Source organism: Pleurodeles waltl, chromosome 5 (assembly GCF_031143425.1).
Source record: "Pleurodeles waltl isolate 20211129_DDA chromosome 5, aPleWal1.hap1.20221129, whole genome shotgun sequence".
NCBI lineage: Eukaryota > Metazoa > Chordata > Amphibia > Caudata > Salamandridae > Pleurodeles > Pleurodeles waltl.
This window is the reverse complement of record NC_090444.1, coordinates 27,290,357-27,434,535: the sequence shown is the minus strand read 5'-3', so window position 1 is coordinate 27,434,535 and position 144,179 is coordinate 27,290,357. Positions and strand designations below refer to the sequence as shown.

Here is a 144,179-nt window from a genome sequence, read left to right as displayed (position 1 = left end):
GCTCCCCTTACAGATCCCCTTACCTGTATTAAGAGAGATAGACCGCTGTATCCGCTCCTTTGCTTGGGGATCCATGCGCCCACGACTACCCAAAACCACCTTGATAGCCCGTCGGGAATGCGGTGGACTAAGCCTCCCCTCGATCGAACACTATTCGTACGCGTTACATCTTTCACAAATCACCCTCCTACTCCCGACTGTAACAACCCCGCCGCTATGGGTGGACGTAGAACGAGCCCTTACAGGGGCACCCTACGGCCTCCAGCTAATATACGATACGAGCCAAAAATGCCCCCGACCCACCACCTATGATAGGAGCCATGAAGAAAACCTGGCAGCGGGTACATCGGCTCCTTAAGATAGACCCCCACTTATATGACAGGGCTCCGTTATGGGGCAACAAAGGGTTCCAAATCGGAGGGAAAACTATTACCTGGAAAGATTGGGGTCAACGAGGCGTCAGACTAGTGGACCAACTTATATCAGGGGAAACCTGGAAAACTTTTAGGGACCTACAGGTGGAATTCAACCTCCCGGAATGCCACTCATGGCGATACCTCCAACTCAGACATTGTCTTAAACAGAGACTAGGTGCCTTCCCCGACAGCTCCCGCGCTCTCCTATACTACACTATCTAGAGACATGGGGGAAGATGAAAGGTGCGATATCGGGACTCCAGGCATTGCTGAATCGCCACCTCTTCTCACTCCCACTCCTGACTTCCCTCAAAAACAAATGGCAGATGCACCTACAAACTGAATATGACCTGGAGGACTGGACTGACCTGATCGAAGCCAGGGACCGCGGAGCACGCGAGGCTCGTCTGAAATTCTCCCTCTTTAAGACACTACATGATTGGTATTGGACCCCACAAAAATTACACATGGCAAGACTTCTCCCCCATGCAAACTGCTGGAGATACTCCATATCCTACACGATTGCACAGCCGTACAACCTTTTTGGAGAACAGTGGGAAACACCCTCCGAGAATCCCTACCCCTCCCACCACTTCTCACCCCATCTCTCTTATTGCTACACGACATGGGAGAACTCCATAAGATCACACGAACTCAAAGTAGACTCCTACACACCGTGCTAGCTATGGCCAAATTATGCATCCTTAGACACTGGCGTGCACCGACCGTCCCCTCCCATGATGAATGGTTGACAGCAATGTACCAAGCAGCCACACACAAACGACTTATCTACAGTTTACAGGACAGAACGGAGGTGTTTCTCCAGACCTGGTCATCCTTCATCTCCGGACACTAGGATCAGATTACCCCTAGAGAACTCCACAAAATATCACGTAGTGGGAATATACCATTCCTGCTACCATACCCATGCAAGTACATCCACTCATACCTAACACACCATCCGTCCCCTCCTGGACTCAGATGACTTCCCCACCCCCCCCTGGTAGAAAGGTAGAAAGCTACTATATAACCTATGATAAAAACCGCTGCTCATCATCCACTATTCATTGACCTTTTGGAATAACCTATTCCATTATTCATATCCCAATCCTTATACATATTATTGATGTTCATATCACTGTGTCATCCCCCGATCCATTCCCCCCCCACCACACCCCCCTGCCCCAAAACATCTTATAACACTTTATAGTCTGGCACTATTTTTCTCTTCATATGGAAGCAGCCACTATAATGATTTGCCTCTTGAATTCACACGGCCCCCTCCCCTTGGTCATTATCGATATCACTACTAATATCTCTACTAATATTAACATCATTATTATTACAGTGATATTTATTGCTATTATCATTGCCACTTTCTTATTTTTCTTCTGCCTATTAGACACCATGGACACTAATACAATCCATATATACGCCCTCTTTCCCCTTATCCCTTCCATACCCTCCCTCCCTACTCTACATTTTCTATACACTTAGATTCCTACCCAGACACCTCTCCCCCTCACCCACCACCCCCCTTTCCTTCTCCCATTTCCACGACCCACACTAATCATTATTTTTCTTTATATCCCTCAGTACACTCCTAAGGGTCCCCCACTTCCCTTGACCGTATCCCACCCTTACCGCAAAACACTATGACTCACACTCTTTAAATGACTAGCAACATATCCCTGGGAGACTCAAGGAGATGGCAAATGGGACACCTGGTTAGTATTGACCCCGACTGTTATTACAGTAGAATTGTATAACAAGGACATCATGGAGCAAATGGATCCTTGTTTTTCTGTTCTCTCCCTCCTCTTTTGTAAGTTGGTTTCATTGAATCGTTTAACATATCTCTGATTGTATATGCATTATTATAAGAAAAAAGCTGCAACTATGACAAATGGCATAGCAATAGACAAGAGAGATATAAAATAACAATTGTACATGTATAATGGCTAGACAAAACAGACATGTGCATTGATAATGACTCACAGAATGTAAAACTGTACTTGTTGTCTTCCCTATGAGAAAACCTGATTGGAAACAGAAATGGCTTAGGTTAACAGACTGTTCACTATACTATGTAATATGATGCAATTAACAATAAAAAAAAAAAATACAACACAGAATGGAATTGGGGTGACAATTCCATGATCTTAGACATGTTACATGTTCGGAGTTACCATTGAGACGCTATACATAGGTAGTGACCTATGTATAGTGCACGCTTGTCATGGTGTCCCCGCACTCACAAAGTTCAGGGAATTTGCCCTTAACGATGTGGGGGCACCTTGGCTAGTGCTGGGGTCCCACACACTAAGTAACTTGGCACGAAACCTTCACCAAGTGAGGGTTAGACATATAGTTGACTTATAAGTTACTTATGTGCAGTGAAAAATGGCTGTGAAATAACGTGGGCGTTATTTCACTCAAGCTGCAGTGGCAGGCCTGTGTAAGAATTGTCTGAGCTCCCTATTGGTGGCAAAAGAAATGCTGCAGCCCATAGGGATCTCCTGGAACCCCAATACCCTGGGTACCTAAGTACCATATACAAGGGCATTTTAAGGGTGTACCAGTTGTAGGAAAGTACCATCTTGCCTGGCATGTTACCCCCATTTTTCACTGTATATATGTTGTTTTAGTTGTATGTGTCACTGGGACCCTGTCATCCAGGGCCCCAGTGCTCATAAGTGTGCCTGAATGTGTTACCTGTGTAGTGACTAACTGTCTCACTGAGGCTCTGCTAATCGGAACCTCAGTGGTTATGCTCTCTCATTTCTTTCAAATTGTCACTAACAGGCTAGTGACCAATTTTACGAATTTACATTGGCCTACTGGAACACCCTTATAATTCCCTAGTATATGGTACTGAGGTACCCAGGGTATTGGGGTTCCAGGAGATCCCTATGGGCTGCAGCATTTCTTTTGCCACCCATAGGGAGCTCTGACAATTCTTACACAGGCCTGCCACTGCAGCCTGAGTGAAATAACGTCCACGTTATTTCACAGCCATTTTACACTGCACTTAAGTAACTTATAAGTCACCTATATGTCTAACCTTTACCTGGTAAAGGTTAGGTGCAAAGTTACTTAGTGTGAGGGTACCCTGGCACTAGCCAAGGTGTCCCCACATTGTTCAGGGCCAATTCCCCGGACTTTGTGAGTGCGGGGACACCATTACACACGTGCACTACATATAGGTCACTACCTATATGTAGCTTCACAATGGTAACTCCGAATATGGCCATGTAACATGTCTATGATCATGGAATTGCCCCCTCTATGCCATCCTGGCATAGTTGGCACAATCCCATGATCCCAGTGGTCTGTAGCACAGACCCTGGTACTGCCAAACTGCCTTTCCTGGGGTTTCACTGCAGCTGCTGCTGCTGCCAACCCCTCAGACAGGTTTCTGCCCTCCTGTGGTCAAGCCAGGCTTGTCCCAGGATGGCAGAACAAAGGACTTCCTCTGAGAGAGGGTGTTACACCCTCTCCCTTGGGAAAATGGTGTGAAGGCAGGGGAGGAGTAGCCTCCCCCAGCCTCTGGAAATGCTTTCATGGGCACATTTGGTGCCCATTTCTGCATAAGCCAGTCTACACCGGTTCAGGGACCCCTTAGCCCTGCTCTGGCGCGAAACTGGACAAAGGAAAGGGGAGTGACCACTCCCCTGACCTGCACCTCCCCTGGGAGGTGTCCAGAGCTCCTCCAGTGTGCTCCAGACCTCTGCCATCTTGGAAACAGAGGTGCTGCTGGCACACTGGACTGCTCTGAGTGGCCAGTGCCACCAGGTGACGTCAGAGACTCCTTTCTGATAGGCTCCTTCAGGTGTTGCTAGCCTATCCTCTCTCCTAGGTAGCCAAACCCTCTTTTCTGGCTATTTAGGGTCTCTGTCTCTGGGGAAACTTTAGATAACGAATGCAAGAGCTCATCCGAGTTCCTCTGCATCTCTCTCTTCACCTTCTGCCAAGGAATCGACTGCTGACCGCGCTGGAAGCCTGCAAAACTGCAACAAAGTAGCTAAGACGACTACTGCAACTCTGTAACGCTGATCCTGCCGCCTTCTCGACTGTTTTCCTGGTGGTGCATGCTGTGGGGGTAGTCTGCCTCCTGTCTGCACTAGAAGCTCCGAAGAAATCTCCCGTGGGTCGACGGAATCTTCCCCCTGCAACCGCAGGCACCAAAGAACTGCATTACCGGTCCCTTGGGTCTCCTCTCAGCACAACGAGCGAGGTCCCTTGAATCCAGCAACTCTGTCCAAGTGACTCCCACAGTCCAGTGACTCTTCAGTCCAAGTTTGGTGGAGGTAAGTCCTTGCCTCCCCACGCCAGACTGCATTGCTGGGAACCGCGACTTTTGCAGCTACTCCGGCCCCTGTGCACTTCCGGCAGAAATCCTTTGTGCACAGCCAAGCCTGGGTCCACGGCACTCTAACCTGCATTGCACGACTTTCTAAGTTGGTCTCCGGCGACGTGGGACTCCTTTGTGCAACTTCGGGTGAGCACTGTTTCATGCATCCTTGTAGTGCCTGTTTCTGGCACTTCTCCGGGTGCTACCTGCTGCTAAGAGGGCTCCTTGTCTTGCTCGATGTCCCCTCTGTCTCCTGACGCAATTTGCGACATCCTGGTCCCTCCAGGGCCACAGCAGCATCCAAAAACAGTAACTGCACGATTTGCAGCTAGCAAGGCTTGTTGGCATTCTTTTGGCAGGAAAACACTTCTGCACAACTTTCCACTGCGTGAGGGATCCGTCCACCAAAAGGGGAAGTCTCTAGCCCTTGTCGTTCCTGAAGAATCCTCAGCTTCTTCCGTCCAGTAGAAGCTTCTTTGCACCCACAGCTGGCATTTCCTGGGCATCTGCCCATCTCCGACTTGCTTGTGACTTTTGGACTTGGTCCCCTTGTTCCACAGGTACCCTCGACGGGAAATCCATCGTTGTTGCATTGCTGGTTTGTGTCTTTCCTGCAGAATTCCCCTATCACGACTTCTTTGTCCTTTGGGGAACTTTAGTGCACTTTGCACTCACTTTTCAGGGTCTTGGGGTGGGCTATTTTTCTAACCCTCACTATTTTCTAATAGTCCCAGCGACCCTCTACAAGGTCACATAGGTTTGGGGTCCATTCGTGGTACGCATTCCACTTTTGGAGTATATGGTTTGTGTTGCCCCTATCCCTATGTGTCTCCTTTGCATCCTATTGTAACTATACATTGTTTGCACTGTTTTCTAAGACTATACTGCATATTTTTGGTATTGTGTACATATAACTTGTGTATATTTGCTATCCTCATACTGAGGGTACTCACTGAGATACTTTGGCATATTGTCATAAAAATAAAGTACCTTTATTTTTAGTATAACTGTGTATTGTGTTTTCTTCTGATATTGTGCAAGTGACATTAGAGGTACTGTAGGAGCTTCACTCGTCTCCTAGTTCAGCCTAAGCTGCTCTGCTAAGCTACCATTATCTATCAGCCTATGCTGCTAGACACCCTATACACTAATAAGGGATAACTGGGCCTGGTGCAAGGTGCAAGTACCCCTTGGTACTCACTACAAGCCAGTCCAGCCTCCTACATTGGTTGTGCAGTGGTGGGATAAGTGCTTTGAGACTACTTACCACTCTTGTCATTGTACTTTTCATAAGAGAAAAATATACAAAACAAGTTCAGTGTATGTACACATAACTAAAAAGTTTTGCATTTCCTCTTTTCACTCTTTTCTAAGTGCTGAAAAGTACTTCTAAACTTTCTAAAAGTTCTCAAAAAGTTTTAAAAGCTTTTTTCTGTCTTTCCAAAAGTTCTGAAAAACTTGTTCTTCACTTTTTCTATTACTTAAACACTTTCTAAAATGTCTGGCACAGGCCAAAATGTTCATCTGTCCAAACTTGCATATGACCACCTTAGCTGGAAAGGAGCAAGGAGTCTCTGTATAGAAAGAGGTTTGAGTGTAGGGAAGAATCCTTCTTTGGAATTATTGCTTAACATGCTTAGAGAACAAGATAAGGCTAAAAGTGCCCCATCTGTTGAAAAAGTAGCTAATGGTTCCCAATCTGATCCTGGGACTCCCCAAGGAAAAGATTCAGGAAAGAAACTTCATGGCCTGCCCATTAATAGACAGTCTAGCATAGTTGGTACTGAGGTTGAGTCACACCATACAGATAGTGTTGTCTCACATCATAGCAAGAGCATTCATTCGCATCACAGTAGAAATGATGTTTCTGTTAGCCAAGCTGCTAGGGTGCCTTCTGTAAGGGACAAATCTCCTTCTGTCCATTCTCACCATACTTCTGTTTCAAAGCATGTCCCTCCCACCCACCCTGAAGACAGATTGTTAGAAAGGGAACTCAATAGACTGAGAGTGGAACAAACCAGACTGAAGCTCAAGAAGCAACAACTGGATTTGGAGAGACAGACTTTAGAGGTAGAGAAGGAAAGACAGAAACTGGGTTTAGAAACCCATGGTGGCAGCAGCAGTATTCCCAATAGTCATCCTGCAAAAGAGCATGATTCTAGGAATCTGCACAAGATAGTTCCCCCTTATAAGGAGGGGGATGACATTAACAAGTGGTTTGCTGCACTTGAGAGGGCCTGTGCTGTACAGGATGTCCCTCAAAGGCAGTGGGCTGCTATCCTATGGCTATCATTTAGTGGAAAAGGTAGGGATAGGCTCCTTACTGTGAAAGAAAGTGAAGCCAATGATTACAAAGTTCTTAAGAATGCAGTCCTGGATGGTTATGGCTTAACCACTGAACAATACAGGATAAAGTTCAGAGAGACCAAAAAGGAGTCTTCACAAGATTGGGTTGATTTCATTGACCATTCAGTGAAGGCCTTGGAGGGGTGGTTACATGGCAGTAAAGTTACTGATTATGACAGCCTGTATAACTTGATCCTGAGAGAGCATATTCTTAATAATTGTGTGTCTGATTTGTTGCACCAGTACTTGGTGGACTCTGATCTGACCTCTCCCCAAGAATTGGGAAAGAAGGCAGACAAATGGGTCAGAACAAGGGTGAACAGAAAAGTTCATACAGGGGGTGACAAAGATGGCAACAAGAAGAAGGATGGTAAGTCTTCTGACAAGGGTGGGGACAAATCTAAAATTGAGTCTTCATCAGGCCCACAAAAACACTCTGGTGGGGGTGGTGGGCCCAAATCCTCTTCTAATCAAAACAAAGAAAAGAAACCATGGTGCTATTTATGTAAAATAAAAGGCCATTGGACAACAGATCCCGGTTGTCCAAAGAAAAGCACCAAGCCTCCTACCACCACAACCCCTACTCCAACACCTAGTGTCCCTACTAATAGCAGTGGTGGTGGGAGCAAACCTACTGATAGCCAATCCAAGAGAGTAGCTGGGCTCACTATTGGTAACTTAGTTGGGGTTGGTCTGATTAGGGAGACCACAGAGGCTGTGTTAGTCTCTGAGGGGGCTACTGATTTAGCCACCTTGGTTGCTTGTCCCCTTAACATGGATAAGTACAAGCAACTACCCCTAATAAATGGTGTTGAGGTTCAGGCCTACAGGGACACAGGTGCCAGTGTCACAATGGTGATAGAGAAACTGGTCCACCCTGAACAACACCTACTTGGTCACCAGTACCAAGTAACCGATGCTCACAACAACACACTTAGCCACCCCATGGCTGTTGTAAATCTCAACTGGGGGGGAGGTTACTGGTCCAAATAAAGTTGTGGTAGCCTCAGATTTACCTGTAGACTGTCTACTAGGAAATGATTTGGAGACATCAGCTTGGTCGGATGTGGAGTTGGAGGCCCATGCAGCAATGCTGGGCATCCCAGGGCATATTTTTGCTTTAACCAGGGCTCAGGCCAAAAAGCAAAAAGGACAGGGAAGCTTGGATCCTGGAACAATGGACCAAGTGCTCCCTAAAGCTAGGGCTAGTAGAAGTAAAGCACTTCCTACTATCCCTCCCTCTACAGTGGATTCTTGTTCTGAGGAAGAAGAATTTCCACCCTGTGCAGAACCTACACCAGAGGAGCTGGAAGCAGACACTGCTGAGCTTTTGGGTGAAGGGGGGCCTGCCAGGGAGGAGCTGAGTGTGGCACAGCAAACCTGTCCCACACTAGAGGGTCTAAGACAGCAAGCTGTCAAACAAGCTAATGGGGATGTCAGTGACTCTCACAGAGTTTACTGGGAGGACAACCTCTTGTACACTGAAGGAAGGGATCCTAAACCTTCAGCTGCCAGGAGATTAGTGATTCCTCAGGAGTACAGAAGGTTCCTCCTAACTCTAGCCCACGACATTCCCCTAGCTGGACATCTGGGACAAATGAAAACTTGGGACAGGCTTGTTCCCTTGTTTCATTGTCCTAGGATGTCTGAGGACGCAAAAGAGTTTTGTAAGTCCTGTGAAACCTGTCAAGCCAGTGGCAAGACAGGTGGCACACCAAAGGCACCCCTTATTTCACTGCCTGTGGTTGGGGTTCCCTTTGAAAGGGTAGGGGTTGACATAGTTGGCCCCCTTGACCCTCCTACTGCTTCAGGCAATAGGTTTATCTTGGTGGTAGTGGACCATGCCACAAGATATCCACAAGATATCCTGAAGCAATTCCTTTAAGGACCACTACAGCACCTGCAGTGGCAAAGGCCCTCCTGGGAATATTTTCCAGGGTGGGCTTCCCAAAGGAAGTAGTATCAGACAGAGGAAGCAATTTCATGTCTGCATACTTAAAGGCCATGTGGAAGGAGTGTGGTGTGACTTATAAGTTCACTACACCCTATCATCCACAAACAAATGGACTGGTGGAGAGATTTAACAAAACTCTCAAAGGCATGATTATGGGTCTCCCTGAAAAACTCCGCAGGAGATGGAATATCCTGTTACCATGCCTCCTTTTTGCCTACAGGGAGGTACCCCAGAAAGGAGTGGGCTTCAGCCCCTTTGAACTCCTCTTTGGTCACCCTGTTAGGGGTCCACTAACACTTGTCAATGAGGGTTGGGAACAACCTTTAAAAGCTCCAAAACAAGATATTGTGGATTATGTACTAGGCCTCAGATCAAGGATGGCTGAGTATATGAAAAAGGCCAGTAAAAACCTTCAGGCCAGCCAAGAGCTCCAAAAGCAATGGCATGACCAGAAGGCTGGTTTGGTTCAGTACAAACCAGGGCAGAAAGTGTGGGTCTTGGAGCCTGTGGCCCCAAGAGCACTCCAAGATAAATGGAGTGGACCCACACAATAGTTGAGAAAAAGGGTGAAGTCACCTATTTAGTTGACTTAGGCACTGCCAGGAGTCCCCTTAGGGTGCTCCATGTCAATCGCCTGAAACCCTACTATGACAGGGCTGATCTCACCCTGCTCATGGCAACTGATGAGGGACAGGAAGAAGACAGTGATCCTCTTCCTGATCTCTTGTCTTCCACAGAACAAGATGCTCTAGTGGAAGGTGTAGTTTTGGCTGATTGTCTTACTGCTGAGCAGAAAGACCATTGCACAAATCTCCTGGGTCAGTTTTCTGAACTCTTCTCTACTGTGCCAGGTACCACTTCTTGGTGTGAGCACACTATAGATACTGGAGGCAGCTTGCCTGTCAAAAGTAAGATCTATAGGCAGCCTGACCATGTCAGAGACTGCATAAAGCAAGAGGTGCAGAAAATGTTAGAACTGGGAGTGGTTGAGCACTCTGAAAGTCAATGGGCTTCTCCTGTGGTACTTGTACCAAAACCCCATTCCAAAGATGGAAAGAAGGAAATGCGGTTTTGTGTAGACTACAGAGGTCTCAACCAGGTGACCAAAACTGATGCTCACCCTATACCCAGGGCACATGAGCTCATAGATACACTGGCATCTGCCAAGTATCTAAGCACTTTTGATTTGACTGCAGGGTATTGGCAGATCAAATTATGAGAAGATGCTAAACCTAAAACTGCATTTTCAACCATTGGAGGACAATACCAATTCACAGTAATGCCTTTTGGATTGAAAAATGCACCTGCCACTTTTCAGAGGTTGGTGAACACAGTCCTGCAAGGGCTGGAAGCTTTCAGTGCAGCATATCTGGACGATATAGCTGTCTTTAGCTCCAGCTGGGATGATCACCTGGTCCACCTATAGAAAGTTTTAGAGGCCCTGCAAAAGGCAGGCCTCACTATCAAGGCTTCAAAGTGCCAGATAGGGCAGGGTAAGGTGGTTTATCTGGGACACCTTGTTGGTGGGGAACAGATTGCAACACTACAGGGGAAAATCCAAACAATTATTGATTGGGTTCCCCCTACTACACAGACTCAGGTGAGAGCCTTCCTAGGCCTCACTGGGTGTTACAGGAGGTTCATTAAGAACTATGGCTCCATTGCAGCCCCTCTTAATGACCTCACATCCAAGAAAATGCCTAAAAAGGTATTATGGACAGCAAACTGTCAGAAAGCTTTTGAGGAGCTGAAGCAGGCCATGTGCTCTGCACTTGTCCTGAAAAGCCCTCGTTACTCTAAAAAATTCTATGTCCAAACTGATGCATCTGAATTAGGAGTAGGGGCAGTCCTATCACAACTTAATTCTGAGGGCCAGGATCAACCTGTTGCTTTTATTAGTAGGAGGTTGACCCCTAGAGAAAAGCGTTGGTCTGCCATAGAGAGGGAGGCCTTTGCTCTGGTCTGGGCACTGAAGAAGTTGAGGCCATACCTGTTTGGCACTCACTTCATTGTTCAGACAGACCACAAACCTCTACTTTGGCTAAAACAAATGAAAGGTGAAAATCCTAAATTGTTGAGGTGGTCCATATCCCTACAGGGAATGGACTATACAGTGGAACATAGACCTGGGAGTAGCCACTCCAATGCAGATGGACTCTCCAGATATTTCCACTTAGACAATGAAGACTCATCAGGTCATGGCTAGTCTTATTGTCCTTTGTTTGGGGGGGGGGTTGTGTAGGTGTGAGAAGGTAGCCTCTTTCTAGCCTTGTTACCCCCACTTTTGGCCTGTTTGTGAGTGTATGTCAGGGTGTTTGTCACTGTTTTCACTGTCTCACTGGGATCCTGATAGCCAGGCCTCAGTGCTCATAGTGAAAACACTATGTTTTCAGTATGTTTGTTATGTGTCCCTGGGATCCTGCTGGTCAGGACCCCAGTGCTCATAGGTTTGTGGCCTATATGTATGTGTCACTGGGACCCTGTCACACAGGGCCCCAGTGCTCATAGGCGTGCATGTATATGTTCCCTGTGTGGTGCCTAACTGTCTCACTGAGGCTCTGCTAACCAGAACCTGAGTGGTTATGCTCTCTCATTACTTTCAAATTGTCACTGACAGGCTAGTGACCATTTTAACCAATTTACATTGGCTTACTGGAACACCCTTATAATTCCCTAGTATATGGTACTGAGGTACCCAGGGTATTGGGGTTCCAGGAGATCCCTATGGGCTGCAGCATTTCTTTTGCCACCCATAGGGAGCTCTGACAATTCTTACACAGGCCTGCCACTGCCGCCTGAGTGAAATAACGTCCACGTTATTTCACAGCCATTTTACACTGCACTTAAGTAACTTATAAGTCACCTATATGTCTAACCTTTACCTGGTAAAGGTTAGGTGCAAAGTTACTTAGTGTGAGGGCACCCTGGCACTAGCCAAGGTGCCCCCACATTGTTCAGAGCCAATTCACTGAACTTTGTGAGTGCGGGGACACCAATACACGCGTGCACTACATATAGGTCACTACCTATATGTAGCTTCACCATGGTAACTCCGAATATGGCCATGTAACATGTCTATGATCATGGAATTGCCCCCTCTATGCCATCCTGGCATTGTTGGTACAATTCCATGATCCCAGTGGTCTGTAGCACAGACCCTGGTACTGCCAGACTGCCCTTCCTGGGGTTTCACTGCAGCTGCTGCTGCTGCCAACCCCTCAGACAGGCAGCTGCCCTCCTGGGGTCCAGCCAGGCCTGGCCCAGGATGGCAGAACAAAGAACTTCCTCTGAGAGAGGGTGTGACACCCTCTCCCTTTGGAAAATGGTGTGAAGGCAGGGGAGGAGTAGCCTCCCCCAGCCTCTGGAAATGCTTTGTTGGGCACAGATGTGCCCAATTCTGCATAAGCCAGTCTACACCGGTTCAGGGACCCCTTAGCCCCTGCTCTGGCGCGAAACTGGACAAAGGAAAGGGGAGTGACCACTCCCCTGACCTGCACCTCCCCTGGGAGGTGTCCAGAGCTCCTCCAGTGTGCTCCAGACCTCTGCCATCTTGGAAACAGAGGTGCTGCTGGCACACTGGACTGCTCTGAGTGGCCAGTGCCACCAGGTGACGTCAGAGACTCCTGCTGATAGGCTCCTTCAGGTGTTAGTAGCCTTTCCTCTCTCCTAGGTAGCCAAACCCTCTTTTCTGGCTATTTAGGGTCTCTGTCTCTGGGGAAACTTTAGATAACAAATGCATGAGCTCAGCCGAGTTCCTCTGCATCTCTCTCTTCACCTTCTGATAAGGAAACGACCGCTGACCGCGCTGGAAGCCTGCAAACCTGCAACATAGTAGCAAAGACGACTACTGCAACTCTGTAACGCTGATCCTGCCGCCTTCTCGACTGTTTTCCTGCTTGTGCATGCTGTGGGGGTAGTCTGCCTCCTCTCTGCACCAGAAGCTCCGAAGAAATCTCCCGTGGGTCGACGGAATCTTCCCCCTGCAACCGCAGGCACCAAAAAGCTGCATTACTGGTCCCTTGGGTCTCCTCTCAGCACGACGAGCGAGGTCCCTCGAATCCAGCGATGCTGTCCAAGTGACTCCCACAGTCCAGTGACTCTTCAGCCCAAGTTTGGTGGAGGTAAGTCCTTGCCTCACCTCGCTGGGCTGCATTGCTGGGAACCGCGACTTTGCAGCTACTCCGGCCCCTGTGCACTTCCAGCAGAAATCCTTCATGCACAGCCAAGCCTGGTTCCACGGCACTCTAACCTGCATTGCACGACTTTCTAAGTTGGTCTCCGGCGACGTGGGACTCCTTTGTGCAACTTCGGCGAGCACCGTTTCACGCATCCTCGTAGTGCCTGTTTCTGGCACTTCTCCGGGTGCTACCTGCTTCACTGAGGGCTCTTTGTCTTGCTCGACGTCCCCTCTCTCTGCAGATCCAATTTGCGACCTCCTGGTCCCTCTTGGGCCCCAGCAGCGTCCAAAAACGCTAAATGCATGATTTGCGTGTAGCAAGGCTTGTTGGCGTTCGTCCGGCGGGAAAATACTTCTGCACGACTCTCCAAGGCGAGCGGAATCCGTCCACCAAAGGGGAAGTCTCTAGCCCTTTTCGTTCCTGCAGAAACCTCAGCTTCTTCTGTCCAGTCGAAGCTTCTTTGCACCCGCAGCTGGCATTTCCTGGGCATCTGCCCATCTCCGACTTGCTTGTGACTTTTGGACTTGGTCCCCTTGTTCCACAGGTACCCTAGATTGGAAATCCACAGTTGTTGCATTGCTGGTTTGTGTCTTTCCTGCATTATTCCTCTAACACGACTCTTTTGTCCTTAGGGGAACTTTAGTGCACTTTGCACTCACTTTTCAGGGTCTTGGGGAGGGTTATTTTTCTAACTCTCACTATTTTCTAATAGTCCCAGCGACCCTCTACAAGGTCACATAGGTTTGGGGTCCATTCGTGGTTCACATTCCACTTTTGGAGTATATGGTTTGTGTTGCCCCTATCCCTATGTTTCCCCATTGCATCCTATTGTAACTATACATTGTTTGCACTGTTTTCTAAGACTATACTGCATATTTTTGCTATTGTGTATGTATATCTTGTGTATATTTCCTATCCTCTCACTGAGGGTACACTCTAAGATACTTTGGCATATTGTCATAAAAATAAAGTACCTTTATTTTTAGTATAACTGTGTATTGTGTTTTCTTATGATATTGTGCATATGACACTAAGTGGTACTGTAGTAGCTTCACACGTCTCCTAGTTCAGCCTAAGCTGCTCTGCTAAGCTACCATTATCTATCAGCCTAAGCTGCTAGACACCCTATACACTAATAAGGGATAACTGGGCCTGGTGCAAGGTGCAAGTACCCCTTGGTACTCACTACAAGCCAGTCCAGCCTCCTACAGTAGGAAAGTACCATCTTGCCTGGCATGTTACCCCCATTTTTCACTGTATATATGTTGTTTTAGTTGTATGTGTCACTGGGACCCTGTTCTCCAGGGCCCCAGTGCTCATAAGTGTGCCTGAATGTGTTACCTGTGTAGTGACTAACATGGCTTTCTGGAACACCCTTATAATTCCCTAGTATCGCAAATTGGGATGCAGAACGATGTCTCAGACACCGTCTGCGACTCGCTATGGGGTCGCAAAGACCCACCTCATCAATATTAATGAGGTGGGTTGCATTTTGCAACCCCATAGCGAGTCCCTGCACTCACAGGGATATTGGCCTGCTGAAGTCAGCAGACCTCCATGTCTGTGACTGCTTTTTCAATAAAGCAGTTCTTTTTTTCATTTTGAAACCCGTTTTCCTTTATGGAAAATGAAAAAAATGACAAAAACATTTGGTTTCGTTTTTTCAGTGTAGGCAGTGGTCCATTGGACCACTGCCTGCTCTGAAAAAACCTTTATGCCCACATTCACAAAGGGAATGAGTTACCACCATTGTGACACTGGTGGTAACTGCGAGTTGCTTTGCGACCGCATTCGCAGTCGCAAAGCAATTCTGAATTGCAATGCAATGAGAGTCGCAAATAGGAAGGGAACACCCCTTCCTATTTTCGAGTCGCATTCACAAATTGCGAGTTGGTACCGACTCGCAATTTGTGAATGAGCTTCGCGTTAGGCTGTTTGCATGGCGCAAACTGCGATTTTCGCAGTTTGCACCATGCAAACGGCTACCTACATCTGTCCCATACTCACAAAAAGGCCAAAAGTGGGGGTAACAAGGCTAGAAAGAGGCTACCTTCCTACACAACCCCCCCAAACGAAGGACAATAAGGCTAACCTTGTCCAGTTGAGTCTTTATTGTCTAAGTGGTGATAAGTAGAGAGTAGTTCTGCAGTAGCTTGGTTACTCTCTTTATCATCCACTATATGGTTACTTCCATGTGGGGATGTAAACCACCCTGTTTGAAGTTATTTAGCTAGCCAACAATGTGAAGTCATATTTTCAGAGTTCCTATTAGTATGTTTGAGTTTAGAGCAGTGGAAATTGTCCACTGGACCTATATCAAATGATGAGAATGCCAGACAGGGATGCAGTCTCAGTAAAGCCATAGCTGGGCAAAAACTTTGTCCATATGGCTGTAAGAGAGAACAGGGTTGCTGTTTCTCTTGAGATGGAGCAGGGCAGGGATGCTGTCCTATGAGCTCCACACTAGGGCAGGGCTGCTGTCCTAAGTGTTGTGAGGAAGTGCAGGGATGCTCCATGTTAACTAAAATGGTGCACCTTTTCTCACAAATATTAGTTATCCCACAGAGAGGTACTTCCACCTCAGGGAACTCAGCTGTGCCAGCTGATGGTTCCCCTGGTACAGGTGCCACCCCAGGAGAGGTTTCTCCCACCACATGAATGGTATCCTGAATGGCAGGGTGGGTAGGGGATACTGTGATGCCCTTTTTACCTGTTGTTGTAGAAGGATCCTGAGTTTGCAGGCCTTTTTCTCTCCTTTGCTTTTTCATTTCAGCTGAAATGAGAGACAGCAATTCATCAGAGATACCCAGCATGGCTGCAGGGGTATTAAGCTCTACCTCAGCCCAATCTGAGGCCTCTAGGTCATTACCTAAGAGACAGTCTACAGGTAAGCTAGGTGACACTACCACCTGCTTAGGGCCAGTAACTCCACCCCAACTAATCTGAATGATAGCTAAGGGAAGAAACTTAGTGGAGTTATGGACATCAATAATCTTGTACTGTTGTCCAATGATGTGTTGTTCAGGAGACACTAGGTTTTCAGTCACCAAAGTGATACTGGCACCTGTGTCCCTATAGGCCTGGGCCTCAACACCATTTATTGAAACTGTCTGCCTGTACTTATCCATTGTAAGGGAACAAGCAGCCAGTGTGGCAAGGCCAATGCCACCAGGTGTGACAGAAACTGTCTTGGGACTGACTACCCCAGTTTCTATGATGGAACCATAAGTGAACCCAATTACACCCTTATTTTGACTGTTGCCAGCAGTCCCACCACTACTACCACTACTGCTAGGGGCACTAGAGTTTGATGTATTAGTGGTGGTAGGCTCAGGGGGTTTACCTGGACAGGACTTATCCCCTGGCCTATGGCCTTTATTTTTACAAACAAAGCACCAAAGCTTTTTAATGTGTGTGGGTTGTGAAGAAGAGGAAGAATTTGATTTATCCCCACCCCCTGAAGAGTGTTTAGGATTTGAAGGAGGATCTTTGGTTTTACCCTTATCCCCATACTTATCCTGAGATTTCTCACCATCTTTCTTCTTGCCATCCTTGTCACCTCCTGTATGAACTTTTCTGTTTATTCTTGTTCTGACCCATTTGTCTGCCTTTTTTCCCAATTCTTGGGGAGAGTTCAGATCCGAGTCTACCAAGTACTGGTGCAACAATCAGACACACAATTGTTAAGAATATGCTCTCTCAGAATAAGATTGTACAGGCTTCCATAGTCAGAAACTTTACTGCCATGCAACCACCCTTCCAAGGCTTTCACTGAACAGTCCACAAAATCTGTCCAGTCTTGAGAAGACTCTTTTCTGGGGTCCCTACCCTTTCCAGTGAAAGATAGCCACAAAATAGGAGCCCACTGCCTTTGAGGGACGAACTGTACCATACATGCCCTCTCAAGTGCAGCAAACCACTTATTAATGTCATCCCCCTCCATGTAAGGGGGACTATCTTGTGCAGATTCCTGGAATCTTGCTCTTTAACAGGATTGCTATCAGACATACTGCTGCTGCCACCATGGGGAACTAACCCCAACCTCTGTCTTTCCCTCTCTATGTCTAGGGATTCCCTATCTAAGGCCAGCTGCTGCTGTTTCAGCTTCAGTCTGGTCTCTTCAACCCTCTACTTTTTGAGTTCCCTTTCTTTCAAGTTATCCTCAGGGTGGGTGGGTTGGCAATGCTTTGACACAGAGGAAATGTAGGAAGGGTCTGAGGGGGACCTGTCCCTAACTGTCTGGACCATAGTAACCTGGCCTCTAGGGATGAAGGATGCCCCACTGTTGTGGGAGCCTATATCACTACCAGTATCACTAGTTGTCCTGCTAGGGGGCAGGACCTGATAATAACCTTCCCCAGCTTTCTCAAGGAACTCCCCTGAGTCAGACTGGAAGCTTCCCCATTTTCTAACCTCTCTTGAGATGAGCCAGACTGGTTCTGGTCATCTACACTAGCCTGCAGTGACAAACTTAGAAAGCAGAGAGAGCATAAACACTGAGGTTCTGATTAGCAGAGCCTTAGTGATACAGTGAGGCACTACACAGGGAACACATATAGGTCACAAACATATGAGCACTGGAGTCCTGGCTAGCAGGATCCCAGTGACACATATCAAACACACAGATAACATAGGGTTTTCACTATGAGCACTGGGGCCTGGCTAGCAGGATCCCAGTGAGACAGTGAAAACCCCCTGACATACACTCACAAACAGGCCAAAAGTGGGGGTAACAAGGCTAGAAAGAGGCTACCTTCCTACAATATTGGACAGGAGTGGTCATCGAAGTGGTGACTGGAACTAGCAAGAGTTCATTTTCCGCCCTCCCCATGGTCGAGGAGGTATCTGGAAAAGCATTGGACATTGTTGCATAGTCCGTAGTAGTGTTGTTCATCCTACTATGTAGATGTATGTCCTGTTGGGTAGTGAGAGGGGATCGGGAACCACCCAAGGGACCTCTTGGTCTACTGTGAAGGATCGGCCACATGGTGAAGTTTGATATCATGAATGGAAATAAATCTGTTCGTTCGAGAAACAGAGAGTGGTGGTAAGATGACAGTCCTGGTACCTTGAATTCCCAAGACCGGTACAGGTGCTCTGTATGATGGACCGAAGTCCTTCCTCACAGCAATCTTCTCATTAACCAGATCCCCAACTTTAGGAATCCAGCCAGTCGAAGTTTTCGCTAAATCCCTTATTCCTAAGGTGGCAGCACTGGTAGATGATTGATCATCACAAAATTGCTGAAGCTCCTGTAAGACAGTGAGACGTTAATTTATGTCAAATGGTGTTTCTGCTGCCACCATACCAGAGGAATCATGATCTGGGACATTCATAGGTATCCTAAAGAGAACCTCATAAGGACTGCGTCCCCCCAAGGACCGTCTTGACAGATTATTAAGTGCTCTCTGGACCCCATATAGGTGATGTAACCAACTGTGGCCTGAACCTAATACTCGAGCTCTTAAGGACTGCTTTAGATCACGATTCCTTCTCTCCATGACTGAATTTCCCTCGGGATGCTATGGTGAGGAGTAATAGAGTTCAACACCCATCATCCCCATGGTTTCCCTGAATGCCTTAGAGGCAAATGCAGGGCCCTGGTCCGAATGGAATGCTGCAACTGCATACGTACCGATAAAGATCAGCAAGTCTTTTATAACAGTCCGAGCGTCAGCCGACCGCTGTGGCCATACCCACAGGAATCTAGAACAAGAATAAACAGAGACTAGAATATATTTGTATGCACCATATGGCTGTAAGGGACTACAATGGTCCTGGTACACACACTGTAGTGGCTTGTTGGACACTAAGAGGGATGTCTGCAGTGGGCGTTTGTTATTGGAGCCCTTTATCTGATATAATATGCCCTAATACCCTAATGTGATAGGCCTAACCTCCTACCTAAAGGAGAGCTGGGTTTGTTAAACCTACTCTGCCAATGCCATGTCCGTGTGAGGAGCCCCCAACCCTCGTTACCTTGGAATGAGGTCTCTATCTCAGACTCCGCAGGGACACAAAGACTGGGTCAGCGTCAAGATGACTGCAGCATCGGTATCAGCGATGGTGGCGGTGCCCTCTGGTCGGAATCCCTCCGATTATCTGTCTAAAGTGTGATATATTTATACAGATCTACCAGGACCCTTGATGTAGGTGTGTTCCCAAACAATAGATAACAGACATGCTTCGCACAGCATATTTATTATAAACAGTCCCTCGAAAGTATAGAGAGGGAAAATCCCTAAGTGTGAACACCTACTGTTTGTTTGTCTTTGTTGCTTGATCTTGACGCCTTAGCGTGGTGGCACTGATAATGCAAAGCATAACAAGTGGCCTAACTATAAACAAGGCAGCCATCTTAGATTAATTAAATAATTAAATGAGCTAAGACAGAGCAAGCTAATTAGGTTAAAAGTCACTTGGTGATGGGGATAGGGGTCTACAAGCTAGAGGCTAATCTAACTCCTGTTATCCCATTAAAACAAACTAGGATTCACTACAGAGGTGGAGAGTTTGAAGGCAAAACACTGGGAACAGATTCCTCACCTACATTTCTTAACTACACATATTGTCTTTCTTGTTTTCTTAATTGGGAAAGAGTTGTTATTTGCTCATGACTCTATTTACTCTTGTCAGGTGAGTATTGAGCTTAAACTTATTCGGGTATAATGAGCGCTAACCCGCCTTCCTCCCCATGAAATGAGAATTAACCATTTAAGATGAGAGAACAGGGAAAAAAGGAATGAGAAGAGAGAAGACAACACTACTGCTTCAGGGAGATACAGCTGCTTGGAGATCTCATGAAATACATGACTTTATGAAATAAAGTGGAGATCCTCATAAGCAGGAACAAAATAGTGTATAATACACTACTGATTATATCTGTTTTAAGCAAAGGAACCATTCCAAGGAAACTTCAGGAGCCATCTTTGGCAGAATACACCCAGGAAAGGGAACTCTCTTCTAACCTTCCTACCCAACTCAGGAACTGAGCGGGAGAAAAATGCTGTGGGACTCTAGGTCAAATGGGGAGTAACTACCTGGCAAGCAGGAGTGAAAAAACTAATATGTGAGGTTGCCAAGCAGCGTTTCATTGGCTATAATATCCATCCCAGCTTTATCTGGATCAGGATGATCTGGAAGGACTCCACCAACTAGAGGCACCAATGCTCCAGCTGCCACTGGGCCAGAAGCCAACACCTTCAGGGCTCAATAGCCGATCAGTGAACTCCAGTGTCCTGCTATTCAGGAATTGGCAAACCTCAGCGCGTGACACAAAGTCAATCCAAGAATAGTAAAGCATAGCAAGCACTCATAGATTATTGACAAGTAGTATAGCCCAGCATGTGCTCATAAACATAGATCACAGGTAATGAAGAAACATGAGCAGTTAAACATTGCATCCATTGAATTTTTTAAGTTGCTCAATGAGGCATAAGATCAGCACATGCATGTTCACTTTTAAAATCCAGGGGTGCGCTGTATTCAGAGAAATATAGCACTCCACTGCATTTCCCCCTGCACTTACGCTGAATGAAGCTGCCGAGCACCAATCGCAGGCATCACCATAGTGCAAGGGTGTCTGCATTGAGGGGGGTGATTGTTTATGTGCAGGAAGGCATCCCTTCCTGCACATAAACAATCTGTAATGGTGATTTGGCACTTCTAAGCGTCATTTTGAATGATTGTTTATGTGCAGGAAGGAATTCCTTCCTGCATGTAAACAATTGTCCATGGCACTTTACTTCTTCAATGTGTGCTGCAAAATGCAGCACACATAGAAAAAGCACAAAACTAGAGGAATAAAAGCATTCCTCCTAGTTTTGCCATGTGTTCTTTTCTGGCGCTACCTCAGGTTCACAACTCGAAAATCTGAGGCAGCGTCAAAAGCAATAGGTGTTGTGGTGAAACGCCCACAGCAACATGCATTGCACGCTCCTCTGACGCAAAAAACTGCATCAGAGGGGCCCACATTTACAAGGAGGCATAATGGCACAACAAAGTGGCTTTACACCTGTAAATATGGAGCAGTGCTTAGCGCCACCGGAGCGTCACGAAAAAGTGATGCTCCAGAGGCGCTTGTGGCTCATAAATATGGCCCGATGTATGATTGATGACAGAAATTGTGTAGTAAAAAGAAAAGTTAAGAACAACTTTTTTGGACATGAGTCACAATCTGCATTTGCAGTATGTACAGTAGTACTACGGTATGCAATTGACCTCTACTATCTTATTTTACGTGGAGATTCATAAATGTACTATGTACTAGCAAATGAGAGAAGGAACAAGAGGAGTGGTTGGAAAAAAGAGACTACTTACTAGTAAATTGGGTGGATCTGGAAGGACTAAAGAGGGGTTTTAGATTCAAGAATGGAGGGTACCTATGGGTGGCAAAAGAAATGCTGCAGCCCATAGGGATCTCCTGGAACCCCAATACCCTGGGTACCTCAGTACCATATACTAGGGAATTATAAGGGTGTTCCAGAAAGCCAATGTAAATTGGTAAAATTGGTCACTAGCCTGTTAGTGACAATTTGAAAGAAATGAGAGAGCATAACCACTGAGGTTCTGATTAGCAGAGCCTCAGTGAGACAGTTAGTCACTACACAGGTAACACATTCAGGCACACTTATGAGCACTGGGGCCCTGAGAACAGGGTCCCAGTGACACATACAACTAAAACAACATATATACAGTGAAAAATGGGGGTAACATGCCAGGCAAGATGGTACTTTCCTACACCCACCCACTGTAGAGACGTGAGAGACTGTGGCTTTGCACTCCCCAGGATTGAACAGAGGGCATGTGGCCCTCTTGTGGATTTGGCATCGTGCACTCAACCGGCTGCGGTGCCTCCTCTTTCCCTCCCCCTGAGGTGCCTGTTTTCTTGCTCTCTGATGCCCCTTCAGTGTTCTCTCCGTCATAGTCGGGGATCTTGTGTGTGCCTCGCCCATACCGTGTGGGCCCAGTGTTCCACGGATTTCATTGGAGCACTACCTGGACTACTAAGCTTGGTGTATATTTTGTTTATGGTGTATATATATATTTTTGCCTACTTGATTTTAATATATTACAATGGTTACACTCATTTCCTTTTGTCTTTGCATTCTTCAAGGGGGGCTGGAGGTGTAACTATAATGTATAAATATGTATTAGTGTGTGTGTTGTACTGGGTGAGGGTGGGGGTGTTCCATGTGTGTGTCCCTGTTTTTTCCCTCCCCCATCCCCTGTGTCTTAGGTGCAGTACTCACAGTGGTCTTGGCCACCGGCGTTCGTGCTCCTGGTAGTGGAGCAAGAAGATGAGGGCTGGCAGGATGTGCAGCTCTGGTTCCATGGCGTCCGGATTCCTCATGGGGTGTGTAGAGGTGAGCATTTTCCCTTTGAAGTCCTGTTTCTGCCGTGTTTTTATCCACAGTGAATCCGCCCCAGAAAAGGTGGCGGATTGGTAGGTTGTGATACTGTGGGCGGTACTTTGTCTTCCGTCTGTCTATTGGCAGTGAGCTGTTTGTCTGTACTGCCGTGGCGGTCGGAGTGTTAAAGTGGCTGTCTTTGTTGGCGGTTTCCGCCACGTCGTAATTCCAATTGTTTTGCCGCCGGCCTGTTGGCGGTCTTACCGCCGCTTTAACACCGACCGCCAGGGTTTTAATGACCACCTAAATGTACAGAGAAGGCACATTAAATGGTATTTTTCCTTTTAAAGTTCAAGCTTGAACAACCTCCAGCTTCAGATAGGATAGCTTACGTAGCTGGGGTGGAAATCCTCAGCACCACGGACATCTCCATATATGGTATTGAGGTGTCATTGTATATAATGAGACAGAGATACTCCGAAGGACCCAAAAATTAGAGCCTGACCAAACGTTGGCGGCACCATATCACGTAGGCTCTCATCATTCTGATGAGATTACTAGATTTTGAGCGGCAGAATCGCCCGTGGTGTGGGAGACTAAGTCTAACCCACTGTGGGTGACACCTGTCGCTCCAGTCCGGGTTTTGCTCCAGCTAACTAGCAGTGCCTTATCTCTACCCAAGGATGGGGATGATTGGGCAGCCGAGCGCATGACATACTTGGCACTCAGGGAAGTCGTGGTCACTCAGGTCTCATCTGTTTCTATTATATACGATTCAATCTCATATATAAATGACAAACAGAGGCAGTATATGTTTCAATAATGAATTTAATAAAACGACTGCATCTTAGATAGCAAAGTGTGAACTGCAATAACCAGGATGACACAGCATGACAGTATTAAAATGGTGATGAGAAGAGTGAAGCATGAAAACAACGCTATCATATTGTCACTATGATCGATGGACTAATTCCTATCTAGGCTATGATAGAGCACAGCATGTTAAGCTCTAATTCTGCCCTTCAGGTTTCCCTGGGAAGACATCAACCCCCATACCTGAGCAAAGGCCTGCGGTCTGCGTTAGCATCTGTGGTGAAGCATTCAGCAATCAGCATACAGTCGTGGTTCCCTGGCTGGAATCTCCCACTAACATGTAGGGGACAAGGAAGTGTTTTTATAATAACACAGTTGATATTCTGAGAAAATGTCCCCACGTAAGAATGTGTGTTTTCTACGAATGTTGGAGACATAATTTCTACCACGTTCACCGGCAATGTACCGTGCTGTAGCCTTGGAAGAAGCACAGAGTGATCAATATTGTTTGAGAACAGAGTGCTGGCCTAGGCAAAAACAGTTAGATAGACAGAAATAAAACAAGACTGTAAAAATGGTTATTGTAACAATAATAAGACGAAGCTGAATAAAATATATCTAGGTTAAAGTGCACAGCGACCTATTGTGTTAGAATAACGTGCATGGAGCTATAACTAAAATGGCTACCCCCTCACCATCACTCCCATCACTCCACTCCATCCCACACATGGCACCTACACATATGAGTAACCCCAATGCCAAGCCCTGCATGCTATACCAATGCATGGACACCCCTCTCAGCCCTGCATAGACACCCATCACAAAAGCATGCACAGAATAAGGGAACTAACAATCCCACAATACATCACCATACACAAACAAAGGTGGAAGGACAACAGCAACGATAGAGGGGAAACTAGGGATGTACAATATTTCACAGACATGAAGCATAATACATCACTTACATCCCCACAGGTGCCCCAGCCAATGTCAGGCTAGAGGAGGTGCCACTACTAACCAGTCCCCCAACAGAAGATGCCCCCAGTGTTGAAAGTAACTCTGGACTTCTGGACCTGGATGAACTACCTGGCCCATCAGGGACCACTGGTCAGTCGGTCACCCCAGCCTACTCCCAGTCAACCACAGAACCTCCCCTATCAGTATCCAACACCACAGCACTCACCCAGCGTCCCCACACCAAGACAATCAGGGACCTAGGCACAGTGGCAGTGGGCACACCGTTCATAGGACACAGGGCAACAGAGACACTGGGAGGATGACTGTGCGCCAGGGGGAGGACAGGCCTAGGGAACCGACTCTCCAGGAGGCACTAACCAAGATCCTGGGGGTCTACCAACAATCCCAGGACACGATGGGCCAGATCCTTACCAACATGCAGGAGAACAAGCGGCTGCAGGAGGAACAGCATCAGGAGATCAGGGAGGACTTGCAGGCCCTCAACACCACCATGATCTCCATAGCAGGGGTGCTGGCAGACATTGCCAACATCATGATGGAATGAACAGCACCACAGAGGGCTCCTACCACTTGCCAGCCTATTGACTAGCCCTCCTCTTCCACTGAAGCTAATGGGAAGGAGGCCCTGACACAGGACCCACAGGCCACCAGCACCCCTACCGCCGCAGAAGGTGAACCACCCCGCAAACGTTCCCTGCGACCCAGGCAGAAGCCAGAGACACTTGCCAAGACCAAGAGCACCGCCAGGATATGAGACTCTCCTGATTGTCCCCTTTGTGTCCCACCCTGTCACCTTGTCCACTTTGAACTGAAGGCTGTCAACCGACAACTAACCCGTTTCCTCGAGGAGAAGCGCACCCTAGACCCTTGCCAATCTGGATTCGGCAGCAACCACAGCATCGAAACCGCCCTTATCACCGCCACCAATGACATTTGACCCATACTGGACAGTGGAAAAAACGCGGCCCTCATCCTCCTGGACATCTCGGCGGCGTTCGTCACCATCTGCCACCACACCCTACGTTCACACCTCAGCAATGCTGGAATCCGTGACAGAGCTGTGAACTGGGCCACCTCCTTTCTCACCAGCAGAACCCAGAGAGTCCACCTCCCCCATTCCGCTCAGAGGCCAATGAAATCATCTGCGGCGTGCCCCAGGGTTTGTCCCTCAGCCCAACCCTCTTCAACGTCTACATGGCCCGCTGGCTAACATCGCCCAATCCCACAACCTCAACATCATCTCATATTCCAACGACACCCAACTGATCCTCTCCCTCACTAAGGACTCCCCCAAGACCTACCTAATAGGTATAGTAATAGTCAGTTCCACTGTCTCACCTGTGTGTCATTGGAATTATTGATGTATAACTGATGTTCTGTTGACCACATCCTCATTCTCTGCCCTTTCATCCTCACTGTCCTCAGGGTCACTGCTGCCACAGGGTCATCTCCAGTCACCTGCTCCTGCAGAAAAGGCACATGTTGTCTGAGGGCCAGGTTGTGCAACATGCAGCATGCCACTACTATCTGGCAGACCTTGTCGGATGAGTAGCACAGGGATCCACCTGTAAGATGGAGGCATCTGAACCTGGCCTTCAGGAGGCCGAAGATCCTTTCGATTATTCTCCTGGTTCACCCATGTGCATCATTATAACAGTTCTCAGCCCCTGTCCTGGCATTCCTCACAGGGGTCAGGAGCCACGATAGGTTTGGGTAGCCAGAGTCACCTGCAAGCATTGAGGGACAACATTTAGCCTCACACAATGCTATGGGGCTAACACCTGAAGGCATACACTGACATACAGCGGGTAGGGACTCTGGCTCACCTATTAGCCACACCCTGTGCTCTGTAGTTGGGCCATCACATTTGGGATACTGCTATTCCTCAGAAGGAAGGCATCATGCACCGACTCAGGATACTTGGCAGTGACGTGGGAGATGTACTGGTCCGCCAGGCACACCAATTGCACAATGAGTGGAAACTCTTCCGATTCCTGAACACATGTTCATTCTGGCGAGGGGTGGACAAATACAATATATGTGCCGTCAATCGCCCCAGTAATATTGGGTATATGTCCCATTGCACAGATTTCTGCCTTCATAGTGGCCAAATCTTCCACCTGGGAGAAAGCAATGTAGCTACACATGTGTTTCACCAAGGCAGACAATACCCTTGACAGCACGATTGAGAACATTGGCTGTGACATTCCTGTTGCCAAGCCCACTGCCACTTGGAAAGAACCAGTTGCCAGGAAATGGAGCACTGATAGAACCTACAAAAGAGGTGGGATCCCAGTGGGATGTCAGATTGCTGATATCAGGTCAGGCTCCAATTGGGTACACAGATCTGTGATTGTGGCCCTGTCCAGTCTATAGATTAGTATTATGTGCCCGTCCTCCAGTGTAGCCAAGTCCAAAAGGGGCCTGTTCAAGGGGGTTTGTCAACTCCTCCTATTCATCCACAGTGGTAGGTATCTAAGGGACACAAGAGTGAGTAGGCTGTCACAATTTGAACAATGGAACCACCACCTCAGTGTGCATACAGCATTAATGTGATGGGACAGTGGAATGGCAATGTATGTGCAATTTACGGCAATGATGCAGTTATGGAAGATCTGAATGTTGTCCAACACCATGAAATGGCAACCGCCTGTCCTGTATCTAGGGACAGGTGGAAGTGAGGTAACTCCGCCGACGTTGTACACCGCTGCGGATGTGACCGCCATTTTCTGTCTATAACCTCACTTGATTCCTGACTTTCCACAGGACAACACCCACACTGCGTGTGTTGCTGTGACCTGTGTTTTGAACCTACCATGGCCCGTATGACCTGGGAAATGGCCCCTGACTTCACTTCGATGGAGTTGGAGCACTTGGTGGATGGGGTCCTACCCTAGTATGGACAGTTGTATCAGCCTTCAGAACAACAGTTGAGTACACCTTGGGCACGATGCTTGTGGGAAGGTTGCATGGAGATGTGTGTGCAGGCATCGTGTCATTTGTGGGGGGATGTCTGTTGGAAGTGTACATGGTGTGCGCCGGGTAATGTGTATGCCAAAGGGATTGGAAACAGGATTTGTGGGCCATATGTGTGACAGTCTGGATTGTATGTGTAATTCTATCCTCCTGTCTGTATTACCTCTGCAGGTCAGCGCCCATCAAAAGAAGGGATTGTGGCGTGCCATTACCAACGACGTGCGGAGCATGGGGGTCTACAGCAGGAAGAGCACCCACTGCAGGAAACCGTAGGAGGACCTGAGACACTGGGCATGGAATACTGCAGAGGCCCAGCTGGGGATGGCCTTCCAACGAGGAAGGGGTGCCCGTCGGAAGCTGACCCCCTGATGGCTTGCATACTGGCGGTGTCCTACCCAGAGCTGGATGGGCGCTGAGGGCATCATAGCAGCCACAAGGAGGTGAGTACAGTGGGCATTGCTACAATAATTGGTAGGTAGAATGGGTTCTGGGTGGAGGGTGTGAGTTAGTTGGTGCCCCTTAATGACAGGACACACATTGCAGCGTGATCCAGCTCAAGGGTAATGGGTGTGTAGCAAATGCAGGTAACCTAGCTCGTTTGCATTCCATGTCAGTCAGGGCTTTGTGGGTCCCAGGAGGGGTGCAGTTGGCGTTGTTTGGCCTATCTCCTGCTGAGACACAGCAGCCCTCACCTGCAGCAGAGGGCATGTACGCCACCCTCCAGGGACTGATGTACAAGAAGCCCCCTCCAGAACCAGTAGGCAAGTTCCCTACCTCAGAGACTGTGACCTGGCACTCCCCAGCAATTTGAAGTGGGTAAGGAGCCCCCTCCAGAACCAGTGGGCAAGGTCTCCACCTCAGAGACTGTGACCTTGAAATGGGCAGCGAGCCAACTCCAGAACCACTGGGCAGGTTCCCAACCTCAGAGACTGTGACCTTGCACTCACTATGTAGGAAAGTACCATCTTGCCTGGCATGTTACCCCCATTTTTCACTGTATATATGTTGTTTTAGTTGTATGTGTCACTGGGACCCTGTTCTCCAGGGCCCCAGTGCTCATAAGTGTGCCTGACTGTGTTACCTGTGTAGTGACTAACTGTCTCACTGAGGCTCTGCTAATCAGAACCTCAGTGGTTATGCTCTCTCATTTCTTTCAGATTGTCACTGACAGGCTGGTGACCAATTTTACCAATTTACATTGGCTTTCTGGAACACCCTTATAATTCCCTAGTATAGGATACTGAGGTACCCAGGGTATTGGGGTTCCAGGAGGTCCCTATGGGCTGCAGCATTTCTTTTGCCACCCATAGGGAGCTCTGACAATTCTTACACAGGCCTGCCACTGCAGCCTGAGTGAAATAACGTCCACGTTATTTCACAGCCATTTTACACTGCACTTAGGTAACTTATAAGTCACCTATATGTCTAACCTTTACCTGGTAAAGGTTAGGTGCAAAGTTACTAAGTGTGAGGGCACCCTGGCACTAGCCAAGGTGCCCCCACATTGTTCAGAGCCAATTCCCTGAACTTTGTGAGTGCGGGGACACCATTACACACGTGCACTACATATAGGTCACTACCTATATGTAGCTTCACAATGGTAACTCCGAATATGGCCATGTAACATGTCTAAGATCATGGAATTGCCCCCTCTATGCCATCCTGGCATTATTGGGACAATTCCATGATCCCAGTGGTCTGTAGCACAGACCCTGGTACTGCCAAACTGCCTCTTCTGGGGTTTCACTGCAGCTGCTGCTGCTGCCAACCCCTCAGACAGGTTTCTGCCCCCCTGGGGTCAAGCCAGGCTTGTCCCAGGATGGCAGAACAAAGGACTTCCTCTGAGAGAGGGTGTTACACCCTCTCCCTTTGGAAAATGGTGTGAAGGCAGGGGAGGAGTAGCCTCCCCCAGCCTCTGGAAATGCTTTCTTGGGCACAGATGTGCCCAATTCTGCATAAGCCAGTCTACACCGGTTCAGGGACCCCTTAGCCCCTACTCTGGCGCGAAACTGGACAAAGGAAAGGGGAGTGACCACTCCCCTGACCTGCACCTCCCCTGGGAGGTGTCCAGAGCTCCTCCAGTGTGCTCCAGACCTCTGCCATCTTGGAAACAGAGGTGCTGCTGGCACACTGGACTGCTCTGAGTGGCCAGTGCCACCAGGTGACGTCAGAGACTCCTGCTGATAGGCTCCTTCAGGTGTTAGTAGCCTATCCTCTCTCCTAGGTAGCCAAACCCTCTTTTCTGGCTATTTAGGGTCTCTGTCTCTGGGTAAACTTTAGATAACGAATGCAAGAGCTCATCCGAGTTCCTCTGCATCTCTCTCTTCACCTTCTGATAAGGAAACGACTGCTGACCGCGCTGGAAGCCTGCAAACCTGCAACATAGTAGCAAAGACGACTACTGCAACTCTGTAACGCTGATCCTGCCGCCTTCTCGACTGTTTTCCTGCTTGTGCATGCTGTGGGGGTAGTCTGCCTCCTCTCTACACCAGAAGCCCCGAAGAAATCTCCCGTGGGTCGACGGAATCTTCCCCCTGCAACCGCAGGCACCAAAAAGCTGCATTACCGGTCCCTTGGGTCTCCTCTCAGCACGACGAGCGAGGTCCCTTGAATCCAGCAACTCTGTCCGAGTGACTCCCACAGTCCAGTGACTCTTCAGTCCAAGTTTGGTGGAGGTAAGTCCTTGCCTCCCCACTCCAGACTGCATTATTGGTAACCGCGACTTTTGCAACTTCTCCGGCCCCTGTGAACTTCCGGCGGAAATCCTTTGTGCACATACAAGCCTGGGTCCACGGCACTCTAACCTGCATTGCACGACTTTCTAAGTTGGTCTCCGGCGACATGGGACTCCTTTGTGCAACTTCGGTGAGCACCGTTTCACGCATCCTTGTAGTGCCTGTTTCTGGCACTTCTCCGGGTGCTACCTGCTGCTGAGAGGGCTCCTTGTCTTGCTCGACGTCTCATCTTCCTCCTGGTCCAATTTGCGACCTCCTGGTCTCTCCTGGGCCACAGCAGCTTCCAAAAACGCTAACCGCACGATTTGCAACTAGCAAGGCTTGTTGGTGTTCTTTCGACAAGAAAACACTTCTGCACGACTCTCCAAGGCGAGTGGGATCCTTCCACCAAAGGGGAAGTCTCTAGCCCTTTTTGTTCCTGCAGAAACCGTTGCTTCTTCTGTCCAGTAGAAGCTCCTTTGCACCCACAGCTGGCATTTCCTGGGCATTTGCCCATCTCCGACTTGCTTGTGACTTTTGGACTTGGTCCCCTTGTTCCACAGGTACCCTAGATTGGAAATCCACAGTTGTTGCATTGTTGGTTTGTGTCTTTCCTGCATTATTCCTCTATCACGACTTCTTTGTCTTTTGGGGAACTTCAGTGCACTTTGCACTCACTTTTCAGGGTCTTGGGGTGGGCTACTTTTCTAACTCTCACTATTTTCTAATAGTCCCAGTGACCCTCTACAAGGTCACATAGGTTTGGGGTCCATTCGTGGTTCGCATTCCACTTTTGGAGTATATGGTTTGTGTTGCCCCTGTCCCTATGTGTCTCCATTGCATCCTATTGTAACTATACATTGTTTGCACTGTTTTCTAAGACTATACTGCATATTTTTAGTACTGTGTACATACAACTTGTGTATATTTGCTATCCTCACTCTGAGGGTACACTCTGAGATACTGTGACATATTGTCATAAAAATAAAGTACCTTTATTTTTAGTATAACTGTGTATTGTGTTTTCTTATGATATTGTGCAAGTGACACTTGTGGTACTGTAGTAGCTTCACACGTCTCCTAGTTCAGCCTAAGCTGCTCTGCTAAGCTACCATTATCTATCAGCCTAAGCTGCTAGACACCCTATACACTAATAAGGGATACCTGGGCCTGGTGTAAGGTGTAAGTACCCCTTGGTACTCACTACAAGCTAGTCCAGCCTCCTACAGTGGGTTGCCCACTGTTCAATCCTGGGGAGTGCAAAGCCACAGTCTCACAAGTTTCTACAGTGGGTGGGTTGCCCACTGTTCAATCCTGGTGAGTGCAAAGCCACAGTCTCACAAGTCTCTACAGTGGGTGGATTGCCCACTGTTCCATCCTGGGGAGTGCAAAGCCACAGTCTCTCAAGTCTCTACAGTGGGTGGGTTGCCCACTGTTCAATCCTGGGGAGTGCAAAGCCACAGTCTCTCAAGTCTCTACAGTGGGTGGGTTGCCCAATGTTCAATCCTGGGGAGTGCAAAGCCACAGTCTCACAAGACTCTACAGTGGGTGGATTGCCCACTGTTCCATCCTGGGGAGTACAAAGCCACAGTCTCTCAAGTGGATATATCTCTCCACTGGTTCTGGAGGGGACCTTGTGCCCAGAGTGCTTCATCCTGCTAAGGACAGAGGTAGTGGATGCCTTTCTCCACTGGTTCTGGAAGGGGCCTTGTGCCCAGAGTGCTTCATCCTGCTAAGGACAGAGGTAGTGGATATATCACTCCACTGGTTCTGGAGGGGGCATGGTGCCCACAGTGCTTCATCCTGCTAAGGACAGAGGTAGTGGATGTATCTCTCCACTGGTTCTGGAGTGGGCCTTGTGCCCAGAGTGCTTCATCCTGCTCAGGACAGAGGTAGTGGATGTATCTCTCCACTGGTTCTGGAGGGGGCCTTGTGCCCAGAGTGCGTCATCCTGCTAAGGACAGAGGTAGTTGATGTATCTCTCCACTGGTTCTGGAGGGGGCTTTGTGCCCAGAGTGCTTCATCCTGCTCGTGACAGACTCAGTTGTGTCAGTGCCCTTGGCGCTAATGGGCCAGCGGTGCTTGGAGCGGTGGGCCCTGTTCAGCGGTGCTTGTGAGCGGCGGTGCCCTGTTCAGCAGTGCTTGGAGTGGCAGGGCCCTGTTCAGCGGTGCTTGGAGCGGCGTGCCCTGTTCAGCGGTACTTGGAGCGGCAGGCCCTGTTCAGCGGTGCTTTGAGCGGCGGTGCCCTGTTCAGCGGTGCTTGGAGTGGCGGTGCCCTGTTCAGCGGTGCTTGGAGCGGCGGTGCCCTGTTCAGCGGTGCTTGAGGCGGCGGGCTCCTTTGCAGTGACTCAGCTGCTGGCGGTCCTCTCTGTCCCAGCGGGGCTTGTGCTGGCGATCCTCTCTGTCCCAGGGGGGCTTGTTCTGGCAGTCCTCTCTGTCCGAGTGAGGATGATGGTTGTGGCCTCCTGGGTAGCGGGGATGATGGCGGTGGCCTCCTGGGCAGCGGGGATGATGTCTGTGGACCCCTGGGAGCGGCTTTTTTGGCTGGAGTCTTCCCATTCTCCTGCCGGGCACTGGCCAACTTTTGATGCTCGACAGGTGGGGGACTGTCCGTGCTGTGGCTCCATGCCACACTGGCTGCCTTGGTGGCCGGTGCACTCCAGATTCCGGTGACTACAGGAACCACTGGTCCCGGAGATGTTGTGGCTGAGGTGCTAGTTCAGGACCTAGGAGACGGACGGGGTGGGGGAGGTGTGGGAAAGAGGTCAAGATTGGAAATGAAAAGTTTTTTGGAGACACTGGGACGGGTAGCTGGAGGGGGTTTGGGAGTGGAGGAAGAGGTTGTGGTTGTAGGAGGTGTTCGTTTGCTGACTTTGTGTGAAGGTGCATGGGGTGGAGGCTGTCGTGAGGTGGATGGCTGTTGGGTGGGTGTGTGCCTGCGTTTGTGTATCTAGGGAGGTGGCGTCACAGACACACTGGGAGAGGACGCAGGGGACGTGTGAATGGTAGTGGGGGTGGTGACTGCACGTGAGCGGGGTGTGGTGGTGGGTGTGCTGGTGATGGCAGTAGTGGCTGTATATGTAGTGCATGCAGGTGTGAGTGTAGACAAGACTGGGAGGGACGAGGGAGACGAAGAGGAGGGGACACAGTGGAGGCAGTGGATGTTGATGTGTCTGCATGTGTGTGATGCTTGCGTGAGTGCCTGTGGGATGTGTGGTGCTTATGTTTGCCAGAGCTTCCCTTGTGTGTTGATATGTGTGCATGCTGGTCTGAAGGTGTGCTTGGGATAGGCTGAGGTAGAGGGGATTGGGTCTGGGTGGAGGAAGTTGGAGGGGGGAGACTAGAGACAGGGACAATGGCTGCCATCAGTGCTGAGGCCAGAGTCTGAAAAGCTCACTGAAGGGCCGTCTGACCAGAATGAATGCCCTCCAGGAATGCATTTGTTTGTTGCAACTGCCTTTCTACACCCTGGATGGCATTCAAAAAGGTGGACTGCCCAACAGTGAGGGACCTGAGGACGTCAATGCCTCCTCACTGAGGGCACCAGGGGTGACTGGGGCAGGGGCTGAGGTGCCTGGGGCGAAGGTGATGCCCACCCTCCCGGTTGAGCGGGCACAGGGCAAAGGCTGAGGGGCTGCTGGGAGGGTGGTGGTGGTAGGGGGGTGGCGGGTGTACCTGTAGATGGGGGAGCACAGATGTTGCCACCACCACAAGGGAGCTCCCATCAGAGGATGAGTCCATATCGCTGTAGGAAAGTACCATCTTGCCTGGCATTTTACCCCAATTTTTCACTGTATATATGTTGTTTTAGTTGTATGTGTCACTGGGACCCTGACAGCCAGGGCCCCAGTGCTCATAAGTGTGCCTGAATGTGTTACCTGTGTAATCACTAACTGTGTCACTGAGGCTCTGCTATCCAGAACCTCAGTGGTTATGCTCTCTCATTTCTTTCAAATTGTCACTAACAGGCTAGTGACCAATTTTACCAATTTACATTGGCTTACTGGAACACCATTATAATTCCCTAGTATATGGTACTGAGGTACCCAGGGTATTGGGGTTCCAGGAGATCCCTATGGGCTGCAGCATTTCTTTTGCCACCCATGGGGAGCTCTGACAATTCTTACACAGGCCTGCCACTGCAGCCTGAGTGAAATAACGTCCACGTTATTTCACAGCCATTTTACACTGCACTTAAGTAACTTATAAGTCACCAATATGTCTAACCTTTACCTGGTAAAGGTTAGGTGCAAAGTTACTTAGTGTGAGGGCACCCTGGCACTAGCCAAGGTGCCCCCACATTGTTCAGGGCCAATTCCCCAGACTTTGTGAGTGCGGGGACACCATTACACGCATGCACTACATATAGGTCACTACCTATATGTAGCTTCACAATGGTAACTCCGAATATGGCCATGTAACATGTCTATGATCATGGAATTGCCCCCTCTATGCCATCCTGGCATAGTTGGCACAATCCCATGATCCCAGTGGTCTGTAGCACAGACCCTGGTACTGCCAAACTGCCTTTTCAGGGGTTTCACTGCAGCTGCTGCTGCTGCCAACCCCTCAGACAGGTTTCTGCCCTCCTGGGGTCCAGCCAGGCTTGTCCCAGGATGGCAGAACAAAGGACTTCCTCTGAGAGAGGGTGTTACACCCTCTCCCTTTGGAAAATGGTGTGAAGGCAGGGAGGAGTAGCCTCCCCCAGACTCTGGAAATGCTTTCATGGGCACATTTGGTGCCCATTTCTGCATAAGCCAGTCTACACCGGTTCAGAGACCCCTTAGCCCTGCTCTGGTGCGAAACTGGACAAAGGAAAGTGGAGTGACCACTCCCCTGACCTGCACCTCCCCTGGGAGGTGTCCAGAGCTCCTCCAGTGTGCTCCAGAACTCTGCCATCTTGGAAACAGAGGTGCTGCTGGCACACTGGACTGCTCTGAGTGGCCAGTGCCACCAGGTGACGTCAGAGACTCCTTCTGATAGGCTCCTTCAGGTGTTGCTAGCCTATCCTCTCTCCTAGGTAGCCAAACCCTCTTTTCTGGCTATTTAGGGTCTCTGTCTCTGGGGATTCCTTAGATAACGAATGCAAGAGCTCATTCGAGTTCCTCTGCATCTCTCTCTTCACCTTTTGCCAAGGAATCGACCGCTGACCGCGCTGGAAGCCTGCAAAACTGCAACAAAGTAGCAAAGACGACTACTGCAACTCTGTAACGCTGGTCCTGCCGCCTTCTCGACTGTTTTCCTGGTGGTGCATGCTGTGGGGGTAGTCTGCCTCCTCTCTGCACTAGAAGCTCCAAAGAAATCTCCTGTGGGTCGACGGAATCGTCCCCCTTCAACCGCAGGCACCAAAGAACTGCATCACCGGTCCCCTGGGTCTCCTCTCAGCACGACGAGCGAGGTCCCTTGAATCCAGCAACTCTGTCCAAGTGACTCCCACAGTCCAGTGACTCTTCAGTACAAGTTTGGTGGAGGTAAGTCCTTGCCTCCCCACGCCAGACTGCATTGCTGGGAACCGCGATTTGTGCAGCTACTCCGGCCTCCGTGCACTTCCGGCGGAAATCCTTTGTGCACAGTCCAGCCTGGGGCCACGGCACTCTAACCTGCATTGCACGACTTTCTAAGTTGGTCTCCGGCGACGTGGAACTCCTTTGTGCAACTTCGGGTGAGCACTGTTTCACGCATCCTCGTAGTGCCTGTTTCTGGCACTTCCTCGGGTGCTGTCTGCTGCTGAGAGGGCTCCTTGTCTTGCTCGACGTCCCCTCTGTCCCCAGACGCAATTGGCGACATCCTTGTCCCTCCTGGGCCACAGCAGCATCCAAAAACCCTTACTGCACGATTTGCAGCTAGCAAGGCTTGTTGGCGGTTTTTCGGCGGGAAAACACTTCTGCACGACTCTCCACGGCGTGGGGGATCTGTCGTCCAAAGGGGAAGTCTCTAGCCCTTATCCTGCCTGCAGAATCCTCAGCTTCTACTGTCCTGTAGCAGCTTCTTTGCACCCACAGCTGGCATTTCCTGGGCATCTGCCCATCTCCGACTTGCTTGTGACTTTTGGACTTGGTCCCCTTGTTCCACAGGTACCCTCGACTGGAAATCCATCGTTGTTGCATTGCTGGTTTGTGTCTTTCCTGCAGAATTCCCCTCTCATGACTTCTTTGTCCTTAGGGGAACTTTAGTGCACTTTGCACTCACTTTTTAGGGTCTTGGGGTGGGCTATTTTTCTAACCCTTACTATTTTCTAATAGTCCCAGCGACCCTCTACAAGGTCACATAGGTTTGGGGTCCATTCATGGTTCGCATTCCACTTTTGGAGTATATGGTTTGTGTTTCACCTATCCCTATGTGTCCCCATTGCATCCTATTGTAATTTTACATTGTTTGCACTGTTTTCTAAGACTATACTGCATATTTTTGGTATTGTGTACATATATCTTGTGTATATTTGCTATCCTCATACTGAGGGTACACTCTGAGATACTTTGGCATATTGTCATAAAAATAAAGTACCTTTATTTTTAGTATATCTGTGTATTGTGTTTTCTTATGAGATTGTGCAAGTGACACTAGTGGTACTGTTGGAGCTTCACTCGTCTCCTAGTTCAGCCTAAGCTGCTCTGCTAAGCTACCATTATCTATCAGCCTAAGCTGCTAGACACCCTATACACTAATAAGGGATACCTGGGCCTGGTGCAAGGTGTAAGTACCCCTTGGTACTCACTACAAGCCATTCCAGCCTCCTACAATCGCTGGTGTCAGCTCCTGTCCCCGCTATGGAGCTCCCCTCGCCCTCCGTCCCACTGGTGAAGTCCAAGTCCGTAGTTTGGCCCTCCATGGCCATGTGTGATGCAGCCCCCTCATGCTCCGGTGCCACTGCTCCTCCGCCTGATGATGCTAATGCACACAAGAACAGGGAGACCACAAAAAGGGGACGACGACAGAAGAAAGACATGTTGAGTGCATGCATTACCGCTACCGTTGGCGGACACGACAGACACAGAAGCTCCCTGCACTACGCCGCGCTCTTGGGCTCCACTGTTCAATCCCTGGGAAATGGCCTACTATGCTATGCACGACATCTGCACACATGGATGACACAGGGGCATGACTAGGTGTACTTGGCACTCTACGGAGGTGGGGTGGGGTGCCACATGGCCTGCCTTACGGAGGGACCTTGCCTACTAAACTCTCCCTGGCCTAGGGAAACCCACAACCCACCTCCCCCACCCAGACCCCTCCACTGCACGCAAAATCAGCAGGATGAGAGTGTACTCACCCCCTTGTGGCTGCTGTGATGCCCTCAAGCGCCCATCCAACTCCGGGTGCGCAACCGCCAGGATACTGAACATCAGGGGAGTCATGGTGAGACGGGCACCCCTCCCACGTTGGGAGGCCATCCCCAGCTGAGCCCCCGCTGTCTTCTTGCTCCAGCAGTGAATGTCCTCCCATCTTTTCCAGCAGTGGGTGCTCTGTCTTTGGTAGACCCCCAGGGTCCGGACGTCCTTGGTGATGGCACGCCAAATATCTTTTTTCTGGTGGGCGCTGACCTACATGAATTGTATAGGGAGAAGAGAAACTTATTACCAACTGCACCGTCACAGTCATTGGCCCCCATCCCTACCCTTGCCATGTGGCAATTGCACTCACCGTTTCATGCACGCAGCAATCTCCCCCCCCTTTTTACATCCACCCCACTCCACACAGGCATAGCCCGTACAGCATGCTCCCGGTGTACTTACCTGTTTGTCTGGAGGACCATAGAGTAGCGTGTACTGGGGGAGGACCCCGTCCACGAGTTTCTCCAACTCCTCTAATGTGAAGGCAGGGGCCCTTTCCCCAGACACTCGAGCCATTGTCCCTTCCAGACCAAGGTCACAGCAGCACTTGCAGTGTAGGTCCTCTCCTGTCGAAGATCAGGTATCGAGTGATTGAACAGATAGAAAATGGCGTTCACGTCCACGGCGGTGCGTACCGTCACCGCCGGCGTACATCGTCATTGGCTCCTGGGACCCATAGGGTCCAATGTAAACCAATGCAGCATTGCGCTGCGGTCTTCGACCGCCGACCGTGATGGTGTACAACGACAGCGCAGTTACCTTACATCCCATTGTCCCACTTTAGAGGTCAGGCAGCCGCCATTTCAGGGGCCCACATGGCTTCATTTTGAACTGCGTCACACATACCTAGGCCTAAACTCAACACACATACAAGCCACTTTTTGGATTATGATTCGTGTTCTGTGTAAGCTGTGGGTACGTACCTCTGAGTTGGTTGGCTCTGTGCTCGCTGTTTTCCTTCATAGGCACGGTCCGCTGGGACATGTGAAGAGTTGGCAGCACCCTCCGGTGTACTGACCGCTGGTGGACCTGTCGATAATGGAGGAAAGACATGTGATCATCACATAGAGGCTTGACCGTGCCACATTCCAGGAACTGTTTACCCAGCTGGAGCCAGACCTCATGTCAGCTATCCGCCATCCCACAGGAATCCCCCCTCAAGTGCAGGTGCTGTCAGTGCTCCATTTCCTTGCAAGTGGGTCATTTCAAACAACTGTGCCCAGTGCATCAGGGATGTCCCAGCCTGTTTTCCAACGTGTTGTCCAGAGTGTTGTCTGCCCTGCTGAAACACATGCAGAGATACATCGTTTTCCCTCAGGCTGAGGATTTGCCTACAGTGAAAGGTGATTTCTATGCCCTGGGACATATCCCAACATCATAGGTGCCATTGATGGGACCCATGTGGCTGTGATCCCCCCACCGCAGGAGTGAACAGGTGTACAGAAACCAGAAGAGTTATAATTCGATGAATGTACAGATGGTATGTTTGGTGGACCAGTACATCTCCCATGTTAATGCCAAGTTCCCTGGCTCAGTGCATGATGCCTACATCCTGCGGAATAGCAGCATCCCTTATGTGATGGGTCAACTCCAGAGGCACCATGTGTGGCTATTAGGTGAGCACCTGGAAGCAAGACAGTGGGAATGGTTGTCTGGGTCTGGGGTTATCCCTACAGGTTAGTGTGTGTCTAACTGTTGTCCCTCGCCATTTGCAGGTGACTCTGGTTACCCCAACCTGTCATGGCTACTGACAGGCAGAGGAACGCTACAATGAGGCCCATGGGCGAACACAGCGGATAATCGAGCGGACCTTCAGCCTCCTGAAGGCCAGGTTCAGGTGCCTCCATATGACAGGTGGATCCCTATTCTACTCACCAAAGAAGGTGTGTCAGATCATCGTGGCATGCTTCACAACTTAGCTTTGCGACAACAGGTGCCTTTTCTGCAGGAGGATGGTCCAGGTGGCTTTGTTGTTGCAGCTGTGGAGCCTGTGGACAGTGAAGATGAGGAAGCAGAAGAAGACATGGACAACAGGGACTCAGTGATCCTGCAATATTTCCAGTGAGACACAGGTAAGAATGCAAAACCTGCCTACTACATGTACTTTAACACTACTACCTCTCTACTGTCTGTCGTTTTCACCCACTGTATGGTCACTGAGTTGTCACTTTCCCTTACGATTGCACAGATGTGGGTCCCACTGTGTGACATCTGCTTTGATTCCTCATGGACTAGAGCTGTGTGACATAGGTATGTTGACATTACAATTGAAAGAGCTTTTTTGCCACAGTAATTGCTAATACACTATACCAAAATCACAGACTGACTCCAGATTGTTTTGTGCTTCAAGGGTGTTTATTTTAGTGCTCATTATTGGAGGGGGTTGCAAAATGGTGAGGGGTGATGGTGGAGGAATGTCCATGGCAGAGTCCAGTCTATTAGTCTCACAGGTGCATTGGGGCAGTTTAAGGATGGACAGGGTGACTAAGTGGGACAGAAAGATGACATTCAAGGTGGTATCATTTCTTGGCGGGGGTCTTGGCATCGTTCTCTGTCTTTGTCCTGGATCTCAAGGACTGTTTGCAGGGTGGTTATCCCTCTGCAGGGGGTGGGGTGCAGGTGTGGTGGTCCTGTGGCGGTGCCTCCTGTCCACTAGTGCCGGTGGAGGTGGTGCGCAGTTCATCATCCAGGCTAGTGTCAGGGGCCCCTTGTTGTGCCACAGTGTCCCTTCTGGTGTTGAGGACTTCCTTCAGCACCCCTACGATGGTGCCCAGGGTGGAATTGATGGCTCTGAGTTCCTCCCTGAAGCCCAAATACTGTTCATCCTGCAGGCGCTGGGTCTCCTGAAAATTGGCCAGTACCGTTGCCATCGTCTCCTGGGAGTGGTGGTAGGCTCCCATGATGTTGGACAGGGCCTTGTGGAGAGTGGGTTCTCTTGGCCTGTCCTCCCCCTGTTGCACAGCAGCCCTCCCAGTTCCCCTGTGTTCCTAGGCCTCTGTCCCCTGGACCGTGTGCCCACTGCCACGGCCCCCAGGTCCCTGTTGTTGTTGGGGAGGTGGGTTAGCCTGGGTTCCCTGTAGTGGTGGACACACTGCTGATTGATGTGTCCTGGGGACAGAGGTATAGGCCCGCTGGGTGGGTGATGAGCTGGTATTTCCAGAGGGGGGAAGCTCTGTACTGGCCTGCGACTGTGTGATGGGAACCGACTGTCCCGAGGTCCTCGATGGGCCGGGCTGGTCATCTAGATCCAGTTGGACAGAGGTGCTGTCATCCCTGTGGGCCTCTTCTGTTGGTGATGTGGACATGTGTGGACCCTCCTGTCCAGTGACGTTGGGTAGGGATCCTGCAGGGGTATAATAGGATGTTTATTACATCAGTGTGTGCCATGGTGTGCAATGGGTGGGTGACCGTGTACCCCAGTGCTTGCATTCCTGTGTGGGACCTTGTGTGATGATGGTTTAGGGGGGTGTATGGGTTTGTGCAGTGGGCATGCTTTGGTGATGGGTGTCCATGCTTTGGTGTTGCATGCAGGGCTTGGTGTTGGATGTGTGGTTTGTGATGTTGGGACATTTGTGAGGATTTAGAGTGATGGGGGTGAGGGTGGGGGTATGTGATGGCATGCAGGTAGGGTGGGGGATGTAAGATTTGACTTACCAGAGTCCATTCCTCCATCTAGTCTTGTGAGGCCCTCAGGATGCAGAAGCGCCAAGACCTGCTCCTCCCATGTTTTTAGTTGTGGGGAAGGAGGTGGGAGTCCGCCGCCAGTCCGCTGAACCGCAAGGTGGTGTCTTGAGACCACAGAACGCACCTTCCCCCGTAGGTCGTTCCACCTCTTCCTGATGTCATCCCGATTTCTTGGGTGCTGTCCCACTGCGCTTACCCTGTCCACTATTCTTCGCCATAGCTCCATCTTCATTGCAATGGAGGTCTGCTGCACCTGTGATCCAAATAGCTGTGGCTCTACCCGGACGATTTCCTCCACCATGACCCTAAGCTCATCCTCCGAGAACCTGGGGTGTCTTTGCCATGCCATGGGGTGGTGTGGGTGATGTGTGGGGTGGTGTGTGTGATGATAAGTGTGCTGATGTGTAGTGGGGTGTTGTGTGAGGTGCGTGGAAGTTATGTGGGTGATGGTGTTGTATGCCTGTGGATGCTAGTATTGTTGATGGTGGTGTCTCTCTCTGTGCTTCTTTCTCAATTGTGGTCATAGGAGTTTGTGGGTGATGTGGGTGTGTGTTTTATATTGTATTGGGTGTTTGGGAGCGGTGTGTGTATGTGTATCAGGTGTTTGTATTTTGAATTGTCCAATGTGATTGTGTTTTGTATGTGTTGGGGTATTTTGAGCGCGGCGGTGTGTACCGCCAATGGAATATCGCGGTTGAAATACCGCCGCGTGGATTCGTGTGTCGTGATAGTGTGGGCGTATTCCTGTTGGCATGACGTGGAGGTTTTGTTTTCGCCATTTTATCACTGACCTTTGGTGTGGCGGACTTGTGTGGGTGTCTGAATATTGGCGGATTCCGTGCTGTGGGTCATAATGGCTGTGGCAGATTTCCGCAGGCGCGGCGGTGTGTTGGCGGTCTTCTGCACGGCGGTAAGCTGCTTTTACCGCCAATGTTGTAATGACCCCCAAAGTCTGTCTATGATGTCGAATCCACAACACATACAAATAGCAGTTAATATGAGACAACCTCTGACTGCACATTTATTAGCAAATGGCCTAACGATCAAGGCGGGGTCCAGTCACATTTGTGGTGGATGCCCATGCAACTTGTAGAACAGAACTTTTTTATTCTCGGGTCACATTTCCAGTAGTTGATGGGAACACAAATACATTTCATCATTATACACCTGCGAATGCGCCTAGACAATACAGAGCATACGCATATTTGGAAATACCTTTATCTTATCAAGAACATAATAATTGGCTTGATGGTGCCCTACCCCACACAATATTACCACTAAGGTTAGGTCCTCTAACTAATGATGGTCCTACCTGGCCTTTATTGGCCACTTATACACCGCATACTGAAGTTGTAAATTTAGAGGTAGCTGAGGTTGCTCGCTTATTGTAGGAGGCTGGCCTGGCTTGTGGTGGGTACCAGAGGTACTTACACCTTGTGCCAGGTCCAGTTATCCCTTATTAGTGTTAGAAGTGGTGTTTCTAGCAGCTAAGGCTGATAGAAGGTAGCGATAGCAAAGCAGCTTAGGCTGAACTAGGAGACATGTAAAGCTCCCACTATAGCACTGGTGTCATATGCACAATATCATAAGAAAACACAAAACACAGATATACTAAAAAAAAGGTACTTTATTTTTATGACAATATGCCAAAAGTATCTCAGCGAGTACCCTCAGTATGAGGATGACAAATATACACAAGATATTTGTACACAATACCAAAAATATGCTTTAATAGCAAAAGGAAGTGATGCAAGCAGTGTAAAGTTACAATAGATTGCAATAGGTAAGGTAGGTGTAAAGTGCACCTACAGCCCCCAGAGAGCACAGAAGTCGTTATAGGGGGATTCTGCAAGGAAGATTAACACCAGCAATGCAACAACAGTGGATTTCCAGACCTCAGTACCTGTAAGACAAGGGGACCAAGTCCAAGAGTTGCGACAGTGTCGAGAGTGGGCAGGAGCCCAGGAAATGCCAGCTGAGGGTGCAAGGAAGCTGCCACTGGATGGAAGAAGCTTTGTGTTCTGCAAGAACGAGGAGGACTAGGAACTTCCCCTTTGGAGGACGGATGTCCCACATCGTGAAGAAGCTTGCAGAGGTGTTCCCACGCAGAAATACCGCAAACAAGCCTTGCTAGCTGCAAGGGTCGCAGTTAGGGTTTTTGGATGCTGCTGTGGCCCAGGAAGGACCAGGATGTCGCCACTTGGATGAGGAGACTGAGGGGGTGCCCAGCAAGTTAGAGAGCCCTCACAGAAGGGCCGGAGGACAACACAGAAGGTTGTGCACTGCAGGTTAGAGTGTCGGGGACCCAGGCTTGGCTGTGCATGAAGGAAATCCTGAAGAGTGCACATGAGCCGGAGCAGCTGCAAATCACGCAGTACCCAGCAATGCAGTCTAGCGTGGGGAGGCAAGGACTTACCTCCACCAAACTTGGACTGAAGAGTCACTGGACTGTGGGAGTCACTTGGACAGAGTTGCTGAGTTCCAGGGACCATGCTCGTTGTGCTGAGAGGGGACACAGGGGACCAGTGATGCAGTCTTTTGTTGCCTGAGCTCCTGGTGCAAGAAGAAGGCAGGCTCCCTCCAGAGCATGCACCACCAGGAAACAGGCGAGAAAGCCGGCAGGATGAAGCGATACAAGGTTGCAGTAGTCGTCTGGCTGCTTTGATGCGGTTTTGCAGGCGCCCAGAGCAGTCAGCGGTCAATCCTTTGGCAGAAGGTGTAGAGGGAGATGCATAGGAACTCTGGTGAGCTCTTGCATTCGTTATCTGAAGAATTCCCCAAAGCAGAGACCCTAAATAGCCAGAAAAGGAGGTTTGGCTACTTAGGAAGGAGGATTGGCTACTAACAGAGGTAAGAGCCTATCAGAAGGAGTCTCTGACGTCACCTGCTGGCCCTGGCCACTCAGAGCAGTCCAGTGTGCCAGCAACACCTCTGTTTCCAAGATGGCAGAGGTCTGGGGCACACAGGAAGAGCTCTGGGCACCTCCCCTGGGAGGTGCAGGTCAGGAGAGTGGTCACTTCCCTTTCCTTTGTCCTTTTTCGCACCATGGCAGGGCTGAGGGATCCCTGGACCGGTGTAGAATGGCTTATGCAGAGATGGGCAGCATCTGTGCCCATCAAAGCATTTCCAGAGGCTGGGGGAGGCTACTCCTCCCCAGCCATCAAACCTATTTCCAAAGGGAGACGGTGTTACACCCTCTCTCAGAGGAAATCCTTTGTTCTGCCTTCCTGGGCCAGGGCTGTCTGGACCCCAGGGGGGCAGAAACCTGTCTGAGGGGTTGGCAGCAGCTGCAGTGGAGACCCCGGAAAGGCAGTTTGGCAGTACCCGGTTTCTGTGCTAGAGACCCAGGGGATCATGGAATTGTCTGCCCAAAATGGCATTGGGGTGAAATTCCATGATCTTAGACATGTTACATTGCCATGTTCGGAGTTACCATTGTGACGCTATACATAGATAGTGACCTATGTATAGTGCACGCGTGTAATGGTGTCCCCGCACTCACAAAGACCGGGGAATTTGCCCTGAACATCTTTTGGGCACCTTGGCTATTGCCAGCGTGCCCACACAGTAAGTAACTTTGGACCCAACCTTCACCAGGTAAAGGTTAGACATATAGGTGACTTATAAGTTACTTAAGTGCAGTGGTAAATGGCTGTGAAATAACATGGAAGTTATTTCAATCAGGCTGCACTGGCAGGACTGTGTAAGAATAGTCAGATCTCCCTATGAGTAGCAAAAGAAATGCTGCCAGAAAGTTCTGGTTAGCAGAGCCTCTGTGAGACAGTTAGGCATTACACAGGGAACAGATACATATAGGCCACAAACTTATGAGCACTGGGGTCCTGGCTAGCAGGGTCCCAGTGACACATAACAAACATACTGACAACATAGGGTTTTCACTACGAGCACTGGTCCCTGGCTAGCAGGGTCCCAGTGAGACAGTGAAAACACCCTGACATATACTCACAAACAGGCCAAAAGTGGGGGTAACAAGGTTAGAAAGAGGCTACTTTCTCACACTTATATACTGAATTAACAACGATATATAGACGATTAGTACAATTCGTAATGCAAACATTAAGTACAAACCCAGCACGTGCTGCTCCAGCACATCCACATGCAGCAACGCAAGGTATAAATCCTGCGACTCTACATTCAATCATGGGTAAAGTACCAGCCAAACGGGTGGAAACTCCGTTTTGGTTAGCACAAGAAAATAATGCGCTGAAGGCAGTATTTCCCCATACGGGACCTCAGGATAAACTTAGAATATTAACGATGTACTTGCCTTTTGGGATGGTCCCAACAGTGGACAACTGTAATACCTGGGGCACGGTATTTGCAGCGCTCTATACAACCGCACACGGTACACCGACCCTGCCAATTTACCGAAGGTGTTGAAACAAATTCAAGATAAATATGGGGCATCCCCGGCCCTAGATTTGGGGATGCAATTGATGGGCAATTTTGCACAGTATCCTCAATCATTTTAAGTAATCTTAAAGGGGAAGCGGTCGCACTTGCAGTTCGCATGCGGCTCCGTGACGTTCCGCAACAGGATCAGGAATGCGAGCTGACTAAGATAATTGCAGAGACATATTCTAGCATTGGTCGAGGCAGTTTAGGGGCCAGACCATCAAAACCACAATTTCAGGGCAAATCGAACAAATATTTTCCCAAGCAAGCAGCTGAGGGTAATAAGAAACGCTGGGATAAAAAACAACAAACTCCTAAAAAAAGAGGGGAGAATCTCCGTGTACGGAGACCCCGCAGAATAGATATAATCTCAGAAATGAAGATAAAATGAAAACGCACAATGGATATCAATATACTGATACACTGTAGGAGGCTGGACTGGCTTGTAGTGAGTACCAAGGGGTACTTGCACCTTGCACCAGGCCCAGTTATCCCTTATTAGTGTATTGGGTGTCTAGCAGCTTAGGCTGATAGATAATGGTAGCTTAGCAGAGCAGCTTAGGCTGAACTAGGAGACGTGTGAAGCTCCTACAGTACCACAAGTGTCACTTGCACAATACCATAAGAAAACACAATACACAGTTATACTAAAAATAAAGGTACTTTATTTTTATGACAATATGTCACAGTATCTCAGAGTGTACCCTCAGAGTGAGGATAGCAAATATACACAAGTTATATGTACACAGTACTAAAAATATGCAGTATAGTCTTAGAAAACAGTGCAAACAATGTATAGTTACAATAGGATGCAATGGAGACACATAGGGATAGGGGCAACACAAACCATATACTCCAAAAGTGGAATGTGAACCACGAATGGACCCCAAACCTATGTGACCTTGTAGAGGGTCGCTGGGACTATTAGAAAATAGTGAGAGTTAGAAAACTAGCCCTCACCAAGACCCTGAAAAGTGAGTGCAAAGTGCACTGAAGTTCCCCAGAAGACAAAGAAGTCGTAATAGAGGAATAATGCAGGAAAGACACAAACCAACAAAGCAACAACTGTGGATTTCCAATCTAGGGTACCTGTGGAACAAGGGCACCAAGTCCAAAAGTCACAAGCAAGTCGGAGATGGGCAAATGCCCAGGAAATGCCAGCTGCGGGTGCAAAGGGCTTCAACTGGACAGAAGAAGCAAAGGTTTCTGCAGGAACGAAAAGGGCTAGAGACTTTCCCTTTGGAAGACGGATCCCTCTCGCCTAGGAAAGTCGTGCAAAAGGACGCCAACAAGCCTTGCTAGCTGCAAATCATGCGGTTGGTGTTTTTGGACGCTGCTGAGGCCCAGAAGGGACCCGGAGGTCGGAAATTGGACCTGCAGAGAGAAGGGATGTCGAGCAAGACAAAGAGCCCTCACTGAAGCAGGTAGCACCCGGAGAAGTGCCAGAAACAGGCACTACGAGGATGCGTGAAACGGTGCTCGCCGAAGTTGCACAAAGGAGTCCCACATCGCCGGAGACCAACTTAAAAAGTCGTGCAATGCAGGTTAGAGTGCCGTGGACCCAGGCTTGGCTGTGCACAAAGGATTTCCGCCGGAAGTGTACAGGGGCCGGAGAAGTTGCAAAAGTCGCGGTTACCAACAATGCAGTCTGGAGTGGGGAGGTAAGGACTTACCTCCACCAAACTCGGACTGAAGAGTCACTGGACTGTGGCAGTCTCTTGGACAAAGATGCTGGATTCAAGGGACCTCGCTCGTCGTGCTGAGAGGAGACCCAATGGACTGGTAATGCAGCTTTTTGGTGCCTGCGGTTGCAGGGGGAAGATTCCGTCGACCCACGGGAGATTTCTTCGGAGCTTCTGGTGCAGAGAGGAGGCAGACTACCCCCACAGCATGCACAAGCAGGAAAACAGTCGAGAAGGCGGCAGGATCAGCGTTACAGAGTTGCAGTAGTCGTCTTTGCTACTATGTTGCAGGTTTGCAGGCTTCCAGCGCGGTCAGCAGTCGGTTCCTTATCAGAAGGTGAAGAGAGAGATGCAGAGGAACTCGGATGAGCTCTTGCATTCGTTATCTAAAGTTTCCCCAGAGACAGAGACCCTAAATAGCCAGAAAAGAGGGTTTGGCTACCTAGGAGAGAGGAGAGGCTACTAACACCTGAAGGAGCCTATCACAAGGAGTCTCTGACGTCACCTGGTGGCACTGGCCACTCAGAGCAGTCCAGTGTGCCAGAAGCACCTCTGTTTCCAAGATGGCAGAGGTCTGGAGCACACTGGAGGAGCTCTGGACACCTCCCAGGGGAGGTGCAGGTCAGGGGAGTGGTCACTCCCCTTTCCTTTGTCCAGTTTCGCGCCAGAGCAGGGGCTAAGGGGTCCGTGAACCGGTGTAGACTGGCTTATGCAGAATTGGGCACATCTGTGCCCAAGAAAGCATTTCCAGAGGCTGGGGGAGGCTACCCCTCCCCTGCCTTCACACCATTTTCCAAAGGGAGAGGGTGTAACACCCTCTCTCAGAGGAAGTCCTTTGTTCTGCCATCCTGGGACAACCCTGGCTTGACCCCAGGAGGGCAGAAACCTGTCTGAGGGGTTGGCAGCAGCAGCAGCTGCAGTGAAACCCCAGGAAAGGCAGTTTGGCAGTACCAGGGTCTGTGCTACAGACCACTGGGATCATGGAATTGCCCCAATAATGCCAGGATGGCATAGAGGGGGCCATTCCATGATCCTAGACATGTTACATGGCCATATTCGGAGTTACCATTGTGAAGCTACATATAGGTAGTGACCTATATGTAGTGCACGCGTGTAATGGTGTCCCCGCACTCACAAAGTTCAGGGAATTGGCTCTGAACAATGTGGGGGCACCTTGGCTAGTGCCAGGGTGCCCTCACACTTAGTAACTTTGCACCTAACCTTTACAAGGTAAAGGTTAGACATATAGGTGACTTATAAGTTGCTTAAGTGCAGTGTAAAATGGCTGTGAAATAACGTGGACGTTATTTCACTCAGGCTGCAGTGGCAGGCCTGTGTAAGAATTGTCAGAGCTCCCTATGGGTGGCAAAAGAAATGCTGCAGCCCATAGGGATCTCCTGGAACCCCAATACCCTGGGTACCTCAGTACCATATACTAGGGAATTATAAAGGTGTTCCAGAAAGCCAATGTAAATTGGTAAAATTGGTCACTAGCCTGTTAGTGACAATTTGAAAGAAATGAGAGAGCATAACCACTGAGGTTCTGATTAGCAGAGCCTCAGTGAGACAGTTAGTCACTACACAGGTAACACAGTCAGGCACAGTTATGAGCACTGGGGCCCTGGAGAACAGGGTCCCAGTGACACATACAACTAAAACAACATATATACAGTGAAAAATGGGGGTAACATGCCAGGCAAGATGGTACTTTCCTACACAACCCCCCCCCCAAACGAAGGACAATAAGACTAGCCATTACCTGATGAGTCTTCATTGTCTAAGTGGAAATATCTGGAGAGTCCATCTGCATTGGAGTGGCTACTCCCAGGTCTATGTTCCACTGTATAGTCCATTCCCTGTAGGGATATGGACCACCTCAACAATTTAGGATTTTCACCTTTCATTTGTTTTAGCCAAAGTAGAGGTTTGTGGTCTGTCTGAACAATGAAGTGAGTGCCAAACAGGTATGGCCTCAACTTCTTCAGTGCCCAGACCACAGCAAAGGCCTCCCTCTCTATGGCAGATCAAAGCTTTTCTCTAGGGGTCAACCTCCTACTAATAAAAGCAACAGGTTGATCCTGGCCCTCAGAATTGAGTTGTGATAGGACTGCCCCTACTCCTAATTCAGATGCATCAGTTTGGACATAGAATTTTTTAGAGTAACAAGGGCTTTTCAGGACAGGTGCAGAGCACATGGCCTGCTTCAGCTCCTCAAAAGCTTTCTGACAGTTTGCTGTCCATAATACCTTTTTAGGCATCTTTTTTGAAGTGAGGTCATTAAGAAGGGCTGCAATGGAGCCATAGTTCTTAATGAACCTCCTGTAATACCCAGTGAGGCCTAGGAAGGCTTTCACCTGAGTCTGTGTGGTAGGGGGAACCCAATCAACAATTGTTTGGATTTTCCCCTGTAGTGGTGCAATCTGTTCCCCACCAACAAGGTGTCCCAGATAAACCACCTTACCCTGCCCTATCTGGCACTTTGAAGCCTTGATAGTGAGGCCTGCCTTTTGCAGGGCCTCCAAAACTTTCCAAAGGTGGACCAGGTGATCATCCCAGCTGGAGCTAAAGACAGCTATATCATCTAGATATGCTGCACTGAAAGCTTCCAGCCCTTGCAGGACTGTGTTCACCAACCTCTGAAAAGTGGCAGGTGCATTCTTCAAACCAAAAGGCATTACAGTAAACTGGTAATGTCCTCCAATGGTCGAAAATGCAGTCTTAGGTTTAGCATCTTCTGACAATTTTATCTGCCAATACCCTGCAGTCAAATCAAAAGTGCTTAGATACTTGGCAGATGCCAGTGTATCTATGAGCTCATCTGCCCTGGGTATAGGGTGAGCATTAGTTTTGGTTACAAGGTTGAGACCTCTATAGTCGACACAAAACCGCATTTCCTTCTTTCCATCTTTGGAATGGGGTTTTGGTACAAGTACCACAGGAGAAGCCCATGGACTTTCAGAGTGCTCAACCACTCCTAGCTCTAACATTTTCTGGACTTCTTGCTTTATGCAGTCCCTGACATGGTCAGGCTGCCTATAGATCTTACTTTTGACAGGCAAGCTGTCTCCAGTATCTATAGTGTGCTCACACCAAGAAGTGGTACCTGGCACAGTAGAGAAGAGTTCAGAAAACTGACCCAGGAGATTTATGCAATTGTCTTTCTGCTCAGCAGTAAGACAATCAGCCAAAACTACACCTTCCACAAGAGCATCTTGTTCTGTGGAAGAGAAGAGATCAGGTAGAGGATCACTGTCTTCTTCCTGTCCCTCATCAGTTGCCATGAGCAGGGTGAGATCAGCCCTGTCATAGTAGGGTTTCAGGCGGTTTACATGGAGCACCCTAAGGGGACTCCTTGCAGTGCCTAAGTCAACTAAATAGGTGACTTCGCCCTTTTTCTCAACAATTGTGTGGGGGCCACTCCATTTATCTTGGAGTGCTCTTGGGGCCACAGGCTCCAAGACCCACACTTTCTGTCCTGGTTGGTACTGCACCAAAACAGCCTTCTGATCATGCCATTGCTTCTGGAGCTCTTGGCTGGCGTGAAGGTTCTTACTGGCCTTTTTCATATACTCAGCCATCCTTGATCTGAGGCCAAGTACATAATCCACAATATCCTGCTTAGGAGCTTTTAAAGGTTGTTCCCAACCCTCCTTAACAAGTGTGAGTGGACCCCTAACAGGGTGTCCAAAAAGAAGTTCAAAGGGGCTGAAGCCCACTCCTTTCTGGGGTACCTCCCTGTAGGCAAAAAGGAGGCGTGGTAGAAGGATATCCCATCTCCTGTGGAGTTTTTCAGGGAGACCCATAATCATGCCTTTGAGAGTTTTGTTAAATCTCTCAACCAGTCCATTTGTTTGTGGATGATAGGGTGTGGTGAACTTGTACGTTACCCCACACTCCTTCCACATGGCCTTTAAGTATGCAGACATGAAATTGCTTCCTCTGTCTGATACTACTTCCTTTGGGAAGCCCACCCGGGAAAATATTCCCAGGAGGGCCTTTGCCACTGCAGGAGCTGTAGTGGTCCTTAAAGGAATAGCTTCAGGGTATCTTGTGGCATGGTCCACTACCACCAAGATGAATCTATTGCCTGAAGCAGTAGGAGGGTCAAGGGGGCCAACTATGTCAACCCCTACCCTTTCAAAGGGAACCCCCACCACAGGCAGTGGAATAAGGGGTGCCTTTGGAGTGCCACCTGTCTTGCCACTGGCTTGACAGGTTTCACAGGACTTACAAAAATCTTTTGTGTCCTCAGACATCCTAGGCCAATGAAACAAGGGAACAAGCCTGTCCCAAGTTTTCATTTGTCCTAGGTGCCCAGCTAGGGGAATGTCATGTGCCAGTGTTAGGAGGAACTTTCTGTACTCCTGAGGAATCACTAATCTCCTGGCAGCTCCAGGTTTAGGATCCCTTTGCTCAGTGTACAAGAGGTTGTCCTCCCAGTAAACTCTGTGTGAGTCACTGACATCCCCATTAGCCTGTTTGACAGCTTGCTGTCTGAGACCCTCTAATGTGGGACAGGTTTGCTGTGCCACACTCAGCTCCTCTCTGGCAGGCCCCCCTTCACCCAAAAGTTCAGCAGTGTCTGCTTGAAGCTCCTCTGGTGTAGGTTCTGCACAGGGAGGGAATTCTTCTTCCTCAGAAGTTGAATCCACTGTAGAGGGAGGGATGGTAGGAAGTGGTTTGCTTCTACTAGCCCTAGCTTTAGGGAGCACTTGGTCCATTGTTCCAGGATCCAAGCTTCCCTGTCCTTTTTGCTTTTTGCCCTGAGCCCTTGTCAAAGCAAAAATATGCCCTGGAATGCCTAGCATTGCTGCATGGGCCTCCAACTCCACATCTGACCAAGCTGATGTCTCCAAATCATTCCCTAGTAGACAGTCTACAGGTAAATCTGAGGCTACCACAACTTTCTTTGGACCAGTAACCCCCCCCCCAGTTGAGATTAACAACAGCCATGGGGTGGCTAAGTGTGTTGTTGTGAGCATCGGTTACTTGGTACTGGTGACCAAGTAGGTGTTGTTCAGGGTGGACCAGTTTCTCTATGACCATAGTCACACTGGCACCAGTGTCCCTGTAGGCCTGAACCTCAACACCATTTATTAGGGGTAGCTGCCTGTACTTATCCATATTAAGGGGACAAGCAGCTAAGGTGGCTAAATCCATAGACCCCTCAGAGACTAACACAGCCTCTGTGGCCTCCCTAACAAGGCCAACCCCAACTAAATTACCAAAAGTGAGCCCAGCTACTCCCTTGGATTGGCTATTAGTAGGTTTGCTCCCACCACCACTGCTATTAGTAGGGACACTAGGTGTAGCAGTAGGGGTTGTAGTGGTAGGAGCAGTGGTGCCTTTCTTTGGACAACTGGGATCTGTTGTCCAATGGCCTTTTACTTTACATAAATAGCACCATGGTTTCTTTTCCTTGTTCTGATTAAAGGAGGATTTGGACCCACCACCCCCACTAGAGTGTTTTTGTGGGCCTGATGAAGACTCATTTTTAGATTTGTCCCCACCCTTGTCTGAAGACTTACCATCCTTCTTTTTGTTGCCATCTTTGTCACCCCCTGTATGAACTTTTCTGTTCACTCTTGTTCTGACCCATTTGTCTGCCTTCTTTCCCAATTCTAGGGGAGAGGTCAGATCAGAGTCCACCAAGTACTGGTGCAACAAATCAGACACACAATTATTAAGAATATGCTCTCTCAGGATCAAGTTATACAGGCTGTCATAATCAGTAACTTTACTGCCATGTAACCACCCCTCCAAGGCCTTCACTGAATGGTCAATGAAATCAACCCAGTCTTGTGAAGACTCCTTTTTGGTCTCTCTGAACTTTATCCTGTATTGTTCAGTGGTTAAGCCATAACCGTCCAGGAGTGCATTCTTAAGAACTTGGAAATTATTGGCATCACTTTCTTTCACAGTAAGGAGCCTATCCCTACCTTTTCCACTAAATGATAGCCATAGGATAGCAGCCCACTGCCTTTGAGGGACATCCTGTACAACACAGGCCCTCTCAAGTGCAGCAAACCACTTGTTAATGTCATCCCCCTCCTTGTAAGGGGGAACTATCTTGTGCAGATTCCTGGAATCATGCTCTTTTACAGGATGACTATGGGGAATACTGCTGCTGCCACCATGGGTATCTAAACCCAACTTCTGTCTTTCCTTCTCTAATTCAAAAGACTGTCTATCCAAATCCAGCTGTTGCTTTTTAAGCTTCAGTCTGGTTTGTTCCACCCTCAACTTATTGAGTTCCCTCTCTAACATTCTGTCATCAGGGTTGGTGGGAGGGACATTCTTAGATATAGATGTATGATGGGAATGAACAGAAGGAGACCTGTCCCTTACAGAAATCATTCTAACAGCTTGGCTTCCAGAAACATCACTACCAGTATGGTGAGAATAAATGCTTTTGCTATGATGTGAGACAACAGTATTTGTATGGTGTGGCTCATCATCATTACCATCTATGCTAGACTGTCTAGTAATGGGCAGGCTAGGAAGTTTCTTTCCTGAATCTTTTCCTGGGGGAGTCCCTGAATCAGATTGGGAACTATTAGGTACTTTTTCAACAGATGAGGCACCTATGGCCTTATCCTGTTATCTAAGCATGTTAATTAACAGTTCCAAGGAAGGATTCTTCCCTACACTCAAACCTCTCTCTACACAGAGACTCCTTGCTCTTTTCCAGCTGAGGTTGTCATATGCAAGTTTGGACAGATCAACATTTTGGCCTGTGCCAGACACATTTTTAGAGAGAGTTAAAGTGATAGAAAAAGAAAAAAGTTTTCAGAACTTTTTGGAAAGACAGAAAAAAACTTTTTAAACTTTTAAGAACTTTTTGAAAGTTTAGAAGTACTTTTCAGCACTTAGAAAACAGTGAAAAGAGGAAATGCAAAACTTTTTAGCTATGTGTACACAAACTGAACTTGTTTTGTATATTTTTCTCTTATGAAAAGTACAATGACAAGATTGGTAAGTAGTCTCAAAGCACTTATCCCACCGCTGCACAACCAACGTAGGAGGCTGGACTGGCTTGTAGTGAGTACCAAGGGGTACTTGCACCTTGCACCAGGCCCAGTTATCCCTTATTAGTGTATAGGGTGTCTAGCAGCTTAGGCTGATAGATAATGGTAGCTTAGCAGAGCAGCTTAGGCTGAACTAGTAGACGTGTGAAGCTACTACAGTACCACAAGTGTCACTTGCACAATACCATAAGAAAACACAATACACAGTTATACTAAAAATAAAGGTACTTTATTTTTATGACAATATGTAACAGTATCTCAGAGTGTACCCTCAGAGTGAGGATAGCAAATATACACAAGTTATATGTACACAGTACTAAAAATATGCAGTATAGTCTTAGAAAACAGTGCAAACAATGTATAGTTACAATAGGATGCAATGGAGACACATAGGGATAGGGGCAACACAAACCATATCCTCCAAAAGTGGAATGTGAACCACGAATGGACCCCAAACCTATGTGACCTTGTAGAGGGTCGCTGGGACTATTAGAAAATAGTGAGAGTTAGAACACTAGCCCTCCCCAAGACCCTGAAAAGTGAGTGCAAAGTGCACTGAAGTTCCCCAGAAGACAAAGAAGTCGTAATAGAGGAATAATGCAGGAAAGACACAAACCAACAATGCAACAACTGTGGATTTCCAATCTAGGGTACCAGTGGAACAAGGGGACCAAGTCCAAAAGTCACAAGCAAGTCGGAGATGGGCAAATGCCCAGGAAATGCCAGCTGTGGGTGCAAAGGAGCTTCAACTGGACAGAAGAAGCAAAGGTTTCTGCAGGAACGAAAAGGGCTAGAGACTTCCCCTTTGGTGGACGGATCCCTCTTGCCTTGGAGAGTCGTGCAGAAGTGTTTTCCCGCCAAAAGGACGCCAACAAGCCTTGCTAGCTGCAAATTGTGCGCTTGGCGTTTTTGGACGCTGCTGAGACCCAGGAGGGACCAGGAGGTCGCAAATTGGACCTGCAGAGAGAGGGGACGTCGAGCAAGAAAAGAAGCCCTCACTAAAGCAGGTAACACCCGGAGAAGTGCCAGAAACAGGCACTACAAGGATGCGTGAAATGGTGCTCGCCGAAGTTGCACAAAGGAGTCCCACGTCGCCGGAGACCAACTTAGAAAGTCGTGCAATGCAGGTTAGAGTGGCGTGGATCCAGGCTTGGCTGTGCACAAAGGATTTCCGCCGGAAGTGCACAGGGGCCAGAGAAGTTGCAAAAGTCGTGGTTACCAACAATGCAGTCTGGAGTGGGGAGGCAAGTACTTACCTCCACCAAACTCGGACTGAAGAGTCACTGGACTGTGACAGTCTCTTGGACAGAGTTGCTGGATTCAAGGGACCTCGCTCGTTGTGCTGAGAGGAGACCCAAGGGACCGGTAATGCAGCTTTTTGGTGCCTGCGGTTGCAGGGGGAAGATTCCGTCGACCCACGGGAGATTTCTTCGGAGCTTCTGGTGCAGAGAGGAGGCAGACTACCCCCACAGCATGCACAAGCAGGAAAACAGTCGAGAAGGCGGCAGGATCAGCGTTACAGAGTTGCAGTAGTCGTCTTTGCTACTATGTTGCAGGTTTGCAGGCTTCCAGCGCGGTCAGCAGTCGGTTCCTTATCAGAAGGTGAAGAGAGAGATGCAGAGGAACTCGGATGAGCTCTTGCATTCATTATCTAAAGTTTCCCCAGAGACAGAGACCCTAAATAGCCAGAAAAGAGGGTTTGGCTATCTAGGAGAGAGGAGAGGCTACTAACACCTGAAGGAGCCTATCACAAGGAGTCTCTGACGTCACCTGGTGGCACTGGCCACTCAGAGCAGTCCAGTGTGCCAGCAGCACCTCTGTTTCCAAGATGGCAGAGGTCTGGAGCACACTGGAGGAGCTCTGGACACCTCCCAGGGGAGGTGCAGGTCAGGGGAGTGGTCACTCCCCTTTCCTTTGTCCAGTTTCGCGCCAGAGCAGGGGCTAAGGGGTCCCAGAACCGGTGTAGACTGGCTTATGCAGAATTGGGCACATCTGTGCCCAAGAAAGCATTTCCAGAGGCTGGGGGAGGCTACCCCTCCCCTGCCTTCACACCATTTTCCAAAGGGAGAGGGTGTAACACCCTCTCTCAGAGGAAGTCCTTTGTTCTGCCATCCTGGGACAAGCCTGGCTTGACCCCAGGAGGGCAGAAACCTGTCTGAGGGGTTGGCAGCAGCAGCAGCTGCAGTGAAACCCCAGGAAAGGCAGTTTGGCAGTACCAGGGTCTGTGCTACTGAGCACTGGGATCATGGAATTGCCCCAATAATGCCAGGATGGCATAGAGGGGGCCATTCCATGATCTTAGACATGTTACATGGCCATATTCGGAGTTACCATTGTGAAGCTACATATAGGTAGTGACCTATATGTAGTGCACGCGTGTAATGGTGTCCCCGCACTCACAAAGTTCAGGGAATTGGCTCTGAACAATGTGGGGGCACCTTGGCTAGTGCCAGGGTGCCCTCACACTTAGTAACTTTGCACCTAACCTTTACCAGGTAAAGGTTAGACATATAGGTGACTTATAAGTTGCTTAAGTGCAGTGTAAAATGGCTGTGAAATAACGTGGACGTTATTTCACTCAGGCTGCAGTGGCAGGCCTGTGTAAGAATTGTCAGAGCTCCCTATGGGTGGCAAAAGAAATGCTGCAGCCCATAGGGATCTCCTGGAACCCCAATACCCTGGGTACCTCAGTACCATATACTAGGGAATTATAAGGGTGTTCCAGAAAGCCAATGTAAATTGGTAAAATTGGTCACTAGCCTGTTAGTGACAATTTGAAAGAAATAAGAGAGCATAACCACTGAGGTTCTGATTAGCAGAGCCTCAGTGAGACAGTTAGTCACTACACAGGTAACACAGTCAGGCACACTTATGAGCACTGGGGCCCTGGAGAACAGGGTACCAGTGACACATACAACTAAAACAACATATATACAGTGAAAAATGGGGGTAACATGCCAGGCAAGATGGTACTTTCCTACATACACGCCAATCTCGTTCCTTTCAGGACTCAATGGACAAACGAAATGAGAGAGGTGGGCAATCAGAGCGAAGAACAGAGTATGTCAAACCAAGACAGGAATCACAACGCTCATCGGAGGTTTCTGTTAAAAAGGAAGAGAAAGGCGCCCAACAAAAACCCCAATTGTAGGAAAGTACCATCTTGCCTGGCATGTTACCCCCATTTTTCACTGTATATATGTTGTTTTAGTTGTATGTGTCACTGGGACCCTGGTAACCCAGGGCCCCAGTGCTCATAAGTGTGCCTGAATGTGTTACCTGTGTGGTGACTAACTGTCTCACTGAGGCTCTGCTAATCAGAACCTCAGTGGTTATGCTCTCTCATTTCTTTCCAAATTGTCACTGACAGGCAAGTGACCATTTTTACCAATTTACATTGGCTTACTGGAACACCCTTATAATTCCCTAGTATATGGTACTGAGGTACCCAGGGTATTGGGGTTCCAGGAGATCCCTATGGGCTGCAGCATTTCTTTTGCCACCCATAGGGAGCTCTGACAATTCTTACACAGGCCTGCCACTGCAGCCTGAGTGAAATAACGTCCACGTTATTTCACAGCCATTTTACACTGCACTTAAGTAACTTATAAGTCACCTATATGTCTAACCTTTACCTGGTAAAGGTTAGGTGCAAAGTTACTTAGTGTGAGGGCACCCTGGCACTAGCCAAGGTGCCCCCACATTGTTCAGAGCCAATTCACTGAACTTTGTGAGTGCGGGGACACCATTACACGCGTGCACTTCATATAGGTCACTACCTATATGTAGCTTCACCATGGTAACTCCGAATATGGCCATGTAACATGTCTATGATCATGGAATTGCCCCCTCTATGCCATCCTGGCATTGTTGGTACAATTCCATGATCCCAGTGGTCTGTAGCACAGACCCTGGTACTGCCAGACTGCCCTTCCTGGGGTTTCACTGCAGCTGCTGCTGCTGCCAACCCCTCAGACAGGCAGCTGCCCTCCTGGGGTCCAGCCAGGCCTGGCCCAGGATGGCAGAACAAAGAACTTCCTCTGAGAGAGGGTGTGACACCCTCTCCCTTTGGAAAATGGTGTGAAGGCAGGGGAGGAGTAGCCTCCCCCAGCCTCTGGAAATGCTTTGTTGGGCACAGATGTGCCCAATTCTGCATAAGCCAGTCTACACCGGTTCAGGGACCCCTTAGCCCCTGCTCTGGCGCGAAACTGGACAAAGGAAAGGGGAGTGACCACTCCCCTGACCTGCACCTCCCCTAGGAGGTGTCCAGAGCTCCTCCAGTGTGCTCCAGACCTCTGCCATCTTGGAAACAGAGGTGCTGCTGGCACACTGGACTGCTCTGAGTGGCCAGTGCCACCAGGTGACGTCAGAGACTCCTGCTGATAGGCTCCTTCAGGTGTTAGTAGCCTTTCCTCTCTCCTAGGTAGCCAAACCCTCTTTTCTGGCTATTTAGGGTCTCTGTCTCTGGGGAAACTTTAGATAACGAATGCATGAGCTCAGCCGAGTTCCTCTGCATCTCCCTCTTCACCTTCTGATAAGGAAACGACCGCTGACCGCGCTGGAAGCCTGCAAACCTGCAACATAGTAGCAAAGACGACTACTGCAACTCTGTAACGCTGATCCTGCCGCCTTCTCGACTGTTTTCCTGCTTGTGCATGCTGTGGGGGTAGCCTGCCTCCTCTCTGCACCAGAAGCTCCGAAGAAATCTCCCGTGGGTCGACGGAATCTTCCCCCTGCAACCGCAGGCACCAAAAAGCTGCATTACCGGTCCCTTGGGTCTCCTCTCAGCACAACGAGCGAGGTCCCTCGAATCCAGCGATGCTGTCCAAGTGACCCCCACAGTCCAGTGACTCTTCAGCCCAAGTTTGGTGGAGGTAAGTCCTTGCCTCACCTCGCTGGGCTGCATTGCTGGGAACCGCGACTTTGCAGCTACTCCGGCCCCTGTGCACTTCCGGCGGAAATCCTTTGTGCACAGCCAAGCCTGCGTCCACGGCACTCTAACCTGCATTGCACGACTTTCTAAGTTGGTCTCCGGCGACGTGGGACTCCTTTGTGCAACTTCGGCGAGCACCGTTTCACGCATCCTCGTAGTGCCTGTTTCCGGCACTTCTCTGGGTGCTACCTGCTTCAGTGAGGGCTCTTTGTCTTGCTCGACATCCCCTCTCTCTTCAGGTCCAATTTGCGACCTCCTGGTCCCTCCTGGGCCCCAGCAGCGTTCAAAAACGTCAAACGCACGATTTGCGTGTAGCAAGGCTTGTTGGCGTCCTTCCGGCGGGATAACACTTCTGCACGACTTTCCAAGGCGAGCGGGATCTGTCCACCAAAGGGGAAGTCTCTAGCCCTTTTCGTTCCTGCAGAAACCTCAGCTTCTTCTGTCCAGTCGAAGCTTCTTTGCACCCGCAGCTGGCATTTCCTGGGCATCTGCCCATCTCCGACTTGCTTGTGACTTTTGGACTTGGTCCCCTTGTTCCATAGGTAACCTAGATTGGAAATCCACAGTTGTTGCATTGCTGGTTTGTGTCTTTCCTGCATTATTCCTCTAACACGACTATTTTGTCCTTAGGGGAACTTTAGTGCACTTTGCACTCACTTTTCAGGGTCTTGGGGAGGGTTATTTTGCTAACTCTCACTATTTTCTAATAGTCCCAGCGACCCTCTACAAGGTCACATAGGTTTGGGGTCCATTCGTGGTTCGCATTCCACTTTTGGAGTATATGGTTTGTGTTGCCCCTATCCCTATGTTTCCCCATTGCATCCTATTGTAACTATACATTGTTTGCACTGTTTTCTAAGACTATGCTGCATATTTTTGCTATTGTGTATATATATCTTGTCTATATTTCCTATCCTCTTACTGAGGGTACACTCTAAGATACTTTGGCATATTGTCATAAAAATAAAGTACCTTTATTTTTAGTATAACTGTGTATTGTGTTTTCTTATGATATTGTGCATATGACACTAAGTGGTACTGTAGTAGCTTCACACGTCTCCTAGTTCAGCCTAAGCTGCTCTGCTAAGCTACCATTATCTATCAGCCTAAGCTGCTAGACACCCTATACACTAATAAGGGATAACTGGGCCTGGTGCAAGGTGCAAGTACCCCTTGGTACTCACTACAAGCCAGTCCAGCCTCCTACACCAATTCAAAAAGAAAAAAGTGGCTGTGGTCACAGGACGACATGCCACTCAGGAAGAGGGTCCTCTTGAAGAACAAGAAGTGGGCACTAGCACTACTAGACTGCGCGGCAGAGGTCACAATAGTTTTCCGGAGTCTTCTAGAACATCTGGAGGTGAAAGCAACTGAAGACTTTATACAATTAGAAACTGCGGGCATGCGTGTCTCCACGCCTGATAAAGTAATGCTACAGTTAGAAGGAGACATTGAGCGCATAATAGACGCAATCTTTTGGGATCGGGTGGTAAACGTATATGATGTTTTGTTGGCCTAACAAGATTGGCCACCTGAATTTGTCCGTACCTGCTCATATGGGGAAGACGTGATTAAGCCTTCCTTCTCGCCTCCTGTTCCGGAGGAACTCACTGGATACTATGCTGATAGGTTTATCTCTATTGGGTTTCCTAAATTTTGGCAGAATTTACATTCCAGATTATGCTAGCCACATAAAACCTTTATATGATCTGATACGTCCTGATTTTTCAAGTAAATTCTGGACAATTGAACATACACGCATTCTTTGAGACTTGCAAACAGACATGCTTGCAGCACAACACTTACACATGAGGGACAACAAAACACATTTGGTCATCAGAGTAATAGCTGGTGCCATCGGTTTCACCTATGTGACATTTAATGAAGGTGAGACAGTCCAGATTGCGTACAAATCACACTTATATTCAGCGGCAGAACAATGCTTTGCTCCCACTGAGAAAATTCTCACTGCTCTACAGATGGCTGTCAATAAAGAACGACCACTTGCCCAAGGAAAACTCATTATTGTAGTTTCTCCGATCCCAGCCCTAGAGGCTGTTAAAAAAGCCACTGTTCCTAACACAAAAGTATTACATCCACGTTGAATACAATGGGCTACGTCTTTGACAGCCACTGTTGTAGACTACATTTTTGACCCAAAGCTCCAAACTCAAGATTTTTTGCAGTATGAACTAGAATACCCTGTTCCAGCAAATACATTGCCTATCGAACAATATTGTAGAGTCATGTACACTGATGGCTCAGCACAACCTGCGATTGGCACAAAACACCAATATTCGGCTGCTTGCGTTGTCGTAAACGGCTATGTGGAGGACGATACATTTTGTCCCCTACATACCTTTACGCAAACCCTAGGGGATTGCACAGCACAATTGGCAGAGCTAAAAGCGCTATTGATGGCACTGGAACATACGGATCCTGCACAGCCAACGCTGATTGTTTGTGATTCGTACTATTGTGTCCAGTCCTTCAATGAATATCTGCATTAATGGCGCCAGAATGGTTTCAGAGATTCCAAAGGCAACACCATTAAACACAGACGTCTGTGGGGGAAAGTAGCAGATCTGAAAGAGACGCTACCAAATGTCCATTTTGTACACACACTTGGACACCAGCGCGTTGGGATATACGTTGCTGGAAATGCATTGGCTAATGAAGCCGCAAAGTCAGCAGTGGCTGTGGCCGCTGTAGCTGCTTAACACATTTAAGTACGAAACCAGATGCAGACATATGGGCTGTCGTGAAAGCTATGGCTGATGGTACTCCCTATCCTAAACATTTCTGGCTAAATATTCCTACCAAATGGGAGATCGCCTGAACGCTAAAGTTAGAATACAAGGTGTAGGCGTGAGAGACATTCCCAACAAATACATAAGACCAGGGTTGATTAAAGCAGCGCATGAGGGGGTGGCATCTGCCCATGCTGGTGTGGTGGCTATAATTTTAATTTTACAATATTATAAAACCAGGCATTGTTTCTGATGATTGAGATGTGAAAACAGTTGACTCTATGATGACTGAATTACGCTATATTTTATTGGATTTGAAAACGAAGATGTTTATCAATCTAAAGAAAATTATGGTGATATGTTTTGCTATAATTATTATGGGTACCATTTCATACATAGAGCAGGCAGCCCCAAAACAATTTTTAATTACACACAATGGGAACATTGTCCAACTTTGCCACAGGGAGTTCCAAAACATATTCTGAATCGTTTACATTTTTTTCCGGGCACAATGTAAAAAATGCTGACTCATATTATTTTAAAGTACCACCTACTAAAGAAATGCATATATTATTGCTGAATACTAAATTTGTATGTTCAGAATCCTGTGTTTCCCGGTTGTCTATCGAAGGCTATGACTATTGGATGAAGTCGATCGATCTGAAAAGTGTATGGGGAGCTATACTTTGGCAAATTAGGGGAAAGGAAGCTTTATTTAGAGCATGCCTCATACCTGTACAAATGATATTCTTAAATGAAACAGTATAACAAACAAGTTGTTAAGGCTTAGTTAAAATTAAGGAATTAAACATACCCAGTATACCTGCCCCTGCAAAGTTTTATAAATGGCAAAAATATACAAATGTAACTGAAGATCAGCTCGACGAATGGGTCCAGAATGGTACATTTAATGTTTCACTAACACGTCCTGGTGGGTGGTTATTGTGGCCAACCGATACCAACGGGTGTCATCAATGTTTTATCAACTCCTCGGTCGGTTTTAGAACTAGTAGGCCGGACCCTCGCTATATATCATCCGAACATGCGGGTATAGTTACGACATATAGGGGGTTATTCTAACTGTGGAGGAGGTGTTAATCCGTCCCAAAAGTGACGGAAAAGTGACGGATTTACCACCAGACGTATTACGAGTCCATTATATCCTATGGAACTCATAATACGGCTGGTGGTATATCCGTCACTTTACCGTCACTTTTGGGACGGATTAACACTCCTCCAAAGTTAGAATAACCCCCATAGTGTAGGAAAATTGTGCCAGCAATGGTTAAGAACATCCTCACTAGAACACCTCAGTCTCCTGTCTAATGATACTGACTTACAGGACTTCCAGTTAGGCCCCAAGAAACACAGAAGAAAGTGTTTCTTATATGAAGTATATAATGAAATTTGGAAGCTTTCCCAACAAGAAGCAGCTGCCCGGTTCAGGGATATAGACCAGAAAAATTTGAAAAAGGCATTAGCTGTTGTGGAGAATGGGATTAACAACTTGTCTGACTGGATATACACTTTAAATAACATTGTCTCTTCTGCTATAGACATTATACAAACAGATATGTCTTCTTTACACCATGGACAGAGTCAGCTAGGGTCCATTATGCAGTTGGGTTGGACACTTCAAACATTGAAGGTGGGTCGTGTTCCCTGGCAGCATGTCAGTGCGAGGGAGATATTTTCTTCCTTTAATTTAACGCCACAACAACAACTAATGGATAAGAAGGAAGCAACTTATGTCATGCTTAATATTGAGAAATTGGAAAAGTTGCCTTTTACTGCGGCTGAAATACCGTCTGCTGAGTGGCTAATGCACGGGGTCATTAATCTGCCTATTTCTACACTTCAATTTACCTCCTGTTTAAAACACATTCCGGTAGGCAGATATAAAAGGCGGGAGATAGTTACATCCATGGGGTATGGGAGCTTCCCTTCTCGTACAAATGTTTCAGTGGCATGAAAGAAGTCTTTCTTAGCGGTAGTGAATGCAAGACTTCAGTCAGCCATTCAATGGTTAGTAAACAGCTGTCCTTGCATGGGGCGTGTAACACTTCTACAGAGAATTTAGCTTGTTATCCTAAGAGAGTTCCAGTCCCCTTGATTAGACCTATGTTCCAGGTGCTTTTAAACGGTAGCTACGTCCTCCTCAATGGTGAAGACTGTTGTGGTATGTGAGTCGGAATAGTTTAAGTTGCTTCGGTCTCTAAGGTCGTTACGTGCTGCGGGAACATACTTTTCTCCCCACTAAAATTCAAGAGGTAGCTGCCATTTGGCCTCACATTGCTACTTCAAATGTCAACTTTAAACAGTTGAGCAGACTCAAGGCTTTACTGTTTTAAAAGCATGTGACCCTTACATCTGCATGCGAGACCTACGCACTTCAGGTGGCAAGGTTGTCAGCAGAACTACAGTCCCCTTTGAATACAAACTTTCCGAGACACTTTGGTGAACTCGTGGGACAGATATTTAATGCGTCCAGTACTGCTGGAATCGCACATTTTTTTAAAGCTGTTGGTTCTGGTTTCATTCTCACCTTCTCCTCCATATTCGATTTAATACCATCAGCCATTTGAAGGAGGCTGGACTGGCTTGTAGTGAGTACCAAGGGGTACTTACACCTTGCACCAGGCCCAGTTATCCCTTATTAGTGTATAGGGTGTCTAGCAGCATAGGCTGATAGATAATGGTAGCTTAGCAGAGCAGCTTAGGCTGAACTAGGAGACGAGTGAAGCTCCTACAGTACCACTAGTATCACTTGCACAATATCATAAGAAAACACAATACACAGATATACTAAAAATAAAGGTACTTTATTTTTATGACAATATGCCAAAGTATCTCAGAGTGTACCCTCAGTGAGAGGATAGGAAATATACACAAGATATATGTACACAATACCAAAAATATGCAGTATAGTCTTAGAAAACAGTGCAAACAATGTATAGTTACAATAGGATGCAATGGGGACACATAGGGATAGGGGCAACACAAACCATATACTCCAAAAGTGGAATGCGAACCACGAATGGACCCCAAACCTATGTGACCTTGTAGAAGATCGCTGGGACTATTAGAAAATAGTGAGGGTTAGAAAAATAGCCCACCCCAAGACCCTGAAAAGTGAGTGAAAAGTGCACTGAAGTTCCCCAAAGGACAAAGAAGTTGTGATAGGGGAATAATGCAGGAAAGACACAAACCAGCAATGCAACAACAATGGATTTCCAATCTAGGGTACCTGTGGAACAAGGGGACCAAGTCCAAAAGTCACAAGCAAGTCGGAGATGGGCAGATGCCCAGGAAATGCCAGCTGTGGGTGCAAAGAAGCTTCTACTGGACAGAAGAAGCTGAGGTTTCTGCAAGAATGCAAAGGGCTAGAGACTTCCACTTTGGAGGACGGATCCCTCTCGCCTTGGAGAGTTGTGCAGAAGTGTTTTCCTGCCTTGCTAGCTGCAAATTGTGCGGTAAGCGTTTTTGGATGCTGCTGTGGCCCAGGAGGGACCAGGATGTCGCAAATTGCGTCAGGAGAGAGAAGGGATGTCGAGCAAGACAAGGGGCTCTCTCAGCAGCAGGTAGCACCCAGAGAAGTGCCAGAAACAGGCACTACGAGGATGCGTGAAACGGTGCTCACCCGAAGTTACACAAAGGAGTCCCTCGTAGCCGGAGACCAACTTAGAAAGTCGTGCAATGCAGGTTAGAGTGCCGTGGACCCAGGCTTGGCTGTGCACAAAGGATTTCCGCCGGAAGTGCACGGAATCCGGAGTAGTTGCAAAAGACGTGTTTCCAACAATGCAGTCTGGCGTGGGGATGTAAGGACTTACCTCCACCAAACTTGGACTGAAGAGTCACTGGACTGTGGGAGTACCTTGGACAGAGTTGCTGGATTCAAGGGACCTCGCTCGTCGTGCTGAGAGGAAACCCAAGGGACCGGTAATGCAGCTTTTTGGTGCCTGCGGTTGCAGGGGGAAGATTCCGTCGACCCACATGAGATTTCTTCGGAGCTTCTAGTGCAGAGAGGAGGCAGACTACCCTCACAGCATGCACCACCAGGAAAACAGTCGAGAAGGTGGCACGATCAGCGTTACAGAGTTGCAGTAGTCGTCTTAGCTACTTTGTTGCAGTTTTGCAGGCTTCCAGCGCGGTCAGCAGTCGATTCCTTGGCAGAAGGTGAAGAGAGAGATGCAGAGGAACTCTGATGAGCTCTTGCATTCGTTATCTAAAGTTTCCCCAGAGACAGAGACCCTAAACAGCCAGAAAAGAGGGTTTGGCTACCTAGGAGAGAGGATAGGCTAGCAACACCTGAAGGAGCCTATCAGAAGCAGTCTCTGACGTCACCTGGTGGCACTGGCCACTCAGAGCAGTCCAGTGTGCCAGCAGCACCTCTGTTTCCAAGATGGCAGAGGTCTGGAGCACACTGGAGGAGCTCTGGACACCTCCCAGGGGAGGTGCAGGTCAGGGGAGTGGTCACTCCCCTTTCCTTTGTCCAGTTTCGCGCCAGAGCAGGGCTAAGGGGTCCCTGAACCGGTGTAGACTGGCTTATGCCGAATTGGGCACATCTGTGCCCATGAAAGCATTTCCAGAGGCTGGGGGAGGCTACTCCTTCCCTGCCTTCACACCATTTTCCAAAGGGAGAGGGTGTAACACCCTCTCTCAGAGGAAGTCCTTTGTTCTGCCATCCTGGGACAAGCCTGGCTTGACCCCAGGGGGGCAGAAACCTGTCTGAGGGGTTGGCAGCAGCAGCAGCTGCAGTGAAACCCCAGGAAAGGCAGTTTGGCAGTGCCAGGGTCTGTGCCACAGACCACTGGGATCATGGGATTGTGCCAACTATGCCAGGATGGCATAGAGGGGGCAATTCCATGATCATAGACATGTTACATGGCCATATTCGGAGTTACCATTGTGAAGCTACATATAGGTAGTGACCTATATGTAGTGCACGCGTGTAATGGTGTCCCCGCACTCACAAAGTCCGGGGAATTGGCCCTGAACAATGTGGGGGCACCTTGGCTAGTGCCAGGGTGCCCTCACACTAAGTAGCTTTGCACCTAACCTTTACCAGGTAAAGGTTAGACATATAGGTGACTTATAAGTTACTTAAGTGCAGTGTAAAATGGCTGTGAAATAACGTGGACGTTATTTCACTCAGGCTGCAGTGGCAGGCCTGTGTAAGAATTGTCAGAGCTCCCTATGGGTGGCAAAAGAAATGCTGCAGCCCATCGGGATCTCCTGGAACCCCAATACCCTGGGTACCTCAGTACCATATACTAGGGAATTATAAGGGTGTTCCAGTGAGCCAATATGAATTGGTAAAATTGGTCACTAGCCTGTTAGTGACAATTTGAAAGAAATGAGAGAGCATAACCACTGAGGTTCTGGTTAGCAGAGCCTCAGTGAGACAGTTAGGCATCACACAGGGAACACATACATATAGGCCACAAACGTATGAGCACTGGGGTCCTGACTAGCAGGGTCCCAGTGACACATAACAAACATACTGAAAACATAGGGTTTTCACTATGAGCACTGGGCCCTGGCTAGCAGGATCCCAGTGAGACAGTGAAAACACCCTGACATATACTCACAAACAGGCCAAAAGTGGGGGTAACAAGGCTAGAAAGAGGCTACTTTCTCACACACACCCCCCCAAACGAAGGACAATAAGGCTAACCTTGGCCAGTTGAGACTTTATTGTCTAAGTGGTGATAAGTAGAGAGTAGCTCTGCAATAGACTGGTGTAGGAGGCTGGACTGGCTTGTAGTGAGTACCAAGGGGTACTTGCACCTTGCACCAGGCCCAGTTATCCCTTATTAGTGTATAGGGTGTCTAGCAGCTTAGGCTGATAGATAATGGTAGCTTAGCAGAACAGCTTAGGCTGAACTAGGAAACGTGTGAAGCTACTACAGTACCACTTAGTGTCATATGCACAATATCATAAGAAAACACAATACACAGTTATACTAAAAATAAAGGTACTTTATTTTTATGACAATATGCCAAAGTATCTTAGAGTGTACCCTCAGTGAGAGGATAGGAAATATACACAAGATATATATACACAATAGCAAAAATATGCAGTATAGTCTTAGAAAACAGTGCAAACAATGTATAGTTACAATAGGATGCAATGGGGAAACATAGGGATAGGGGCAACATAAACCATATACTCCAAAAGTGGAATGCGAACCACGAATGGACCCCAAACCTATGTGACCTTGTAGAGGGTCGCTGGGACTATTAGAAAATAGTGAGAGTTAGAAAAATAACCCTCCCCAAGACCCTGAAAAGTGAGTGCAAAGTGCACTAAAGTTCCCCTAAGGACAAAGTAGTCGTGTTAGAGGAATAATGCAGGAAAGACACAAACCAGCAATGCAACAACTGTGGATTTCCAATCTAGGGTACCTGTGGAACAAGGGGACCAAGTCCAAAAGTCACAAGCAAGTCGGAGATGGGCAGATGCCCAGGAAATGCCAGCTGCGGGTGCAAAGAAGCTTCTACTGGACAGAAGAAGCTGAGTTTTCTGCAGGAACAAAAAGGGTTAGAGACTTCCCCTTTGGTGGACGGATCCCACTCGCCTCGGAAAGTCGTGCAGAAGTGTTTTCCCACCGGAAGGACGCCAACAAGCCTTGCTAGTCGCAAATCGTGCGTTTGGCGTTTTTGGACGCTGCTGGGGCCCAGGAGGGACCAGAAGGTCTCAATTTGGACCTGAAGAGAGAGGGGACGTCGAGCAAGACAAAGAGCCCTAACTGAAGCAGGTAGCACCCGGAAAAGTGCCAAACACAGGCACTACAAGGATGCGTGAAACGGTGCTCGCCGCAGTTGCACAAAGGAGTCCCACATCGCCGGAGACCAACTTAGAAAGTTGTGCAAAGCAGGTTAGAGTGCCGTGGACCCAGGCTTGGCTGTGCACAAAGGATTTCCGCCGGAAGTGCACAGGGGCCGGAGTGGCTGTAAAGTCGCGGTTCCCAGCAATGCAGCCCAGCGAGGTGAGGCAAGGACTTACCTCCACCAAACTTGGACTGAAGAGTCACTGGACTGTGGGGGCCACTTGGACAGAGTTGCTGGATTCGAGGGACCTCGCTCGTCGTGCTGAGAGGAGACCCAAGGGACTGGTAATGCAGCTTTTTGGTGCCTGCGGTTGCAGGGGGAAGCTTCCGTCGACCCACAGGAGATTTCTTCGGAGCATCTGGTGCAGAGAGGAGGCAGGCTACCCCCACAGCATGCACAAGCAGGAAAACAGTTGAGAAGGCGGCAGGATCAGCGTTACAGAGTTGCAGTAGTCGTCTTTGCTACTATGTTGCAGGTTTGCAGGCTTCCAGCGCGGTCAGCAGTCGATTCCTTATCAGAAGGTGAAGAGAGAGATGCAGAGGAACTCGGCTGAGCTCATGCATTCGTTATCTAAAGTTTCCCCAGAGACAGAGACCCTAAATAGCCAGAAAAGAGGGTTTGGCTACCTAGGAGAGAGGATAGGCTACTAACACCTGAAGGAGCCTATCAGCAGGAGTCTCTGACGTCACCTGGTGGCACTGGCCACTCAGAGCAGTCCAGTGTGCCAGCAGCACCTCTGTTTCCAAGATGGCAGAGGTCTGGAGCACACTGGAGGAGCTCTGGACACCTCCCAGGGGAGGTGCAGGTCAGGGGAGTGGTCACTCCCCTTTCCTTTGTCCAGTTTCGCGCCAGAGCAGGGGCTAAGGGGTCCCTGAACCGGTGTAGACTGGCTTATGCAGAATTGGGCACATCTGTGCTCAAGAAAGCATTTCCAGAGGCTGGGGGAGGCTACTCCTCCCCTGCCTTCACACCATTTTCCAAAGGGAGAGGGTGTCACACCCTCTCTCAGAGGAAGTTCTTTGTTCTGCCATCCTGGGCCAGGCCTGGCTGGACCCCAGGAGGGCAGATGCCTGTCTGAGGGGTTGGCAGCAGCAGCAGCTGCAGTGAAACCCCAGGAAGGGCAGTTTGGCAGTACCAGGGTCTGTGCTACAGACCACTGGGATCATGGGATTGTGCCAACTATGCCAGGATGGCATAGAGGGGGCAATTCCATGATCATAGACATGTTACATGGCCATATTCGAAGTTACCATTGTGAAGCTACATATAGGTAGTGACCTATATGTAGTGCACGCGTGTAATGGTGTCCCCGCCCTCACAAAGTTCAGGGAATTGGCTCTGAACAATGTGGGGGCACCTTGGCTAGTGCCAGGGTGCCCTCACACTAAGTAACTTTGCACCTAACCTTTACCAGGTAAAGGTTAGACATATAGGTGACTTATAAGTTACTTAAGTGCAGTGTAAAATGGCTGTGAAATAACGTGGACGTTATTTCACTCAGGCTGCAGTGGCAGGCCTGTGTAAGAATTGTCAGAGCTCCCTATGGGTGGCAAAATAAATGCTGCAGCCCATAGGGATCTCCTGGAACCCCAATACCCTGGGTACCTCAGTACCATATACTAGGGAATTATAAGGGTGTTCCAGTAAGCCAATGTAAATTGGTAAAAATGGTCACTAGCCTGTCAGTGACAATTTGGAAAGAAATGAGAGAGCATAACCACTGAGGTTCTGGTTAGCAGAGCCTCAGTGAGACAGTTAGTCACTACACAGGTAACACATTCAGGCACACTTATGAGCACTGGGGCCCTGAGTTACCAGGGTCCCAGTGACACATACAACTAAAACAACATATATACAGTGAAAAATGGGGGTAACATGGCAGGCAAGATGGTACTTTCCTACACAACCCCCCCCCAAACGAAGTACAATAAGACTAGCCATGACCTGATGAGTCTTCATTGTCTAAGTGGAAATATCTGGAGAGTCCATCTGCATTGGAGTGGCTACTCCCAGGTCTATGTTCCACTGTATAGTCCATTCCCTGTAGGGATATGGACCACCTCAACAATTTAGGATTTTCACCTTTCATTTGTTTTAGCCAAAGTAGAGGTTTGTGGTCTGTCTGAACAATGAAGTGAGTGCCAAACAGGTATGGCCTCAACTTCTTCAGAGCCCAGACCACAGCAAAGGCCTCCCTCTCAATGGCAGACCAACGCTTTTCTCTAGGGGTCAACCTTCTACTAATAAAAGCAAGAGGTTGATCCTGGCCCTCAGAATTAAGTTGTGATAGGACTGCCCCTACTCCTAATTCAGATGCATCAGTTTGGACATAGAATTTTTTAGAGTAACAAGGGCTTTTCAGGACAGGTGCAGAGCACATGGCCTGCTTCAGCTCCTCAAAAGCTTTCTGACAGCTTGCTGTCCATAATACATTTTTAGGCATTTTCTTGGATGTGAGGTCATTAAGAGGGGCTGCAATGGAGCCATAGTTCTTAATGAACCTCCTGTAATACCCAGTGAGGCCTAGGAAGGCTCTCACCTGAGTCTGAGTGGTAGGGGGAACCCAATCAATAATAGTTTGGATTTTCCCCTGAAGTGGTGCAATCTGTTCCCCACTAACAAGGTGTCCCAGATAAACCACCTTACCCTGCCCTATCTGGCACTTTGAAGCCTTGATAGTGAGGCCTGCCTTTTGCAGGGCCTCCAAAACTTTCCATAGGTGGACCAGGTGATCATCCCAGCTGGAGCTAAAGACAGCTATATCGTCCAAATATGCTGAACTGAAAGCTTCCAGCCCTTGCAGGACTGTGTTCACCAACCTCTGAAAAGTGGCAGGTGCATTTTTCAAACCAAAAGGCATTACAGTAAACTGGTAATGTCCTCCAATGGTAGAAAATGCAGTCTTAGGTTTAGCATCTTCTGACAATTTGATCTGCCAATACCCTGCAGTCAAATCAAAAGTGCTTAGATACTTGGCAGATGCCAGTGTATCTATGAGCTCATCTGCCCTGGGTATAGGGTGAGCATCAGTTTTGGTTACCAAGTTGAGACCTCTATAGTCTACACAACACCGCATTTCCTTCTTTCCATCTTTAGAATTGGGTTTTGGTACCAGTACCACAGGAGAAGCCCATGGACTGTCAGAGTGCTCAACCACTCTTAGTTCCAACATTTTCTGAACTTCTTGCTTTATGCAGTCCCTGACATGGTCAGGCTGCCTATAGATCTTACTTTTGACAGGTAAACTGTCTCCAGTATCTATAGTGTGCTCACACCAAGAAGTGGTGCCTGGCACAGTAGAGAAGAGTTCTGAAAATTGTCCTAGGAGATTTATGCAATTATCTTTCTGCTCAGCAGTAAGACAATCAGCCAAAACTACACCTTCCACAAGAGCATCTTGTTCTGTGGAAGAGAAGAGATCAGGTAGAGGATCACTGTCTTCTTCCTGTCCCTCATCAGTTGCCATGAGCAGGGTGAGATCAGCCCTGTCATAGTAGGGTTTCAGGCGGTTGACATGGAGCACCCTAAGGGGACTCCTGGCAGTGCCTAAGTCAACTAAATAGGTGACTTCTCCCTTCTTTTCAACAATTGTGTGGGGACCACTCCATTTATCTTGGAGTGCTCTTGGGGCCACAGGCTCCAAGACCCACACTTTCTGCCCTGGTTGGTACTGAACCAAAACAGCCTTCTGATCATGCCATTGCTTCTGGAGCTCTTGGCTGGCCTGAAGGTTTTTACTGGCCTTTTTCATGTACTCAGCCATCCTTGATCTGAGGCCAAGTACATAATCCACAATATCCTGCTTAGGAGCTTTTAAAGGTTGTTCCCAACCCTCCTTTACAAGTGTGAGTGGACCCCTAACAGGGTGTCCAAAAAGAAGTTCAAAGGGGCTGAAGCCCACTCCTTTCTGGGGTACCTCCCTGTAGGCAAAAAGGAGGCATGGTAGAAGGATATCCCATCTCCTGCGGAGTTTTTCAGGGAGACCCATAATCATGCCTTTGAGAGTTTTATTAAATCTCTCCACCAGTCCATTTGTTTGTGGATGATAGGGTGTTGTGAACTTGTACGTTACACCACACTCCTTCCACATGGCCTTTAAGTATGCAGACATGAAATTGCTTCCTCTGTCTGATACTACTTCCTTTGGGAAGCCCACCCTGGAAAATATTCCCAGGAGGGCCTTTGCCACTGCAGGTGCTGTAGTGGTCCTTAAAGGAATAGCTTCAGGATATCTTGTGGCATGGTCCACTACCACTAAGATAAACCTATTGCCTGAAGCAGTAGGAGGGTCAAAGGGGCCAACTATGTCAACCCCTACCCTTTCAAAGGGAACCCCAACCACAGGCAGTGGGATAAGGGGTGCCTTTGGGGTGTCACCTGTCTTGCCACTGGCTTGACAGGTTTCACAGGACTTGCAAAATTCTTTTGTGTCCTCAGACATCCTAGGCCAATGAAACAGGGGAACAAGCCTGTCCCAAGTTTTCATTTGTCCTAGATGCCCAGCTAAGGGAATGTCATGTGCCAGTGTTAGGAGGAACTTTCTGTACTCCTGAGGAATCACTAATCTCCTGGCAGCTCTAGGTTTAGGATCCCTATGCTCAGTGTACAAGAGGTTGTCCTCCCAGTAAACTCTGTGAGAGTCACTGCCATCCCCATTAGCCTGTTTGACAGCTTGCTGTCTGAGACCCTCTAATGTGGGACAGGTTTGCTGTGCCACACTCAGCTCCTCTCTGGCAGGCCCCCCTTCACCCAAAAGCTCAGCAGTGTCTGCTTCCAGCTCCTCTGGTGTAGGTTCTGCACAGGGAGGGAATTCTTCTTCCTCAGAAGTAGAATCCACTGTAGAGGGAGGGATAGTAGGAAGTGGTTTGCTTCTATTAGCCCTAGCTTTAGGGAGCACTTGGTCCATTGTTCCAGGATCCAAGCTTCCCTGTCCTTTTTGCTTTTTGGCCTGAGCCCTTGTCAAAGCAAAAATATGCCCTGGGATGCCCAGCATTGCTGCATGGGCCTCCAACTCCACATCTGACCAAGCTGATGTCTCCAAATCATTCCCTAATAGACAGTCTACAGGTAAATCTGAAGCTACCACAACTTTCTTTGGACCAGTTACCACCCCCCAGTTGAGATTTACAACAGCCATGGGGTGGCTTTGTGTTATGTTGTGAGCATCGGTTACTTGGTACTGGTGTCCAAGTATGTGTTGTTCAGGGCGCACCAGTTTCTCAATCACCATTGTGACACTGGCACCTGTGTCCCTGTAGGCCTGGACCTCAACACCATTTATTAGGGTTAGTTGCTTGTACTTCTCCAAGTTATGGGGGCAAGCAACCAAAGTGGCTAAATCAATAGCCCCTTCAGAGACTAAAGTAGCCTCTGTGGTCTCCCTAATCAGACCAACCCCAACTAAATTACCAAAAGTGAGCCCAGCTACTCCCTTGGATTGGCTATTAGTAGGTTTGCTCCCACCACCACTGCTATTAGTAGGGACACTAGGTGTAGCAGTAGGGGTTGTAGTGGTAGGAGCTGTGGTGCCTTTCTTTGGACAACTGGGATCTGTTGTTCAATGGCCTTTTATTTTACATAAATAGCACCATGGTTTCTTTTCCTTGTTCTGATTAAAGGAGGATTTGGACCCACCACCCCCACCAGAGTGTTTTTGTGGGCCTGATGAAGACTCATTTTTAGATTTGTCCCCACCCTTGTCAGAAGACTTACCATCCTTCTTTTTGTTGCCATCTTTGTCACCCCCTGTATGAACTTTTCTGTTCACTCTTGTTCTGACCCATTTGTCTGCCTTCTTTCCCAATTCTTGGGGAGAGGTCAGATCAGAGTCCACCAAGTACTGGTGCAACAAATCAGACACACAATTATTAAGAATATGCTCTCTCAGGATCAAGTTATGCAGGCTGTCATAATCAGTAACTTTACTGCCATGTAACCACCCCTCCAAGGCCTTCACTGAATGGTCAATAAAATCAACCCAGTCTTGTGAAGACTCCTTTTTGGTCTCTCTGAACTTTATCCTGTACTGTTCAGTGGTTAAGCCATAACCATCCAGGAGTGCATTCTTAAGAACTTGGAAATTATTAGCATCATTTTCTTTCACAGTAAGGAGCCTATCCCTACCTTTTCCACTAAATGATAGCCATAGGATAGCAGCCCACTGCCTTTGAGGGACATCCTGTACAACACAGGCCATCTCAAGTGCAGCAAACCACTTGTTAATGTCATCCCCCTCCTTATAAGGGGGAACTATCTTGTGCAGATTCCTGGAATCATGCTCTTTTGCAGGATGACTATGGGGAATACTGCTGCTGCCACCATGGGTATCTAAACCCAACTTCTGTCTTTCCTTCTCTAATTCAAAAGACTGTCTATCCAAATCCAGCTGTTGCTTTTTAAGCTTCAGTCTGGTTTGTTCCACCCTCAACTTATTGAGTTCCCTCTCTAACATTCTGTCATCAGGGTTGGTGGGAGGGACATTTCTAGAAACAGAGCTATGATGGGAATGAACAGAAGGAGACCTGTCCCTTACAGAAGCCACCCTAACAGCTTGGTTTACAGAAACATTACTACCAGTATGGTGAGAATAAATGCTTTTGCTATGGTGTGAGACAACACTATTTATATGGTGTGGCTCATCATCATTACCATCTATGCTAGACTGTCTAGTAATGGGCAGGCTAGGAAGTTTCTTTCCTGAATCTTTTCCTGGGGGAGTCCCTGAATCAGATTGAGAACTATTAGGTACTTTTTCAACAGATGAGGCACCTATGGCCTTATCCTGTTCTCTAAGCATGTTAAGTAACAGTTCCAAGGAAGGATTCTTCCCTACACTCAAACCTCTCTCTATACAGAGACTCCTTGCTCTTTTCCAGCTAAGGCTGTCATATGCAAGTTTGGACAGATCAACACTTTGGCCTGTGCCAGACATTTTTTAGAGAGAGTTAAAGTGATAGAAAAAGAGAAAAAAGTTTTCAGAACTTTTTGGAAAGACAGAAAAAAACTTTTTAAACTTTTAAGAACTTTTTGAAAGTTTAGAAGTACTTTTCAGCACTTAGAAAAGAGTGAAAAGAGGAAATGCTAAACTTTTTGGCTATGTGTATATACACTGACCTTGTTTTGTATATTTTTCTCTTATGAAAAGTACAATGACAAGAGTGGTAAGTAGTCTCAAAGCACTTATCCCACCACTGCACAACCAATGTAGGAGGCTGGACTGGCTTGTAGTGAGTACCAAGGGGTACTTGCACCTTGCACCAGGCCCAGTTATCCCTTATTAGTGTATAGGGTGTCTAGCAGCTTAGGCTGATAGATAATGGTAGCTTAGCAGAACAGCTTAGGCTGAACTAGGAGACGTGTGAAGCTACTACAGTACCACTTAGTGTCATTTGCACAATATCATAAGAAAACACAATACACAGTTATACTAAAAATAAAGGTACTTTATTTTTATGACAATATGCCAAAGTATCTTAGAGTGTACCCTCAGTGAGAGGATAGGAAATATACAGAAGATATATATACACAATAGCAAAAATATGCAGTATAGTCTTAGAAAACAGTGCAAACAATGTATAGTTACAATAGGATGCAATGGGGAAACATAGGGATAGGGGCAACATAAACCATACACTCCAAAAGTGGAATGCGAACCACGAATGGACCCCAAACCTATGTGACCTTGTAGAGGGTCGCTGGGACTATTAGAAAATAGTGAGAGTTAGAAAAATAACCCTCCCCAAGACCCTGAAAAGTGAGTGCAAAGTGCACTAAAGTTCCCCTAAGGACAAAGTAGTCGTGTTAGAGGAATAATGCAGGAAAGACACAAACCAGCAATGCAACAACTGTGGATTTCCAATCTAGGGTACCTGTGGAACAAGGGGACCAAGTCCAAAAGTCACAAGCAAGTCGGAGATGGGCAGATGCCCAGGAAATGCCAGCTGCGGGTGCAAAGAAGCTTCTACTGGACAGAAGAAGCTGAGTTTTCTGCAGGAACGAAAAGGGCTAGAGACTTCCCCTTTGGTGGACTGATCCCACTCGCCTCGGAAAGTCGTGCAGAAGTGTTTTCCCGCCGGAAGGACGCCAACAAGCCTTGCTAGTCGCAAATCGTGCGTTTGTGGACGCTGCTGGGGCCCAGGAGGGACCAGAAGGTCTCAATTTGGACCTGAAGAGAGAGGGGACGTCGAGCAAGACAAAGAGCCCTCACTGAAGCAGGTAGCACCCGGAAAAGTGCCAAAAACAGGCACTACAAGGATGCGTGAAACGGTGCTCGCCGCAGTTGCACAAAGGAGTCCCACATCGCCGGAGACCAACTTAGAAAGTTGTGCAAAGCAGGTTAGAGTGCCGTGGACCCAGGCTTGGCTGTGCACAAAGGATTTCCGCCGGAAGTGCACAGGGGCCGGAGTGGCTGCAAAGTCGCGGTTCCCAGCAATGCAGCCCAGCGAGGTGAGGCAAGGACTTACCTCCACCAAACTTGGACTGAAGAGTCACTGGACTGTGGGGGCCACTTGGACAGAGTTGCTGGATTCGAGGGACCTCGCTCGTCGTGCTGAGAGGAGACCCAAGGGACTGGTAATGCAGCTTTTTGGTGCCTGCGGTTGCAGGGGGAAGATTCCGTCGACCCACGGGAGATTTCTTCGGAGCATCTGGTGCAGAGAGGAGGCAGGCTACCCCCACAGCATGCACAAGCAGGAAAACAGTTGAGAAGGCGGCAGGATCAGCGTTACAGAGTTGCAGTAGTCGTCTTTGCTACTATGTTGCAGGTTTGCAGGCTTCCAGCGCGGTCAGCAGTCGATTCCTTATCAGAAGGTGAAGAGAGAGATGCAGAGGAACTCGGCTGAGCTCATGCATTCGTTATCTGAAGTTTCCCCAGAGACAGAGACCCTAAATAGCCAGAAAAGAGGGTTTGGCTACCTAGGAGAGAGGATAGGCTACTATCACCTGAAGGAGCCTATCAGCAGGAGTCTCTGACGTCACCTGGTGGCACTGGCCACTCAGAGCAGTCCAGTGTGCCAGCAGCCCCTCTGTTTCCAAGATGGCAGAGGTCTGGAGCACACTGGAGGAGCTCTGGACACCTCCCAGGGGAGGTGCAGGTCAGGGGAGTGGTCACTCCCCTTTCCTTTGTCCAGTTTCGCGCCAGAGCAGGGGCTAAGGGGTCCCTGAACCGGTGTAGACTGGCTTATGCAGAATTGGGCACATCTGTGCTCAAGAAAGCATTTCCAGAGGCTGGGGGAGGCTACTCCTCCCCTGCCTTCACACCATTTTCCAAAGGGAGAGGGTGTCACACCCTCTCTCAGAGGAAGTTCTTTGTTCTGCCATCCTGGGCCAGGCCTGGCTGGACCCCAGGAGGGCAGATGCCTGTCTGAGGGGTTGGCAGCAGCAGCAGCTGCAGTGAAACCCCAGGAAGGGCAGTTTGGCAGTACCAGGGTCTGTGCTACAGACCACTGGGATCATGGGATTGTGCCAACTATGCCAGGATGGCATAGAGGGGGCAATTCCATGATCATAGACATGTTACATGGCCATATTCGAAGTTACCATTGTGAAGCTACATATAGGTAGTGACCTATATGTAGTGCACGCGTGTAATGGTGTCCCCGCACTCACAAAGTTCAGGGAATTGGCTCTGAACAATGTGGGGGCACCTTGGCTAGTGCCAGGGTGCCCTCACACTAAGTAACTTTGCACCTAACCTTTACCAGGTAAAGGTTAGACATATAGGTGACTTATAAGTTACTTAAGTGCAGTGTAAAATGGCTGTGAAATAACGTGGACGTTATTTCACTCAGGCTGCAGTGGCAGGCCTGTGTAAGAATTGTCAGAGCTCCCTATGGGTGGCAAAAGAAATGCTGCAGCCCATAGGGATCTCCTGGAACCCCAATACCCTGGGTACCTCAGTACCATATACTAGGGAATTATAAGGGTGTTCCAGTAAGCCAATGTAAATTGGTAAAAATGGTCACTAGCCTGTCAGTGACAATTTGGAAAGAAATGAGAGAGCATAACCACTGAGGTTCTGGTTAGCAGAGCCTCAGTGAGACAGTTAGTCACTACACAGGTAACACATTCAGGCACACTTATGAGCACTGGGGCCCTGAGTTACCAGGGTCCCAGTGACACATACAACTAAAACAACATATATACAGTGAAAAATGGGGGTAACATGGCAGGCAAGATGGTACTTTCCTACACAACCCCCCCCCCAAACGAAGGACAATAAGACTAGCCATGACCTGATGAGTCTTCATTGTCTAAGTGGAAATATCTGGAGAGTCCATCTGCATTGGAGTGGCTACTCCCAGGTCTATGTTCCACTGTATAGTCCATTCCCTGTAGGGATATGGACCACCTCAACAATTTAGGATTTTCACCTTTCATTTGTTTTAGCCAAAGTAGAGGTTTGTGGTCTGTCTGAACAATGAAGTGAGTGCCAAACAGGTATGGCCTCAACTTCTTCAGAGCCCAGACCACAGCAAAGGCCTCCCTCTCAATAGCAGACCAACGCTTTTCTCTAGGGGTCAACCTTCTACTAATAAAAGCAAGAGGTTGATCCTGGCCCTCAGAATTAAGTTGTGATAGGACTGCCCCTACTCCTAATTCAGATGCATCAGTTTGGACATAGAATTTTTTAGAGTAACAAGGGCTTTTCAGGACAGGTGCAGAGCACATGGCCTGCTTCAGCTCCTCAAAAGCTTTCTGACAGCTTGCTGTCCATAATACATTTTTAGGCATTTTCTTGGATGTGAGGTCATTAAGAGGGGCTGCAATGGAGCCATAGTTCTTAATGAACCTCCTGTAATACCCAGTGAGGCCTAGGAAGGCTCTCACCTGAGTCTGAGTGGTAGGGGGAACCCAATCAATAATAGTTTGGATTTTCCCCTGAAGTGGTGCAATCTGTTCCCCACTAACAAGGTGTCCCAGATAAACCACCTTACCCTGCCCTATCTGGCACTTTGAAGCCTTGATAGTGAGGCCTGCCTTTTGCAGGGCCTCCAAAACTTTCCATAGGTGGACCAGGTGATCATCCCAGCTGGAGCTAAAGACAGCTATATCGTCCAAATATGCTGAACTGAAAGCTTCCAGCCCTTGCAGGACTGTGTTCACCAACCTCTGAAAAGTGGCAGGTGCATTTTTCAAACCAAAAGGCATTACAGTAAACTGGTAATGTCCTCCAATGGTAGAAAATGCAGTCTTAGGTTTAGCATCTTCTGACAATTTGATCTGCCAATACCCTGCAGTCAAATCAAAAGTGCTTAGATACTTGGCAGATGCCAGTGTATCTATGAGCTCATCTGCCCTGGGTATAGGGTGAGCATCAGTTTTGGTTACCAAGTTGAGACCTCTATAGTCTACACAACACCGCATTTCCTTCTTTTCATCTTTAGAATTGGGTTTTGGTACCAGTACCACAGGAGAAGCCCATGGACTGTCAGAGTGCTCAACCACTCTTAGTTCCAACATTTTCTGAACTTCTTGCTTTATGCAGTCCCTGACATGGTCAGGCTGCCTATAGATCTTACTTTTGACAGGTAAACTGTCTCCAGTATCTATAGTGTGCTCACACCAAGAAGTGGTGCCTGGCACAGTAGAGAAGAGTTCTGAAAATTGTCCTAGGAGATTTATGCAATTATCTTTCTGCTCAGCAGTAAGACAATCAGCCAAAACTACACCTTCCACAAGAGCATCTTGTTCTGTGGAAGAGAAGAGATCAGGTAGAGGATCACTGTCTTCTTCCTGTCCCTCATCAGTTGCCATGAGCAGGGTGAGATCAGCCCTGTCATAGTAGGGTTTCAGGCGGTTGACATGGAGCACCCTAAGGGGACTCCTGGCAGTGCCTAAGTCAACTAAATAGGTGACTTCTCCCTTCTTTTCAACAATTGTGTGGGGACCACTCCATTTATCTTGGAGTGCTCTTGGGGCCACAGGCTCCAAGACCCACACTTTCTGCCCTGGTTGGTACTGAACCAAAACAGCCTTCTGATCATGCCATTGCTTCTGGAGCTCTTGGCTGGCCTGAAGGTTTTTACTGGCCTTTTTCATGTACTCAGCCATCCTTGATCTGAGGCCAAGTACATAATCCACAATATCCTGCTTAGGAGCTTTTAAAGGTTGTTCCCAACCCTCCTTTACAAGTGTGAGTGGACCCCTAACAGGGTGTCCAAAAAGAAGTTCAAAGGGGCTGAAGCCCACTCCTTTCTGGGGTACCTCCCTGTAGGCAAAAAGGAGGCATGGTAGAAGGATATCCCATCTCCTGCGGAGTTTTTCAGGGAGACCCATAATCATGCCTTTGAGAGTTTTATTAAATCTCTCCACCAGTCCATTTGTTTGTGGATGATAGGGTGTTGTGAACTTGTACGTTACACCACACTCCTTCCACATGGCCTTTAAGTATGCAGACAGGAAATTGCTTCCTCTGTCTGATACTACTTCCTTTGGGAAGCCCACCCTGGAAAATATTCCCAGGAGGGCCTTTGCCACTGCAGGTGCTGTAGTGGTCCTTAAAGGAATAGCTTCAGGATATCTTGTGGCATGGTCCACTACCACTAAGATAAACCTATTGCCTGAAGCAGTAGGAGGGTCAAAGGGGCCAACTATGTCAACCCCTACCCTTTCAAAGGGAACCCCAACCACAGGCAGTGGGATAAGGGGTGCCTTTGGGGTGTCACCTGTCTTGCCACTGGCTTGACAGGTTTCACAGGACTTGCAAAATTCTTTTGTGTCCTCAGACATCCTAGGCCAATGAAACAGGGGAACAAGCCTGTCCCAAGTTTTCATTTGTCCTAGATGCCCAGCTAAGGGAATGTCATGTGCCAGTGTTAGGAGGAACTTTCTGTACTCCTGAGGAATCACTAATCTCCTGGCAGCTCTAGGTTTAGGATCCCTATGCTCAGTGTACAAGAGGTTGTCCTCCCAGTAAACTCTGTGAGAGTCACTGCCATCCCCATTAGCCTGTTTGACAGCTTGCTGTCTGAGACCCTCTAATGTGGGACAGGTTTGCTGTGCCACACTCAGCTCCTCTCTGGCAGGCCCCCCTTCACCCAAAAGCTCAGCAGTGTCTGCTTCCAGCTCCTCTGGTGTAGGTTCTGCACAGGGAGGGAATTCTTCTTCCTCAGAAGTAGAATCCACTGTAGAGGGAGGGATAGTAGGAAGTGGTTTGCTTCTACTAGCCCTAGCTTTAGGGAGCACTTGGTCCATTGTTCCAGGATCCAAGCTTCCCTGTCCTTTTTGCTTTTTGGCCTGAGCCCTTGTCAAAGCAAAAATATGCCCTGGGATGCCCAGCATTGCTGCATGGGCCTCCAACTCCACATCTGACCAAGCTGATGTCTCCAAATCATTCCCTAATAGACAGTCTACAGGTAAATCTGAAGCTACCACAACTTTCTTTGGACCAGTTACCACCCCCCAGTTGAGATTTACAACAGCCATGGGGTGGCTTTGTGTTATGTTGTGGGCATCGGTTACTTGGTACTGGTGTCCAAGTATGTGTTGTTCAGGGTGCACCAGTTTCTCAATCACCATTGTGACACTGGCACCTGTGTCCCTGTAGGCCTGGACCTCAACACCATTTATTAGGGTTAGTTGCTTGTACTTCTCCAAGTTATGGGGGCAAGCAACCAAAGTGGCTAAATCAATAGCCCCTTCAGAGACTAAAGTAGCCTCTGTGGTCTCCCTAATCAGACCAACCCCAACTAAATTACCAAAAGTGAGCCCAGCTACTCCCTTGGATTGGCTATTAGTAGGTTTGCTCCCACCACCACTGCTATTAGTAGGGACACTAGGTGTAGCAGTAGGGGTTGTAGTGGTAGGAGCTGTGGTGCCTTTCTTTGGACAACTGGGATCTGTTGTTCAATGGCCTTTTATTTTACATAAATAGCACCATGGTTTCTTTTCCTTGTTCTGATTAAAGGAGGATTTGGACCCACCACCCCCACCAGAGTGTTTTTGTGGGCCTGATGAAGACTCATTTTTAGATTTGTCCCCACCCTTGTCAGAAGACTTACCATCCTTCTTTTTGTTGCCATCTTTGTCACCCCCTGTATGAACTTTTCTGTTCACTCTTGTTCTGACCCATTTGTCTGCCTTCTTTCCCAATTCTTGGGGAGAGGTCAGATCAGAGTCCACCAAGTACTGGTGCAACAAATCAGACACACAATTATTAAGAATATGCTCTCTCAGGATCAAGTTATGCAGGCTGTCATAATCAGTAACTTTACTGCCATGTAACCACCCCTCCAAGGCCTTCACTGAATGGTCAATAAAATCAACCCAGTCTTGTGAAGACTCCTTTTTGGTCTCTCTGAACTTTATCCTGTACTGTTCAGTGGTTAAGCCATAACCATCCAGGAGTGCATTCTTAAGAACTTGGAAATTATTAGCATCATTTTCTTTCACAGTAAGGAGCCTATCCCTACCTTTTCCACTAAATGATAGCCATAGGATAGCAGCCCACTGCCTTTGAGGGACATCCTGTACAACACAGGCCATCTCAAGTGCAGCAAACCACTTGTTAATGTCATCCCCCTCCTTATAAGGGGGAACTATCTTGTGCAGATTCCTGGAATCATGCTCTTTTGCAGGATGACTATGGGGAATACTGCTGCTGCCACCATGGGTATCTAAACCCAACTTCTGTCTTTCCTTCTCTAATTCAAAAGACTGTCTATCCAAATCCAGCTGTTGCTTTTTAAGCTTCAGTCTGGTTTGTTCCACCCTCAACTTATTGAGTTCCCTCTCTAACATTCTGTCATCAGGGTTGGTGGGAGGGACATTTCTAGAAACAGAGCTATGATGGGAATGAACAGAAGGAGACCTGTCCCTTACAGAAGCCACCCTAACAGCTTGGTTTACAGAAACATTACTACCAGTATGGTGAGAATAAATGCTTTTGCTATGGTGTGAGACAACACTATTTATATGGTGTGGCTCATCATCATTACCATCTATGCTAGACTGTCTAGTAATGGGCAGGCTAGGAAGTTTCTTTCCTGAATCTTTTCCTGGGGGAGTCCCTGAATCAGATTGAGAACTATTAGGTACTTTTTCAACAGATGAGGCACCTATGGCCTTATCCTGTTCTCTAAGCATGTTAAGTAACAGTTCCAAGGAAGGATTCTTCCCTACACTCAAACCTCTCTCTATACAGAGACTCCTTGCTCTTTTCCAGCTAAGGTTGTCATATGCAAGTTTGGACAGATCAACACTTTGGCCTGTGCCAGACATTTTTTAGAGAGAGTTAAAGTGATAGAAAAAGAGAAAAACGTTTTCAGAACTTTTTGGAAAGACAGAAAAAAACTTTTTAAACTTTTAAGAACTTTTTGAAAGTTTAGAAGTACTTTTCAGCACTTAGAAAAGAGTGAAAAGAGGAAATGCTAAACTTTTTGGCTATGTGTATATACACTGACCTTGTTTTGTATATTTTTCTCTTATGAAAAGTACAATGACAAGAGTGGTAAGTAGTCTCAAAGCACTTATCCCACCACTGCACAACCAATGTAGGAGGCTGGACTGGCTTGTAGTGAGTACCAAGGGGTACTTGCACCTTGCACCAGGCCCAGTTATCCCTTATTAGTGTATAGGGTGTCTAGCAGCTTAGGCTGATAGATAATGGTAGCTTAGCAGAACAGCTTAGGCTGAACTAGGAGACGTGTGAAGCTACTACAGTACCACTTAGTGTCATATGCACAATATCATAAGAAAACACAATACACAGTTATACTAAAAATAAAGGTACTTTATTTTTATGACAATATGCCAAAGTATCTTAGAGTGTACCCTCAGTGAGAGGATAGGAAATATACACAAGATATATATACACAATAGCAAAAATATGCAGTATAGTCTTAGAAAACAGTGCAAACAATGTATAGTTACAATAGGATGCAATGGGGAAACATAGGGATAGGGGCAACATAAACCATACACTCCAAAAGTGGAATGCGAACCACGAATGGACCCCAAACCTATGTGACCTTGTAGAGGGTCGCTGGGACTATTAGAAAATAGTGAGAGTTAGAAAAATAACCCTCCCCAAGACCCTGAAAAGTGAGTGCAAAGTGCACTAAAGTTCCCCTAAGGACAAAGTAGTCGTGTTAGAGGAATAATGCAGGAAAGACACAAACCAGCAATGCAACAACTGTGGATTTCCAATCTAGGGTACCTGTGGAACAAGGGGACCAAGTCCAAAAGTCACAAGCAAGTCGGAGATGGGCAGATGCCCAGGAAATGCCAGCTGCGGGTGCAAAGAAGCTTCTACTGAACAGAAGAAGCTGAGTTTTCTGCAGGAACGAAAAGGGCTAGAGACTTCCCCTTTGGTGGACGGATCCCACTCGCCTCGGAAAGTCGTGCAGAAGTGTTTTCCCGCCGGAAGGACGCCAACAAGCCTTGCTAGTCGCAAATCGTGCGTTTGGAGTTTTTGGACGCTGCTGGAGCCCAGGAGGGACCAGAAGGTCTCAATTTGGACCTGAAGAGAGAGGGGACGTCGAGCAAGACAAAGAGCCCTCACTGAAGCAGGTAGCACCCGGAAAAGTGCCAAAAACAGGCACTACAAGGATGCGTGAAACAGTGTTCGCCGCAGTTGCACAAAGGAGTCCCACATCGCCGGAGACTAACTTAGAAAGTTGTGCAAAGCAGGTTAGAGTGCCGTGGACCCAGGCTTGGCTGTGCACAAAGGATTTCCGCCGGAAGTGCACAGGGGCCGGAGTGGCTGCAAAGTCGCGGTTCCCAGCAATGCAGCCCAGCGAGGTGAGGCAAGGACTTACCTCCACCAAACTTGGACTGAAGAGTCACTGGACTGTGGGGGCCACTTGGACAGAGTTGCTGGATTCGAGGGACCTCGCTCGTCGTGCTGAGAGGAGACCCAAGGGACTGGTAATGCAGCTTTTTGGTGCCTGCGGTTGCAGGGGGAAGATTCCGTCGACCCACGGGAGATTTCTTCGGAGCATCTGGTGCAGAGAGGAGGCAGGCTACCCCCACAGCATGCACAAGCAGGAAAACAGTTGAGAAGGCGGCAGGATCAGCGTTACAGAGTTGCAGTAGTCGTCTTTGCTACTATGTTGCAGGTTTGCAGGCTTCCAGCGCGGTCAGCAGTCGATTCCTTATCAGAAGGTGAAGAGAGAGATGCAGAGGAACTCGGCTGAGCTCATGCATTCGTTATCTAAAGTTTCCCCAGAGACAGAGACCCTAAATAGCCAGAAAAGAGGGTTTGGCTACCTAGGAGAGAGGATAGGCTACTAACACCTGAAGGAGCCTATCAGCAGGAGTCTCTGACGTCACCTGGTGGCACTGGCCACTCAGAGCAGTCCAGTGTGCCAGCAGCCCCTCTGTTTCCAAGATGGCAGAGGTCTGGAGCACACTGGAGGAGCTCTGGACACCTCCCAGGGGAGGTGCAGGTCAGGGGAGTGGTCACTCCCCTTTCCTTTGTCCAGTTTCGCGCCAGAGCAGGGGCTAAGGGGTCCCTGAACCGGTGTAGACTGGCTTATGCAGAATTGGGCACATCTGTGCTCAAGAAAGCATTTCCAGAGGCTGGGGGAGGCTACTCCTCCCCTGCCTTCACACCATTTTCCAAAGGGAGAGGGTGTCACACCCTCTCTCAGAGGAAGTTCTTTGTTCTGCCATCCTGGGCCAGGCCTGGCTGGACCCCAGGAGGGCAGATGCCTGTCTGAGGGGTTGGCAGCAGCAGCAGCTGCAGTGAAACCCCAGGAAGGGCAGTTTGGCAGTACCAGGGTCTGTGCTACAGACCACTGGGATCATGGGATTGTGCCAACTATGCCAGGATGGCATAGAGGGGGCAATTCCATGATCATAGACATGTTACATGGCCATATTCGAAGTTACCATTGTGAAGCTACATATAGGTAGTGACCTATATGTAGTGCACGCGTGTAATGGTGTCCCCGCACTCACAAAGTTCAGGGAATTGGCTCTGAACAATGTGGGGGCACCTTGGCTAGTGCCAGGGTGCCCTCACACTAAGTAACTTTGCACCTAACCTTTACCAGGTAAAGGTTAGACATATAGGTGACTTATAAGTTACTTAAGTGCAGTGTAAAATGGCTGTGAAATAACGTGGACGTTATTTCACTCAGGCTGCAGTGGCAGGCCTGTGTAAGAATTGTCAGAGCTCCCTATGGGTGGCAAAAGAAATGCTGCAGCCCATAGGGATCTCCTGGAACCCCAATACCCTGGGTACCTCAGTACCATATACTAGGGAATTATAAGGGTGTTCCAGTAAGCCAATGTAAATTGGTAAAAATGGTCACTAGCCTGTCAGTGACAATTTGGAAAGAAATGAGAGAGCATAACCACTGAGGTTCTGGTTAGCAGAGCCTCAGTGAGACAGTTAGTCACTACACAGGTAACACATTCAGGCACACTTATGAGCACTGGGGCCCTGAGTTACCAGGGTCCCAGTGACACATACAACTAAAACAACATATATACAGTGAAAAATGGGGGTAACATGGCAGGCAAGATGGTACTTTCCTACACAACCCCCCCCCAAACGAAGGACAATAAGACTAGCCATGACCTGATGAGTCTTCATTGTCTAAGTGGAAATATCTGGAGAGTCCATCTGCATTGGAGTGGCTACTCCCAGGTCTATGTTCCACTGTATAGTCCATTCCCTGTAGGGATATGGACCACCTCAACAATTTAGGATTTTCACCTTTCATTTGTTTTAGCCAAAGTAGAGGTTTGTGGTCTGTCTGAACAATGAAGTGAGTGCCAAACAGGTATGGCCTCAACTTCTTCAGAGCCCAGACCACAGCAAAGGCCTCCCTCTCAATGGCAGACCAACGCTTTTCTCTAGGGGTCAACCTTCTACTAATAAAAGCAAGAGGTTGATCCTGGCCCTCAGAATTAAGTTGTGATAGGACTGCCCCTACTCCTAATTCAGATGCATCAGTTTGGACATAGAATTTTTTAGAGTAACAAGGGCTTTTCAGGACAGGTGCAGAGCACATGGCCTGCTTCAGCTCCTCAAAAGCTTTCTGACAGCTTGCTGTCCATAATACATTTTTAGGCATTTTCTTGGATGTGAGGTCATTAAGAGGGGCTGCAATGGAGCCATAGTTCTTAATGAACCTCCTGTAATACCCAGTGAGGCCTAGGAAGGCTCTCACCTGAGTCTGAGTGGTAGGGGGAACCCAATCAATAATAGTTTGGATTTTCCCCTGAAGTGGTGCAATCTGTTCCCCACTAACAAGGTGTCCCAGATAAACCACCTTACCCTGCCCTATCTGGCACTTTGAAGCCTTGATAGTGAGGCCTGCCTTTTGCAGGGCCTCCAAAACTTTCCATAGGTGGACCAGGTGATCATCCCAGCTGGAGCTAAAGACAGCTATATCGTCCAAATATGCTGAACTGAAAGCTTCCAGCCCTTGCAGGACTGTGTTCACCAACCTCTGAAAAGTGGCAGGTGCATTTTTCAAACCAAAAGGCATTACAGTAAACTGGTAATGTCCTCCAATGGTAGAAAATGCAGTCTTAGGTTTAGCATCTTCTGACAATTTGATCTGCCAATACCCTGCAGTCAAATCAAAAGTGCTTAGATACTTGGCAGATGCCAGTGTATCTATGAGCTCATCTGCCCTGGGTATAGGGTGAGCATCAGTTTTGGTTACCAAGTTGAGACCTCTATAGTCTACACAACACCGCATTTCCTTCTTTCCATCTTTAGAATTGGGTTTTGGTACCAGTACCACAGGAGAAGCCCATGGACTGTCAGAGTGCTCAACCACTCTTAGTTCCAACATTTTCTGAACTTCTTGCTTTATGCAGTCCCTGACATGGTCAGGCTGCCTATAGATCTTACTTTTGACAGGTAAACTGTCTCCAGTATCTATAGTGTGCTCACACCAAGAAGTGGTGCCTGGCACAGTAGAGAAGAGTTCTGAAAATTGTCCTAGGAGATTTATGCAATTATCTTTCTGCTCAGCAGTAAGACAATCAGCCAAAACTACACCTTCCACAAGAGCATCTTGTTCTGTGGAAGAGAAGAGATCAGGTAGAGGATCACTGTCTTCTTCCTGTCCCTCATCAGTTGCCATGAGCAGGGTGAGATCAGCCCTGTCATAGTAGGGTTTCAGGCGGTTGACATGGAGCACCCTAAGGGGACTCCTGGCAGTGCCTAAGTCAACTAAATAGGTGACTTCTCCCTTCTTTTCAACAATTGTGTGGGGACCACTCCATTTATCTTGGAGTGCTCTTGGGGCCACAGGCTCCAAGACCCACACTTTCTGCCCTGGTTGGTACTGAACCAAAACAGCCTTCTGATCATGCCATTGCTTCTGGAGCTCTTGGCTGGCCTGAAGGTTTTTACTGGCCTTTTTCATGTACTCAGCCATCCTTGATCTGAGGCCAAGTACATAATCCACAATATCCTGCTTAGGAGCTTTTAAAGGTTGTTCCCAACCCTCCTTTACAAGTGTGAGTGGACCCCTAACAGGGTGTCCAAAAAGAAGTTCAAAGGGGCTGAAGCCCACTCCTTTCTGGGGTACCTCCCTGTAGGCAAAAAGGAGGCATGGTAGAAGGATATCCCATCTCCTGCGGAGTTTTTCAGGGAGACCCATAATCATGCCTTTGAGAGTTTTATTAAATCTCTCCACCAGTCCATTTGTTTGTGGATGATAGGGTGTTGTGAACTTGTACGTTACACCACACTCCTTCCACATGGCCTTTAAGTATGCAGACATGAAATTGCTTCCTCTGTCTGATACTACTTCCTTTGGGAAGCCCACCCTGGAAAATATTCCCAGGAGGGCCTTTGCCACTGCAGGTGCTGTAGTGGTCCTTAAAGGAATAGCTTCAGGATATCTTGTGGCATGGTCCACTACCACTAAGATAAACCTATTGCCTGAAGCAGTAGGAGGGTCAAAGGGGCCAACTATGTCAACCCCTACCCTTTCAAAGGGAACCCCAACCACAGGCAGTGGGATAAGGGGTGCCTTTGGGGTGTCACCTGTCTTGCCACTGGCTTGACAGGTTTCACAGGACTTGCAAAATTCTTTTGTGTCCTCAGACATCCTAGGCCAATGAAACAGGGGAACAAGCCTGTCCCAAGTTTTCATTTGTCCTAGATGCCCAGCTAAGGGAATGTCATGTGCCAGTGTTAGGGGGAACTTTCTGTACTCCTGAGGAATCACTAATCTCCTGGCAGCTCTAGGTTTAGGATCCCTATGCTCAGTGTACAAGAGGTTGTCCTCCCAGTAAACTCTGTGAGAGTCACTGCCATCCCCATTAGCCTGTTTGACAGCTTGCTGTCTGAGACCCTCTAATGTGGGACAGGTTTGCTGTGCCACACTCAGCTCCTCTCTGGCAGGCCCCCCTTCACCCAAAAGCTCAGCAGTGTCTGCTTCCAGCTCCTCTGGTGTAGGTTCTGCACAGGGAGGGAATTCTTCTTCCTCAGAAGTAGAATCCACTGTAGAGGGAGGGATAGTAGGAAGTGGTTTGCTTCTACTAGCCCTAGCTTTAGGGAGCACTTGGTCCATTGTTCCAGGATCCAAGCTTCCCTGTCCTTTTTGCTTTTTGGCCTGAGCCCTTGTCAAAGCAAAAATATGCCCTGGGATGCCCAGCATTGCTGCATGGGCCTCCAACTCCACATCTGACCAAGCTGATGTCTCCAAATCATTCCCTAATAGACAGTCTACAGGTAAATCTGAAGCTACCACAACTTTCTTTGGACCAGTTACCACCCCCCAGTTGAGATTTACAACAGCCATGGGGTGGCTTTGTGTTATGTTGTGAGCATCGGTTACTTGGTACTGGTGTCCAAGTATGTGTTGTTCAGGGCGCACCAGTTTCTCAATCACCATTGTGACACTGGCACCTGTGTCCCTGTAGGCCTGGACCTCAACACCATTTATTAGGGTTAGTTGCTTGTACTTCTCCAAGTTATGGGGGCAAGCAACCAAAGTGGCTAAATCAATAGCCCCTTCAGAGACTAAAGTAGCCTCTGTGGTCTCCCTAATCAGACCAACCCCAACTAAATTACCAAAAGTGAGCCCAGCTACTCCCTTGGATTGGCTATTAGTAGGTTTGCTCCCACCACCACTGCTATTAGTAGGGACACTAGGTGTAGCAGTAGGGGTTGTAGTGGTAGGAGCTGTGGTGCCTTTCTTTGGACAACTGGGATCTGTTGTTCAATGGCCTTTTATTTTACATAAATAGCACCATGGTTTCTTTTCCTTGTTCTGATTAAAGGAGGATTTGGACCCACCACCCCCACCAGAGTGTTTTTGTGGGCCTGATGAAGACTCATTTTTAGATTTGTCCCCACCCTTGTCAGAAGACTTACCATCCTTCTTTTTGTTGCCATCTTTGTCACCCCCTGTATGAACTTTTCTGTTCACTCTTGTTCTGACCCATTTGTCTGCCTTCTTTCCCAATTCTTGGGGAGAGGTCAGATCAGAGTCCACCAAGTACTGGTGCAACAAATCAGACACACAATTATTAAGAATATGCTCTCTCAGGATCAAGTTATGCAGGCTGTCATAATCAGTAACTTTACTGCCATGTAACCACCCCTCCAAGGCCTTCACTGAATGGTCAATAAAATCAACCCAGTCTTGTGAAGACTCCTTTTTGGTCTCTCTGAACTTTATCCTGTACTGTTCAGTGGTTAAGCCATAACCATCCAGGAGTGCATTCTTAAGAACTTGGAAATTATTAGCATCATTTTCTTTCACAGTAAGGAGCCTATCCCTACCTTTTCCACTAAATGATAGCCATAGGATAGCAGCCCACTGCCTTTGAGGGACATCCTGTACAACACAGGCCATCTCAAGTGCAGCAAACCACTTGTTAATGTCATCCCCCTCCTTATAAGGGGGAACTATCTTGTGCAGATTCCTGGAATCATGCTCTTTTGCAGGATGACTATGGGGAATACTGCTGCTGCCACCATGGGTATCTAAACCCAACTTCTGTCTTTCCTTCTCTAATTCAAAAGACTGTCTATCCAAATCCAGCTGTTGCTTTTTAAGCTTCAGTCTGGTTTGTTCCACCCTCAACTTATTGAGTTCCCTCTCTAACATTCTGTCATCAGGGTTGGTGGGAGGGACATTTCTAGAAACAGAGCTATGATGGGAATGAACAGAAGGAGACCTGTCCCTTACAGAAGCCACCCTAACAGCTTGGTTTACAGAAACATTACTACCAGTATGGTGAGAATAAATGCTTTTGCTATGGTGTGAGACAACACTATTTATATGGTGTGGCTCATCATCATTACCATCTATGCTAGACTGTCTAGTAATGGGCAGGCTAGGAAGTTTCTTTCCTGAATCTTTTCCTGGGGGAGTCCCTGAATCAGATTGAGAACTATTAGGTACTTTTTCAACAGATGAGGCACCTATGGCCTTATCCTGTTCTCTAAGCATGTTAAGTAACAGTTCCAAGGAAGGATTCTTCCCTACACTCAAACCTCTCTCTATACAGAGACTCCTTGCTCTTTTCCAGCTAAGGCTGTCATATGCAAGTTTGGACAGATCAACACTTTGGCCTGTGCCAGACATTTTTTAGAGAGAGTTAAAGTGATAGAAAAAGAGAAAAAAGTTTTCAGAACTTTTTGGAAAGACAGAAAAAAACTTTTTAAACTTTTAAGAACTTTTTGAAAGTTTAGAAGTACTTTTCAGCACTTAGAAAAGAGTGAAAAGAGGAAATGCTAAACTTTTTGGCTATGTGTATATACACTGACCTTGTTTTGTATATTTTTCTCTTATGAAAAGTACAATGACAAGAGTGGTAAGTAGTCTCAAAGCACTTATCCCACCACTGCACAACCAATGTAGGAGGCTGGACTGGCTTGTAGTGAGTACCAAGGGGTACTTGCACCTTGCACCAGGCCCAGTTATCCCTTATTAGTGTATAGGGTGTCTAGCAGCTTAGGCTGATAGATAATGGTAGCTTAGCAGAACAGCTTAGGCTGAACTAGGAGACGTGTGAAGCTACTACAGTACCACTTAGTGTCATTTGCACAATATCATAAGAAAACACAATACACAGTTATACTAAAAATAAAGGTACTTTATTTTTATGACAATATGCCAAAGTATCTTAGAGTGTACCCTCAGTGAGAGGATAGGAAATATACAGAAGATATATATACACAATAGCAAAAATATGCAGTATAGTCTTAGAAAACAGTGCAAACAATGTATAGTTACAATAGGATGCAATGGGGAAACATAGGGATAGGGGCAACATAAACCATACACTCCAAAAGTGGAATGCGAACCACGAATGGACCCCAAACCTATGTGACCTTGTAGAGGGTCGCTGGGACTATTAGAAAATAGTGAGAGTTAGAAAAATAACCCTCCCCAAGACCCTGAAAAGTGAGTGCAAAGTGCACTAAAGTTCCCCTAAGGACAAAGTAGTCGTGTTAGAGGAATAATGCAGGAAAGACACAAACCAGCAATGCAACAACTGTGGATTTCCAATCTAGGGTACCTGTGGAACAAGGGGACCAAGTCCAAAAGTCACAAGCAAGTCGGAGATGGGCAGATGCCCAGGAAATGCCAGCTGCGGGTGCAAAGAAGCTTCTACTGGACAGAAGAAGCTGAGTTTTCTGCAGGAACGAAAAGGGCTAGAGACTTCCCCTTTGGTGGACTGATCCCACTCGCCTCGGAAAGTCGTGCAGAAGTGTTTTCCCGCCGGAAGGACGCCAACAAGCCTTGCTAGTCGCAAATCGTGCGTTTGTGGACGCTGCTGGGGCCCAGGAGGGACCAGAAGGTCTCAATTTGGACCTGAAGAGAGAGGGGACGTCGAGCAAGACAAAGAGCCCTCACTGAAGCAGGTAGCACCCGGAAAAGTGCCAAAAACAGGCACTACAAGGATGCGTGAAACGGTGCTCGCCGCAGTTGCACAAAGGAGTCCCACATCGCCGGAGACCAACTTAGAAAGTTGTGCAAAGCAGGTTAGAGTGCCGTGGACCCAGGCTTGGCTGTGCACAAAGGATTTCCGCCGGAAGTGCACAGGGGCCGGAGTGGCTGCAAAGTCGCGGTTCCCAGCAATGCAGCCCAGCGAGGTGAGGCAAGGACTTACCTCCACCAAACTTGGACTGAAGAGTCACTGGACTGTGGGGGCCACTTGGACAGAGTTGCTGGATTCGAGGGACCTCGCTCGTCGTGCTGAGAGGAGACCCAAGGGACTGGTAATGCAGCTTTTTGGTGCCTGCGGTTGCAGGGGGAAGATTCCGTCGACCCACGGGAGATTTCTTCGGAGCATCTGGTGCAGAGAGGAGGCAGGCTACCCCCACAGCATGCACAAGCAGGAAAACAGTTGAGAAGGCGGCAGGATCAGCGTTACAGAGTTGCAGTAGTCGTCTTTGCTACTATGTTGCAGGTTTGCAGGCTTCCAGCGCGGTCAGCAGTCGATTCCTTATCAGAAGGTGAAGAGAGAGATGCAGAGGAACTCGGCTGAGCTCATGCATTCGTTATCTGAAGTTTCCCCAGAGACAGAGACCCTAAATAGCCAGAAAAGAGGGTTTGGCTACCTAGGAGAGAGGATAGGCTACTATCACCTGAAGGAGCCTATCAGCAGGAGTCTCTGACGTCACCTGGTGGCACTGGCCACTCAGAGCAGTCCAGTGTGCCAGCAGCCCCTCTGTTTCCAAGATGGCAGAGGTCTGGAGCACACTGGAGGAGCTCTGGACACCTCCCAGGGGAGGTGCAGGTCAGGGGAGTGGTCACTCCCCTTTCCTTTGTCCAGTTTCGCGCCAGAGCAGGGGCTAAGGGGTCCCTGAACCGGTGTAGACTGGCTTATGCAGAATTGGGCACATCTGTGCTCAAGAAAGCATTTCCAGAGGCTGGGGGAGGCTACTCCTCCCCTGCCTTCACACCATTTTCCAAAGGGAGAGGGTGTCACACCCTCTCTCAGAGGAAGTTCTTTGTTCTGCCATCCTGGGCCAGGCCTGGCTGGACCCCAGGAGGGCAGATGCCTGTCTGAGGGGTTGGCAGCAGCAGCAGCTGCAGTGAAACCCCAGGAAGGGCAGTTTGGCAGTACCAGGGTCTGTGCTACAGACCACTGGGATCATGGGATTGTGCCAACTATGCCAGGATGGCATAGAGGGGGCAATTCCATGATCATAGACATGTTACATGGCCATATTCGAAGTTACCATTGTGAAGCTACATATAGGTAGTGACCTATATGTAGTGCACGCGTGTAATGGTGTCCCCGCACTCACAAAGTTCAGGGAATTGGCTCTGAACAATGTGGGGGCACCTTGGCTAGTGCCAGGGTGCCCTCACACTAAGTAACTTTGCACCTAACCTTTACCAGGTAAAGGTTAGACATATAGGTGACTTATAAGTTACTTAAGTGCAGTGTAAAATGGCTGTGAAATAACGTGGACGTTATTTCACTCAGGCTGCAGTGGCAGGCCTGTGTAAGAATTGTCAGAGCTCCCTATGGGTGGCAAAAGAAATGCTGCAGCCCATAGGGATCTCCTGGAACCCCAATACCCTGGGTACCTCAGTACCATATACTAGGGAATTATAAGGGTGTTCCAGTAAGCCAATGTAAATTGGTAAAAATGGTCACTAGCCTGTCAGTGACAATTTGGAAAGAAATGAGAGAGCATAACCACTGAGGTTCTGGTTAGCAGAGCCTCAGTGAGACAGTTAGTCACTACACAGGTAACACATTCAGGCACACTTATGAGCACTGGGGCCCTGAGTTACCAGGGTCCCAGTGACACATACAACTAAAACAACATATATACAGTGAAAAATGGGGGTAACATGGCAGGCAAGATGGTACTTTCCTACACAACCCCCCCCCCAAACGAAGGACAATAAGACTAGCCATGACCTGATGAGTCTTCATTGTCTAAGTGGAAATATCTGGAGAGTCCATCTGCATTGGAGTGGCTACTCCCAGGTCTATGTTCCACTGTATAGTCCATTCCCTGTAGGGATATGGACCACCTCAACAATTTAGGATTTTCACCTTTCATTTGTTTTAGCCAAAGTAGAGGTTTGTGGTCTGTCTGAACAATGAAGTGAGTGCCAAACAGGTATGGCCTCAACTTCTTCAGAGCCCAGACCACAGCAAAGGCCTCCCTCTCAATAGCAGACCAACGCTTTTCTCTAGGGGTCAACCTTCTACTAATAAAAGCAAGAGGTTGATCCTGGCCCTCAGAATTAAGTTGTGATAGGACTGCCCCTACTCCTAATTCAGATGCATCAGTTTGGACATAGAATTTTTTAGAGTAACAAGGGCTTTTCAGGACAGGTGCAGAGCACATGGCCTGCTTCAGCTCCTCAAAAGCTTTCTGACAGCTTGCTGTCCATAATACATTTTTAGGCATTTTCTTGGATGTGAGGTCATTAAGAGGGGCTGCAATGGAGCCATAGTTCTTAATGAACCTCCTGTAATACCCAGTGAGGCCTAGGAAGGCTCTCACCTGAGTCTGAGTGGTAGGGGGAACCCAATCAATAATAGTTTGGATTTTCCCCTGAAGTGGTGCAATCTGTTCCCCACTAACAAGGTGTCCCAGATAAACCACCTTACCCTGCCCTATCTGGCACTTTGAAGCCTTGATAGTGAGGCCTGCCTTTTGCAGGGCCTCCAAAACTTTCCATAGGTGGACCAGGTGATCATCCCAGCTGGAGCTAAAGACAGCTATATCGTCCAAATATGCTGAACTGAAAGCTTCCAGCCCTTGCAGGACTGTGTTCACCAACCTCTGAAAAGTGGCAGGTGCATTTTTCAAACCAAAAGGCATTACAGTAAACTGGTAATGTCCTCCAATGGTAGAAAATGCAGTCTTAGGTTTAGCATCTTCTGACAATTTGATCTGCCAATACCCTGCAGTCAAATCAAAAGTGCTTAGATACTTGGCAGATGCCAGTGTATCTATGAGCTCATCTGCCCTGGGTATAGGGTGAGCATCAGTTTTGGTTACCAAGTTGAGACCTCTATAGTCTACACAACACCGCATTTCCTTCTTTTCATCTTTAGAATTGGGTTTTGGTACCAGTACCACAGGAGAAGCCCATGGACTGTCAGAGTGCTCAACCACTCTTAGTTCCAACATTTTCTGAACTTCTTGCTTTATGCAGTCCCTGACATGGTCAGGCTGCCTATAGATCTTACTTTTGACAGGTAAACTGTCTCCAGTATCTATAGTGTGCTCACACCAAGAAGTGGTGCCTGGCACAGTAGAGAAGAGTTCTGAAAATTGTCCTAGGAGATTTATGCAATTATCTTTCTGCTCAGCAGTAAGACAATCAGCCAAAACTACACCTTCCACAAGAGCATCTTGTTCTGTGGAAGAGAAGAGATCAGGTAGAGGATCACTGTCTTCTTCCTGTCCCTCATCAGTTGCCATGAGCAGGGTGAGATCAGCCCTGTCATAGTAGGGTTTCAGGCGGTTGACATGGAGCACCCTAAGGGGACTCCTGGCAGTGCCTAAGTCAACTAAATAGGTGACTTCTCCCTTCTTTTCAACAATTGTGTGGGGACCACTCCATTTATCTTGGAGTGCTCTTGGGGCCACAGGCTCCAAGACCCACACTTTCTGCCCTGGTTGGTACTGAACCAAAACAGCCTTCTGATCATGCCATTGCTTCTGGAGCTCTTGGCTGGCCTGAAGGTTTTTACTGGCCTTTTTCATGTACTCAGCCATCCTTGATCTGAGGCCAAGTACATAATCCACAATATCCTGCTTAGGAGCTTTTAAAGGTTGTTCCCAACCCTCCTTTACAAGTGTGAGTGGACCCCTAACAGGGTGTCCAAAAAGAAGTTCAAAGGGGCTGAAGCCCACTCCTTTCTGGGGTACCTCCCTGTAGGCAAAAAGGAGGCATGGTAGAAGGATATCCCATCTCCTGCGGAGTTTTTCAGGGAGACCCATAATCATGCCTTTGAGAGTTTTATTAAATCTCTCCACCAGTCCATTTGTTTGTGGATGATAGGGTGTTGTGAACTTGTACGTTACACCACACTCCTTCCACATGGCCTTTAAGTATGCAGACAGGAAATTGCTTCCTCTGTCTGATACTACTTCCTTTGGGAAGCCCACCCTGGAAAATATTCCCAGGAGGGCCTTTGCCACTGCAGGTGCTGTAGTGGTCCTTAAAGGAATAGCTTCAGGATATCTTGTGGCATGGTCCACTACCACTAAGATAAACCTATTGCCTGAAGCAGTAGGAGGGTCAAAGGGGCCAACTATGTCAACCCCTACCCTTTCAAAGGGAACCCCAACCACAGGCAGTGGGATAAGGGGTGCCTTTGGGGTGTCACCTGTCTTGCCACTGGCTTGACAGGTTTCACAGGACTTGCAAAATTCTTTTGTGTCCTCAGACATCCTAGGCCAATGAAACAGGGGAACAAGCCTGTCCCAAGTTTTCATTTGTCCTAGATGCCCAGCTAAGGGAATGTCATGTGCCAGTGTTAGGAGGAACTTTCTGTACTCCTGAGGAATCACTAATCTCCTGGCAGCTCTAGGTTTAGGATCCCTATGCTCAGTGTACAAGAGGTTGTCCTCCCAGTAAACTCTGTGAGAGTCACTGCCATCCCCATTAGCCTGTTTGACAGCTTGCTGTCTGAGACCCTCTAATGTGGGACAGGTTTGCTGTGCCACACTCAGCTCCTCTCTGGCAGGCCCCCCTTCACCCAAAAGCTCAGCAGTGTCTGCTTCCAGCTCCTCTGGTGTAGGTTCTGCACAGGGAGGGAATTCTTCTTCCTCAGAAGTAGAATCCACTGTAGAGGGAGGGATAGTAGGAAGTGGTTTGCTTCTACTAGCCCTAGCTTTAGGGAGCACTTGGTCCATTGTTCCAGGATCCAAGCTTCCCTGTCCTTTTTGCTTTTTGGCCTGAGCCCTTGTCAAAGCAAAAATATGCCCTGGGATGCCCAGCATTGCTGCATGGGCCTCCAACTCCACATCTGACCAAGCTGATGTCTCCAAATCATTCCCTAATAGACAGTCTACAGGTAAATCTGAAGCTACCACAACTTTCTTTGGACCAGTTACCACCCCCCAGTTGAGATTTACAACAGCCATGGGGTGGCTTTGTGTTATGTTGTGGGCATCGGTTACTTGGTACTGGTGTCCAAGTATGTGTTGTTCAGGGTGCACCAGTTTCTCAATCACCATTGTGACACTGGCACCTGTGTCCCTGTAGGCCTGGACCTCAACACCATTTATTAGGGTTAGTTGCTTGTACTTCTCCAAGTTATGGGGGCAAGCAACCAAAGTGGCTAAATCAATAGCCCCTTCAGAGACTAAAGTAGCCTCTGTGGTCTCCCTAATCAGACCAACCCCAACTAAATTACCAAAAGTGAGCCCAGCTACTCCCTTGGATTGGCTATTAGTAGGTTTGCTCCCACCACCACTGCTATTAGTAGGGACACTAGGTGTAGCAGTAGGGGTTGTAGTGGTAGGAGCTGTGGTGCCTTTCTTTGGACAACTGGGATCTGTTGTTCAATGGCCTTTTATTTTACATAAATAGCACCATGGTTTCTTTTCCTTGTTCTGATTAAAGGAGGATTTGGACCCACCACCCCCACCAGAGTGTTTTTGTGGGCCTGATGAAGACTCATTTTTAGATTTGTCCCCACCCTTGTCAGAAGACTTACCATCCTTCTTTTTGTTGCCATCTTTGTCACCCCCTGTATGAACTTTTCTGTTCACTCTTGTTCTGACCCATTTGTCTGCCTTCTTTCCCAATTCTTGGGGAGAGGTCAGATCAGAGTCCACCAAGTACTGGTGCAACAAATCAGACACACAATTATTAAGAATATGCTCTCTCAGGATCAAGTTATGCAGGCTGTCATAATCAGTAACTTTACTGCCATGTAACCACCCCTCCAAGGCCTTCACTGAATGGTCAATAAAATCAACCCAGTCTTGTGAAGACTCCTTTTTGGTCTCTCTGAACTTTATCCTGTACTGTTCAGTGGTTAAGCCATAACCATCCAGGAGTGCATTCTTAAGAACTTGGAAATTATTAGCATCATTTTCTTTCACAGTAAGGAGCCTATCCCTACCTTTTCCACTAAATGATAGCCATAGGATAGCAGCCCACTGCCTTTGAGGGACATCCTGTACAACACAGGCCATCTCAAGTGCAGCAAACCACTTGTTAATGTCATCCCCCTCCTTATAAGGGGGAACTATCTTGTGCAGATTCCTGGAATCATGCTCTTTTGCAGGATGACTATGGGGAATACTGCTGCTGCCACCATGGGTATCTAAACCCAACTTCTGTCTTTCCTTCTCTAATTCAAAAGACTGTCTATCCAAATCCAGCTGTTGCTTTTTAAGCTTCAGTCTGGTTTGTTCCACCCTCAACTTATTGAGTTCCCTCTCTAACATTCTGTCATCAGGGTTGGTGGGAGGGACATTTCTAGAAACAGAGCTATGATGGGAATGAACAGAAGGAGACCTGTCCCTTACAGAAGCCACCCTAACAGCTTGGTTTACAGAAACATTACTACCAGTATGGTGAGAATAAATGCTTTTGCTATGGTGTGAGACAACACTATTTATATGGTGTGGCTCATCATCATTACCATCTATGCTAGACTGTCTAGTAATGGGCAGGCTAGGAAGTTTCTTTCCTGAATCTTTTCCTGGGGGAGTCCCTGAATCAGATTGAGAACTATTAGGTACTTTTTCAACAGATGAGGCACCTATGGCCTTATCCTGTTCTCTAAGCATGTTAAGTAACAGTTCCAAGGAAGGATTCTTCCCTACACTCAAACCTCTCTCTATACAGAGACTCCTTGCTCTTTTCCAGCTAAGGTTGTCATATGCAAGTTTGGACAGATCAACACTTTGGCCTGTGCCAGACATTTTTTAGAGAGAGTTAAAGTGATAGAAAAAGAGAAAAACGTTTTCAGAACTTTTTGGAAAGACAGAAAAAAACTTTTTAAACTTTTAAGAACTTTTTGAAAGTTTAGAAGTACTTTTCAGCACTTAGAAAAGAGTGAAAAGAGGAAATGCTAAACTTTTTGGCTATGTGTATATACACTGACCTTGTTTTGTATATTTTTCTCTTATGAAAAGTACAATGACAAGAGTGGTAAGTAGTCTCAAAGCACTTATCCCACCACTGCACAACCAATGTAGGAGGCTGGACTGGCTTGTAGTGAGTACCAAGGGGTACTTGCACCTTGCACCAGGCCCAGTTATCCCTTATTAGTGTATAGGGTGTCTAGCAGCTTAGGCTGATAGATAATGGTAGCTTAGCAGAACAGCTTAGGCTGAACTAGGAGACGTGTGAAGCTACTACAGTACCACTTAGTGTCATATGCACAATATCATAAGAAAACACAATACACAGTTATACTAAAAATAAAGGTACTTTATTTTTATGACAATATGCCAAAGTATCTTAGAGTGTACCCTCAGTGAGAGGATAGGAAATATACACAAGATATATATACACAATAGCAAAAATATGCAGTATAGTCTTAGAAAACAGTGCAAACAATGTATAGTTACAATAGGATGCAATGGGGAAACATAGGGATAGGGGCAACATAAACCATACACTCCAAAAGTGGAATGCGAACCACGAATGGACCCCAAACCTATGTGACCTTGTAGAGGGTCGCTGGGACTATTAGAAAATAGTGAGAGTTAGAAAAATAACCCTCCCCAAGACCCTGAAAAGTGAGTGCAAAGTGCACTAAAGTTCCCCTAAGGACAAAGTAGTCGTGTTAGAGGAATAATGCAGGAAAGACACAAACCAGCAATGCAACAACTGTGGATTTCCAATCTAGGGTACCTGTGGAACAAGGGGACCAAGTCCAAAAGTCACAAGCAAGTCGGAGATGGGCAGATGCCCAGGAAATGCCAGCTGCGGGTGCAAAGAAGCTTCTACTGAACAGAAGAAGCTGAGTTTTCTGCAGGAACGAAAAGGGCTAGAGACTTCCCCTTTGGTGGACGGATCCCACTCGCCTCGGAAAGTCGTGCAGAAGTGTTTTCCCGCCGGAAGGACGCCAACAAGCCTTGCTAGTCGCAAATCGTGCGTTTGGAGTTTTTGGACGCTGCTGGAGCCCAGGAGGGACCAGAAGGTCTCAATTTGGACCTGAAGAGAGAGGGGACGTCGAGCAAGACAAAGAGCCCTCACTGAAGCAGGTAGCACCCGGAAAAGTGCCAAAAACAGGCACTACAAGGATGCGTGAAACAGTGTTCGCCGCAGTTGCACAAAGGAGTCCCACATCGCCGGAGACTAACTTAGAAAGTTGTGCAAAGCAGGTTAGAGTGCCGTGGACCCAGGCTTGGCTGTGCACAAAGGATTTCCGCCGGAAGTGCACAGGGGCCGGAGTGGCTGCAAAGTCGCGGTTCCCAGCAATGCAGCCCAGCGAGGTGAGGCAAGGACTTACCTCCACCAAACTTGGACTGAAGAGTCACTGGACTGTGGGGGCCACTTGGACAGAGTTGCTGGATTCGAGGGACCTCGCTCGTCGTGCTGAGAGGAGACCCAAGGGACTGGTAATGCAGCTTTTTGGTGCCTGCGGTTGCAGGGGGAAGATTCCGTCGACCCACGGGAGATTTCTTCGGAGCATCTGGTGCAGAGAGGAGGCAGGCTACCCCCACAGCATGCACAAGCAGGAAAACAGTTGAGAAGGCGGCAGGATCAGCGTTACAGAGTTGCAGTAGTCGTCTTTGCTACTATGTTGCAGGTTTGCAGGCTTCCAGCGCGGTCAGCAGTCGATTCCTTATCAGAAGGTGAAGAGAGAGATGCAGAGGAACTCGGCTGAGCTCATGCATTCGTTATCTAAAGTTTCCCCAGAGACAGAGACCCTAAATAGCCAGAAAAGAGGGTTTGGCTACCTAGGAGAGAGGATAGGCTACTAACACCTGAAGGAGCCTATCAGCAGGAGTCTCTGACGTCACCTGGTGGCACTGGCCACTCAGAGCAGTCCAGTGTGCCAGCAGCCCCTCTGTTTCCAAGATGGCAGAGGTCTGGAGCACACTGGAGGAGCTCTGGACACCTCCCAGGGGAGGTGCAGGTCAGGGGAGTGGTCACTCCCCTTTCCTTTGTCCAGTTTCGCGCCAGAGCAGGGGCTAAGGGGTCCCTGAACCGGTGTAGACTGGCTTATGCAGAATTGGGCACATCTGTGCTCAAGAAAGCATTTCCAGAGGCTGGGGGAGGCTACTCCTCCCCTGCCTTCACACCATTTTCCAAAGGGAGAGGGTGTCACACCCTCTCTCAGAGGAAGTTCTTTGTTCTGCCATCCTGGGCCAGGCCTGGCTGGACCCCAGGAGGGCAGATGCCTGTCTGAGGGGTTGGCAGCAGCAGCAGCTGCAGTGAAACCCCAGGAAGGGCAGTTTGGCAGTACCAGGGTCTGTGCTACAGACCACTGGGATCATGGGATTGTGCCAACTATGCCAGGATGGCATAGAGGGGGCAATTCCATGATCATAGACATGTTACATGGCCATATTCGAAGTTACCATTGTGAAGCTACATATAGGTAGTGACCTATATGTAGTGCACGCGTGTAATGGTGTCCCCGCACTCACAAAGTTCAGGGAATTGGCTCTGAACAATGTGGGGGCACCTTGGCTAGTGCCAGGGTGCCCTCACACTAAGTAACTTTGCACCTAACCTTTACCAGGTAAAGGTTAGACATATAGGTGACTTATAAGTTACTTAAGTGCAGTGTAAAATGGCTGTGAAATAACGTGGACGTTATTTCACTCAGGCTGCAGTGGCAGGCCTGTGTAAGAATTGTCAGAGCTCCCTATGGGTGGCAAAAGAAATGCTGCAGCCCATAGGGATCTCCTGGAACCCCAATACCCTGGGTACCTCAGTACCATATACTAGGGAATTATAAGGGTGTTCCAGTAAGCCAATGTAAATTGGTAAAAATGGTCACTAGCCTGTCAGTGACAATTTGGAAAGAAATGAGAGAGCATAACCACTGAGGTTCTGGTTAGCAGAGCCTCAGTGAGACAGTTAGTCACTACACAGGTAACACATTCAGGCACACTTATGAGCACTGGGGCCCTGAGTTACCAGGGTCCCAGTGACACATACAACTAAAACAACATATATACAGTGAAAAATGGGGGTAACATGGCAGGCAAGATGGTACTTTCCTACACAACCCCCCCCCAAACGAAGGACAATAAGACTAGCCATGACCTGATGAGTCTTCATTGTCTAAGTGGAAATATCTGGAGAGTCCATCTGCATTGGAGTGGCTACTCCCAGGTCTATGTTCCACTGTATAGTCCATTCCCTGTAGGGATATGGACCACCTCAACAATTTAGGATTTTCACCTTTCATTTGTTTTAGCCAAAGTAGAGGTTTGTGGTCTGTCTGAACAATGAAGTGAGTGCCAAACAGGTATGGCCTCAACTTCTTCAGAGCCCAGACCACAGCAAAGGCCTCCCTCTCAATGGCAGACCAACGCTTTTCTCTAGGGGTCAACTTTCTACTAATAAAAGCAAGAGGTTGATCCTGGCCCTCAGAATTAAGTTGTGATAGGACTGCCCCTACTCCTAATTCAGATGCATCAGTTTGGACATAGAATTTGTTAGAGTAACAAGGGCTTTTCAGGACAGGTGCAGAGCACATGGCCTGCTTCAGCTCCTCAAAAGCTTTCTGACAGCTTGCTGTCCATAATACATTTTTATGCATTTTCTTGGATGTGAGGTCATTAAGAGGGGCTGCAATGGAGCCATAGTTCTTAATGAACCTCCTGTAATACCCAGTGAGGCCTAGGAAGGCTCTCACCTGAGTCTGAGTGGTAGGGGGAACCCAATCAATAATAGTTTGGATTTTCCCCTGAAGTGGTGCAATCTGTTCCCCACTAACAAGGTGTCCCAGATAAACCACCTTACCCTGCCCTATCTGGCACTTTGAAGCCTTGATAGTGAGGCCTGCCTTTTGCAGGGCCTCCAAAACTTTCCATAGGTGGACCAGGTGATCATCCCAGCTGGAGCTAAAGACAGCTATATCGTCCAAATATGCTGAACTGAAAGCTTCCAGCCCTTGCAGGACTGTGTTCACCAACCTCTGAAAAGTGGCAGGTGCATTTTTCAAACCAAAAGGCATTACAGTAAACTGGTAATGTCCTCCAATGGTAGAAAATGCAGTCTTAGGTTTAGCATCTTCTGACAATTTGATCTGCCAATACCCTGCAGTCAAATCAAAAGTGCTTAGATACTTGGCAGATGCCAGTGTATCTATGAGCTCATCTGCCCTGGGTATAGGGTGAGCATCAGTTTTGGTTACCAAGTTGAGACCTCTATAGTCTACACAACACCGCATTTCCTTCTTTCCATCTTTAGAATTGGGTTTTGGTACCAGTACCACAGGAGAAGCCCATGGACTGTCAGAGTGCTCAACCACTCTTAGTTCCAACATTTTCTGAACTTCTTGCTTTATGCAGTCCCTGACATGGTCAGGCTGCCTATAGATCTTACTTTTGACAGGTAAACTGTCTCCAGTATCTATAGTGTGCTCACACCAAGAAGTGGTGCCTGGCACAGTAGAGAAGAGTTCTGAAAATTGTCCTAGGAGATTTATGCAATTATCTTTCTGCTCAGCAGTAAGACAATCAGCCAAAACTACACCTTCCACAAGAGCATCTTGTTCTGTGGAAGAGAAGAGATCAGGTAGAGGATCACTGTCTTCTTCCTGTCCCTCATCAGTTGCCATGAGCAGGGTGAGATCAGCCCTGTCATAGTAGGGTTTCAGGCGGTTGACATGGAGCACCCTAAGGGGACTCCTGGCAGTGCCTAAGTCAACTAAATAGGTGACTTCTCCCTTCTTTTCAACAATTGTGTGGGGACCACTCCATTTATCTTGGAGTGCTCTTGGGGCCACAGGCTCCAAGACCCACACTTTCTGCCCTGGTTGGTACTGAACCAAAACAGCCTTCTGATCATGCCATTGCTTCTGGAGCTCTTGGCTGGCCTGAAGGTTTTTACTGGCCTTTTTCATGTACTCAGCCATCCTTGATCTGAGGCCAAGTACATAATCCACAATATCCTGCTTAGGAGCTTTTAAAGGTTGTTCCCAACCCTCCTTTACAAGTGTGAGTGGACCCCTAACAGGGTGTCCAAAAAGAAGTTCAAAGGGGCTGAAGCCCACTCCTTTCTGGGGTACCTCCCTGTAGGCAAAAAGGAGGCATGGTAGAAGGATATCCCATCTCCTGCGGAGTTTTTCAGGGAGACCCATAATCATGCCTTTGAGAGTTTTATTAAATCTCTCCACCAGTCCATTTGTTTGTGGATGATAGGGTGTTGTGAACTTGTACGTTACACCACACTCCTTCCACATGGCCTTTAAGTATGCAGACATGAAATTGCTTCCTCTGTCTGATACTACTTCCTTTGGGAAGCCCACCCTGGAAAATATTCCCAGGAGGGCCTTTGCCACTGCAGGTGCTGTAGTGGTCCTTAAAGGAATAGCTTCAGGATATCTTGTGGCATGGTCCACTACCACTAAGATAAACCTATTGCCTGAAGCAGTAGGAGGGTCAAAGGGGCCAACTATGTCAACCCCTACCCTTTCAAAGGGAACCCCAACCACAGGCAGTGGGATAAGGGGTGCCTTTGGGGTGTCACCTGTCTTGCCACTGGCTTGACAGGTTTCACAGGACTTGCAAAATTCTTTTGTGTCCTCAGACATCCTAGGCCAATGAAACAGGGGAACAAGCTTGTCCCAAGTTTTCATTTGTCCTAGATGCCCAGCTAAGGGAATGTCATGTGCCAGTGTTAGGGGGAACTTTCTGGACTCCTGAGGAATCACTAATCTCCTGGCAGCTCTAGGTTTAGGATCCCTATGCTCAGTGTACAAGAGGTTGTCCTCCCAGTAAACTCTGTGAGAGTCACTGCCATCCCCATTAGCCTGTTTGACAGCTTGCTGTCTGAGACCCTCTAATGTGGGACAGGTTTGCTGTGCCACACTCAGCTCCTCTCTGGCAGGCCCCCCTTCACCCAAAAGCTCAGCAGTGTCTGCTTCCAGCTCCTCTGGTGTAGGTTCTGCACAGGGAGGGAATTCTTCTTCCTCAGAAGTAGAATCCACTGTAGAGGGAGGGATAGTAGGAAGTGGTTTGCTTCTACTAGCCCTAGCTTTAGGGAGCACTTGGTCCATTGTTCCAGGATCCAAGCTTCCCTGTCCTTTTTGCTTTTTGGCCTGAGCCCTTGTCAAAGCAAAAATATGCCCTGGGATGCCCAGCATTGCTGCATGGGCCTCCAACTCCACATCTGACCAAGCTGATGTCTCCAAATCATTCCCTAATAGACAGTCTACAGGTAAATCTGAAGCTACCACAACTTTCTTTGGACCAGTTACCACCCCCCAGTTGAGATTTACAACAGCCATGGGGTGGCTTTGTGTTATGTTGTGAGCATCGGTTACTTGGTACTGGTGTCCAAGTATGTGTTGTTCAGGGTGCACCAGTTTCTCAATCACCATTGTGACACTGGCACCTGTGTCCCTGTAGGCCTGGACCTCAACACCATTTATTAGGGTTAGTTGCTTGTACTTCTCCAAGTTATGGGGGCAAGCAACCAAAGTGGCTAAATCAATAGCCCCTTCAGAGACTAAAGTAGCCTCTGTGGTCTCCCTAATCAGACCAACCCCAACTAAATTACCAAAAGTGAGCCCAGCTACTCCCTTGGATTGGCTATTAGTAGGTTTGCTCCCACCACCACTGCTATTAGTAGGGACACTAGGTGTAGCAGTAGGGGTTGTAGTGGTAGGAGCTGTGGTGCCTTTCTTTGGACAACTGGGATCTGTTGTTCAATGGCCTTTTATTTTACATAAATAGCACCATGGTTTCTTTTCCTTGTTCTGATTAAAGGAGGATTTGGACCCACCACCCCCACCAGAGTGTTTTTGTGGGCCTGATGAAGACTCATTTTTAGATTTGTCCCCACCCTTGTCAGAAGACTTACCATCCTTCTTTTTGTTGCCATCTTTGTCACCCCCTGTATGAACTTTTCTGTTCACTCTTGTTCTGACCCATTTGTCTGCCTTCTTTCCCAATTCTTGGGGAGAGGTCAGATCAGAGTCCACCAAGTACTGGTGCAACAAATCAGACACACAATTATTAAGAATATGCTCTCTCAGGATCAAGTTATGCAGGCTGTCATAATCAGTAACTTTACTGCCATGTAACCACCCCTCCAAGGCCTTCACTGAATGGTCAATAAAATCAACCCAGTCTTGTGAAGACTCCTTTTTGGTCTCTCTGAACTTTATCCTGTACTGTTCAGTGGTTAAGCCATAACCATCCAGGAGTGCATTCTTAAGAACTTGGAAATTATTAGCATCATTTTCTTTCACAGTAAGGAGCCTATCCCTACCTTTTCCACTAAATGATAGCCATAGGATAGCAGCCCACTGCCTTTGAGGGACATCCTGTACAACACAGGCCATCTCAAGTGCAGCAAACCACTTGTTAATGTCATCCCCCTCCTTATAAGGGGGAACTATCTTGTGCAGATTCCTGGAATCATGCTCTTTTGCAGGATGACTATGGGGAATACTGCTGCTGCCACCATGGGTATCTAAACCCAACTTCTGTCTTTCCTTCTCTAATTCAAAAGACTGTCTATCCAAATCCAGCTGTTGCTTTTTAAGCTTCAGTCTGGTTTGTTCCACCCTCAACTTATTGAGTTCCCTCTCTAACATTCTGTCATCAGGGTTGGTGGGAGGGACATTTCTAGAAACAGAGCTATGATGGGAATGAACAGAAGGAGACCTGTCCCTTACAGAAGCCACCCTAACAGCTTGGTTTACAGAAACATTACTACCAGTATGGTGAGAATAAATGCTTTTGCTATGGTGTGAGACAACACTATTTATATGGTGTGGCTCATCATCATTACCATCTATGCTAGACTGTCTAGTAATGGGCAGGCTAGGAAGTTTCTTTCCTGAATCTTTTCCTGGGGGAGTCCCTGAATCAGATTGAGAACTATTAGGTACTTTTTCAACAGATGAGGCACCTATGGCCTTAACCTGTTCTCTAAGCATGTTAAGTAACAGTTCCAAGGAAGGATTCTTCCCTACACTCAAACCTCTCTCTATAAAGAGACTCCTTGCTCTTTTCCAGCTAAGGTTGTCATATGCAAGTTTGGACAGATCAACACTTTGGCCTGTGCCAGACATTTTTTAGAGAGAGTTAAAGTGATATAAAAAGAGAAAAAAGTTTTCAGAACTTTTTGGAAAGACAGAAAAAAACTTTTTAAACTTTTAAGAACTTTTTGAAAGTTTAGAAGTACTTTTCAGCACTTAGAAAAGAGTGAAAAGAGGAAATGCTAAACTTTTTGGCGATGTGTATATACACTGACCTTGTTTTGTATATTTTTCTCTTATGAAAAGTACAATGACAAGAGTGGTAAGTAGTCTCAAAGCACTTATCCCACCACTGCACAACCAATGTAGGAGGCTGGACTGGCTTGTAGTGAGTACCAAGGGGTACTTGCACCTTGCACCAGGCCCAGTTATCCCTTATTAGTGTATAGGGTGTCTAGCAGCTTAGGCTGATAGATAATGGTAGCTTAGCAGAGCAGCTTAGGCTGAACTAGGAGACGTGTGAAGCTACTACAGTACCACTTAGTGTCATATGCACAATATCATAAGAAAACACAATACACAGTTATACTAAAAATAAAGGTACTTTATTTTTATGACAATATGCCAAAGTATCTTAGAGTGTACCCTCAGTGAGAGGATAGGAAATATACACAAGATATATATACACAATAGCAAAAATATGCAGTATAGTCTTAGAAAACAGTGCAAACAATGTATAGTTACAATAGGATGCAATAGGGAAACATAGGGATAGGGGCAACACAAACCATATACTCCAAAAGTGGAATGCGAACCACAAATGGACCCCAAACCTATGTGACCTTGTAGAGGGTCGCTGGGACTATTAGAAAATAGTGAGAGTTAGAAAAATAACCCTCCCCAAGACCCTGAAAAGTGAGTGCAAAGTGCACTAAAGTTCCCCTAAGGACAAAGTAGTCGTGTTAGAGGAATAATGCAGGAAAGACACAAACCAGCAATGCAACAACTGTGGATTTCCAATCTAGGGTACCTGTGGAACAAGGGGACCAAGTCCAAAAGTCACAAGCAAGTCGGAGATGGGCAGATGCCCAGGAAATGCCAGCTGCGGGTGCAAAGAAGCTTCTACTGGACAGAAGAAGCTGAGGTTTCTGCAGGAACGAAAAAGGCTAGAGACTTCCCCTTTGGTGGACGGATCCCACTTGCCTTGTCGAGTCGTGCAGAAGTGTTTTCCCGCCAGAAGGATGCCAACAAGCCTTGCTAGTTGCAAATTGTGCGTTTGGCGTTTTTGGATGCTGCTGGGGCCCAGGAGGGACCAGAAGGTCGCAAATTGGACCTGAAGAGAGAAGAGACATCGTGCAAGACAAAGAGCCCTCACTGAAGCAGGTAGCACCCGGAGAAGTGCCAGAAACCGGCACTAAAAGGATGCGTGAAACGGTGCTCACCGCAGTTGCACAAAGGAGTCCCACGTCGCCGGAGACCAACTTAGAAAGTCGTGCAATGCAGGTTAGAGTGCCGTGGACGCAGGCTTGGCTGTGCACAAAGGATTTCCGCCGGAAGTGCACAGGGGCCGGAGTGGCTGCAAAGTCGCGGTTCCCAGCAATGCAGCCCAGCGAGGTGAGGCAAGGACTTACCTCCACCAAACTTGGACTGAAGAGTCACTGGACTGTGGGGGCCACTTGGACAGAGTTGCTGGATTTGAGGGACCTCGCTCGTCGTGCTGAGAGGAGACCCAAGGGACCGGTAATGCAGCTTTTTGGTGCCTGCGGTTGCAGGGGGAAGATTCCGTCGACCCACGGGAGATTTCTTCGGAGCTTCTGGTGCAGAGAGGAGGCAGGCTACCCCCACAGCATGCACAAGCAGGAAAACAGTCGAGAAGGCGGCAGGATCAGCGTTACAGAGTTGCAGTAGTCGTCTTTGCTACTATGTTGCAGGTTTGCAGGCTTCCAGCGCGGTCAGCAGTCGATTCCTTATCAGAAGGTGAAGAGAGAGATGCAGAGGAACTCGGCTGAGCTCATGCATTCGTTATCTAAAGTTTCCCCAGAGACAGAGACCCTAAATAGCCAGAAAAGAGGGTTTGGCTACCTAGGAGAGAGGATAGGCTACTAACACCTGAAGGAGCCTATCAGCAGGAGTCTCTGACGTCACCTGGTGGCACTGGCCACTCAGAGCAGTCCAGTGTGCCAGCAGCACCTCAGTTTCCAAGATGGCAGAGGTCTGGAGCACACTGGAGGAGCTCTGGACACCTCCCAGGGGAGGTGCAGGTCAGGGGAGTGGTCACTCCCCTTTCCTTTGTCCAGTTTCGCGCCAGAGCAGGGGCTAAGGGGTCCCTGAACCGGTGTAGACTGGCTTATGCAGAATTGGGCACATCTGTGCCTAAGAAAGCATTTCCAGAGGCTGGGGGAGGCTACTCCTCCCCTGCCTTCACACCATTTTCCAAAGGGAGAGGGTGTCACACCCTCTCTCAGAGGAAGTTCTTTGTTCTGCCATCCTGGGCCAGGCCTGGCTGGACCCCAGGAGGGCAGATGCCTGTCTGAGGGGTTGGCAGCAGCAGCATCTGCAGTGAAACCCCAGGAAGGGCAGTTTGGCAGTGCCAGGGTCTGTGCTACAGCCCACTGGGATCATGGGATTGTGCCAACTATGCCCGGATGGCATAGAGGGGGCAATTCCATGATCATAGACATGTTACATGGCCATATTCGGAGTTACCGTTGTGAAGCTACATATAGGTAGTGACCTATATGTATTGCACGCGTGTAATGGTGTCCCCGCACTCACAAAGTCCGGGGAATTTTCCCTGAACAATGTGGGGGCACCTTGGCTAGTGCCAGGGTGCCCACACACTAAGTAACTTAGCACCCAACCTTTACCAGGTAAAGGTTAGACATATAGGTGACTTATAAGTTACTTAAGTGCAGTGTAAAATGGCTGTGAAATAACGTGGACGTTATTTCACTCAGGCTGCAGTGGCAGGCCTGTGTAAGAATTGTCAGAGCTCCCTATGGGTGGCAAAAGAAATGCTGCAGCCCATAGGGATCTCCTGGAACCCTAATACCCTGGGTACCTCAGTACCATATACTAGGGAATTATAAGGGTGTTCCAGTGAGCCAATGTGAATTGGTAAAATTGGTCACTAGCCTGTTAGTGACAATTTGAAAGAAATGAGAGAGCATAACCACTGAGGTTCAGTGAGACAGTTAGGCATCACACAGGGAACACATACATATAGGCCACAAACTTATGAGCACTGGGGTCCTGACTAGCAGGGTCCCAGTGACACATAACAAACATACAAAAACATGGGGTTTTCACTATGAGCACTGGGCCCTGGCTAGCAGGATCCCTGTGAGACAGTGAAAACACCCTGACATACACTCACAAACAGGCCAAAAGTGGGGGTAACAAGGCTAGAAAGAGGCTACTTTCTCACACCATTCACTCAATTTTCTCTAGTATTTTCGGGGGACTTATCAGCTGGCATTCTTCTGTTACTATTTTTTATGTGTAATGGCTGTCCCGCCGCAACAAGGAGGAATGAAGGCGCTCCCATCAGCGCAGCTGTGTCGTGAACGCATGATGCAGTATTTTGGAGCAACACTCCAGGAGCAATTGGAGTGAGGATGGTCTTTGTCATTTAGGCTGTTTTTGCATTGTGTGCAGCCCGTGTTTCGGTGCCTCTGGTGCTCTTTCGAAAATGCACTGGAAGTCTGTCTTTCGATGGAGCGCTCTCCTACATTGGACGCTGATCTGTTGATGTTCTCGCTGACGGTTCATTATCGGACATGCGCTTTCAGGTTGCACTTGCTACAAGAAGCTACTTATGAGTTACCCTTCCTAGAGAATGTAGCTCACGACTCATCACTGGCACACCAAGGAACACAACTGCTCCTTGATCCTTCTTGACAATGACTTTCCGACTTTATGGTCCCAGAATCAATTGGAACTTTTCAAAATTGACTTTTTCTTTTGAAATCCAGTTTAATACCACATGCTCATATTTTAAATTGTCCCTTTACTTGCTCATATGTCCCTTCGACTTGTCATCATTTTCATTGCTTTTATATATATATATCTTAGGTTGAGCCTTTAGTAACAATTTAAATGTTTTTATTCTTTGAACCACCTTCAACCGACAAGGGGAGGGTGTTGTGTAGCGATTTTAGTTATAGCTCCATGCAAGTTATTCGAACACAATAGGCCGCTGTGCACTTTAACCTAGATATATATTATTCAGCTTTGTCTTACTGTTCTTACAATAAACATTTTTACAGTCTTGTTTTATTTCCATCTATCTAACTGTTATTGCCCTAGGCCAGCACTCTGTTCTCAAACAAGACATTCTTGATCACTCTGTACTTCTTCCAAGGCTACAGCACGGTACATTGACGGTGAAAGTGGTAGAAGTTTAGTCTCCAACATTCATAGAAAACACACATCCTTACGTAGGGACATTTTCTCAGAACATCAGTTGTGTTATTATAAAAACACTTCCTTGTCCCTTACACGTTAGAAGGAGATTCCAACCAGGGAGCCACAACTTTATGCTGATTGCTGAATGCTTCGCTACAGATGCTAACGCAGACCGCAGGCCTTTGCTCAGGTATGAGGGTTGATGTCTTCCCAGGGGAACCTAAAGGGCAGAATTAGAGCTTAACATGCTGTGCTGTATCATAGCCTAGGTAGGAATTAGTCCATTGATTAGAGTGACAATATGATAGCGTTGTTTTATGCTTCACTCTTCTTGTCACCATTTTAATACTGTCATGCTGTGTCATCCTGGTTATTGCAGTTCACGCTTTGACGTCTAAGATGCAGTCGTTTTATTAAATTCATTATTGAAACATATGCTGCCTCTGTTTGTCATTTATATATGAGATTCAATTGTAAATCAGAGAAATGGATGAGACCTGAGTGACCACGACTTCCCTGAGAAGCCAAGTATGTCATGTGCTCGGCTGCCCAGTCATCCCTATCCTTGGGTGGCGATGAAGCACTGCTAGTTATCCAGAGCAAAACCCGGATTGGAGCGAAAGGTGTCACCCGCAGTGGGTTCGACTTAGTTCCCCACACTGTGGGTGATTCTGCTGCTAAAAAATCCAGTAGTCTCATTAGAATAATGAGAGCCTATGCAACACAGGTAAGGGGGTGATAAGTAGTAAATGTTGACTCACCAGTGTCCAGTCCTCTGGCTACTCCAGTGAGTCCCTCAGGATGCAGTACTGCCAAGATGTGCTCCTCCCATGGAGAGAGCTGTGGGGGAGGAGGTTGGGGTCCACTGCCAGTCTTCTATATGGTGAGCTGGTGCCTTGCTGCCACGGAACATACCTTCCCCCGCAGGTCGTTCTACCTCTTCCTGATGTTGTCCCTTGTTCCTGGATGCTGTCCCATGGCGTTCACCCTGCCCACGATTCTCCGCCATAGCTCCATCTTCCTGGCAATAGATATTTGCTGTACCTGTGCTCCAAACAGCTGTGGCTCTACCCTGACTATTTCCTCCACCATGACCTGCAACTCCTCATATGTGAAACGGGGTGCCTTTGTGGGGACCTGGGTTTTATGTGGTGTGTGTAGGTGTGTGGGTGTTGGATACTGTGGTTGGGTGTGTGAAGTGGGTTATGTTAGGGGTATATGGGTGTTTGTGGTGTGTGTCTATTTGTCGCAGTGGTCTTAGTCTCAGTCTTGTGGCAATAATTTGTATTAGTAAAGGGTTGTGGGCAATGTGGTTGTGTGTTTTATAGTGCTGTGGGTGTGTGGGTGTGTTCTGTGTGTTAGTGTCAAGTGTATGTTTTGGCCAATGTTGTGTAGTTTAGTATTTGGGTGTCCATTCTGTGTGTACCACCAATGGTTTATTGCCAATGAATGTCCGCCATGGTGATTCGTGTGTCATGATGTGGTGGGCGTTGTTTTGTTGGCGTAACGTTATGGGTGTTGGTACTGGCACTTTAGCATTGACAATTTGGGCTGGCGGATTTGTGTATGTGGTAGTATTCTGGTGGACTGGTGTGTGTGTGTCATAATTTGGTGAACGGATATTCGCCTCCGCAGTGGTATGTTAGCAGCCGTCACCGCGGTGGATCAACAGGATTTACAGCCAATGTCATGATGAGGGCCTAAATGTCTATTTTGCCACTGGGTAGGTATAGTTAGGGTCGCTTTCCATAGGAAATGCTTTTTTGGTGTTGCCAAGAAAAAGGAGGGGGGTCCTGAAAGTCATTTTCCCCGGTGCTTTTCCTTAGGAATTTCAGATACAGCTACAGTCAAAATGGCTGAGCGGATTTCATGAAATTTGGCAGAAACTAGACCTTGGTCCAGAAAGAATGTTTTTTGTGATTGGTATAAATCTGTTCAGGAGTTGTTGAGCAATTATTGTGCAAACATTTCATATATTTCCTGCAGCAGAGGATCCCCAGAGCTGATGGACATCATGCTGGCATCAGACTGGCTGCCAGGATATCAACAATGATGCGGCCGCAGCCATTTTAAGACTCTGGACTCATACCTAAGTCCTAAAAATATTAAAAAATACATAAGGAGACAGAATAGGGATACCCTGACCTCCTAGAACTGTTGGGGGCAGGTATCCCAGAGAGACACTGCCCGGGGCCAAAAGCATTTATTTTAAATGTTGCTACAAATTCACACTTCACTCTAAACCAGGTCATTGCACGCCACTGCAGCGTACACCACTCCACTGTACACATTCAACAGTATGCTGCTCAACTGTACAACACTCCTGTCTACGCCACGCTTCTGTATGCTACTACACTGTATGCCAATCACCAGTACACTTAACACTATTCCACTTTATGCCACTACAGTGTGCGCCAATACACTTTACACTATTCTATTCTATTCTATTTGACTCTTCACAACTCCACTCTACGGCACTCTAATATAAGCCATTGTACTCCACGCCAGTCCACTGTATGCTACTCTACTCTACCCCACTGCTCTCTACACTACTGCGCTCTAGGCCACTCCACTCTATTACACTCCAATCCAAGCTAATACATTGTACGCCACTCCACAATGTGCTACTCCTCTCTATGACAATCCCTTGTATGCTATCATGCTATACATCACTCCATTCTATGCTACTCCTTTGTACACCACTTTACTATACCAAACCACTGTAACCGATTACGCTCTATTCTTTTCCATTGTGCAGCACTCTATGGAATTCTATTCCATTGTGCAGCACTCTACGGAAAGCTATTCTAATATATGCTGCTCCACTCTACCTCACTACAGTGTATGCCAGTAACTCTCAATGTACCACCAATGTCCAACATATGCTACTCAGCTCTATGCCACTACACCTACTGCCACTACATGGTATGCTATTCCACTGTACACCACTCTACTCTGCAACACTCCACTTTACTCCACTCCACAGTACACTATTACACTGTACACCACTACAGTCTTCCTCACTACACTCTACCTTGCTCCTCTGTACAACACTCCAAATAACGGTATTCCTCCCTACAACATTCCACTGTATGCCAGTACACTGTACGCCACTGCACTCTGCACCAGTCCAGTCTATGCTATTCCACTCTACACCACTACACTGTACCTCACTCCACTTCACCCATCTCTACTGCATGCCATTCCACTGTACACCAATTGACACTACGCTACTCCTCTCTGCTCTGCTACACTCTAAATTCAATCGAGTGTACACTGCACCAGTGTACGCCACTCCAGTGTATGCCAGTACACTCTATGGTATTCTACTCTATGCCACTGCACTGCACCCCAAAGCAAAGACTGCAGAGTCAAGGTGCAGGCAGAGTCTGCTCCCTACCCATAGCACATGTCAGTCCCCCCTAAGGCCTCCTATAGCCCAGGAGGGGCAAACTAGACCCTCAATGAGGCTCAGCGTCCTGCATCATTCTCCTGGACGTCTTGGTGGTCAACTCGACTACTACCTGCTTTACTCAACGGGATATTTTAAGTCTTTTCTACATATTTTACTACTTGGTTGACCCTGACTGTCTTTTGGAGCACCTTCCATGTGGAGTCGGTCTCTATGATGAGATTATACGTGATTCATATTCTGATGTCTATATATTTCGCTTGACAAAGAAGCTTAGGCTGAAAACGTCCTTTACTGTTTTTCTTCTATTTATGTTTTTTTCTGCCAAATTTATTTCTGGAGGTATAAAGGCATTTACTAGTTCACATTTCTCCTAGTAGTAAATCCCACTGGAAGGTTAGGAAGTTAGTGACGTTATTTGTCTTGATAGATTTTGGGAATGTCTACACACATGTACAACCCCTCTCCGGGTTGTGAAGGAGAATGGGTAAGACCCTGTTTTGGTGGAAGCACAGTGGGAGCTCTTTTCCATAGGGAAACATTGTTTTCCAGTAAAAAAAAAACATGAGACTTTGCACAGAAAGCTTCATTCACCACACACATGGTATAAATGAGCCTTTATAAATAGCCACATGACATTCCCAAATGTTGGCCATGAAACCTTCCCCGGAGGTATGCCCACAGCTGTCTGTAAATAGGAAAAGCTGAAAAAGTACATTTAGGCAGAGAAGCAAACTTTATGATTATTCAGTAAATGGCACTATCCCCTTTCTGTAACATCATCTCATTGCTTGCTACCTTCTCTTTATTTTGTTTCTCTCCTGAGTTTTCTACTTGGTATTCTAGAGTTAATCATGTGTGTGCAGTATGCAAGTACTTTCCTTTGACTGACCTGTTTTGACATACAGCAACATCATTCAAAATGGAAGTGCCACAGCAACTAGAAATGCTTAGAGATACATTCATTAGCTTTGCTATGTTTCTGGAAATGTACCTGCCATTACGTTACCAACCTCCTGTCTTCAAGATATCTGTTAGACCGGGCATCCTTTGTATGATCGCCCCTGTTTTTTTGTCTCTGCTTCCCATGTTTTGACTGTGTGCTGGACTCTGTTTTTGCTGTTTACTCTAGGCACTTTACCACTGCTAACCAGTGCTAAAGTGCAAATGCTCCTGTGTAAAATGGATGTGTAATTGGCTTTTCCATGATTGGCATATTTGATTTACTAGTAAGTCCCAGGTAAAGTGAACTAGAGGTGCCTAGGGCCTGTAAATCAAATGCTACTAGTGGGCCTGCAGCACTGGTTGTGCCACCCACATTAGTAGCCCTGTAAATATGGCTCAGACCTGCCAATGCAGTGTCTGTGTGTACAGTTTTAAATTGCCAATTTGACCTGCCAAGTGTACCTACTTGCCAGGCCTAATCCTTCCATTTCTATACATGTAAGGCACCCCTAAGGCAGGCCCAAGGGAGCCCCATGGGCAGGGTGCAGTGTATACTAAAAGTGGGACATGAACCAATGTGTTTTACATGTCCTAAAAGTGTAGTTTTCTTTTGAGAGGAGAAGGAAATGTGGAGTTTGAGGTCTCTGAACTCACAATTTAAAAACACATATTTTAGTGAAGTTGGTTTTTAGATTGTTAGTTTGAAAATGGCACTTTTAGAAAGTGGGCATTTTCTTGCTTTAACCATTCTGTGACTCTGCCTGTTTGTGGATTTCCTATCTGGGTCAGGCTGACAGTTGGGCTGTTTGTGAATCTCCTCTAGACAGTGACACAAAGGGAGCTGGGGTATATCCTGCATATCCTGATGAGCTATCTGAGCTAGAGTACAGGGAGGAGTAGTCACTTACTCCCGAATGGGTTGTGCCTGGCCTCACACAATGCAGTCTCCAACACCCTGGTGTGTGTCTAGGGCCAGGCCTGGGCAAGGCAGGTTCTTGTGAACAACAGAGACTTTCCTTCAAAGTTTGCCTACTTCAAAGGCAAAAAGGGGTATAAGTAGTGGACCCAAAACCCCAGACATTAAATCACTTCTGAAACCAAGAGGAACATCTGCCAAGGAGAAGAGCTAAAGAGCTGAGGAGAAGTGCTGCCCCTACCTGTGCTTTGTTGGGCTGTCCTGCAGCTTCTGCTTCTGCTTCTGCCTGTGAAAGGGGACAAAGGCTGGACTTTGTTGTGCATTCCTGCAAATTAATCTGTAAGGGCTTGAACTAAGCTTGCCTCCTGTTTTGAAGTATCAGGGCCATCAAAGACTGCCTCTGCCAGCACCTGGAATCTCTGCTGAAACTCCGGTCCTGCCATGTGGTGGCCTATCGAGGCACTGGGCCCTTGAGAGGTGAAATTGGCAGAACAAGAGCTGAAATCCACGCCCAGAATGCTGTTTGGGGAAATTTTTGATGTACCATCTGCAACACGACTGATAAACGACATGCCACCTGCTTCGCAGCAATATTCGCTGCTCAACCTGCATCATGGCTGGGAGATCGATGTATCACGGCTGAAGAAACCATGCAACACTCACTTGCAGCTGCTGATAACGACGCAAACCCCATGCAGTGCTGTTTTCTAACACTGTGTGACTGGATTTCTCACACATCCTCCGTGGGCGTCAAAGTCATTGTGAACCGGCATGTATCCGAGGTGTCCTGTCTGGAAACTGACGTATCGCTCTCTTGTGAGGGAGAAAAATGGCACATCGCCGAACCAAACAGAGAAGAAACGACACACAGCCTCATTTGCGAGTAAGGAATTTGACTATTCTGATGCACACTGGACAGTGTGGCTTCATTTTTTATGCTAACTGTAGGAAAGTACCATCTGGCCTGGCATGTTACCCCCATATTTCACTGTATATAGGTTGTTTTAGTCTTTGTGTCACTGGGACCCTGCCAGGCAGGGCCCCAGTGCTCATAAGTATGTACCCTGTATGTGTTCTGTAGGAAGTTGTCTCTGTATGCACTATTTCAAAGTAAGGAATAGTATGCACAGAGTCCAAGGGTTCCCCTTAGAGGTAAGATAGTGGCAAAAAGAGATAATTCTAATGCTCTATTTTGTGGTAGTGTGGTCGAGCAGTAGGCTTATCAGAGGGTAGTGTTAAGCATTTGTTGTACACACACAGGCAATAAATGAGGAACACACACTCAGAGACAATTCCAGGCCAATAGGTTTTTGTATAGAAAAATATATTTTCTTAGTTTATTTTAAGAACCACAGGTTCAAGATTTACAAGTAATACTTTAAATGAAAGGTACTTCACTTAGGAACTTTAGGAACTTTGAATTAGCAAAATAGCAGATACAGTTTTCACATAAATGACATATAGCTAATTTAAAAGTAGACAGTGCAATTTTCAACAGTTCCTGTGGGAGGTTAGTGTTTGTTAGTTTTTGCAGGTAAGTAAACCACCTACAAGGTTCAAGTTTGGGTCCAAGGTAGCCCACCATTGGGGGTTCAGGGCAACCCCAAAGTTACCACACCAGCAGCTCAGGGCCGGTCAGGTGCAGAGGTCAAAGTGGTGCCCAAAACTCATAGGCTTCAATGGAGAAGGGGAGCCCCGGTTCCAGTCTGCCAGCAGGTAAGTACCCGCGTCTTCGGAGGGCAGACCAGGGGGGTTTTGTGGGGCAACGGGGGGGACACAAGTCAGCACAGAAAGTACACCCTCAGCGGCACTGGGCGGCCGGGTGCAGTGTGCAAACAAGCGTGAGGTTCGTAATAGGATTCAATGGGAGAACAAGGGGTCTCTTCAGCGATGCAGGCAGGCAAGGGGGAGGGGGCTCCTCGGGGTAGCCACCACTTGGGCAAGGGAGAGAGCCACCTGGGGGTCACTCCTGCACTGGAGGTAGGATCCTTCAGGTCCTGGGGGCTGCGTATGTAGAGTCTTTACCAGGTGTCGGGTCTTTGAAGCAGGCAGTCGCGGTCAGGGGGAGCCTCGGGATTCCCTCTGCAGGAGTCGCTGTGGGGGTCAGGGGGGTCAACTCTGGCTACTCACGGTCTTGTAGTCGCTGGGGAGTCCTCCCTGTGGGGTTTGTTCTCCACAAGTCGAGCCGGGGCGTTGGGTGCAGAGTGAAAACTCTCACTCTTCTGACGGAAAACGTGTGTTGTTTCAAAGTTGCTTCTTTGTTGCAAAGTTGAGCCGCTGTCCTTGGGAGTTTTTGGTCCTTCTAGATGCAGGGCAGTCCTCTGAGGCTTCAGAGGTCGCTGGTCCCTGTGGAACGCGTCGCTGGAGCAGTGTCTTTAGAAGTGGGGAAACAGGCTGGTAGAGCTGGGGCCAAAGCAGTTGGTGTCTCCGTCTTCTCTGCAGGTTTTCAGTTCAGCAGTCCTCTTCTTCTTAGGTTGAAGGAATCTAGTTTCCTAGGTTCTGGGGAGCCCTTAAATACTAAATTTAAGGGTGTGTTTAGGTCTGGGGGGTTAGTAGCCAATGGCTACTAGCCCTGAGGGTGGCTACACCCTCTTTGTGCCTCCTCCCTGAGGGGAGGGGGGCACATCCCTAATCCTATTGGGAGAATCCTCCAACTGCAAGATGGAGGGTTTCTAAAAGTCAGAGTCACCTCAGCTCAGGACACCTTAGGGGCTGTCCTGACTGGCCAGTGACTCCTCCTTGTTTTTCTCATTATCTCCTCCGGCCTTGCCGCCAAAAGTGGGGCTGTGGCCGGAGGGGGCAGGCAACTCCACTAGCTGGAGTGCCCTGGGGTGCTGTAACAAAGGGGGTGAGCCTTTGAGGCTCACCACCAGGTGTTACAGTTCCTGCAGGGGGAGGTGAGAAGCACCTCCACCCAGTACAGGCTTTGTTACTAGCCACAGAGTGACAAAGGCACTCTCCCCATGTGGCCAGCAACATGTCTGGTGTGTGGCAGGCTGCTAAAACCAGTCAGCCTACACAGGTTGTCGGTTAAGGTTTCAGGGGGCACCTCTAAGGTGCCCTCTGGGGTGTATGTTACAATAAAATGTACACTGGCATCAGTGTGCATTTAATGTGCTGAGAAGTTTGATACCAAACTTCACAGTTTTCAGTGTAGCCATTATGGTGCTGTGGAGTTCGTGCATGACAGACTCCCAGACCATATACTCTTATGGCTACCCCGCACTTACAATGTCTAAGGTTTTGCTTAGACACTGTAGGGGCATAGTGCTCATGCACTTATGCCCTCACCTATGGTATAGTGCACCCTGCCTTAGGGCTATAAGGCCTGCTAGAGGGGTGACTTATCTATACCTGTGAGGTTGGCATGGCACCCTGAGGGGAGTGCCATGTCGACTTAGTCTTTTTAACCCCACTAGCACACACAAGCTGGCAAGCAGTGTGTCTGTGCTGAGTGAGGGGTCCCCAGGGTGGCATAAGACATGCTGCAGCCCTTAGAGACCTTCCCTGGCATCAGGGCCCTTGGTACCAGGGGTACCAGTTACAAGGGATTTACCTGGATGCCAGGGTGTGCCAATTGTGGAAACAAAGGTACAGTTTTAGGGAAATAACACTGGTGCTGGGGCCTGGTTAGCAGGCCTCAGCACACTTTCAAATCATAACTTAGCATCAGCAAAGGCAAAAAGTCAGGGGGTAACCATGCCAAGGAGGCATTCCCTTATATGTTCCCTGTGTGATGCCTAACTGCCTCACTGAGGCTCTGCTAACCAGAACCTCAGTGGTTATGCTCTCTCTGCTTTCCAAATTTGTCACTAACATCCTAGTGACTAAATTTAACAAATTCACATTGGCATACTGGTACACCCATGTAATTCCCTAGTATATGGTACTGAGGTACCCAGGGTATTGGGGTTCCAGGAAATCCCTATGGGCTGCAGCATTTCTTTTGCCACCCATAGGGAGCTCTGACAATTCTTACACAGGTCTGCCACTGCAGCCTGCGTGAAATAACGTCCACGTTATTTCACAGCCATTTACCACTGCACTTAAGTAACTTATGTCACCTATCTGTCTAACCTTCACCTGGTGAAGGTTGGGTGCAAAGTTACTTAGTGTGTGGGCACCCTGCCACTAGCCAAGGTGCCCCCACATCGTTCAGGGCAAATTCCCCTGACTTTGTGAGTGTGGGGACACCATTACACGCGTGTACTGTACATAGGTCAATACCTATGTACAGCGTCACAATGGTAACTCCGAACACTGTGAACACTGTCGAGAGTGGGCAGGAGCCCAGGAAATGCCAGCAGAGGGTGCAAGGAAGCTGCCACCGGATGGAAGAAGCTTTGTGTTCTGCAAGAACGAAGAGGACTAGTAACTTCCCCTTTGCAGGATGGATGTCACACGTCGTGAAGAAGCTTGCAGAGGTGTTCCCACGCAGAAAGACCACAAACAAGCCTTGCTAGCTGCAAGGGTCGCAGTTAGGGTTTTTGGATGCTGCTGTGGCCCAGGAGGGACCAGGATGTCGCCACTTGGATGAGGAGACAGAGGGGGCGCCCAGCAAGTCAGGGAGCCCTCGCAGAAGCATGCAGCTCCCGCAGAAGTACCGGAACAGGCACTTAGCAGAGGAGTGAACCGGAGTCTACCCGAAGTCAGAAAAGGGAGTCCCACGACGCCAGAGGACAACTCAGAAGGTTGTGCACTGCAGGTCAGAGTGTCGGGGACCCAGGCTTGGCTGTGCATGAAGGAAATCCTGGAAGAGTGCACAGGAGCCGGAGCAGCTGCAAATCACGCGGTACCCAGAAATGCAGTCTAGCATGGGGAGGCAAGGACTTACATCCACCAAACTTGGACTGAAGAGTCACTGGACTGTGGGAGTCACTTGAACAGAGTTTCTGATTTCCAGTGACCACGCTTGTCGTGCTGAGAGGGGACCTAGAGGACCGGTGATGCAGTTTTTTGTTGCTGAGCTCCTGGTGCAAGAAGGAGGCAGGCTACCCCCAGAGCATGCACCACCAGGAAACAGGCGAGAAAGCCAGCAGGATGAAGCGATACAAGGTTGCAGTAGTCGTCTTTGCTACTTTGTTGCGGTTTTGTAGGCGTCCTGAGCAGTCAGCGGTCAATCCTTTGGCTGAAGGTGAAGAGGGAGATGCAATGGAACTCTGGTGAGCTCTTGCATTCTGTATCTGAAGAATTCCCCAAAGCAGAGACCCTAAACAGTTAGAAAAGGAGGTTTGGCTACCTAGGAAGGAGGATAGGCTAGTAAGAAAGGTAAGAGCCTATCAGAAGGAGTCTCTGATGTCACCTGCTGGCCCTGGCCACTCAGAGCAGTCCAGTGTGCCAGCACACCTCTGAATCCAAGATGTCAGAGGTCTGGGGCACGCTGGAGGAGCTCTGGGCACCTCCCCTGGGAGGTGCAGGTCAGGGGAGTGGTCACTCACCTTTCCTTTGTCCAGTTTCGCGCCAGAGCAGGGCTGGGGGATCCCTGAACCGATGCAGACTGGCTTATGCAGAGATGGGCACCATCTGTGCTCATCAAAGCATTTCCAGAGGCTGGGGGAGGATACTCCTCCCCAGCCTTGACACCTATTTCCCAAGGGAGAGGGTGTCACACCCTCTCTCAGAGGAGGTCCTTTGTTCTGCCTTCCTGGGCCAGGCCTGCCTGAACCACAGGAGGGCAGAAACCTGACTGAGGGGTTGGCAGCAGCAGCAGCTGCAGTGAAAACTCCGGAAAGGCAGTTTGGCAGTACCTGGGTTCTGTGCTGGAGACCTGGGGGATCATGGAATTGTCCCCCCAATGCCAGATGGCATTGGGGTGGCAATTCCATGATCCTAGACATATTACATGGCCATGTTCGGAGTTACCATTGTGACGCTGTACATAGGAAGAGACCTATGTACAGTGCACGCGTGTAATGGTGTCCCCGCACTCACAAAGTCCAAGGAATTTGCCCTGAACGATGTGGGGCACCTTGGCTAGTGCCAGGGTGCCCTCACACTAAGTAACTTTGCACCCAACCTTCACCAGGTGAAGGGTAGACATTTAGGTGACTTATAAGTTACTTAAGTGCAGTGGTAAATGGCTGTGAAATAACATGGACGTTATTTCACTCAGGCTGCACTGGCAGGCCTGTGTAAGAATTGTCACATCTCCCTATGGGTGGCAAAAGAAATGCTGCAGCCCATAGGGATGTCCTGGACCCCCAATACCCTTGGTACCTCAGTACCATATATTAGGGAATTATCAGGGTGTTCCAGTAGGCCAATGTGAATTGGTGAAATTGGTCACTAGCCTATTAGTGACAATTTGGAAAGCAGAGAGAGCATAACCACTGAGGTTCTGGTTAGCAGAGCCTCAGTGAAACAGTTAGTCATCACACAGGGAACACATACAGGGCACATACTTATGAGCACTGGTGCCCTGCCTGGCAGGGTCTTAGTGACACATAGACTGAAACAACATATATACAGTGAAATATAGGGGTTACACGCCAGGCAAGATGGTATTTTCCTACACCTCTCTCAGAGGAAATCCTTTGTTCTGCCCTCCTCGGACTGGGCTGCCCAGACCCCAGGATGGCAGAACCCTGTCTGTGGGGTGGCAGCAGTGGTAGCTGCAAAGAAAACGCCAGAGAGCTGGTTTGGCAGTACCCGGGGTCCATAGTGGAGCCCTGGGGATGCATGGGATTGGCACCCCAATACCAGATTTGGCATGGGGGGACAATTCAATGATCTTAGACATGTTACATGGCCATATTCAGAGTTACCATTTTGAAGCTACATATAGGTATTGACCTATATGTAGTGCACACGTGTAATGGTGTCCCCACACTCACAAAATCCAGGGAAATTGCCCTGGACTATGTGGGGGCACCTCTGCTAGTGCAAGGGTGCACTCATACTTAGTAACTTTGCACCTAACCTTCACTAAGTGAGGGTTAGACATATAGGTGACTTACAAGTTACTTAAGTGCAGTGTAAAATGGCTGTGAAATAATATGTGTGTCATCTCACTCAGGCTGCAGTGGCAGTCCTGTGTAAGATTTGTCTGAGCTCCCTATGGGTTGTAAAAGAAGTGCTGCAGCCCATAGGGATCTCCTGGAACCCCAATACCCAGGGTACCTAGGTACCATATACTAGGGAATTATAAGGGTGTTCCAGTGTGCCAATCTGAATTGGTACAAGTGGTCACTAGCCTACAGTGACAATTTTAAAGGCAGAGAGAGCATAAGCACTGAGGTTCTTATTAGCAGAGCCTCAGTGATACATTTAGTCACTACACAGGTACACTCTTTCAGGCCATTAACTATGAGCACTGGGGTCTGGGCTAGCAGGATCCCAGTGAGACAGGCAAAAACAAACTTACATACATGTAAAAATGGGGGTAACATGCCAAGCAAGATGGTACTTTCCTCATCACGCTATATAGGATGGAGGTCTCATGTACTTACAGCAATGGCTCCAAGTTTGTTGAGTTGTTAGTATACTGATTCCAACTCTGGATTGAGAGGGCGGGCCATAGGTTTGTCAGACAGGGTGCTCCACCACAATTGTGAGGGTGTACCTGGATCTGTCTAGCTCTAAATCTGTCAATTAATAATCTATACAATGTTGCAGATGTTTAGTGACCTATTGGTTGTTAGGATGGCATGACAAGTACCTCATGTATGGATACTAAAAACAACAAAGCCAATTGAATAAGTGGTTCTCTTAAAGAAAATATCATTATGATAATGTGCACACAACTTAAAGCTTCCTGAGGTGCATCCCAAGAAGTAGATGAGGTGTGTTGTCTTGTGTAGATGATGTATGTGACAACTTACTGAGTGGAGATATCCCGAACTAAGGCAATGGAAACGACACCACAACTCTCTAACCTTCAGAAGCGATATCTCACATGAAGACAAAAAATGCACTTATAAGCACAATTAACTGTGTGTGTACACAATACTGCTGATAGTGATCTGAAGTTTTATACTTCTTGCTACCTGCATGAATCTGTCTTTACAAACTTACCATGAATACTCAATATAAAACAAATGCATGGGGCCAACTTGATGGTGTCCATTCTGGTATGGGGTCATGGATCGCAGGTACTGTATAAAAAAGTGCAGCTAGGACCATGGCTTTCTTCTATCACAGATAACATGTTGTCCACTGTGGAACACCCCTCCCAGACTGAAAGTCACTCCACAAATCATCTGACAGCAGTACCTTTCCCATCAGATCTACCCCCTCTTGTCAATGTATGAAAGTGAGAATTCTCAAGTCTTATGACAGAAGACGACAGGGACAGTCTCATCAAGAAGTAGACATCCCTTCCTCTCATAGACTGGAAGGGAAGGTGAGAGTGTAGCTGAAGGTACAATGGTGAATAGCATGGTATGAGCAATTGACCAATGTTGCGGTTTCTAGGCATGTTCTGTTCATCAAGCAGTCTCCACACAGCCAGCTAGCCTCTGCTTTTGTTATCAGGTCGTTTCTCCTATCTTTTACAGGCAAGTGAGTGCATTCTCCTTTCTATAGTTTCAGCGGTCAGGCAACTGGAGGACGAAGACTTTAGTTCAAGGGCAAATGAGGCATTGCCATTGTGATATAGTCTATTTTATCTTTTATTGTTTGGACATAACTTCTGTGACCATGGGGTGACTTACCTCCCTGAGTGGTCAGGGGTAAGCCCAAATGAGGGTCTTGTGCTTGATGTGTCAATAGAATCAAACTACACCTGACTGAAGCAGCCCAAGCAGGTTAGAACCAGTCTGCAGTAGCTCATGTTCCAGGTCAGAGAGGACCTGACTTTGCTGTTCTGACTGGAATGTTCCTATTCTAGCACAACCAAGGTTGATTTGCATATGGCTGAATTTGTAAAACAATAAGTGCTAGGGACCACTTTTTACTCAGAATCCCATCGTCAGAACTATTGATGGTCGAAGTGCTGAATATCAATGCTAGAGAGTCTTGATTTCACCTCAGTCATCTATACACACCACTGAGATACTCCCTGCCACTCTTTATTCTTTTTGGTTCTTTTTCATCACAGCTTTCTCCCTTCATCACTGATTTTGCATCTTTCTCTCCCTTGTTCTTTCCCCCTTTTGTGTTTTACTCTGTCTTGCTCTGGATCAAATTCTAGGCAACAAAAGATCCCTGCAAATGAAGGCGCTCCACTTGAAACACTGACTCAAATTCTGTACTGGTCTATCTATCTATCTATCTATCTATCTATCTATCTATTTATCTATCTATCGGCTTATCAATCAATCACTATTTGTAAAGCGCGGGTACTCACCCATGAGGGTCTCAAGGTGCTTGGAGGGAGAGGAGGGGCCTCATCCGAAGAGCCATGTTTTGAGTTTCTTTCTGAAGATGGTGAGTATTGGACTTTGTCTGAGGTGCAGGGAAGGTTGTTGCAGCTCTTTGCTGCAGTGTAGGTAAAGGATCGTCCTCCGGTGGTGGTTTTGCGGATGCGAAGCACGGTGGCCAGGGCCATCTGGGTGGAGAGCAGGGATCTGGCAGGGGTGTGGAAGGATCAGGTTGTGGGGAGGAAGGGGGCTATTGCTCAAGTTCTCTCGCTGTCTTGCTTTATCTTTCTCGTACTCTGACATATTCTTTGTCAGTATTCTTTCTTCTCTTGTTCTCTGTCTTTCTTTCTTTTGTGTTCTTTCTGGTTCTGTCTGCTCTTCCTTCTCGTTTCCAACTGTGAATTTAAAATTCAGCATCAGCAATCTTTATCGAACATCTTCTCATTGCCTAACAAAATTTCCCTGGGGACTTTATGCATTCATGCTTTGTTAATAGGATGAAGTATTCAAAAAGGGATGGATGGAATGCTTGAATTAATCCCACGACTCTGATTACTACTCAGACCCAAATCCCAGTCCAGAAACATTGTACACACTGTGCGACCTCAATTTGGACCCATCTATAAGCAAATCAGTCTTGACCCTGTTCCAATAGGAACAGTCCAGCCCAATCTGCCCGGCCAGGTCCTTCCTGAACCAGAACACAACAACCTAGACAGATTTAGCACTAATGGCGGCTCATCAGTAGCATGCATCTTGGTTTAGGGACTAAAGTAAGCACAGGACTAATGTCTGGACATACCTGCTGCACTTAGGGTGTCACAGTGAATATGCTAAAAACTGATGGATGGAATGCTTGAATTAATCTAAATCACTGGCAATTTCTGTTAGTACAACAAAGCCTAAATTAGAAGGGCTTTTTTGTTCACTTTTCATTTATATGCAATGTACATGTATATATTATGTAGTTTGTGTTGTATTTTGTTTTTGGACATGCTACAAACATTTCATGGTAATTCATTGATGCATTACTGATGAGTTATTGATGCATTACTGATGAGTTATTGATGTATTACACTACCTTCTGTACATGTTGACTCTATGTATTTTCTATCTGCAGAAAAGAAAAGTGGATCTTATGGAGAGTGTAAATGAAACTCGGGTAACTGAATTCATCCTCCTGGGATTTTCCTATCAGTCAGAAACCAAGATCACGCTCTTTGTTCTCCTCATCACAGTTTTTCTTGTTTCTGTCAGTGCAAATAGCCTTTTCATCCTAGTTACTGTTGCTGATAGCTGTCTTCACTCACCCATGTACTTTTTCCTCTGTCATCTGTCCTCCTTGGATCTCTTCTACTCATTGGTCATCGCTCCCACAGTCCTTGAGGGTCTCCTTGTTCACAGGATCACCATCCTCTATTCTCGATGCGTGATCCAGATGTACGTCACCCTCTCTTTGGGTGCAGCTGAATGTTTCCTTCTGGCTGTCATGGCGTGGGATCGCTATGTTGCTATATGCAGTCCCTTGCACTATCCACAAATGATTAACAGTCGAACCTGCATCATGTTCACCACGGCCACGTGGGCAGGAGGGTTCCTTATCTCCCTACCGTCTGTGGTCTTCCTTCCAATGATACATTTCTGTGGACATAACGTCATCGACCACACAGTCTGCGAATTGCAAGCTGTGTCGCGGCTGACCTGTTTGGGCACCAGTTACTCTGACTTGTCCACCCCTCTATTGTCTCTCCTCAGCCTTGTTGCCCCTCTTGTCCTGATCCTTTTCACTTACATGAAAATTATCTCCACTATCCTGAGGATGCGGACAGCTGAGGGCAGGCAGCGCACATTCACGACCTGCGGATCTCACCTGATCATTGTGATACTGTACTACAGCACAGCCATGGTGATATACTTGAGGCCCAAGTCTTCTCCCTCAACAGAGAAGGACAAATCACTCTCTTTGTTCTATGGGCTTGTGGTTCCGGCACTCAACCCTCTCATTTACACTTTGAGAAACAAGGAGGTGAAGGAGGCTGTGAAAAGACTTTATAATAAAGGCACTAGCTGCAGAATATATAAAGCATGACTTCTAGTGAGGTTATGGGAAAAAACTTTATGAACACAAATGTGTCACTCTAATTTCTGAAGAACAAAATTGAATGTGCTTCTACTTTTCTGGCCATCACTTTGGTCTAATTCACATGCAACTCTGGTGAGGTTAATATTAGCTGATGTTCTGATCTTTGACTAGTCAAGTGAGGCCCCATGGTGCATGTATGTTTCTGATCTGGGTGAACGGCTTGGTATTCATTCCCAAAAAGGTAAATGGTAGGAATAGGAGGAAATATGTCCATCTGTTTTAAATCTGTGAAAGTCTGGAAAGGCAAATAGTGAGATTGTGAAGACATTAGGAGAAATCTATTTTCTAACTACACCCTTTATTGTCCATTTTTGCCAGCACCTGCAAACAAGAAAACAATTTGTCTCTGTGTCCATGCGGTATTACAAACAATGGCAGAAAGGTGATAGAGCCATCAGGGAACACACTAACTGAATGACACATAGGAGAGACACTTGGTGCACCCCTGGGGGCTCTCCTTGAAAATGAAGGAAAACCCCCAATCCTCACAAGCATCCCCAAGCAGGTGGATGTAGTCACTTACTGCATCCTCCTACAAGGAGATCTGGCCCCGCTGACCAGCATATGTGTGTAAAAAAAGGGGCAGCCCAATAGCGTTGGGACCAAAGTAGTACAATACCATAAGAAGCATTAATTATAATCTTATAAGTGGTTCTATTCCTCATCCTGATGATGAGCCTGTACTAAAAGCCTTAAGGGGTCGAAACATGGACAAAATAATAGTCTACTGTGCTGATATGTAAGTCATGAGTCTGCAACTCTGTGTTATTGTTAACAACAAACAACTGTGCATCCTCCACAGTCACTATTTATTTATATGTATATATAAATATATATATGTTGTACAGCACAAGCGCACCTCGCACTCACTTACCTCACTTTCACTGCACTGTTGCATCCTTTGGGAACACCTCTTTAAATCCGAATGTGTATGTTTACGGAGCTGAATGAGTTCTTTGTTCTAAGATTCCAAGTGTTAAATAATCAAATAAAATATATTCTTTCTAGTAAAGCCAAGCTATTTATGGTAGTTTACTAGGTTACTATGAAAGATGAGGTTCACACTTCCCCCTTAATGGACCATTGTTTCTTATATTATTCCCATTGACGAGTAGACTGGTTGCTGTGCACTATGGAGGGCAGACCAGCTGCTTCAAATTCATGTATGTCAATACAACACATGACCTTATGTCTTTTGCATGCAGCTTTTAGCACTCAGATTCGCAGGTATAATGACTGTGTATACAGATACAGTGCCATTTAGTAGTTAAGGTTAGGACTTAGTTTACATAGGAAAAGCATTTTTTGACTTGGCTATATTTTTTATGCCGTTTGACAAATCTTCTCTAAATTTCCCCAAAAAAAGTGTCAACTTATGTACTGTTTGTGTGCTAAGTTTTGTGGTGATCTGTCAACCGGGGACTGAGAAAAAGGGGGTGGTCAAAAACGTACACTTCCCATGGTAATTCCCATAGACATTTTAGACACGACTCCAGCCCGATCTGCTGGATGGAATTACACCACATTTGGTAGAAAGATAGCTTTTGGTCCAGAGAGATCACTTTTTGTAATTTGGTGTATATCTGTTCAGTAGTTTTTGAGATTTTAAAGATAATTCAAATTTTTATATCTTGGTCCATAAATACTCCACGCCAAATTTGTGACAAATCGGGAATGGCTGGCCTCAACTTGAGCAGACAGCTGCCGGCATATGTAATTTACTAGTAAGTCCCTAGTAAAGTACACTAGAGGTGTCCAGGGCCTGTAAATCAAATGCTACTAGTGAGCATGCAGCACTGATTGTGCCACCCACATGAGTAGCCCTGTAAACATGTCTCTGACCTGCCACTGCAGGGTCTGTTTGTGTGGTTTTGCACTGCCAGTTCAACCTGGCAAGTGTACCCACTTGCCAGGCCGAAACCTCCCCTTTTACTCCATGTAAGTCATGCCTAAGGTAGGCCCTTAGGTGTCTTCAAAAGGTAGGACATGTACTGATGTGTTTAACATGTCCTGATAGTGAAATACTGACAAATGTGTTTTTCACTTTAGCAAGGCCTGTCTCTCCCTTAGATTAACATGGGGACTGCCTTTAACTATCTTTTAAGTGTAGTTACCCATTGGGAGGAGTTTGGGGCCTCTGAACTCATAATTTAAAAATACATCTTTTGGTAGAGTTGGTTTTTATATTGTCAGTTTGAAAATGTCAAGTTTAGAAAGTGGCATTTTTTTGCTTAACTACTTTGTGCCTCTGCCTGCCTGTGGAATCCACGTCTGGGTCAGACTGACAGTTTGGCTGTTTGTGAATTCCCTCTAGAAATTGACACAAAGGGAGTCGAGGTGTGTCCTGATGAGTCTTCATGGGCTAGAGTAGGATGGAGGAGTTGACACTGGCACCTGAAAGGGCTGTGTCTGTCCTCACACAATATAGGCCCTCATTCTGACCTTGGCGGTCTTTTCGCGAGACCGTCGAGTTACCGCCGCGGTGAAGACCGCCGACCGCGGCGGTATGCCGCTGTGCGCATTCCGACCGCTGGGAGCGTTCCGCCGGGAAACCGCCAGCAGCCACACTGGAGGACGGCGGAAAAGTGGAGACTGGTCAACCTCCACCGCCACGCCAGCAGAACACCGCCCACAGAATTACGACCCACATATCTGTGTGGCGGTCTTCTGTTGGCGGTGTTCTGTTGGCGGTCACCTCCCCGTGGCTCCCGTCGCCTCCCGGAGGACCAACGCACAAGGTAAGTTGACCGTCCGTGAGGGGAGGGGGAGGGGGGGGTGTTGTGTGATTTGGGCGTGCATGGGGGTGTGCGTGTGAGTGTGTAGAGGGGGTGTGTGAGTGCGTGTATGCGGGCGGGGGTGCTGCTGTGTCTATGGGTAATGTGTGCTGTTCGGCAGGTGCGCATGTCTGCATGTATGTGTGCGGGTATGTGTCCCCGTTGTGTATGTGTGTGTAGGGGGTGTGTATATGTGCATGTTGGGGGTGTGTGCATGTCGGGGTGCATGTATGTGCATGTCGGGGTGGGGGTGAGGAGGGGGTTCGTACCACCTCTGAGGGGTGGCAGGGGGGTGGAGGGTGTGGGGGGAGGACTCGGGTGGGTAGTGGGGGGTGGGGGAGACCCCTATCAGTGCCAGGGAAGGAATTCCCTGGCCCCGATAGTGCCTACCGCCATGGTTCGCATGGCGGTTCCCGACCGCCAGAAACCGCGGCGGTAGGCAGGGTCATGATACCGTTGGCGGTCTTGGGACGACCGCCGGGCCGGAGTGCGCAAACTCCAGCCCGGCGGTCATGACCGCCGTGGCGGTCGGAGTGGGGAAGTGGCGGTCGATCGCGGCGGTGACCGCCGTGGTCAGAATGCCATTTTTCTGACCGCCGGTCTGTTCGCGGTCCGACCGCCGCCTCTCCGCCGACCGCCAAGGTCAGAATGAGGGCCATAGTCTCCAACCCCCTGGAGTGTGTATGAAGCCAGGCCTAGGCAAGACAGGATCTTTCCTTGAGGTTTGCCTACTTAAAAGGCAGAAATGAGTTAAGTAGTGGACCCAAAACCCCAGACTTTTAGAACACTTCTGGATCAAGAAGAACCTCTGTCAAGACGAAGAGCTAAAAAGCAGGAGGAGGAGGACTGCCCCTTTGCCTGAGAGTGTGCTTTGCTGTGTTGGCCTGCAGTTGCTGCTTCTGCCTTAGAGATGACAAAGACTGGACTTTGCTGTGTTTTCCTGCTTGTGAAGTGTCTCCAAGGGCTTGGACTGAGCTTGCCCACTTTTCTGAAATTTAAGGGCCATCAAAAACTTCCTCTGCCAGCACCTGGACTCTCTTGCTGAAACTCCTACCCTGCAAAATGGTGCCCACTCCAGTCCGTGGGCCGTTGAAAGGAGCCATGCGTGAGAAAATTCGATCGAGAACCTGCTTTGAGCCTCAAAAATCATCGCACTTCCTGCATCGCGGGTAGGAATTCATTGCAACACCTGTGTGCGGCTGCAAAAATCAAACTATCGCAGCTCTGCACCACCGTGTGACAGAATTTAACATGCATCATTGCTGGGTGTGAAAATCAATGTGAACCTTCGTGGATCTGAGGGTGCCAATCCTGAAATCGATGCATCACTCTTCTATGGTAGAGAAAAATTACGCTTCGCCTCCCTGACCAGAGAAGAAATGACGCACAGCCTCACTTGGGAGTAAGGAATTGAAGCATTGCTAACTTTTCCGATGCATGCTCACCCGGGCAGTTTATTTTTGGCACACTCGAGGTATTTTGTGTAAAAACAACCCATTCATTGATTTCTATGTATTAAGGCTCCTTTTACATAAAAAATTCATAACTTTGCTTGAGTATGTTGGATTTTGTTGTTTGGGTCTTGTTTGATTTAGATAAATATTGGCTATTTTTCTGAACTAGTGTGGTGTCCATTTTGTAGAGTTTTCACTGTGTTTCTGTGTTTGTTGGTACAGATACTTTACACATTGCCTCTGATATAAGCCTGCCTGCTTGTGCCAAGCTACCAAGGGGGTGAGCAGGTAGTTATCCTAGGTGTGCATTTCCCTTCCCCTGACTAGAGTAAGGGTCTGTGCCTAGACAGAGTGCATACTGACTGCCAACCAAAGACCCCATTTCTGACAGTATCATTGCTTCTGTTTCTTTTACCTTTCAGTTTTTCATGGCATTGCATTTGTTACGATTTAAGTGCAAGTAGATGTATGGAAAGAAAAAACAAATAAGTATGTTTACTTTTCACAACATACTATTAGATTGCATATTTTAGCATTTAAATGCCAACATAAATAGTTATCCTAATATATTATTGTAGGAGGCTGGCCTGATTTGTAGTGGGTACCAAAAGTACTTACACCTTATACCAGGTCTGTAGGAAAGTACCATCTTGCCTGGCATGTTACCCCCATATTTCACTGTATATATGTTGTTTTAGTCTATGTGTCACTGGGACCCTGCCAGGCAGGGCCCCAGTGCTCATAAGTATGTGCCATGTATGTGTTCCCTGTGTGATGCCTAACTGTCTCACTGAGGCTCTGCTAACCAGAACTTCAGTGGTTATGCTCTCTCTGCTTTCTAAATTTGTCACTAACAGGCTAGTGTAGGAAAGTACCATCTTGCCTGGCATGTTACCCCCATTTTTGCACTGTATATATGTTGTTTTAGTTGTATGTGTCACTGGGACCCTGACAGCCAGGGTGCCAGTGCTCATAAGTGTGCCTGAATGTGTTCCCTGTGTCATGACTAACTGTCTCACTGAGGCTCTGCTAACCAGAACCTCAGTGGTTATGCTCTCTCTGCTTTCCAAGTTGTCACTAACAGGCTAGTGACCAATTTCACCAATTCCCATTGGCATAGTGGAACACCCTTATAATTCCCTAGTATATGGTACTGAGGTACCCAGGGTATTGGGGTTCCAGGAGATCCCTATGGGCTGCAGCACTTCTTTTGCCACCCATAGGGAGCTCTGACAATTCTTACACAGGCCTGCCACTGCAGCCTGAGTGAAATAATGCACACATTATTTCACAGCCATTTACCACTGCACTTAAGAAACTTATAAGTCACCTATATGTCTAACCTTTACCTGGTAAAGGTTAGGTGCAAAGTTACTTAGTGTGAGGGCACCCTGGCACTAGCCAAGGTGCCCCCATTTTGTTCAGAGCCAATTCCCTGAACTTTGTGAGTGCGGGGACACCATTACACGCGTGCACTACATATAGGTCACTACCTAAATGTAGCTTCACAATGGTAACTCCGAATATGGCCATGTAACATCTCTATGATCATGGAATTGCCCCCTCTATGCCATCCTGGCATAGTTGGCACAATCCCATGATCCCAGTGGTCTGTAGCACAGACCCTGGTACTGCCAAACTGCCCTTCCTGGGGTTTCACTGCAGCTGCTGCTGCTGCCAACCCCTCAGACAGGCATCTGCCCTCCTGGAGTCCAGCCAGGCCTGGCCCAGGATGGCAGAACAAAGGACTTCCTCTGAGAGAGGGTGTTACACCCTCTCCCTTTGGAAAATGGTGTGAAGGCAGGGGAGGAGTAGCCTCCCCCAGCCTCTGGAAATGCTTTGTTGGGCACAGATGTGCCCGATTCTGCATAAGCCAGTCTACACCGGTTCAGGGGACCCCTTAGCCCTGCTCTGGCGCGAAACTGGACAAAGGAAAGGGGAGTGACCACTCCCCTGACCTGCACCTCCCCTGGGAGGTGTCCAGAGCTCCTCCAGTGTGCTCCAGACCTCTGCCATCTTGGAAACAGAGGTGCTGCTGGCACACTGGAGTGCTCTGAGTGGCCAGTGCCACCAGGTGACGTCAGAGACTCCTTCTGATAGGCTCCTTCAGGTGTTAGTAGCCTATCCTCTCTCCTAGGTAGCCAAACCCTCTTTTCTGGCTATTTAGGGTCTCTGTCTCTGGGGAAACTTTAGATAACGAATGCAAGAGCTCAGCCGAGTTCCTCTGCATCTCTCTCTTCACCTTCTGATAAGGAATCGACTGCTGACCGCGCTGGAAGCCTGCAAAACTGCAACAAATTAGCTAAGACGACTACTGCAACTCTGTAACGCTGATCCTGCCGCCTTCTCGACTGTTTTCCTGTTTGTGCATGCTGTGGGGGTAGTCTGCCTCCTCTCTGCACCAGAAGCTCCGAAGAAATCTCCCGTGGGTCGACGGAATCTTCCCCCTGCAACCGCAGGCACCAAAAAGCTGCATTACCGGTCCCTTGGGTCTCCTCTCAGCACGACGAGCGAGGTCCCTCGAATCCAGCAGCTCTGTCCAAGTGACCCCCACAGTCCAGTGACTCTTCAGTCCAAGTTTGGTGGAGGTAAGTCCTTGCCTCACCTCGCTGGGCTGCATTGCTGGGAACCGCGACTTTTGCAGCTACTCCGGCCCCTGTGCACTTCCGGCGGAAATCCTTTGTGCACAGCCAAGCCTGGGTCCACAGCACTCTAACCTGCATTGCACGACTTTCTAAGTTGGTCTCCGGCGACGTGGGACTCCTTTGTGCGACTTCGGGTGAGCACCATTTCATGCATCCTCATAGTGCCTGTTTCTGGCACATCTCCGGGTGTTACCTGCTGCTGAGAGGGCTCCTTGTCTTGCGCGACGTCCCCTCTCTCTCCTGGTCCAATTTGCGACCTCCTGGTCCCTCCAGAGCCACAGCAGCGTCCAAAAACGTTAACCGCACGATTTGCAGCTAGCAAGGCTTGTTGGCGTTCTTTCGGCGGGAAAATACTTCTGCACGACTCTCCACGGCGAGTGGGATCCGTCCACCAAAGGGGAAGTCTCTAGCTCTTTTTGTTCCTGCAGAAACCGCAGCTTCTTCTGTCCAGTAGAAGCTTCTTTGCACCCGCAGCTGGCATTTCCTGGACATCTGCCCATCTCCGACTTGCTTGTGACTTTTGGACTTGGTCCCCTTGTTCCACAGGTACCCTAGATTGGAAATCCACAGTTGTTGCATTGTTGGTTTGTGTCTTTCCTGCATTATTCCTCTAACACGACTTCTTTGTCCTTAGGGGAACTTTAGTGCACTTTGCACTCACTTTTCAGGGTCTTGGGGAGGGTTATTTTTCTAACTCTCACTATTTTCTAATAGACCCAGTGACCCTCTAAAAGGTCACATAGGTTTGGGGTCCATTCGTGGTTCACATTCCACTTTTGGAGTATATGGTTTGTGTTACCCCTATCCCTATGTTTCCCCATTGCATCCTATTGTAACTATACATTGTTTGCACTGTTTTCTAAGACTATACTGCATATTTTTGCTATTGTGTATATATATCTTGTGTATATTTCCTATCCTCTCACTGAGGGTACACTCTGAGATATTTTGGCATATTGTCATAAAAATAAAGTACCTTTATTTTTAGTATAACTGTGTATTGTGTTTTCTTATGATATTGTGCATATGACACTAAGTGGTACTGTAGTAGCTTCACACGTCTCCTAGTTCAGCCTAAGCTGCTCTGCTAAGCTACCATTATCTATCAGCCTAAGCTGCTAGACACCCTATACACTAATAAGGGATAACTGGGCCTGGTGCAAGGTGCAAGTACCCCTTGGTACTCACTACAAGCCACTCCAGCCTCCTACAGAAACAGTCGAGAAAACCGGCAGGATTAGGCGCTACAATGTTGCTGGTAGTCTTCTTGCTACTTTGTTGGGGTTACGCAGGTGTCCTGGAGCAGTTAGCGGTCGATCCTTGCCAGAAGTCGAAGAAGGAAGTGCAGAGGAACTCTGGTGAGCTCTTGCATTCATTATCTGGTGAGATGCCCACAGGAGAGATCTTATATATCCCGCAGAGGAGGATTGCCGACTGAGAAAGACAAGCACCAATCAGTAGGGGTCTCTGACGTCACCTGCTGGGACTGCCCACTCAGAGCTGTCCATTGTGCCCTCACACCTCTGCATCCAAGATGTCAGAGGTCTGGGACACACTGGAGGAGCTCTGGGCACCTCCCCTGGGAGATGCTGGTCAGAGGAGTGGTCACTCCCCTTCCCTTTGTCCAGTTTTATGCCAGAGCAGGGATGGGGGGATCCCTGAACCGGTGTAGACTGGCTAATGCAGGGAGGGCACCATCTGTGCCCTTCAAAGCATTTCCAGAGGTCAGGAGAGGCAACTCCTCCCAGGCTCTTCACACCTATTTCCAAAGGGAGAGGGTGTAACACCCTCTCTCAGAGGAAATCCTTTGTTCTTCCTTCCTGGGAGCAGGCTGCCCAGGCCCCAGGGGGGCAGAAACCTGTCTGAGGGTTTGGCAGCAGCAGTAGCTGCAGTGGAAACCCCGGAAAGTTTGTTTGGCAGTACCCATGGCTCTATGCTGGAGACCCGGGGATGCATGGAATTTCCCCCCCCCAATACCAGAATGGTATTGGGGTGACAATTCCATGATCCTAGACATGTTACATGGCCATGTTTGGAGTTACCATTGTGACACTGCATATAGGTAGTGACCTATATCTAGTGCACGCGTGTAATGGTGTCCCCGCACTCATAAAGTCCGGGGAATTTGCCCTGAACAATGTGGGAGCTCCTTGGCTAGGGCCAGGGTGCCCACACACTAAGTAACATTGCACCTAACCTTCACCAAGTGAGGGTTAGACATATAGGTGACTTATAAGTTACTTAAGTGCAGTGGTAAATGGCTGTGAAATAACGTGGACGTTATTTCACTCAGGCTGTACTGGCAGGCCTGTGTAAGAATTGTCTGAGCTCCCTATGGGTGGCAAAAGAAATACTGCAGCCCATAGGGATCTCCTGAGCGTGTTCCAGTGTGGCAATCAGAATTGGTAAAATTAGTCACTAGCCTGTAGTGGCAATTTTAAAAGCAGAGAGAGCACAAACACTGAGGTTCTGGTTAGCAGAGCCTTAGTGATACAGTTAGGCATCACACAGGGAAAACATACAGGGCATACATTATGAGCACTGGGGTCCTGACTAGCAGTATCCCAGTGACACCTAGGCAAAAACAAACATACATACAGTAAAAATGGGAGTAACATGCCAGACAAGAAGGTACTTTCCTACAGGTCTCAGGAGATCTTTTGAAGTCCCTAGTTGAGTTGTGGGCCCCAGGCATAACTTTGCATGTTAACACGGCCATTTGTGGTTCATTTTCTGAATTCTGGCATCAGTCAATAATAGTTGCAGTGTACAAAAAAGAATCCAGATGCAATCCAGCCTGATATAGGCCAATTTTGCTCATAGACATTGAAGTTAAAATTATTGGGGGATTCCTCTTAGACAGACTCTCAAACTGGGCCAGTGAGAAAGAAGGTTTATACAAGTTGTAGTATGGATTTAGACCTGGGAGGGGAACAATAGAGCATAATTTAAACAATAGGGTAGCAATAGAGCATAATTAAAATCGGTATCTTTTGATTTCTAAATATACTAAGGCCAGAAGGTACTCAGTTCATTTGGCATTCATGGATCTCAGCTCGGCCTTTGATAAAGTCTATAGAGACAAGTTCTAGGCTGAGCTGGTATCCAGAAGGTTGACGTAACCTTGGTCAAATTCTTGAGGGATCGCAATGCAGGTTTTAGAGGCGTGGTTAGATTCGGGTTGGATGGGGAATGCACATAATCTTGAAGCTAAATAGAGATGTGCCGCAGGGCTGCATCCTTGCTACTTTTTTATTTATCATGTATAGTAATTGTTTGGAGGGTTGTTGTCCAAAGAGGGCCTAGATGTTCCAAAAGTGGGCGGGGGCGAGACCCATTCCTGTGCTTTTATGCGCAGATGATGCAGTTTTAATTGCCCGTAAAGCCAAAAGTCTATAGCGTCTTATAGATGTATTGATTGATTTTATGGATGAGCTGGACCTATCAAGAAATGATAGTAAATCTCATTATATGGTATTAGACTTACAGTACATGGTCAGTCTTTAAGTCGGGTTGACAATTTTGCCTACTTGGGGTTTCTGCTAAACAAAAGCCTTAGTTGGTAGCCACTTATAAAGAAAAAAGTAGGAAGTTTAAAGAAAGCCATGTTAGGGGTGAATGATTTTGTGAGACTCCTGGAGTGAAAAACCCCAAAACAAATGTTAGATGTTTAGAAGGCCACATGTATTCCCATGGCCACATTTGTCAGTGAGATTTGGGGCTATGGTACCTTGGACATTATTAAGGTGACTGAAAATATTTTTTTAAGAAACCTGTTGTCCGTGGGACAGAGCTTTTCCAGTGGAAATCATTCATGAAGAACTGGGAATGAACTTTATTACAGATTTAATTTGTTTACGACTACTGATATTCTGGGGTTCAGTCTGGTTAAAGTGGGAGTTAGATTATTACTCAGGGATTGTTTGTCCCTCGACCACGGACATTGTATACCTTGGCTCCCTTATCTTAAAACACCTTTTATGATCTGGGAAGAGAAGGTTTATTTTGTGAACGGGGGGGGGGTCTCACCTGGATTAGGCGGGCATTAATCACAGGAATGCATCTGACGAGCGTCTGCCGCGTGACCAAGCAGTCCATGGGGACCTACACCACGGCGAGAACTGTGAGGAGGGAGGGACCCTTCCCTTCTGTGGGAATCATCAACTCACCATTGTCACCCCTAACCTGCTTTAAACTGATCATATTTAATCAGCTTTTGTTTAGGAGGGGGCGCTGGTATACATTGTCTGAATTGCTGCGTTGTGTGTGCGATAACGTCTAGTGTGTGACTCACTGCATGTGGAGCTTCTCTGTGCTAGGGTTGGGTCTCTTGGTTTTCAGTATGAGGACCCTTGTGTTGTTGTGAGAAAGTAGCCTCTTTCTAGCTTTGTTACCCCCACTTTTGGCCTGTTTGTGAGTGTATGTCAGGGTGTTTTCACTGTCTCACTGGGATCCTGCTAGGGCCCAGTGCTCATAGTGAAAACCCTATGTTTTCAGTATGTTTGTTATGTGTCACTGGGACCCTGCTAGTCAGGACCCCAGTGCTCATAAGTTTGGGGCCTATATGTATGTGTTCCCTGTGTGGTGTCTAACTGTCTCACTGAGGCTCTGCTAACCAGAACCTCAGTGGTTATGCTCTCTCATTTCCTTCCAAATTGTCACTAACAGGCTAGTGACCATTTTTACCAATTTTCATTGGCTTACTGGAACACCCGTATAATTCCCTAGTATATGGTACTGAGGTACCCAGGGTATTGGGGTTCCAGGAGATCCCTATGGGCTGCAGCATTTATTTTGCCACCCATAGGGAGCTCTGACAATTCTTACACAGGCCTGCCACTGCAGCCTGAGTGAAATAACGTCCACGTTAATTCACAGCCATTTTACACTGCACTTAAGTAACTTATAAGTCACCTATATGTCTAACCTTTACCTGGTAAAGGTTGGGTGCTAAGTTACTTAGTGTGTGGGCACCCTGGCACTAGCCAAGGTGCCCCCACATTGTTCAGGGCCAATTCCCCGGACTTTGTGAGTGTGGGGACACCATTACACGCGTGCACTACATATAGGTCACTACCTATATGTAGCTTCACAATGGTAACTCTGAATATGGCCATGTAACATGTCTATGATCATGGAATTGCCCCCTCTATACCATCCTGGCATAGTTGGCACAATCCCATGATCCCAGTGGTCTGTAGCACAGACCCTGGTACTGCCAAACTGCCTTTCCTGGGGTTTCACTGCAGCTGCTGCTGCTGCCAACCCCTCAGACAGGTTTCTGCCCTCCTGGGGTCAAGCCAGGTTTGTCCCAGGATGGCAGAACAAAGGACTTCCTCTGAGAGAGGGTGTTACACCCTCTCCCTTTGGAAAATGGTGTGAAGGCAGGGGAGGAGTAGTTTCCCCCAGCCTCTGGAAATGCACATTTCTGCATAAGCCAGTCTACACCGGTTCAGGGACCCCTTAGCCCTGCTCTGGCGCGAAACTGGACAAAGGAAAGGGGAGTGACCACTCCCCTGACCTGCACCTCCCCTGGGAGGTGTCCAGAGCTCCTCCAGTGTGCTCCAGACCTCTGCCATCTTGGAAACAGAGGTGCTGCTGGCACACTGGACTGCTCTGAGTGGCCAGTGCCACCAGGTGATGTCAGAGACTCCTTCTGATAGGCTCCTTCAGGTGTTAGTAGCCTATCCTCTCTCCTAGGTAGCCAAACCCTCTTTTCTGGCTATTTAGGGTCTCTGTCTCTGGGGAAACTTTAGATAACGAATGCAAGAGCTCATCAGAGTTCCTCTGCATCTCTCTCTTCACCTTTTGCCAAGGAATCGACTGCTGACCGCGCTGGAAGCCTGCAAAACTGCAACAAAGTAGCTAAGACGACTACTGCAACTCTGTAACGCTGATCCTGCCGCCTTCTCGACTGTTTTCCTGGTGGTGCATGCTGTGGGGGTAGTCTGCCTCCTCTCTGCACTAGAAGCTCCGAAGAAATCTCCAGTGGGTCGACGGAATCTTCCCCCTGCAACCGCAGGCACCAAAAAGCTGCATTACCGGTCCCTTGGGTCTCCTCTCAGCACAACGAGCGAGGTCCCTCGAATCCAGCAACTGTGTCCAAGTGACCCACACAGTCCAGTGACTCTTCAGTCTAAGTTTGGTGGAGGTAAGTCCTTGCCTCCCCACGCCAGACTGCATTGCTGGGAACTACGACTTTTGCAGCTACTCCGGCCTCTGTGCACTTCCGGCAGAAATCCTTTGTGCACAGCTGTGAGAAGGTAGCCTCTTTCTAGCCTTGTTACCCCCACTTTTGGCCTGTTTGTGAGTGTATGTCAGGGTGTTTGTCACTGTTTTCACTGTCTCACTGGGATCCTGATAGCCAGGCCTCAGTGCTCATAGTGAAAACACTATGTTTTCAGTATGTTTGTTATGTGTCACTGGGATCCTGCTGGTCAGGACCCCAGTGCTCATAGGTTTGTGGCCTATATGTATGTGTCACTGGGACCCTGTCACACAGGGCCCCAGTGCTCATAGGTGTGCATGTATATGTTCCCTGTGTGGTGCCTAACTGTCTCACTGAGGCTCTGCTAACCAGAACCTCAGTGGTTATGCTCTCTCATTACTTTCAAATTGTCACTAACAGGCTAGTGACCAATTTTACCAATTTACATTGGCTTACTGGAACACCCTTATAATTCCCTAGTATATGGTACTGAGGTACCCAGGGTATTGGGGTTCCAGGAGATCCCTATGGGCTGCAGCATTTCTTTTGCCACCCATAGGGAGCTCTGACAATTCTTACACAGGCCTGCCACTGCAGCCTGAGTGAAATAACGTCCACGTTATTTCACAGCCATTTTTACACTGCACTTAAGTAACTTATAAGTCACCTATATGTCTAACCTTTACCTGGTAAAGGTTAGGTGCAAAGTTACTTAGTGTGAGGGCACCCTGGCACTAGCCAAGGTGCCCCCACATTGTTCAGAGCCAATTCCCTGAACTTTGTGAGTGCGGGGACACCATTACACGCGTGCACTACATATAGGTCACTACCTATATGTAGCTTCACAATGGTAACTCCGAATATGGCCATGTAACATGTCTATGATCATGGAATTGCCCCCTCTATGCCATCCTGGCATAGTTGGCACAATCCCATGATCCCAGTGGTCTGTAGCACAGACCCTAGTACTGCCAAACTGCCCTTCCTGGGGTTTCACTGCAGCTGCTGCTGCTGCCAACCCCTCAGACAGGCAGCTGCCCTCCTGGGGTCCAGCCAGGCCTGGCCCAGGATGGCAGAACAAAGAACTTCCTCTGAGAGAGGGTGTGACACCCTCTCCCTTTGGAAAATGGTGTGAAGGCAGGGGAGGAGTAGCCTCCCCCAGCCTCTGGAAATACTTTGTTGGGCACAGATGTGCCCAATTCTGCATAAGCCAGTCTACACCGGTTCACGGGACCCC

General features: G+C 47.9%; 1 protein-coding gene across 1 annotated transcript; it reads left to right on the top strand.

The window, feature by feature from the left end:
• Positions 1–60,402: 60,402 nt before the first annotated feature.
• LOC138296946 (olfactory receptor 2K2-like) lies at positions 60,403–129,807 on the top strand. Its single transcript, XM_069236466.1, has 2 exons — positions 60,403–60,642; positions 128,839–129,807. The coding sequence occupies exons 1-2, from the start codon at positions 60,403–60,405 to the stop codon at positions 129,805–129,807; spliced, it is 1,209 nt and encodes a 402-aa protein (XP_069092567.1).
• Positions 129,808–144,179: the final 14,372 nt, after the last annotated feature.

What these genes read in the sequence shown, in the direction of transcription:
- LOC138296946 (XM_069236466.1), top strand. Translation starts at nt 60,403, where the DNA reads ATGCCACTCAGGAAGAGGGTCCTCTTGAAGAACAAGAAGTGGGCACTA. An exon ending in CAATCTTTTGGGATCGGGTG is followed by an intron (nt 60,643 to 128,838) that starts GTAAACGTATAT and finishes TTCTATCTGCAG; the next exon opens with AAAAGAAAAGTGGATCTTAT.